Source organism: Asterias rubens, chromosome 15 (assembly GCF_902459465.1).
Source record: "Asterias rubens chromosome 15, eAstRub1.3, whole genome shotgun sequence".
NCBI classification, from domain to species: Eukaryota; Metazoa; Echinodermata; class Asteroidea; order Forcipulatida; family Asteriidae; genus Asterias; species Asterias rubens.
Window position 1 is genome coordinate 12802035 of NC_047076.1, and position 144179 is coordinate 12946213.

The 144179-nt window shown below is 38.6% G+C and overlaps 2 protein-coding genes across 3 annotated transcripts; both read right to left on the reverse strand.

The window, feature by feature from the left end:
* Positions 1-17515: 17515 nt before the first annotated feature.
* LOC117300286 lies at positions 17516-47946 on the reverse strand. Its single transcript, XM_033784020.1, has 30 exons — positions 47736-47946; positions 44613-44740; positions 44357-44427; positions 42363-42429; positions 41210-41289; positions 40453-40516; positions 39377-39428; positions 39174-39262; positions 38651-38716; positions 37852-37920; positions 36855-37024; positions 36312-36399; positions 34320-34413; positions 33451-33502; positions 32678-32792; positions 32400-32471; positions 31199-31291; positions 29921-30001; positions 29335-29385; positions 28727-28790; positions 27924-28035; positions 27296-27409; positions 26509-26593; positions 25933-26025; positions 22476-25380; positions 21972-22055; positions 20994-21290; positions 20204-20332; positions 19241-19379; positions 17516-18446 (listed from the first exon to the last, which is right to left on the reverse strand). Exons 1-30 carry the CDS (start codon positions 47848-47850, stop codon positions 18236-18238), a joined length of 5850 nt encoding a protein of 1949 aa, XP_033639911.1. The 5' UTR covers positions 47851-47946; the 3' UTR covers positions 17516-18235.
* Positions 47947-49931: 1985 nt separating this feature from the next.
* On the reverse strand, positions 49932-86588 carry LOC117299824 (vasoactive intestinal polypeptide receptor-like). Of its 2 annotated transcripts, none has more exons than XM_033783365.1 (11): positions 86483-86588; positions 63699-63809; positions 62449-62543; positions 61693-61790; positions 60722-60896; positions 59963-60131; positions 58669-58729; positions 58031-58103; positions 57523-57602; positions 53843-53981; positions 49932-53337 (listed from the first exon to the last, which is right to left on the reverse strand). In XM_033783365.1, exons 1-11 carry the CDS (start codon positions 86577-86579, stop codon positions 52693-52695), a joined length of 1743 nt encoding a protein of 580 aa, XP_033639256.1. In that variant the 5' UTR covers positions 86580-86588; the 3' UTR covers positions 49932-52692. The 2 variants fall into 2 exon arrangements, with proteins under 2 accessions (XP_033639256.1, XP_033639255.1); XM_033783364.1 differs by having other exon boundaries at positions 57517-57602.
* Positions 86589-144179: the final 57591 nt, after the last annotated feature.

Here is a 144179-nt window from a genome sequence, read left to right on the forward strand (position 1 = left end):
GCCACAAAGCCTGGGTTGGTTGCACTCCTCAATTACAGTGCATTGCAACAGAGAAGTGCAACCAACCCAGGCTTTGTGGCCCTAGCCTTGGTAAAGACGCAAGTCTCTGTTGCACTGTACTGCAACAGAGGAGTGCAACCAACCCAGGCTTTGTGGCCCTAGCCTTGGTAAGACGCAAGTCTCTGTTGCACGGCACTGCAACAGAGGAGTGCAACCAACCCAGGCTATTTGGCCCTAGCGTTGGTAAAGACGCAAGTCTCTGTTGTACTGCACTGTAATTGAGGAGTGCAACCAACCCGGGCTATGTGGCCCTAGCCTTGGTAAGACGCAAGTCTCTGTTGCACTGCACTGTAATTGAGGAGTGCAACCAACCCGGGCTATGTGGCCCTAGCCTTAGTAAGGCTCCAGTCTCTGTTGCACTGCACTGTAATTGTGAAAACAATGAAGTTATCTTTATAACAATATTTTTGACGTCTTTTTGGAAATCAGACACTTTTAGTAATTTTATTCTCAAAAATTGTGTATCATTTAAAAAAATTAGTGGGTTTGTTGTTTGTAGATGTTAATTACAAACCATAGCAATTTGTCTTTGTATCAAAAAGAGAACCAAATGATCAAAATACAGAAAAGGTATTTATTTCTACAGAGCATTTTGTCATAGGTGGTGGAAAAACAAAGATGTTCAAAAATTAACAATATTGAAATATCAGGGCTGGAAAAACATGATGTCACGGTGGCCATGGCCTCCACTGTGTTGTCCCATGTCGTCGCCTTGGTGCCCCCCTTCAAATGTTCCCTAAAAACTCTAGATACTGAAAAAATACGGAGACTGCTCAACATTATACTGGAAAACTCATTGTCAAATTTCATAGAGCTGACGAGTATGCACTGCTTGTGGCATGAGTTCAAACACAATGTGTAATAAAATGAAGTCCAGTTATGCCGTCTTTAAATCATGTTTGTATCGTCTTGTTTTTGTTGTCAAGTTTCGTTGGTGTGGGGGGGGGGTGTATATTTTTTGAAGCAAAACAGCAAGTCTTATCTCTTTAAATTTTGAGTACAAAAAACGCAAGATTTACGTCTGTGTTCAAAAGCCTTGCAGTATTTGAAAACAATTTCAAATGGTAAACCTCGCATTTTCTACTTAAAAAGGTAAGCCTTATAATATGCTATCACAATATATAAATAAAGGGCAACATATAAATGACCACATTGGGGGTATTTCGGCGGGGGGGGGGGGTGAAGTTTACCGAAGTCTTTTTAAAGTTTGATTCTTTCGTCACGAAAATATGGGAGAGAATTAACATTTTCAACAAGAAAATAAAGATACTTTAAAACATATATAAGGTATTTATTCTTGAAAATATTAAGTTGAGAAATGAGCAAAAAATACCTTTAGTTCTTTCATCGTTGGGCTAAATTATTTTCAAATTAAACAAACGTTGGGCTACTTGGTTTTATTTACAACCATTTAAAACGATTATTTATCACTTTTTAATGATTCAAGCCCCCGGCCTTCGATTCTCGCATTTCGGTTCATTCCGCGAGATCTTGCGGGAGCCAGCTGCGTTCCCCTGTGATCTTGGACGGGCACCGGCGATTGGAACCAGCCAAAGCATCCGACAGGTACTCGATTACCGCTTAACACCAGATAAGTATATGGTAGAGGTCTGGGTACCCGACGGCTTGATGCCGTGACGCCATATTCAAAATGGCCACCAGCCATGCTTTATTTTGTCAACACCGTGAATATACTTACGATGATTTGATGTGATTTAATGTCTCTATGGGTAAGCTTTATCGTGTAGTTTATTCAAGTTCATAATGTAGAATAGGATGAAGGCCTCGTGGAAGGCGTGTAACCACCTAGTTTGTCATAAAACGGGCAATTCTTGTCGCAATTTTATTCCACCTTCATGCTCAACATAAACAACGGCAATCCGGAAGTAGCTGTAACGTTAGAGCATAGGTCATTGCACTGTCATTGCCAATTTGCCGTCAATCAGATACTGGATGAAGAATTCCTCCATGATCTGATGAAACAATCGACTTTTCTGTGTAGTTCTTATAGATTATCTACTTCAATTCGTGTCGGCCACTCCTACGTGTTTCTATGTCAGTTTTTGTTTACATGTTATGTAACACTGAGCTGTTATAAACTGTTTACCAACCAAAATGACCGGTGCTCTGACATTCGGAGTCGTAGGCCTACCATCCAAAAAAATTGATACATCATGTTTACGCCTTTGCAGATTGTCTTTCTCATATCAAGTTGTAAATCTAAAACTGGTTTGCCACCTATACTGCCAAATGATAATGTAAATTTTTAAAGTCTGAACATGGTCTGAATAAAACTGGCGGGTTTTTTATTTTTATTTTTTTAATCGTCTGAAATTTCATCCAGATGTGTAATGAAGGACGAGGTGCCCAGAAAAACCTAGGTCTGAGTCGTAGGCAACTTTTTGAGATATTGTCTAGTTTTCGATGCCCCCAAATCAAGATTAAAATTAATATTAATTTGAGGCCCTTCCAATTGTTCCAGCAATCTGTAATCCGTAGAGCGTCTTTTGCACATAAAGAACTTTCTTTGGTTAAATTTTGAGGCAAATCTGAGAGAAATTTTTGTTGAGGGTGAAAAAACGTCAAGTTATACCCCATGCCGTTTTCTCAAAAATCTGCCGAAAAAAAATTGTGTTTTTCAAAATCGCCTGAAAACTTGGGTTTAGTCGTCTACCTTAGTAACTTTTTGATGTACATGTAATTGTTTTTATTGCCTGATTTTCGATATAACAATGTCTCAAATAATTATTGTATCAAACTCAATAAAACCAATTGTACCATCACGGCGAGTACCCACCAAGAACACTGGTGGAAATTCAAAGAAGTTATATTCCCGCCGTCATGTTGATCCCAGCTAGCCTACTAAAGACTCAGCCACCCAACCCCAGTGTACCCCGCTACCCTTTCCACAGCGACCGACAATCCCCAATTCCCATCGAAATGCCAGACCAACTTCCCCTGTGAACTAATTTTCTGTACCTACATCGTGTGCCTTCGACTCAAATAATTATTTTGTAAGTCCCCTATTATGCCTATGTTTCCTTGTAAACCAATGCGCCATACTTACAGCGTGTGCCTTCCATCCACTCACCAATTTTTTAAATCACAACCAAAGAGTCCCCTGTCTACCCGTTAGTACAGCGTATGCCTTCCACTCTCAAATTATTTACCTAGTCCAAAGCAAGGATTTCCCTATGCCATTGTACCATGCGTACCATTTCCCCATTAATTAAACTAATTGTCTATCTTTATGCCTACAGTGTGTGCCTTCAACTCGTCGAATACTTTTTAAGTCCGAACACAAGAGTCCCCTATCTACTACCAATACCCGTCAGTAAAAGCGTATTATGCCTTCCACTCGCAAATTATTTACCAAGTCCAAAGCAAGGATTTCCCTATGCCATAGTACCATGCGTACCCCTTTTCCCATTTTAAACTATAGATTTTAACTCAAATATGTTTTAAGTCCGAACCAATGAGTTTCCCATGCCTATGTAACCAGCCCACAACTTGTGCATTTCACTCGAAATTACTAAGTATTAAGCACTGATTTTACTATGCCATAGCATCATGTGGAAAGTGTTCCCCTCGCAAATTATATACCAAGTATAAAGTATAATATACTAAGTATAAAGCATTGATATTCCCATACCATAGTATCCTATGAAAAGTATTCAATTATATACTAAGTATAAAGCACTGAAATCCCATGCCATAGCTTTCTGTGTAAAGTATGAACCGAAGGTTTATCAGGTCTAAAATGCGAATGATTTTGGGGGGGACCCAAGTGGGTGTCGTAGGTGGGTGTCGGCCTCCGTAGCGAAGGGTCCCCGGTTCGAACCCCGGTGGTGGCAGCGCGGTTGCCGTCCGAGAAGTCTCGACTCACCAGACAGTGGCACACACCGCGCAGTGGCACTCACCGCTAGCACTCGCTTAGAAAAGAAACTTAAAACTTAAAACTTAAAACGAACCTATGCTCTTTTTTATATAAGTTTAAAAAAAATAATATAAAAAACATTTTTAAAACGTCTCCAACTTTTCTGAAGCTGGATTCGATCCCGGGACCCTCCAGTCCAGAGACCAGAGCCCTTCCACTGGGCCACTGCTCCTTCTTACTAATATGCGTTCGAGTTTTATTTTAAACCTTCGTATGACAAACTTTTAATTAAAACGTAGTAAAAAAACACCCGGGAATCGAACTCCGCACCATTGGGTGTAGAGTCCGGAGCCCTTCCATTGAGCCACGTCTCCTCTTACTTTTATGGCGTTCGAGTTTAATTTTAAACCTTGGTATGAACAACTTTAAATCAAAACGTAGTAAAAGAACACCCGGGAATCGAACTCCGTACCATTGGGTGTAGAGCCCGAAGCCCTTCCATTAGGCCACTACTACTCTTACTTCATTTGCGTTCGAGTTTAATGTTATACCCTAGAATGAACAACTTTAAATCAAAACGTAGTAAAAGAACACCCGGGAATCGAACTCCGTACCATTGGGTGTAGAGCCCGGAGCCCTTCCATTGGGCCACTACTACTCTTACTTCATTTACGTTCGAGTTTAATGTTATACCCTAGAATGAACAACTTTAAATCAAAACGTAGTAAAAGAACACACGGGAATCGAACCCTGTACCATTGGGTGTAGAGCCCGGAGCCCTTCCATTGGGCCACTACTCATCTTACTTCATTTGCGTTCGAGTTTAATCTTATACCTTAGAATGAACAACTTTAAATCAAAACGTATTATAGCTTATGCCTTCCACTCGCAAATTATTTATTAAGTGTAAAGCAAGGATTTCCCTATGCCATAGGGTACCGCGCAAACCAATGTTCTCAAGCATACTAAAAGAACACAGATCGGGATTCGAACCCCGTACCATTGGGTGTTGAGCCCGGAGCCCTTCCATTGAGCCACTACTACTCTTTCTTCATTTGCGTTCGAGTTTAATGTTATACCCTAGAATGAACAATTTTAAATTAAAACGTATTATAGCTTATGCCTTCCACTCGCAAATTATTTATTAAGTGTAAAGCAAGGATTTCCCTATGCCATAGGGAACCGCGCAAACCAATGTTCTCAAGCGTAGAAAAAGAACACAGACCGGGGTTCGAACCCTGTACCATTGGGTGTAGAGCCCGGAGCCCTTCCATTGGGCCACTACTAATCTTACTTCATTTGCGTTCGAGTTTAATTTTATACCCTAGAGTGAACAACTTTATATCAAAACATATTGTAACTTATGCCTTCCACTCGCATTAATTATTGATTAGGGGTTAAGCAAGGATTTCCCTATGCCGTAGGGTACCGCGTAAACCAATGTTCTTCAACGCAGAAAAAGAACACACACCGGGGGTTCGAACCCAGCACCTTTGGCTTCAGAGTCCAGAGCCCTACCACTGTGCCACTGTCCTTCTTCATAACAAAAGGTTCGAGTTTAAATACAAACCTTAGAATGAATTCAACTTTAAATCAAAACGTAATAGCGGGTGCCTTCCACTCGCATGTTATTTGTTAGGTATAAAGCAAGGATTTCCCTATGCCATAGGGTTCCGCTTAAACCAATGTTCTTACGCGTAGAAAAAGACACACGCCGTGGCTCGAACTCAGTACCTTTGCGCTCAGAATCCGGAGCTCTACCACTGGGCCACCGCTCTTCTTATGAACAATGGGTTCGAGTTTAATTATAAACCTTAGAGTGGACAACTTTAAATCAAAACGTATATAGCGAGTGCCTTTCACTCGCGTGTTTTAAAAGGATTTCCCGATGCCATAGTACCCCAGGTAATGTAAAGATTGGGACTGTATAACAGAAATCATGCATGCACAAAATTCGACGGTGTTTGAGATAAATAAAATGCACGGGACTAAAACGGGTCTATCTAACTGAGAAAATATCAGCGATTGAAAAAGTCTCTAGAAGCCGGGCAAATCGGGCGAATGGGGGGGGGGGGCATATTCAAACAGGGGGCGTAACAATGTGACCAACAAAACCATTTATTATTATATGTAATAAATATTTGATAGTCTAAGGAAATTGAACTCTAAATAAGACACGGGACGGAGTATTCTTTATGTTTTAATTCAATATTTGTTTAATGTTTGAGTTTCTACATTTCACATTATGACTGCTCTTTAAATCAATATAAAAAGAATTCAGACAATAATTGACATACACATTCAAATTTATTTTAAGCAGCAATTTTTTATTTTTTTTTATTTATTTAAATAATTAAAATCATTAAACTTAAAATTTAAACGTCAAGTGTTTGTGCATCGTAAAAGAATTTTGTTTTTCTCCAAAGGCGATCAGAGAATACTGACCGAAACGTCAATTGAAACCAACGGTTATTTTCAGAACCACCCCATATTTAGAGATGATAGTCATTGCATGGTGTTACCGCAAACCTGTCCATATCGTATTTCCACCATGCAAAGTTTTAAATCCAGGGTACAACATCAAAGCATTGCCATAGATAGGCTGTACAATTGTATGCAGTGAATAATTAGATTGGAACAATTTTACGACCTCACCACCAATTTCTGGCCGTTTTGTTTTAATCTCCGAATAATCAACGGGAAAACAGCAACCTACAGGCCTACTAACTATAACAGAGAATTATATTGAGCAATAACACACCATACTCATTGTGTTGTGCACAGTTAACCAGCATACCAGCTAACGTAGTGTAGACCTATAGCTAATAGAAACAAACAAATCACAAACATTGCTTTTACCATGGGTTTGAACCATTTTATATTGAATCAGAATAAACGAGTACACATTAGTCTTGCCTGAACAGTTCCCTGAAGATTAAAACTACATCAAAAAGGCTCTAAATACCGTCCACGGAGACAGCCAGAGTCAACTGCATGGTTGGAGATCATTTTGAATACATGTGTACGCGGTAAATTACTGGGTACGAAGCATGGGTTATAAGACCAACTATAGGGTACCCGACTATTCGTGTTCTTGTCGCAATGTCGCTTACTTGTTGATATAGCAATGCCTCCAAAAAGAGAGGTTAAAATGAATATTTGAGACCCATCCTATTGTTCCAGCAACCTGTAACTTGGAGACTGTCTTTTACACATGACGAACTTCCTTTGGTTAAATTTTGAGGCAATTCGGAGAGAAAATGTTTCCGAGGCTGAATAAACGTCAAGCTTACCCCCTTGTCGTTTTTTCAAAAATCGGCCGAAATTTTTGTCTTCCAAATCGCTTGAAATTTCATACCTAGGTGTATTAGAAGGCGAGGAGCAGGAAAATCTTGGTTTTAATCGTCTACGATGGCTACTTTTTGAGATAATGCCTCATTTCGGATAGTACGACGGTTTAAAATCAAGGTTAAAATGAATATTTGAGACCCATCCTATTGTTCCAGCAACCTGTAACTTGGAGACTGTCTTTTACACATGACGAACTTCCTTTGGTTAAATTTTGAGGTAATTCGGAGAGAAAATGTTTCCGAGGCTGAAAAAACGTCAAGCTTACCCCCTTGTCGTTTTTTCAAAAATCGGCCGAAGTTTTTGTCTTCCAAATCGCCTGAAATTTCATACCTAGGTGTAATTGGGGGCGAGGAGCAGGAAAATCTTGGTTTTAGTCGTCTACGATGGCTACTTTTTGAGATAATGCCTCATTTCGGATAGTACGACGGTTTAAAATCAAGGTTAAAATGAATATTTGAGACCCATCCTATTGTTCCAGCAACCTGTAACTTGGAGACTGTCTTTAACACATGACGAACTTCCTTTGGTTAAATTTTGAGGCAATTCGGAGAGAAAATGTTTCCGAGGCTGAAAAAACGTCAAGCTTACCCCCTTGTCGTTTTTTCAAAAATCGGCCGAAGTTTTTGTCTTCCAAATCGCCTGAAATTTCATACCTAGGTGTAATTGGGGGCGAGGAGCAGGAAAATCTTGGTTTTAGTCGTCTACGATGGCTACTTTTTGAGATAATGCCTCATTTCGGATAGTACGACGGTTTAAAATCAAGGTTAAAATGAATATTTGAGACCCATCCTATTGTTCCAGCAACCTGTAACTTGGAGACTGTCTTTTACACATGACGAACTTCCTTTGGTTAAATTTTGAGGCAATTCGGAGAGAAAATGTTTCCGAGGCTGAAAAAACGTCAAGCTTACCCCCTTGTCGTTTTTTCAAAAATCGGCCGAAGTTTTTGTCTTCCAAATCGCCTGAAATTTCATACCTAGGTGTAATTGGGGGCGAGGAGCAGGAAAATATTGGTTTTAGTCGTCTACGATGGCTACTTTTTGAGATAATGCCTCATTTCGGATAGTACGACGGTTTAAAGTCCAGATTAAAATGAATATTTGAGACCCATCCTATTGTTCCAGCAACCTGTAACTTGGAGACTGTCTTTTACACATGACGAACTTCCTTTGGTTAAATTTTGAGGCAATTCGGAGAGAAAATATTTCCGAGGCTGAAAAAACGTCAAGCTTACCCCCCTTGTCGTTTTTTCAAAAATCGGCCAAAATTGTTGTCTTCCAAATCGCCTGAAATTTCATACCTAGGTGTATTACAGGGCGAGGAGCAGGAAAATCTTGGTTTTAGTCGTCTACGATGGCTACTTTTTGAGAAAAAGCCTCATTTCGGATAGTACGACGGTTTAAAATCAAGGTTAAAATGAATATTTGAGACCCATCCTATTGTTCCAGCAACCTGTAACTTGGAGACTGTCTTTTACACATGACGAACTTCCTTTGGTTAAATTTTGAGGCAATTCGGAGAGAAAATGTTTCCGAGGCTAAAAAAACGTCAAGCTTACCCCCTTGTCGTTTTTTCAAAAATCGGCCGAAATTTGTGTCTTCCAAATCGCCTGAAATTTCATACCTAGGTGTATTAGAAGGCTAGGAGCAGGAAAATCTTGGTTTTAGTCGTCTACGATGGCTACTTTTTGAGATAATGCCTCATTTCGGATAGTACGACGGTTTAAAATCAAGGTTAAAATGAATATTTGAGACCCATCCTATTGTTCCAGCAACCTGTAACTTGGAGACTGTCTTTTACACATGACGAACTTCCTTTGGTTAAATTTTGAGGCAATTCGGAGAGAAAATGTTTCCGAGGCTGAAAAAACGTCAAGCTTACCCCCTTGTCGTTTTTTCAAAAATCGGCCGAAGTTTTTGTCTTCCAAATCGCCTGAAATTTCATACCTAGGTGTAATTGGGGGCGAGGAGCAGGAAAATCTTGGTTTTAGTCGTCTACGATGGCTACTTTTTGAGATAATGCCTCATTTCGGATAGTACGACGGTTTAAAATCAAGGTTAAAATGAATATTTGAGACACATCCTATTGTTCCAGCAACCTGTAATTTGGAGACTGTCTTTTACACATGACGAACTTCCTTTGGTTAAATTTTGAGGCAATTCGGAGAGAAAATGTTTCCGAGGCTGAAAAAACGTCAAGCTTACCCCCTTGTCGTTTTTTCAAAAATCGGCCGAAATTTGTGTCTTCCAAATCGCCTGAAATTTCATACCTAGGTGTATTAGAGGGCGAGGAGCAGGAAAATCTTGGTTTTAGTCGTCTACGATGGCTACTTTTTGAGATAATGCCTCATTCCGGATAGTACGACGGTTTAAAATCAAGGTTAGAATGAATATTTGAGACCCATCCTATTGTTCCAGCAACCTGTAACTTGGAGACTGTCTTTTACACATGACGAACTTCCTTTGGTTAAATTTTGAGGCAATTCGGAGAGAAAATGTTTCCGAGGCTGAAAAAACGTCAAGCTTACCCCCCTTGTCGTTTATTCAAAAATCGGCCGAAATTTGTGTCTTCCAAATCGCCTGAAATTTCATACCTAGGTGTATTAGAAGGCGAGGAGCAGAAAAATATTGGTTTTAGTCGTCTACGATGGCTACTTTTTGAGATAATGCCTCATTTCGGATAGTACGACGGTTTAAAATCCAGATTAAAATGAATATTTGAGACCCATCCTATTGTTCCAGCAACCTGTAACTTGGAGACTGTCTTTTACACATGACGAACTTCCTTTGATTAAATTTTGAGGCAATTCGGAGAGAAAATGTTTCCGAGGCTGAAAAAACGTCAAGCTTACCCCCTTGTCGTTTTTTCAAAAATCGGCCAATTTTTTGTATCTCCAAATCTTATGAAAATTCATATATAGGTCAAATGGAGGGCGAGGATCACAAAAATCTTGGTTTTAGTCGTCTACGATGGCAACTTTTTGAGATATTGCCTAAATCCGTTGATAACGACGGTTCAAAATTAAGATTAAAATGAATATTTGAGGCCCATCCCATTGTTCCAGCAATCTGTAACTTGGAGACTGTCTTCTACACATAAAGGACTACCTTTGGTTAAATGTTGAGGCAAATCGGAGAGAAAAAGTTTTTGAGGGTGAAAAAACGTCAAGTTATAATACCCCTTTTTTGTATCTCCAAATCTTATAAAAATTCATACATTGGTCAAATGGAGGGCGAGGAAACAAAATCACAGATTGCTGGAACAATGATATGGTTCTCAAAAGTTCCTTTTAATATTTGTTGTGGCACCCGTGTAGCAAGAAGTACATGTAAGAAACATCTTGCAAGGGCAGACATGGTCGGGTACCCTATAGTTGGTCTTATAACCCAACGCTTCGTATCACCAGCTTTATGCCGCGTACACACTACATTGAAAGCGGTCCAAGCATGCAGTTGACCCTCTCTCCTGGCTGTCTCCGTGGACGATATTTCAGCATTTTGTCGTGGTTTTAATCTTCAGGGAACTGTTCACGCAAGACTAATGTACTACACGTTTATTCTGATTCAATAATCAGTCTTTATACCCCTAAGAACACTGGTAAACTCTCTGTCTGTGATTTGTATGTTTCTAGTATAACATAATTATACACTACGTTCAGCCGGTATGCTTTTGTACATGTGTTACTGTTCACAACACAGTGGGCGATGGCGTGTTATGTCTCCCTACAATTCTGTTATTCAGTATAGGTTGCTTTTTCCCCGTTGATTTCTCAGGGATTTCTCTTATTGTATTTACCTATTCACATGTACATATAGCATTTCTTGCATCAATATTCGGCAATGTTTACATTACTAAGAGTGAGTCTTAAAAGTCTGGGAAAAGTTTCCGTATGTCGCCACCACTTTTTCATCCGATATGAAATAATATAGTATCTTATTTACCTCAATGATAAATCCCTTTTTGTAAAAATGAGTGAAAAAGTGGTGGCGCCATACGGAAAGTTATCCAAAGTCTGGCACAGTGACTGCTACCCTATGGTACATGTAGCTTTATATAATATTATCAACATTTGCATTATTTACAATGGACTTTTTTGTATATCTTGCTGGAACACCCTTCCCACCGTTATTCCACTCCAGATACAAATTTATAATATATTGAATGTTTTTAAGAGTCATATCCTTTTCGTGAATTATTTGAACTTTTGTATTTTTATGTGAATTGCCCAATAAATAATAATTAATAATAATAAAATTTAAAAAGTTATTTTGATGATTTAAATCAAATGTTGTACTTGTAAACACTGTTTGCTGCTTGTATAAGAAAAAAAATCAATTGTCTGTAATAAAAAGCAGAGTTTTATGTGAAATGTGGAAACTCGATTATTAAAAAAATAAATAAAAAGTAAAGAACAATCTGTGCCGCGTCTTATCTACAGTTAAACTACTTAGATTATTAACAATTTATAACATAAAATGATTGAAGGTTTTGCTGGCCAGATAACGCCCTCTGTGTGACTATGACACCCCCCCCCCCCACCCCGTCCGATTTGCCCTATCACTTGTAGAGATGATTTCAATCCCTGATATTTTCTCAGTTAAATAGGCCGCTCGTTTTAGTCCCGTGCATTTTAGTTATCCAAAACACCGTCGAATGTTTGAATGATGCTTCAACTCTGTTGTATCCAGTCCCAATCATGGCATCGTATTCTGTTTGTTCTTAACAGTGTATTTTGAGATACTAAACTGCAAAAAAATGCAAATTAGGCAGAGGAGCAGTGGCCCAGTGGCCCAGTGGTAGGGCTCGCGATTCTGAACGCAAAGGTACTTGGTTCGAGCCCCGGTGTGTGTTCTTTTTTCCATGCTTATGAACATTGGTTTACGCAGTACCCTACGGCATAGGAGAATCCTTGCTTTAAACTTAGTAAATAGACTACGAGTGGAAACATTTTTTAAGCAACAACACTTTTTGATTTTAAGTTGTTCTTTCTTAGGTTTATAATAAAACTCGAACGCTAATTGAGCAAGAGTATTAGTGGCCCAGTGGAAGTGCCCTGGATTCTGAAGCCACAGGTACTGGGTTCGAGCCCCGGTGAGTGTTCTTTTTTCAATGTTTAAGAACATTGGTTTACGCAGTACCCTTACGGCATAGGGAAATCCTTGCTTTACACTTAATAAATAATTTGCGAGTGGAAGGCATAAGCTATAACACGTTTTGATTTAAAATTGTTCACTCTACGGTATAAAATGAAACTCGAACGCAAATGAAGTAAGAGTAGTAGTGGCCCAATGGAAGGGCTCCGGGCTCTACACCCAATGGTACAGGGTTCAAACCCCGGTCTGTGTTCTTTTTCTACGCTTGAGAACATTGGTTTGCGCGGTTCCCTATAGCATAGGGAAATCCTTGCTTAACACTTAATAAATAATTTGCGAGTGGAAGGCATAAGCTATAATACGTTTTGATTTAAAATTGTTCATTCTAGGGTATAACATTAAACTCGAACGCAAATGAAGTAAGAGTAGTAGTGGCCTAATGGAAGGGCTCCGGGCTCTACACCCAATGGTACGGGGTTCGATTCCCGATCTGTGTTCTTTTAGTATGCTTGAGAACATTGGTTTGCGCGGTACCCTATGGCATAGGGAAATCCTTGCTTTACACTTAATAAATAATTTGCGAGTGGAAGGCATAAGCTATAATACGTTTTGATTTAAAGTTGTTCATTCTAAGGTATAACATTAAACTCGAACGCAAATGAAGTAAGAGTAGTAGTGGCCTAATGGAAGGGCTCCGGGCTCTACACCCAATGGTACGGGGTTCGATTCCCGATCTGTGTTCTTTTAGTATGCTTGAGAACATTGGTTTGCGCGGTACCCTATGGCATAGGGAAATCCTTGCTTTACACTTAATAAATAATTTGCGAGTGGAAGGCATAAGCTACAATACGTTTTGATTTAAAGTTGTTCATTCTAAGGTATAACATTAAACTCGAACGCAAATGAAGTAAGAGTAGTAGTGGCCTAATGGAAGGGCTCCGGGCTCTACACCCAATGGTACGGAGTTCGATTCCCGGGTGTTCTTTTACTACGTTTTGATTTAAAGTTGTTCATACCAAGGTTTAAAATTAAACTCGAACGCCATAAAAGTAACAGGAGACGTGGCTCAATGGAAGGGCTCCGGACTCTACACCCAATGGTGCGGAGTTCGATTCCCGGGTGTTCTTTTACTACGTTTTAATTAAAAGTTTGTCATACGAAGGTTTAAAATAAAACTCGAACGCATATTAGTAAGAAGGAGCAGTGGCCCAGTGGAAGGGCTCTGGTCTCTGGACCGGAGGGTCCCGGGATCGAATCCAGCTTAAGAAAAGTTGGAGATGTTTTAGAAATGTTTTATTTCTTATTTTTTTAAAACTTATATAAAAAAGAGCATAGGTTCGTTTTAAGTTTTAAGTTTTAAGTTTTAAGTTTCTTTTCTAAGCGAGTGCTAGCGGTGAGTGCCACTGCGCGGTGTGTGCCACTGTCTGGTGAGTCCAGACTTCTCGGACGGCAACCGCGCTGCCACCACCGGGGTTCGAACCGGGGACCCTTTGCTTGGGAGGCCGACACCTACCCACGACACCCACTTGGGTCCCCCCCCCAGGATAATTCGCATTTTAGACCTGATAAACCTTCGGTTCATACTTACGTATACTGCTATGGCATGGGATTTCAGTGCTTTGTACTTAGTATATATTTTGCGAGTGGACAACTTTACACACGATGCTATGGCATAGTAAAATAAGTACTGTATACTTAGTAATTTAAGAGTGAAATGCACACGCTGTTTGCAGGGCCCTTTACTAAATGTTTATTAACATAGGCATATGGGGAACTCTTTGGTTTGGACTTAGTAAATATTTGAGATGAATTCAAACGCTGTAGGCATAAGTATAGACAAAGTAGTTTAATGGGGAAACATGGTTCACATGGTACTATGGCATAGTAAAACCAGTGCTTTATACTTAGTAATTTAAGAGCGGAATATACACGCTGTTGGCAAGGCCCATTACTGTATATAAAACAGGCATATGAGGAACTTTTTGGTTCGGACTTTGACAATGTTTGAGATGAAGGCAAACGCTGTAGGCATAAGTATAGAAAACGTAGTTTGATGGGGAAGCATAATTCACATGGTACTATGGCAAAGTAAAATTAGTGCTTTAGTAATTTAAGAGTGAAATTTACACGCTGTTGGCAGGGCCCATTACATTACATACGGGGAACTCTTTGGTTCGGACTACATGTACAACAATATTTGAGTTGAAGGCACATGCTGTAGGCATACGAATTAGTATAGACAATTAGTTTAACTGGGAAACTTGGTCACATGGTACTATGGCATAGGGATTTACTTGCTTTATACTTGGTAAATAAACTGCGAGTTGAAGGGATACGCAGGAGCAGGTATGGGTAGACATGAGAATCTTTGGTTGTGAATCTGAAAAATACTGCGAGTTGAAGATGGTTCAAGGCACTCACTATAAGTATGACACAACAGTTTACAATGCAATTATTAGGCAACACACACATAGGGGACTCTTTGGTTCGAACTTAGAAAATGTTTGAGCAAACGCTGTATGTATAGAAAATTAGTTCACGGGGTAAACGATGTTGGGAACTATTGATGGGAGTGGATTGTCGCTGGGGGAGGGTGGCGGGTTTTGGGTTGTGTGGCGATCAAAATGACGGCGGGAATAACATCTTTGCTGGAACAATGTGATGGGTCTAAAATTTTAATTTTGATTTTTGAGGCATCCATTATATCGAAAACTACTCAAATAGTTTTTCCACCTACCCCTCGCCCTCCGTGCATGAAATATTCAGGCGATTTTGAAAGCTTTTCGGCTGGATTTAGATGAAGACAACAAATAATAATTCAAACTATTGAAAGTTAGACCGTTTGTCTTAAAAAGACACACAGACAATTTGAGCAGTTCAGTGTAAAGGATTGTATGTTTTGTCAAACCAGTTTTAGGACATTAACCTACGAGAAAGGCAATCTGCAAATGTTGAAACTTGATACCATGTTTGGATGATACCATAGGGGGACCGGTCATTTTGGTTGGTAAGCAGTTTACAACAATTCATTTTTAATTAATGTAAAACGAATCTTAAAGTCTAGAAACTTGTAGGCCGCTGGCCCTCACACTGCTCTATGATACAACTATCAACGAATTGAAGTAGAAAAACAATCTGAAAACTTGGCTTCACAGACAAGTCGATTGTTTCATCTGATTGACGGTAAATTGCCATTGACGATGCGGTGGGTATCAGTAGGCCCGACGTTACAGCTATTCGGGTTGCCGTTGTTTAAGTAAAGCACATCATGTAGGTGGATGTCGGACTACAGCATCGCCCTTGAAGTAGACATATAATCTTTAAACTATAGGCTACACAGAAAAGTCCATTGTTTCATCTGATTGACGGCCGGCATCTGATTGACGACCTACCAGTGTGACGTGTGGCAAACGGTACAGCTTCCGGGTTGCCGATGTTTATGTAAAGCACATGAAGGTGGAAAAGAAATGCGACATAACTACACGTTTTTGTGACTATTAGGTATTCAAACGTCTTCCACGAGGCCCACTCATACTCTACATTATGAACTTGAATAAACTACACGATAAAGCTTACCCATAGAGACATTAAATCACATCAAATCATCGTAAGTATATCCACGGTGTTGACAAAATAAAGCATGGCTGGTGGCCATTTTGAATATGGCGTCACGGCATCAAGCCGTCGGGTACCCAGACCTCTACCATACGCTTATCTGGTGTAAAGCGGTAATCGGGTACCTGTCGGATGCTTTGGCTGGTTCCAATCACCGGTGACTGTTCGATATCACAGGGGTACGCAACTGGCTCCCGCAAGATCTCGCGGAATGAACCGAAATGCGAGAATCGAAGGCGGGAATCATATTAAACTTTGGGTGCGTTCGTTTAGCTTCCCCGGGTCGACCCCCGTGTGTGGCTGTTTTTCAAGGCGAACGTGTGCAGATAATAACCCACGTTCGTCCTAGAAAGAAAAAAAAACCGCCACACACCGGGGTCGACCCAGGGAAGCTAAACGAACGCACCCGTTATAAATAAACGTATACATTGTAATAAATGATGGTTATTAATCCAAGTAGCCTAATGATTGATTAAATTGAAAGAATTAAGCGCAACGATGAAAGAACTAAAGGTTTGTGGTCTATTTTTGTTCATTTCTCAACTTATTATTTGTAAGAAACTTAACTTGTATATTATTTTTCAAAAGTAACATTATTTTATTGTTGAACTCGAGCAGTTTCATCTAATTTGGGCCTAAAATTGAAAAAATCACCAGGTGCAACTCCGTCAATTTAACTTGAGGCTCTTTTAGGCCAAAATTAAATAAAACTACAATTACCACTTGTAATTTTGTTTATTTTCTGCCCCAAATTTGTTAGATCAAAAATTAATTCAACTGCTGAACTAACTCTTGCTTGGCCCTTCTTGCAAAACAAAAACACAAATAATCACAAAGGGTGATTTAAATCAAATTTGGGCTAAAGATAATAAATCAAAGCACAAGAGATGTATGATGATTAATTAGTGGAAAATTGTATTAATCCATTCACACTAGTATAAATGACATTAATTTGTTTAATCTAGAATAAACGTTAACAATCAAGTTGTAAAAAAAGGGAGAAATAGGTAACAATTGTTTTTATATAAATAATTTCAAGTCATGTTGATTGCAAATCAATTCCAAAAGAGAGGTTCTGATTTCCTTTTTTTAAATCAAGGGTTCGTTAGAAAATTTCAATTGATAAAATTCATCTGGGTTTAGCCCCTGAAGATGTTAGTATATATTTTACTCCACTTAAGCCTGGGTCATACTTCATGCATATGCCCATGCAATACAAATGTTGACGTCACAAATTCGCCACAAATTCGCAGCAGTTCAACTCCCTTCAACTCGCTTGCGAATATCGCTGCGAAAGGAGGGTTGTGACGTAAAATTCACGTCAAATTTGCTTGGCATTCGCATGAAGTATGAATCACGCATTGACATGTCTTTGTTTATTATTTGTTTCTAATTTAAAATTAAAGAAAAGGAAACGGTCACATAGATCTAAAAAGTACTAAAAATAGATTTACAAGTCTTTAAAAAATAAAATTAAATTTAAGTAATGATTTCGTATAGTTGTCACATTTGAATATATATATGTGTAAATGTATTATGGTGAAGTGTCTTGCTCAACGACACAAGTGTCACGATAAATGATGGTTATTAATCCAAGTAGCCTAATGATTGATTAAATTGAAAGAATTTAGCGCAACGATGAAAGAACTAAAGGTCTGTGGTCTATTTTTGTTCATTTCTCAACTTATTATTTGTAAGAAACTTAACTTGTATATTATTTGTCACATAGATCTAAAAAGAACTAAAAATAGTTTTACAAGTCTTTAAAAAATAAAATTAAATTTAAGTAATGATTCCGTATAGTTGTCACATTTGAATATATATATATATATATAAATGAATTAAAAACAAATAATAGCACAGCTGATGTCCAGTTATGAAATTAATGAAAGTAAAGAAACAAATTAAACTTATTCTAAAAACCGACTCGGTACCATTTTCGCAGACTCTTCCAAAAATGAATGTCCTACCTACTTTTACATAGTGATGAAAGAATACAAAAGCGTAAACAACGTTTAACAGTTGGTCTGGGGCGAACCCATTCTCTTACATGTGGGACCAAAGACTTAACATCCCATCCGTAGGGTGAAGCAATGGTGAAGTGTCTTGCTCAACGACACAAGTGTCACGACTGGGGATTCGAACCCACACTCTGCGGATCAGAAACACCAGAGTTTGTATTCGTCGCTCTTAACGGCTCCTCCACGACACTTCCACTAAGCTAACCCCTTTCTTAGTTCTATGATGATTGGAACTGAATATCAGCGCTGGTTTGGTTGTCGGGTTGCTCCATGGTTGCCATGGTTTCAACGTTATCATTGACTTCTATAGCTACATCATCAGAGACTAAACCTTTGTTGTTGAACACCTGAGGATGCATCTCAATTTGCATCTCAGTTGACGCTACTGGAAGAGTGGCCGACGTTTCCTTATCTTGCTTCCTCATTTTCCTGTCCAGGAAAACAAAAAAATATATATAATCATCAACATTACACAATTTAAACTTGGGCCAAAAAATAGAAAAAAATCACAAGGGCTAATTTAATCAAATTTGGGCAAAAAATCCACAAGGGGTTTGTCCAGCAGTTTGTTCAAATTTAATCCTAAAATTGATAAAAGTCACAAGGGGTAGTGCAAAAGTTTAAAAAGTGCATTAAATTGACGACAAATGCAGCTGAAAATTCTACAGGTAAATTATAGTACATTCATAGTGACTGGGGATTCATGTTTAAGCCAACAGTTTGATAAACAGAAGGTGTTAAAACCCTTTAAGACCCTGGACACTATTGGCAATTGTCTAACTTGGTGAATCTCAACATATGCATAAAAAACAAACCTGTGAAAATTTGCACTCAATTGGTCGTCGAAGTTTGGCTGCAAAATATTAAAGACACTGAACACTATTGGTAATTGTCTTCTCACTTGGTGTATCTCAACATATGCATGAAATAACAAACCTGTGAAAATTTTAGCTCGATTGGTCGTCAAAGTTGCAACACGAACTGTGTGCTTTCAGATCTTTAAATTCGTGACCTCAAATTCTGAATCTGAGGTCTCGAAATCAAAGTAGTGGAAATTCCTTCTTACAGAGGGAGCCGTTTCTCACATTGTTTTACACTACCAACAGCTCTCCATTACACGTTACCAAGTAAGGTTTTATGCTAATAATTATTTTGAATAATTACCAATAGTGTCCACTGCCTTTAAGGAAAGATAATTTTTTAAAGACATTGTTTGAGCTTACCTGCATGCACAGCAACCTACACCTATGAATATGATAGCCAGATAAGCAAGCAGAGTTCCGACTGAAGCGTATATAACAACCTCTGTTCCCATTTGACTTCCAGTATCAGGTAAGATTGGTTTCAAAGTTTGTCCTGGCGCTGTGGGGGATAAAGAAACATTAATTCAATTTATATATAAAGCTTTACAGAGAAGAGCTTGTATTTTTAATAATAGATATAATAATAGGTGTTAAATTTGCATCTGGGATGAAGAACTATTTTTTGTTACCCATATACCCTTACACAACAATGTGTTTTAATCTTGAGGTCTTTGGTCCAAATCCTGCTCAAGTCAAATTTTTTTTTTGAAAGCCCCCCCCCCCCATAAAGAAAAAAATGCAGGTGCTATCGTAGGGCTAGACAGCTCAGTTGGTAGAGTGCCTGCACACCAATCTGGAGGTCTTTGGTTTGAATCCCGCTGAAGTAAATTTGTATTTGTTCAACCCCAAATCAACCAAATAAATCACAAGACTGACAATGATGACAACCCCCCCCCAACCAAAAATAGTTAAAAAGAGTAAAGAAAACTGCCAACATAGGGCTAGACACCTCAGTTATAGTACAGTGCCTGTTCACTAATCTGGACGTCTTTAGTTCGAATCTTTGTTCAACCCAACATCATCCTGATAAATCACAAGACTGACAATGATGATGAAAGCCCCCGCCCCCCCTATGAAGAAAAGAGTCAATAAAACCGCCAACATAGGGCTAAACAGCTCAGTTGGTAGAGTGCTGGCACACCAATCTAGAGGTCTTTGGTTCAAATTTGTGTTCAACCCCAAATTGTACATCACAAGACTGCTGGTGATGATGAAAGGCCCCGGTCTTTGGTTCAAATTTTTGTTCCAACCCCAAATTGTACATCACAACACTGCCAGTGATGATGAAAGGCCCCGCTCCTAATAAAGGAACAAGTCACTTACGTTTTGGTGTTGATTTGTCTGCTCTATCAGCAGCCATCCACCATGAGAGATGAGGGGCTGTGAACTGCCAGTAAGCAAGAAGATCTCCAGTGACTAAAATCTTCCCTACTCCTGCCTCCTCCCAGAATGCTAAAGATGAGAACACATGACAAGTTGTAGCAAGATTAAAAGCAAGATTCCAGTTAATCAAGTTAATAATAGTAATAATAATAACAATATCAATAACAGCAAGACATAAAAGGCCCCCCAACGACTTTAGGAGTTTGAGATGGACAGACCAGTACGACTCACAGAGGGAGAATGAATGAGGCAAGAAATGTACATGGGATCAAACCCAAACTCTGCTGATCTGAAACACTAGAGTTTAAATCCAGTGTCCTTAAAGACACTGGACACCTTTGGTAATTGTCAAAGACCGGTCTTCTCACTTGGTGTGTCTCAACATATGCATAAACTAACAAACCTGTGAAAATTGGTCGTCGAAGTTGCGAGATAATAATGAAAGAAAAAACACCTTGTCACACGAAGTTGTTTGCTTTCAGATGCTTGACTTTAAGACCTCAAAATCTAATTCTGAGGTCTCAAAATCAAATTCGTGGAAAATTACTTCTTTCTCGTGAAACAACATTACTTTAGAGGGAGCCGTTTCTCACAATGTTTTGTACTATCAACAGCTCTCCATTGTTTGTTACCAACTTCGTTTTTATGCTAACAATTATTTTGAGTAATTAGCAATAGTGCTCACTGCCTTTAACTGATAGGCCATGACAAGTCAAGGGATAAGCTTTACCTGTGGTCTCGTTGTACGTCCAAATAGAAACATCGTTCCCGTCTTTAACATTCAATCCTGGATCTAGAGGTACAAGCATCTCAATCCCTCCGTCCAATGAGATCACATCTCCCGATTCCTTATCGTTAATTGTCAACTCTAGCGCCCCCAACGCCACCAGCTCAACCGTGGCACCGTTAGAGTTGGCTTCTGTCTCTGGGATGACCTTGGTGTCGGAGGTTAATGCGTAGAAGGCGTCAATAGCTGCTCCATCAACCAACGAGGTGTCGAATTGAATTATTGCTTGCTGACCAAATTCTGTTTGAAACCAAAAAATTGAATTAAAGCCATTATACACTTTCGGTACAGAAAAAAAAAAAAAAAAAAAAGTTCACAGATTTACAAATAATTTACAGGGTTTACAGAAGGTAATGGTTAAAGACTTCTCTTGAATTATTAGTCCATGAAATGCTTTACTTTTTGAGAAAACATTCAAACAATATCAATTCTCGATAGCGAGAATTACAAATTTATTTTGAACACATGTCATGACACGAGGAAACGTGGGGAAACAAGGGTGGGTTTTCCCGTTATTTTCTCCCGACTCCGATGACCGATCGAGCCTAAATTTTCACAGGTTTGTTATTTTATATATAAGTTGTGATACACAAAGTGTGGGCCTTGGACAATACTATTTACCCAAACTGTCCAATGGCTTTAAGCGAAATCAAGAAAAACATATTTTACAGACGCATCAACCAACAGCCATTGACCATGGTCCCATGTGTTGTGTATCGCATGTAAAAGAACCTAGTCTAGTCAAGCCCCGGTCTTAACCCTTAAAAGGTGCTACATAATTGGTCTCAGAATTCATTATTTTCAATGACCTCTCTTTCTGTATATATGTATATACTAAGCGCCTTGAGTGCCTTGTTGGTAGATACGTGCGCTATATAAGACTTCAATGTTATAATTATTATTATTATTACTCTGACTTACCATTGAAACCACTCTCAATCAGCATGTTATTACCCTGTATCTCTACAGTTGCTACCAGTAGCTGTTGCAACCTCACCACTAGATCTAGACAAACATGGACAATAAAGATGGTCAAAAGATCACACTGGAAAACTTCAGGTTAGGGAAACAAAAACTTTGGTAAAAGTTGGCTTAAGGAATCTTGTAAAGTCTTTTTAAAACATTGTGTCACAGTTGCAGCTGTGAGAGATGGAGATCTCATGATTATAACTTGTAAAAAAAGTTTCAACTGGCGTTCTGCTCAAATGGATAGACAAAGTCCCCATATAAGGAACCACACATTAATTGCCAAGGCCCTTTTCCAATACACTGCTCCAGCTTGGGCCCAGGCTTAGGGCTTCAGACTAGAGGACTGAGCCTGAAGCTGAATCCAAAGCTAAAGCCATGGTTTCGAAAATGGCCTACGACTAACACAGACTTTTCCAGTACCACCTTGAAACATTTATTTCATAAGTTTGAACGTACCTTCGGTAATTCCACTACTCCAGCGGACAGCATTACTGGAGTAACCCGTCTTGCTGACTATGACCCCAAGGCTTCCATCGGCTGGAATGATCCTCATGATATCCACAACGTTGGTCACCTCAGGAACTATCAGGTCCTTTGAGCTACCACCTGTTACACTGACTCTAACTGATGTACCATAAAGGGGGTTGTTTTGGCTGTCTAAAACCATGACTTTCAGTCTAGCTATTATGTAGCCTGGACTTACTGACTGTTGGGTCGAGGGGGACTGGCTTGTGGGAGATTGTGTTGCGGGTGGCTGGGTTGCGGGTGGCTGTGTTGAGGGAGGTTGGGTTGCAGGTGGCTGGGTTGCTGGAGGTTGGGTTGCGGGTGGCTGGGTTGCGGGTGGCTGGGTTGAGGGTGGCTGGGTAGCGGGTGGCTGGGTTGAGGGTGGCTGGGTTGAGGGGGGCTTGGTTGCGAGTGGCTGGGTTGAGGGTGGCTGGGTCAGGGGTGGCTGGGTTGTGGGTGGCTGGGTTGCAGGTGGCTGGGTTGAAGGTGGCTGGGTTGCGGGTGGCTGGGTTGAGGGTGGCTGGGTCGAGGGTGGCTGGGTTGTGGGTGGCTGGGTTGCAGGTGGCTGGGTTGAGGGTGGCTGGGTTGCGGGTGGCTGGGTTGAGGGTGGCTGGGTCGAGGGTGGCTGGGTTGTGGGTGGCTGGGTTACAGGTGGCTGGGTTGCAGGTGGCTGGGATGCGGGTGGCTGGGTTGAGGGTGGCTGGGTCGAGGGTGGCTGGGTTGTGGGTGGCTGGGTTGCGGGTGGCTGGGTTGCAGGTGGCTGGGTTGAGGGTGGCTGGGTTGCGGGTGACTGGGTTGAGGGTGGCTGGGTCGAGGGTGGCTGGGTTGTGGGTGGCTGGGTTACAGGTGGCTGGGTTGCAGGTGGCTGGGTTGCGGGTGGCTGGGTTGAAGGTGGCTGGGTCGAGGGTGGCTGGGTTGCTGGTGGCTGGGTTGAGGGAGTTCGGGTCGAGGGAGGTTGGGTTGCGGGTGGCTGGGTTGAGGGTGGTGTAGATGGGGATGTGGCATTTTGAGGTGTTGTGAATGGGGGAGGAATGCTTGGAGTAGGTGGGGGTAAAGTTGCATTTGGGGATGTGCCATTTTGTGTAGGTGTTGGGAATGGGGGAGGTATGCTTGGAGGGGGAGGGGGCAATGTTGGAGATGTTGCATTATGTGAGGGTGTTGGGAAGGGGGGTATTATGCTTGGAGGGGGTGGGGGTAAGGTTGCATTTGGGGATGTGCCATTTTGTGTAGGTGTTGGGTACGGAGGAGGTATGCTTGGAGGGGGAGGGGGCAATGTTGGAGATGTTGCATTATGTGAGGGTGTTGGGAAGGGGGGTGTTATGCTTGGAGGGGGTGGGGGTAAGGTTGCATTTGGGGATGTGCCATTTTGTGTAGGTGTTGGGTACGGAGGAGGTATGCTTGGAGGGGGAGGGGGCAATGTTGGAGATGTTGCATTATGTGAGGGTGTTGGGAAGGGGGGTGTTATGCTTGGAGGGGGTGGGGGTAAGGTTGCATTTGGGGATGTGCCATTTTGTGTAGGTGTTGGGTACGGAGGAGGTATGCTTGGAGGGGGAGGGGGCAATGTTGGAGATGTTGCATTATGTGAGGGTGTTGGGAAGGGGGGTGTTATGCTTGGAGGGGGTGGGGGTAAGGTTGCATTTGGAGATGTGCCATTTTGTGAAGGTGTTGGGTACGGAGGAGGTATGCTTGGAGGGGGAGGGGGCAATGTTGGAGATGTTGCATTATGTGAGGGTGTTGGGAAGGGGGTAGTTATGCTTGGAGGGGGTGGGGGTAAGGTTGCATTTGGGGATGTGCCATTTTGTGTAGGTGTTGGGTACGGAGGAGGTATGCTTGGAGGGGGAGGAGGCAATGTTGGAGATGTTGCATTATGTGAAGGTGTTGGGAAGGGGGGTGTTATGCTTGGAGGGGGTGGGGGTAAGGTTGCATTTGGGGATGTATCATTCTGCGAAGGTGTTGGGAATGGGGGAGGTATGCTTGGAGGGGGAGGGGGCAATGTTGGAGATGTCCCATTTGGGCTCATTGTTGATGGGAACAGGGGAGGGATGCTTGGAGTGGGTGGAGGTAATGTTGGAGATGTCCCATTTGGGCTCATTGTTGATGTAAACGGGGGAGGTATGCTTGGAGTGGGTGGAGGTAATGTTGGAGATGTCCCATTTGAGCTCATTGTTGATGTAAACGGGGGAGGGATGCTTGGAGTGGGTGGGGGCAATGTTGGAGATGTCCCATTGGGGCTTGTTGTTGTGAACGGGGGAGGGATGCTTGGAGTGGGTGGAGGTAATGTTGGAGATGTCCCATTTGGGCTCATTGTTGATGGGAACAGGGGAGGTATGCTTGGAGTGGGTGGAGGTAATGTTGGAGATGTCCCATTTGGGCTCATTGTTGATGTAAACGGGGGAGGTATGCTTGGAGTGGGTGGAGGTAATGTTGGAGATGTCCCATTGGGGCTTGTTGTTGTGAACGGGGGAGGGATGCTTGGAGTGGGTGGGGGCAATGTTGGAGATGTCCCATTTGGGCTCATTGTTGATGTAAACGGGGGAGGTATGCTTGGAGTGGGTGGAGGTAATGTTGGAGATGTCCCATTGGGGCTTGTTGTTGTGAACGGGGGAGGGATGCTTGGAGTGGGTGGAGGTAATGTTGGAGATGTCCCATTTGGGCTCATTGTTGATGGGAACAGGGGAGGGATGCTTGGAGTGGGCGGAGGCAACGTTGGAGATGTCCCATTGGGGCTCAGCGTTGGGGACGGGGGAGGAATGCTTGGAGTGGGTGGAGGCAAAGTTGGTGGTGTGCCATCAGTTTCATTGCATGCTGCTCCACTCCATCCATCCAAACAAACGCACTGGGCCTTGTTTGTGCATACCTTAAAAAAAAAAAAAAAGATCGTACATTTTAGTAAATTTATTTTTTAATTCACTTCACTTTTCAATTGCAGACATTTTGTGTTCAGGTGTATTTAAACACAGATCAGAAGAAGTATTATGAGTCAAATTAATTTTAAATTCACCTCCATTACTTTTTAATTGAAGGCATGTACCATCTTTTGGGTTTGTGTGGGTTCGAATCTCCAGCCGTGACACTTGTGTCCTTAAGCAAGACACTTAACCATTGCTTCGTCCTTCGGATGGGACGTAAAGCCTTTGGTCCCATGTGTTGTGTAAACGCATGTATAAGAACCCAGTGCACTTATTGAAAAGAGAAGGGGTTCGCCCCGGTGATCCTGGTTGTGGCTGCTTCATGAGCCGTAGCACCTTGTAAACCCTTATAAGTGCTACATAATTGGGTCTCAGAATCCATCACTGCAATAACCCATCTTTCTGAAAGTTTGTACATACTCAGCGCCTTGAGTACCTTGTTGGGTAGATACGTGCACTTTAAAAGACTTCGACATTATTATTGTTGTTATTTTACTTACCCCATTTCCAGAGCAAACAGTTCCACTTTCAACAGAGGGACAGGAAGGAATGCCCAGTGACTCTATTGTCACACAATCAAAACCGCGACAGACCTGTGCAGAAAGAGTATCAAGCCATCGAACGTTAAAGACACCGGACACATTGGTAATTGTCAAAGACCAGTCTTCTCACTAGTTGTATCTAAACATCATATGCATGAAATAACAAACATGTGATAATTTGAGCTCAATCGGTCGTCGATGTTGCGAGATATTAATGAAAGAAAAAAACACCCTTGTTGCACCATGGTCACATGAAGTTGTGTGCTTTCAGAAGCTTTATTTCGAGACCTCAAATTCTAAATCTGAGGTCTCGAAATCAAATTCGTGGAAAATTACTTCTCTCTGGAAAACTACCTCTCTTCAGAGGAGCTGTTTCTCACAATGTTTTATACTACTCTGCTGTAGTAGAATATAATAGCAAGAACAAAATCTACCTAGCAAGTAGACATACACGTGGTGTTACCACAAACCAAATATTTATACATCACTAAATCCAATATACACAGGAGTCAGGGTTTTAATCCTTTAACTTGCCTTTCCCTCACTACACATTGTGCCATCTGCAACATCGGACGGATTGATGATGTCAGCTAAGTTTAAATCAGCCACCCAGATGGAGCTGAAACAAAAATATAAAAAAATCTAAATTCTAACACCTCTCACGGGGAAAGCTTTGTGGTTTGAGGAAATAATAATGACCAACTGTTCTGAGATAAATATTTGTCACAAATAAATATTAGTCACAAATAGCAAGAACTTAAAATAATTGACACCTGTACAAAAATGAAGTTTAAGAAAATGCCTCACTTCGAGGCAAAGTTTCCTCTTCTCTACCTCAAATTTCGTACCCACAACCTTAGCAACTCTAGAGCAGTGTCATACCAACTACACTACCAAGATTGCCCGGTAGCTAGAGTCAGTTCTTATCCTATGTTTTAAGTTCGAACCCACAACCTTTGCAATTCTAGAGCAGTGTCATACCAACTACACTACCAAGATTGCCCAGTAGCTAGAGTCAGTTCTTATCCTATGTTTTAAGTTCGAACCCACAACCTTTGCAATTCTAGAGCAGTTTCATACCAACTTCACTACCAAGATTGCCCGGTAGCTAGAGTCAATTCTTATCTTATGTTTAAGTTCGAACCCACAACCTTTGCAATTCTAGAGCAGTGTCATACCAACTACACTACCAAGATTGCCTGGAGGCAATTCGAATCCTACGTTTTAGCAGCAGGTACTGCAACGATTTACTAGAGTATTATTATTACTTTTATAATTATTATTATTATTAAAATTTGTATTTTTATTTTGGTTGACTTACAGACAGTATTCTTCAAAGTTGTTACCTCTCGGTGTAAATCCATCAGGAAAGAAAGATAATGAGGCATTGTTACAGTGCAGCATACCACATTGAGCTTGAGATTGTGGCCCGGACCTGAACGCCACAGAAAAATGAGACAATATAAAAAAAACCATAAAATTTTCTTTGTTTTGCCCACCTTAATTTACAATTGAATAGAGCACCTTAGTGTTTACAGTAATGCAATATGTTAAATGTTTGTCAATAAGTAACTGTAGATTCTTAAGAAATCTCTGCAAATGTCAATAAGTAACTGACGTTTTTAGGGAAATTTCTGCAAATTTCAATAGGTAACTGTAACTTCTAATGTTTTGGCAAAGATCAAATGCAGTTTTTAAAGAAATATCAGGAAATATCACTAAATGTAAGCAACTAGTTTCTGAAGAAATCTCTGCAAATGAAAATCTCTGCAAATATCAATAAGTAAACATGGTAAATGTAATTTCTAAGGAAATCTCTACAAATAAAAATTAGTAACTGTAATTTCTGAAGACAATGTCAGTAAGTAACTGTAATTTTTAAGGAAACTTTTGCAAGTAACTGTAAAGTATTTGAATGTAAAAAATTTGCAAAACAAAAAGTTACTTACGAAGAGTCGCAAGTAGAGTAAGTAAGGGTTTCTCCGATGGTGTATCCACAGTGACCAAAAGGGAATCGTGCAAAGGTGTTTAAAGTTAAGCAGCCTTCTGCTGATGACGAACCTGGACACAAAAGTGATTTGGGAAAAGCTCAAATAAAAACACTCTGAACCCAAAACTCAGAAATTATACACCCCTTTTAGTAAGTGTGCCTACATGGTCATTACTTGGGTCTTTTAACTTAACCAATGAGCAACTAATTTGTCAGCAGCTCTACCGGCTTGTTTGTGATCCAAATAAAAGATTAATGTCCACTTTTTTTTAACAAAAAATTACATGGGAATAACAGGTGTGGTTAGGAAAGAAGAATTCTTGTGGTGTTTAAAAATTTAATTTATCTTTAAATTTTGATCGTCATTTATGACAGATACCGAACCACTTGTATCCTAACCAACATTCAAACCCAGCATGAGATTAAAAAATGTAAAAAAAAATGTTTTTAAATGTTATGTAGTTTTAAACATTTTAGGTAATGCCACACATTCCAGCTTTGTGCTGCCATTTTTTTTTATTGAAGGAATGACAAAATGAATGAATGAGGTTTTCAGTACAGGGATGACAAGGTCTACATAGGTCAAACTCTGATTAAAAACAAGAGAGCACAAACCACCTATTATATACCCTGTAAACCTCACCCCAAAAATTGTTTGAACAACGCTGAACTCAAAGACCACAAATTTAAAAAGCTGAACAAAGATTTTCGGCTAAGTTGAAAGAATCTCATGCACATTCAGTCAATTGTTTAAAAATGTACCTTGCCCCCAAATATCTTGACACTGTTCATCACGAGTTGGGCATCGTCCATTGAAGCAGTACCCCTTCAATTAAAAATACAAACAATAACAACATCAGGTATACATTTGCACTCTTAAAAATAATGGCAATGAAAAGTTACTTCAGCTGCTTACTGATAGAATAAAGCATTTTGAGAATTATTTCACTTTGAAGCAATGTGAGAAGGGAAGAGTATATCAATTTATATGCCACTAAATTCAATTCTGAAAAAGAAAATAAGTTTCTGAGATTGTGAATTCCAGTTATAGATACATACATGTAGATACATTATAGATTACATCTCCAAAAATGTGTCCATCATTTGAAATGAGATTTTCACAGTTTAGTTAATTGTATAATATTTTAGTTAATGTGTGTAGGACAAAAAAAGGTATACTTTCCCATCATCTACGCAACTCAACCCACACTCTACTGATCAAGGAAAAAGCTTGAGTTCACTGCTCGAAACCACTCAGCCAAGACATACAACATATTTTCCCAGATGGAGACCCTAAAAACTTACTTCAAAAATAAAAAGGCTCCAAATCAAAAATATGACAAACATAATGACGGACTGAATATACTTACAGTGTTTTCCAGGCAAGGAGTGCCATCTTGCAAGTAAATGTTTTCTGGACACTATTCAGACCAAGTAAAAGAAGGACATTAGATTTCAAAGACACAACAAAATTCACCATACAAGTTCATATTTTAATTATTATTTGACAAATGCGTTATTCTCTAAATGTTTTTTTTTTTAGGGATACTTTAATTTTCTTTGTAATTTCTTGAACCAGTAAAGCATTTATTTTACAGCAGTTTGGGTGCTCCAATACAGGAGGGTTACCTCCTCTGGTTGCAGTCCCAATTTGTACTAACATAGTTTTTATATCTTTATTTATTTACTTGTCACCATTATTCCTGTAATTTTGTTGTTGTACAAATGAAAACAAAACAAACAAACTAAATGTACACATGATGTAGGCATAAATAGACTTTTCAGACTTTTCAACACTACAGACAAATCAGACTTATGTATGAAGTTTACCATGCCCGGTAAATCTTGTCACCAGCAACCTCCTTAAAGTTACCAAAAGAACTAGCATAGAAGAACAATTTTTGGAATAATATTTTTGTCATCTTTCTAGCTTTGTGAGATTTTGATGCTACTTACATTTCCCGATGACCCTGTGCACATCTCCATTATATCACACTCTGTGGAACTCTCTCTGCACATGGTGTCTGCTGGCAAATACTGTGGCAAAACAAGCAAAATATTTCATAAAATAATAACAATAATGGCTTCTTATATAGCGAGCGTATTCGTCAATCAGTGACCGTCCTGGTGCTGTAACATACAGTACTTCCTGCAAGGCACATACGTATGGGGCTACATGTACAGGTTGTACGTCTGCATTATGAGACCTAATCCTTAGCACCATGTAATGATTTAAAAGGTGGCGTGGCGCAATATGCTGCAAATCAAACCGAACATACTGGGGCGTGTAAAAGCTAGTGGTACTTGTAAGGATGACGATGATATAAGACGGATTATTCTCTGTTTACAATGATCTGGGTTGTATTTATTTAGCAGCCATTAAGCAAGTGCCCTATCTCAGCCTGATGGATAGATGGCGCTAGACTAACTATCGTTACAGGGCGAACCCCTTCTCTTTTTCTCGAATAAGTGCACTGGGTTCTTTAACTTGCGCTACACAACACACCACACAGGACCAACGGCTTTATGTCCCATCCGAAGGACGAAGCAAATAGTTAAGTGTCTTGCTTTAGGACACGGGTGTCACGCCTGGGAAATGAGGTCAAATAGATGTTAAATTTGCATCAGGGATAAAGAATATTATTTGGTTTCACTGTACACAGATGTCTGTTAATAGCACTGTTCACTCTTCAGTACTTTCACCGAGTTCTAGGAATCAAACTGCCTCTAGCTGCCGCACAATCTCGGTGGTCTAGTTGGTAAGACATCTGCTCTAGATTGGCGAAGGTCGTAGGATCGAATCCCACCCGAGTAATATGCCTTAATTTTTGTTCCAAAACTCAGGAAAGTCAGGAAGTTGATTTATATGCACTACATTTAAAGATGTAAACATGGTAAAGTGCATGCGCCAGTAGTTTTAAGATGTTTGCATGTTGCTCATGCCCGGGTTTTTTATGGCATGAACACGTTTTAAAAAAAGAAAGACAAAAACATTCTTTAAGACAATAGACTTGCGTGCGAGCGTAGAAAGGATTGATTACAGGCGCTCAATAAACTGTGCTAGATTCTACCACATTTTAATGAACCAATTACAGGGGTTATGATAGAGCGAGACATGCTTGAAGAAAATGGCGCGGCGATCTCGAACACCCATGGGAACAAGGTTGCTACCCGAGCTCATGACTCCACAATAATTGCACTTAACGCACAGAGTGTTTTAAAGAGGTATTTTACCTGACAGCTACTGCAACATTCTCCCTGGTAACAATCACTGCCTACAGTCAATTGACAGGTCTTTGAATCACAACACAGGTTACCAGCACACTCCTTTAGAGAAAATATAAAAGTATGTCATTGTATCCGCACAAAAAACTTTGCATCTACTTAAAGGCAGTGGACACTATTGGTAATTACTCAAAATAATTATTATCACAAAACCTTTCTTGATTACGAGTAATGGGGAGAGGTTGATAGTATAAAATATTGTGAGAAACGGTTCCCTCTAAACTAACATTGTTTTTGAGATTGAAGTAATTTTCCACGGATTTGATTGAAACCTCAGATTTAGAACTTGAGGTCTCGAAATCAAGCATCTGAAAGCACACAATTTTGTGTGACAAGGGTGTTTTTTCTTTCATTATTATCTCGCAACTTCGACGACCGATTGAGCTCAAATTTTCACAGGTTTGTTTTTTTATGCATATGTTTAGATACACCAACTGTGAAGACTAGTCTTTGACAATTACCAACAGTGTCCTCTGTCTTTAAATCAGACATGCAACTTTCTAATTGCAAAAAAAGAGAAGATGGTCGATCACACTTAACTTTGGTACAGCGTTTTTTAGTTTTCTATTGGCACTGTTTTGAAAAGTAAATGGGGAAATCACTTGATCAGCTGAAAGTTGCATGCCTGTAAAAGCATTTCATTCTGCACTACAAGCTGGGCTCAAAATTTACACTGTACCAGAGGAATGAGGCCAGCGATTATAGCTACAGGGTTTTTTTCTTTTTGTTTTTTTTTCAAATGTTAAATTTCAGTCTGACTAAAATCTTACAATTCTGTTTAGTGGTGAAGAATGCTCATGCATAAAATGAGACAAACCTTCTCTTGTTGCTGTCAAAATTAAAACAGTTCAAATGTTTAACTGTTTAACTTTAATTCTGGTCCAGCAAAGATTTTGATTAACAATTTTGAATATACATGTATATAATAATTAAATAAAAGATAAATTTAATAAAATAAAATAAAACAATTTAGAAGTTCAAATCTGAGCCCTGAAATGTGTAAAGAATTTTGTATCTCAATTAAAAATAAATAAACCACGAGGGAAACTGAGAAGGTAATTTGTTTTTATTAATAATTTGGGGTTGAGGTAAGGAGCATTTGAGGTGGTTTCATTCTAATTGTCGGATAAGCCAGGACGAGTTTTCTTACCGTAGGTGATCCACAGTCACAAGTCTCTGGAAACTCCAGTATTCCATTCCCACAGGAACCAAAGCTTATCAGCTGCAAGAAAACAAACAGTGTTTTCATTTTAAAGGTACTTTTTCTAACACAAAACACAATGTCCAAAGATCTACATTAAACTTACACAGTTTGAAGATAATGATAATACAAAGCATCCCTTAAAATAATTAGTTGCTGAGGTGCTGTAGTTTTTTAGAAATAAGTAAAACAATGTCATGAAAATACGGGGGTGAAGCCAATCTTACCTCCTCTGGTGTCGGAACATTGAAGAGACAAGAATAATACCCTCTCTGGAGATGATACTCAAACGCTTCTATACTGCAATCAGAAAATCCTGACGGTGGTTTGGGCTTCCAGTCTCTACAAAAACAAACAGCAATTCATTGGGTTTTTTTTTTATTTTTCTTATACATTTGTTGTTGTTGTGATATTATTTCTTTAATCAGTGGACAAACCCTATTTGAGCAACTGATCCTTTGTATCAATCTTAATTGCCAAGCAAAGTGTGAAGTAACGATACATCACTATGGAAATTATTGACAACTGATTTTGAGGTAAAGCTTAGTGCTTTGGAGGAAAGCGGTTATAGGGTTCTGCCCTGCGTTTCTTTAGAGGTGAAACAAAATTTAGATCATAAAAACAGACTAGAACCAAAAAATTACTTAAAGTTTATGGCCTTGGAAAGTTATTTTTACTGATAAACATTCAAATTTACATTTTTGTTGAACCCCTTTGAAAGGAAATGACAAGTTGAGTTTTACAAATTTGGTGGTTGGAAAGAGAAGTTGGATAGAGTACAAAATTATCTTGAATGCAGTGTATTCGCCATGATTTCCATCTCATATCACTAGTACTAATGAGAGTACACAGAAACACATTATTTTCAAGTTAATCTCAAGGGTTTCCCATAGTTAAGTGCTAATTAATCTAGTTTAGTTTGGCAGTTATGGGTAAACCCAACATCTTCACAATCAATCACACACTGTATCGATTATAAAATCGGTATACATGTACTTACACTGGTCTTTGGTACATCACACAGCTACCTGGTGTCCCGTCACATTCACAGACTACAGAAGTAAAAACACCAAACACAATGCAATGGCAAATATTTCACTTTATAGTCATTTCCATGCATGATTTAACATTGAAGAATTCCCCAATACATGTACACCCAGGTCAAAATTGCAGTTGAACCAGTTAACTGGGGTCAACTGGTTCAACTGGATAGTGACCAAACTCGTCCAATTTCCATATTAACCAACTGGTTTGGACTAGGTTTAACTGTGTTCAACTAGGTTGAAATTATAAACCAGTTGGTGTCTGTCCATTTTCCATATTAAACCAACTGGTTTTAACTGTATTTAACTAGTTTATCAACTGGTTTTCAACTAGTTCCAGTTAAACACAGTTAAACTAGGGTCAACTAGAATTTTGACCTGGGCATACAAACACTTTATAAAAAAGTAAACTACTACGGTATAGCACTATTTCTTTTTCTCCATTTTTAAAAGGCTGTTTATGTTTGGCACTGTTGGTGTTCAATCCATCTAGCCTCATTGCACTTACAAATACATCAATTTTTTTAAGTAAGAATTATTACATTTTATGAGGAACTTTTTTTGTGTGAAAAACCTGAAGAAATTGCTAATAATTTTGTTTATGGACAAAATCTTAAGTGGACTGCATTACTTCTGAATAATTACCAAGAAAGACAACTTCTCATGAAGATCTTTTTACGAAAATAACTTCCAGTTTGAATTTAATTTAAACGCACTAGCCACTATTGATTAACTACCAAAAGCATGAATAGTGTCCAGTGCCTTTAGGTTTGATTATCACAATTACTCTTTTAAAGTAAGATTTGAATGAACGTAATTGTTTTACCTCTGCCTCTGGTGTAGAAGTCATCATTATAGATGTATAGATTATGAGCCAAGCCACGGGCTAGACTAGCTGATATCACATCAGAGTTAAATTCCTGAAAGGCAAAATAGAAAAACAAATATGAAAAGATGAACAAGAAAGGGGAAAAATGTTGTTGCAAATTGTTAACCAACCGAAACGACCTGTAGTATAAGCATAAAGTTTTCCAATGGCCTCACATAGCCAACCTATAATGGGTGCGTTCGTTTAGCTTCCCTGGGTCTATTGCGGTGTTCACTTGGGTGAGCCCCTGAAAAGAGCTAAATGAACGACCACTCACCGCTCTCGTAGTGATGTCGTTTACCATGGGGCCAGCCCCCAAGTGACCCACTCCACAAGCAGGGCACTGGGGGCTGACCTGGGCGAGCCCCTAGAATGAGGCCAAAAGCTATTTGAACACACCAGGGCAGACCGGGGATGACCCAGGGAAGCTAAACGAACGCACCCATTAGCAGAGTCGTTAGGCATGCTAGTAGGGGAGTCTTTCTAAAAAACACATACATGATTGAACTCATTTCATAACTATTAGACATGAGTTTTATTTCATAAAGTTTCACCCAATGTCACAAGGCGGCTGGCAAATTCAAGTGATTTGGGCTGTTACTAGGGGTACTTTGCCACCTTCTCCTTGGGCTGGACCAGGACTACCCTTCACGGTCTAACAGACCCTTCACGGTCTGTTAGAATGAAAGCATGGGTATCATCCACTAGGAGCCTGGCTGGTAGAGCAGAATGCACTGCCTTAATTCCCACCTTTTGATGTAGCAATTACCAGGGGCACGTTGCCACCTTCTCCTTGGGCTGAGCCAGGGCTACCCCATTCACGGTCTGTTAGAATGAAGGTATCATCCACCAGGAGCCTGGCTGGTAGAGCAGAATGCACTGCCTTAATTCCCACCTTTTGATGTAGCAATTACCAGGGGCACGTTGCCACCTTCTCCTTGGGCTGAGCTAGGGCTACCCCCTTCAAGGTCTGTTAGAATGAAGGCATGGGTATCATCCACTAGGAGCCTGGCTGGTAGAGCAGAATGCACTGCCTTCCTAACTTTTGACGTAGCAATTACCAGGGCATGTTGCCACCTACTCCCGAGGCTGAAACAGGGTTACCCCTTCACAGTCCTTAATGATGTAGGCAAGGGTATCATCCACTAGGAGCCACCTACTCCTGGGGCTAAAACAGGGTTACCCCCTTCACAGTCCATAAGGATGCAGGCATGGGTATCATCCACTAGGAGCCACCTACTCCTGGGGCTGAAACAGGGTTACCCCCTTCACAGTCCATAAGGATGTAGGCATGGGTATCATCCACTAGGAGCCACCTACTCCTGGGGCTGGAACAGGGTTACCCCCTTCACAGTCCTTAATGATGTAGGCATGGGTATCATCCACTAGGAGCCACCTACTCCTGGGGCTGAAACAGGGTTACCCCCTCCACAGTCCTTAATGATGTAGGCAAGGGTATCATCCACTAGGAGCCACCTACTCCCGAGGCTGAAACAGGGTTACCCCCTTCACAGTCCGTAATGATGTAGGCATGGGTATCATCCGAAGGGAGCCTACTGGTAGAGCAGAATGCACTACCTTCCCCAATTATTGTGAAAGCCTTGCTTAATAGCACAAGTGTCATGACCGGGATTTGAACCCACACTCTGCTGCCGACAACACCTGAGCTTGCGTCCAGTGAACTAGAACGCCTGGCCAAAACACAAATAGTCAGCCTGAAGTACGTGGTATAGACTTGATAGGATTTTACTAAAATCACAATCTTACTTAATTTCTGAGGGCGCACTAAATTATAATTTAGTTTCAAATAGAAAGCAATATCACATTTATCAATGTGAACATATTCCAGCTTCTTTAGAGAGGGAAAAAAGTCAAAAATGAAGATGAAACTGAAGATTATTATTCAAAAAAATAACAAGAAATATTTTCCTAGATTAAGAAACAACTTACCTCTGTGAGAGACACAGCTTTCTCTGTACAGATAGAGTTCTGTCTACTTGTACTATAGTAAGATCTAGATCGCTCAACATCGGTGCCCCTAAAAATATAACAAACCCCAAGTCGGATGGTTAAACAATATAATAATAATAATAATAATAATAGTGGCTTCTTATATAACGCGCACACCTGTCACTCAGTGTTATCACAGCGCTTTAACATACAGTATATCCTGCAAGGTATGTGGGACTACATTTGAATTATGAGACCTACACCTTTAATATAGCAGCATGTATAACGCGTATACATGTAGGTTACAAGGTGCTGTGGCGCAATATGCAGCCAATCAAACCATGTTGTAAAGTGCACTGGGTTCTTTTGTACATTTAGACTCAACACACGGAACCAACGGCTCAACGTCACAATCCGAGAGGGCGAAGCAATGGTTAAGTGGCTTGCTTAAGGACACAAATATCACGACTGGGACTCGAACGCAGACTCTGCTGTGCTATATTTACCAATATAGGACTCCTATTCTAAAAAAGATAGACTTACAAGGCCAGATGAGCGGCATCAAATCTAATGGTGCGATTAGAGTCTTTGATATACTGACGGAAATTCTCCAAGGTAAGATGGAGATTGTCTGAAATTGTAATACGATCTACATTGTCCTCCCATAGCTCAATGTATGTTATTACAAGACGAACGTTGAATTGACGAAAATACTGCAAAGAAAATAAAAAATTGTGTTTAAGTTTTTGCAAATTGTGAACATGCAGTTTTTGGTCTCACTTTGTGACACGAAAAAAATTAGGCAATTAGGGTGAAAAGTAAAAACATGATCAATTATGCAAAGGTAGAACAATTCATTTATATGTAATATGAGAAAGTAAATAGTTGTCAAGTCAAAAGCTGCAAAAAGGGTGATTCCTATGACAAATCTGGCACCCAGTCTCCCGACACAAAGACCAGTTCTGGATTGGACAAAACTTTACTTGCCCATCAATGGATGCCCAGGCGACAGTCTACATAATATGGAAGTCTTATATAGCGCACGTGTCTACCAAACAAGGTACTGAGTATATACAAACTTTCAGAAAGATAAGTTATTGCAGTGATGAATTCTGAAACCAAATTATTTAGCACTTTATACAAGGTGCTACGGCGCATACAGCAGCCACAGCCAGGAACACTGGGGCGAACCCTTTCTTTTTTTTGAACCCACACTCTGCTAATCAGAAACACTAGAGTTAGAATTCGGTACTCTTAACTTGTCATTCGTATTTCTCATGTGGGTGAATACTAGCGAGCGTGTTTGGTAGTATTTAGAAAAGATAGCAACTGGAACGTGATGTTGAATGGACCAGTGAGAATCTGACTCTTGGTCATGAATATGTAGGAGGTAAAGTAAAATGAAATTGTCTCTGAGATTCTTACAAATTGACACAATAAATATTCATGTGTACTTACAATACATACTAATGTATACTTATACATATTCAAGAGTAATTGTAAATATTTATGCGTATTTATACATATCATGTGTACTTACAAGATCTGCTTCATTGACAATGTCCAACATCCGTACAAAGGCAAAGTTAGCATTGCTATATCTATTTATCTATCAGATAAAAAAGAAGAGTATTTTAACCAGTTCTTTAAATGAAAAACTGTATGCATGAGATAATGTGGAAGGACAACTACATTGTACTTTACTAATAACAGTAAATAAGAGTCACAGTGAAACTGGATAGTAGAAAACAGAGACTTTGGGTTAATGGGAAATTCACGTGAGTAACTTTCTCAATAAGAAATAGCATTATATCAAAGGAACACACTGCCTTGGACCGGTCGAGTTGGTCTTTGTAAAACGTTTGTAACCGTTTGTTATAAAATGCATAATAGGAAGATATTTTAAAAGTAGAATATAATGATCCACATTTAAGTATCACTCCAATTTGCATGGTTTTCATCGACTAAACACAGTGGCCATTTATAAGAGTCAAATTTTTGACTCCCATAAATGGCTTCCGTATTAGTTGCAAAGTAAAAGGAAACCACATAATTTCGAGGCATATGAGTTGATCATTGTATTCTACTTTTACAATATCTTTCTAACCATCATGACCATAAACATTTTGTAACAAACGGTTACAAACACTTTTCAAAGACCAACTCGACCGACCAAAGGCAACGTGTTCCTTTAACAATCCCCGAGTTGTAGTGATATGTGAAAGTAAAGTCTATGACCTTTACAACATCCAAAGACAATATACATGTAAACAATTCTTAAAATGATTTTGTAAGGAATTTAATAACTTCAAAATTTGAAGGAATTTATAATTATTTACCATACTTGTTGAGCAGAAGATAGCCAACTCAATGTATTTCACTTCTGATGCAACATCTCTGCGAACCTAAGAAGAGAAGATATTGAAAATGTCAGAAACCAAAACCCAAACTTTTCAAAATCCAACTCCATGATTTGTTTGATTGTTGTTTACATAGGATTTGATTTGTTTAAATAGGATCAATATATATTTGGTTTGAAGTAACACCATGTGTATATCTACTGGCCAGGTGGAGTTAGTTCTTAGAGAACTGTCTTGCTTAATTCTACATAAAGGTAGGGTAGTCTTTTAAAACTTTTCATGCTGTAAATTCTGCTACCTTGGAGTAGATTTATCGGAATTCGGGAGACTTATCTACTTCTCTACTGCGGAGTAGATCGCAGTTGCAGAACATCTACTTTATAGATCCTTTGAGTTACAACAATAATTATATTTGTTTATTTAAATAAGTACTATTATTATTATAACTAAGAGGATTCAGTCAGTCAGATTCAGTTCAGTCAGAATAATAATATTCTCTTACCCTTCTATGATGTGCGTTCGACGAAGATGCTGATGGTTCTTGCACATCAACATGGGAAATATTTAAAAGATCGTTCAAATCTTCCAAATCTGGAAGGTAAAAAATAAAATTCAGGGATGAAATTTTGCGCTGTAAAAGTAAAGGATATTTGATTTAGCTTACAAATGTTGACAAAAATGAAAAGGAATAAGCAAGGAATTTACCATCAAAGGGTCCTTCTGGTTGAACTTGATAAAGGACATGAAGCTGTTGAGTCTAAAAAAGAAAAAAATTTAAATAAAAATTATCCACTTTTATATCTTATGTTTGTTTTAGTTTAACGCCATTATACACTTTCGGTACAGAATTTATTTTGTTAATTCACAGATTTACAAATAATCTACAGGGTTTACACAAGGTAATGGTGAAAGACTTCTCTTCAAATAATATTCCATGAATGCTTTACTTTTTGAGAAACATTAAAACAATATCAATTCTCGATAGCGAGAATTACGGATTTATTTTAAACACATGTCATGACACGGCGAAACGTGCGGAAACAAGAGTGGGTTTTCCCGTTATTTTCTCCCGACTGCGATGACCGATTGAGCCTACATATATATAAGTTGTGATACACTAAGTGTGGGGCTTGGACAATACTGTTTACCGATAGTGTATAATGGCTTTAAATAAGCGAAAAAGGTTTGTCTGAAACCATTTTTGTTATTTCTATACATTAATTAGAATCGCAATATTTTTCCATTTTTATGCAAATGGTTTACAGGGGGTTTGCTCAGATAAGTATAAAGAAGATAACAAAGAAAGCCTTCGAGAAAGACTCTGCTAGAGTCGAAACGTCAAGCCACTAAAAGAATATGCTTTATATTATTTATAAGTCATTTTGGTCGGAGAGAAGTTTTTAACAGCTACATGTTATACTATTTTGTCAAATAAAAAAAATAAAAAAAAGTAAATTTATACAAAATAAGAAAGAAGTGTTGTTGTGACACCATGTCGTAAAATCTCTCCTTTGAGAAGGTGTGGTTCTGAATTGAACTGGTTCTATCAAGTGTTTGTACGAGGCATGTTGTCTTAAGTAATTTAAGTTAATAACAAAACTTAATTTGGTTTTGGCTTTTCTTAAAGTTTAAGAAGTCTTTTGTCTGACCTGGTTATAATGATTTGACAAAGACTTGATGATCAAGTGATCTTCTTAATAAGTCTTTTGTCTGACCTGGTTATAATGATTTGACAAAGGTTTGATGATAAAGTGATCTTCTTAAGAAGTCTTTTGTCTGACCTGGTTATAATGATTTGACAAAGGTTTGATGATAAAGTGATCTTCTTTCAATACGATGGTTCCACTGTAAAAAAGAAAAAATCAAATAATTATTAACTGACAAAGTTCCAATTCAGGGTGTTTTATATTATTATTCTCGGGGGAAAAATTAACAAACGAAAACAAATTCCATGAGGCGAGGGGAACAATTCTAAAAGAAACGACCTCAATAATAAATAAAACATTTTGTCGCGTGTAGGATTTGAGGCATTACATGGTGGGTATCAATTAACAAACAGGGTTGGCACTAGATCAATTTTTGTTAAAGTCCAACAAGGGCAAATGGATCAACCAAATTATTCATGTTAAGTTAAGGGGCCTTTATTGCAGAAGTGCAAGCTTTCGGCATGATGCCAGGTTTCCAAACTATTCAAGTTATGGGGCCATGCAATAAGTCGAATGGCCTTTTGACTATAGCTGTGTCTCAGATCAATGCACAGTGGACATTATTTGGAATTATTCTACAGGAAATCTGTGCTAAGCGGCACAAAGGATATTTTGCTCAGAGTCCTGGGCAAAAATTATGAGTCCTGGGTAGGCCCACCAAGCACCGCGGCTATAACGAACACTGCTTACAAAGGGATTCAGGGTTTTTGTATTATTTTGCTTGGGGAAACAAATTAACAAGGACATTTTGTCTGTACAAAGTCAATAATTTATGTCAATTTCTTTTAGTCTAGCAATTTCAACTAAATAAGGATGTAAAAGCTTTCCAAACCTGATTCCATTGCAGGTATTAAGACTGACTGTTGATCGGGCCACACCCCTGACCACACCCTGATAGTGACATTGTGATGTCTGTTAAACAAAGAAAAAAAAATCAATCAGTATCTATAAACAAAAATAGTACAAAGTAAGAATGTATCAGGGAACAACTTCATCCAGCACTTTTGAATAACAAAATATTTTGACTTAACCAATTTTGTGCACACTTAATGGGAATATTGGGTACATAGCCTATGTAGCAGTTGATGATTTTTGAGTACATTTTGTTTGTAGCACTGGAAATCTGTCTCGGTGTACATCTAGCCCCCGCTTATTAAATACCTCCCTTTTGTAAAAAAATAAGTTCCTGAATATCCATGTTCAACACCACTGATGTTCAATGAAGTGCGTCCAAGTATGTCTTGTTTACGAACTACAGGTTTTAAATACAACAAGTTTACATTTTTGGGAAGTCTATGGAAGTCATTTAATGTAGGACATTCCCTTTGGCAGCCAATTCTCCCCAAATGGCAAACCCCCAAAGAAAATACCAAAAACACAATACAAACAGACCAATTGCAATTGTTGTGTGTGTGAAGGCCAACGAGGCAATTTGCCTTTTTGAGGTATTGGGTACACTATAATGAGTGCAACTTTGTTGGTTTGGGTGTACACATGTACCATGTACAAACAAATTTACCCGAACCTTATAGTGACATGTATGAATGTGTCACCATGTTCTCAAAATCGTTTATTTCCTCTGTGCATCAATTTGCAAAAAATCAGAACTAAAACAGTCAAGACAGGACTACAGGTCCCAATTTGATGGCTCTTCTACAAGCAAAGAATTGGGGGCTTACAGGAAGCAGAGAATTCCGTGCTAAGCATATTTCAAGGGTTAGCAGGGAATATTTGCTAATAGGCACGCACTCTACGCTACTAGGCATTATTCGTTTACACAGCCCGCAGTGCAGAAATTTTGCACTTGCACTGTATGCGAAGAATGGTGACCGAGAGCGCAGAATTCGGCTGTAAGCAGAGCTATGAAACTTGGCTTAGGAAAAAGTCAGAGAAAAAATGGTATTTGAAACAATATTTGATGGGACTTAAAATAAAAAAAAGAAAATGATACAAAATTACAATGCTTTGCTTTGTTTTGTTTTTACCTGTAACTCCTCGAATGTTCCATCTTTTGTAAAGTGTCTTAACCTCACACCCGCCCTTGTGAGATCTCTGCATGCATAATAACAATGACATCATGCAAATCACATGCAAATGAATGAACAAAGATTAGCTGACATGACTATATGAGTTGCGTTAATAAGCATGCTATTTAAACAAACATAAAACTGCACATGTATACCATGCCAAATATGGGAATACTTGCACACAAAAACACATCATTTTCCTCTTGTTCAAAGACCAACATAATGCATAAAATAAAAAATCTGTGAATGTTTGGACTCAATTGGTCATCGAAGTTGCAAGAGAATAATGAAAGAAAAAAAACACCCTTGTTGCACAATTTTGTGTGCTTTCAGATGCATAATAAAAGGCTTCAGGCCTGAAGGCTTTTATTATTTAAGTGAGAAATTGCCTCTTTCCCAAAAACTCTGTCACTTCAGAGAAAGTGAATTTCTCCATGTCCTGACTGAGCGTTTCTCACAATGTTTTAAAATATCCACAGCTCTCCATTGCTCGTTACCAAGTTCAATTTTGAAGCCAAAAGTTATTTTGAGTAATTACCAACAGTGTCCAGTTTCTGTAAGGGATATACACTGTATGCAAATCCTGTCTGTTGGATGGTATTGAGTGAAAGGCTCAGGACAGACTTAATCCTGCTGGCAGCTAAGCGTAAATCTCCTACGTAAGCCTCTCGACCATAGTTTCTGTTCTCCTATGTGGACAAGTATAGGCCTACAGCCGGTGCCTTGGGTTTTATTCCTTTAGACTACTGCAAACACCCAGTTTGTATTGTATGTCAACACACAGTTTGCCTGATTAAACATCATACTGTGGAATGTCAGTGAATAAGTCTCTGCAAGTATCTTAGTTGGAAATGCTGTTCTGAGATGGCACTGCAATGGACCTTTCCCATGAAATACGCTAATTACATTAACGCATGCGTACAGACCCTGTTGGTTGGCAAACGCCATTGAGTTGTGCACTAAGCAGACGCGCAATCGCGTCTGCATCACGCAGCCATTAGTCGTGTACAAAACAGCGCGATGTTCCCTCATTTTGCCAACCAAAACTTAAGTGCGCACGCGCTATGTGAAATTTACATATTTCATGGGAAGGGTCTATTGTCAGGCATGATACTTCACAGAGGCAACCAAAGGGATTGTCTCCATGCAGGCTTGTATGCTTCGTTTTTAAAGAGGCAAGGGCACCAAGGCATTTTCTCCTTGGTAAAGGGCACCCTATGAGGAAATTGTAAATTTCTACTGGAGCTTTTTTTTTTCAAGGGCACCAAGGCAATGACCAGGGGGAATGGAGGCAATTGCCTTCTTTGCCTCCATGAAGTATCAGGCCTGCTATGCCCCCCTGGTCATTGCCTCGGTGCCCTTGAAAATAAAATGCTCCTGTATGGGGTGTATTTCACAAAGAGTTAGGACTAGTCTTATCTCGAGTTAGGACCAGTTACTCGTCCTAACTTAGGACTATCCATGCAATTTGTATATCTCCTAGGACTAGTCCTAAGTTAGGACCAGTCCTAACTCTTTGTGAAATCGACCCCAGTAGAAGTTTACAACTTCCCAAAAGGGTGCCCTTTACCAGGAGAAAATGCATTGGCACCCTTGTGCAATGAGTTGATCCTTAACTATTTAAAAATGTATTCTAGTGCAGTGTAAACAAAAACCATTACATCCAATTAAAAGAAATGCTCATCTTTGATTTTAGAATTTATTCTAATCTCATAGCTTCAAACAAACATTTCATACTGGCAGGCCTGGAATTACATGGCGGACATGGTACATGTATCTGATGACCCTGGCCTTGGTGCCGCCCCCCCCCTCTAATTTCCCCTTTCAGAGTTTCCACTGAAATTACCATTCAGAATAATATTATCCCATGTTACAGCAATTATCAAGTGTCAATCTTCAAAGATAACATTTTGATTAAAAAGGATTAGTGGTTATTAATCTTGGGTGCTTACCGGTTTAGTAATAAATCCAGATCAAGCTGTGTACTTTTTCCTTCTAATCTTAACTGCTTAGCACCATTTATCTGCAATGAAAGTGAAACCATAAACATTAAACATCAAATTACGAAGAAAAGTTTTAATGTAGTTTACATGTACCAATTATAACGATTTAAAATTGCAAAGTTATCGATGTTGGAAACGAACGGTAAAACATGTGCATTACACTACAATTCCTAAATGAGTGCTTTCGTACAGTGTATTAATTTACCTTGTTGAAGTTGTCTTTCCTGTGTCTTGTAAAGTCGCTGTCCTCTTGAAAACTGCTATAAACCAGTTCAAACTGGTCTAAACTAGATAAGAGTTGTTCCTCTGCAGCAGTAAGAAAGGATCCAAATTCTGCAAAAAAAATTCAAAAGCAAAATTCAAGTTCTGGTGGCTAAGTCATCGGAGTGCGGGTTCGGGGTCAGTCATGACACTTGTGTCCTTGAGCAAGATGCTTTACTATAATTGCTTCTCTTCACCTAGGGGTATAAATTGACGGGTACCTGCAAGGGTAGAGGTTGATATGCCTATAAGTGTATGAAAAGCCACTGAAGTGATATCAGCTGTGTCTTGCAAGGGAGCTGGGCAAAATTGAAGGGATGTTATTGGCCCAATGACCAGGCTTATTGTGAAGTGTGCCATATATAAGAACTAGCTACAATGAAAAGGGTGCCGTAGTGCTTTGTCAAGAACCCAAATATAGGAGCAGCGCTGGGCGGGAATTTCTTGGATATCAAGTTTAGACAGAAAGTGAGTGAATGAAAGGTTAAAGACAAATACAAATAAATTCCATCAACATAAAGCTATACCAGACTTTAAAGTCGCGCTTTGTGACAAATGATAGAGAATACTGTACACCTTTTGAAAAGGGGGACTGTCTGTCCTTTGTCAAGAACCCCATTATAGGAGCAGCGGGAATTATGTGGATAATCAGTTTATACAGAAAGTGACGTCTACCTAATGAAAGGCTACCAGTCAACAATGATGATCAATAAGGACACAACTACCCTGGATCCTGGCATAGAGCAAGGACCAGCTACAGACAAATTCAACGAGTACTTTGTCCAACTTGAAGAACTGAACAGAACTTGACGAGGTCATCTTAAAGCCACTGGACACTATTGTATGGTACTTACTCAAAATAATTGTTAGTACAAAAACTTACTTCGTAACAACAAGTAATGGAATGCAGTTGATCGCATAAAACATTGTGAGAAACAGCTCCCTCTGAAGTAACATAGTTTTTGAGAAAGAAGTAATTTCTCACTAAAATATTGGAATTTGATTTTGAGACTTCACAATCAGATTTTGAGGTCTCGAAATCAAGCATCTGTTTTGTTATTTTATGCATTTTATGTTGGGATACACCAAGTGAGAAGACTGGTTTTGGACAATTACCAATAGCGTCCAGTGCCTTTAAGGATCAACCTGGATGAGAGCTTTAATCCTTGTAAGTCTGGCGACTGTATAATTTAAACAAGTTGGAATTGCTGTAAATCTTCTGATGCTACACAGATTTTTTATTTTTGTAGCATTTATAATTAATTGCCGTTATTATAAAAATTGTATACACATTACACCAGCTTCTATTTTTTTCAAATCTTAATTTAATTCAAAGGCACCAAAGCAATGACCGGTACCTCGGGTCAGTGGACACTATATTGGTAATTAGTCAAAATAATTGTTAGCATAAAACTTGGTAACGAAAAATGGGGAGCCACTTCTGAGCCAAGCCAAATGTGAAGGTTAAAGGCAGTGGACACTATTGGTAATTACTCAAAATAATTATTGGCATAAAACCTTTCTTGGTGACGAGTAATGGGGAGAGGTTGATGGTATAAAACCTTGTGAGAAACGGCTCCCTCTGAAGTGCCATAGTTTTCAAGAAAGAAGTAATTTTCCACGAATTTGATTTTGAGACCTCAGGTTTAGAACTTGAGGTCTCGAAATCAACCATCTAAACGCACACAACTTCGTGTTGCAAGGGTTATTTTTGTTTCATTATTATCTCGCAACTTCGGTAACTAGTGTACATCTATTCCCCTCGGGCCTGTGAGTAACCAGAAGAGGGGCCTATTTGTAAATAGGTCGCTCTTCTGGTCACTCAAGGTCCCTCGGGGGAATAGACATAATAATACACAAGTACTAAACTTTTATTTTTCTAAGGGGGGCTATAGGACTAGGAGCAACTGGCCCATTTGAAATCTGATATTTTTATATCAAAAATATCCGAGTAATTTTAACGGAAAGTGCAGTTTTTCGGGCAAGAAGTGCCCCCCCCCTCGCCCTAGAAAATATCACGCCTTCCCTAGAGACCCAGTAACTGGGGCGGTGTATTTTAAGTTGTTGTTTTTTTGGACATTGATATCAATTAGTACGCCTATTTCTTTTTTTTCAAAATTTTGACATTAAAATGACCGATGTCAAAATTGCGAAAAGGAATGCCTCCCCATGTCCCCCAACCACCCTCCCCTTAAATTAGTTGAGGAGACTGGTAACATTATCATAGGTGCGATTAAACGTAACCCTCCAACCGGAACCCTGTCAGCAGGGGGGTTACGTTATTCGCTATTATATAACACCCGAGCAGATCCTTGCCATTTGATTGGAGGATTGTCCGTCACGTGATAGCAAATAAAAGTGCCATTGCACGCTGAGTCACTCCACGTGCTTTTTCGTTCCATCCGAAAAGTACCATTGCACGCTGCCAGCGAAAAAGCTGAGTAAACACATATCACTGCGTGCGCGTGTCTTTGGTAACGCAGCAGTGTTACTGCAAGGTAGTAAAATTACTTAACATTCGGCTTCTACAAATAAAAATTGTAGGTCTACGTTTTGTTTGTTTTGAAAGTTGTATCTTTTATTCAAAATGACAAAGATCTACTTGGATGTTATATAAAACAAATAATGAATGTTTTTCATTCGTGCAATGGTGCGAAATGTTCATTCGTTGAAAGCTGGAATGTTCCATTCAACTTGGCTCCGCCTCGTTGAATAGAACATTCCATCTTTCAACTCATGAACATATTCGCACCATTGCACTCATAAACATTCATTATGTGTATATATTATATGTTATCACTACCCTTAATTTATTTTTAAATGTACCGGTACATACATAATTATTTCAACACTGAAAGTGGAATATAATTATACAAGAAAGCAAATTATGAGTTTGTAAAGCCAGTGCCCCAAAACACAAGTGCAAGCTGACAGGTCGAGTTGCCCCCCCCCCCCCCTCCCATTCTCTTTTCAAGATGTCCACTTTACAATGTACAGCTAGTTATGCAACAGTGCTGCAAGCCCAACGTGCAATTTCCAACAACACAAAACAACGAAATTCACAAACCTTTCACAGTGGTTGCTCTACACACCGCCGACTTCCCCCACAAAAGACCAGTCAAAACCAAAAAAATGGTCCACGTACGGAGCGTAGATAATGTCACCAGCCTCTTCCAATCCATATTTCAGCAGATTTCAACTCATATCAAGTCATTTTCAGGGATAAAAACGAGAATAATTGGGAGCGTTTTGAAGGTCCCGTTTTGTTCAACTTCTTGGCTGTGCGGAAACTCAATAGAAAACTGCGTTATCGATTGTAAAGAAAGTTGTGCACGTAATATTTGTTTGCACAGTAGTTCACAGTGGTGAGTGACTTGACAAACATGTGGCCTTGGGACCATAATAAAAGGGACTCAGGAAGACTCCATTGTTGTTACCCTGTGAACAATTATTTATTGTGGAAGTATTTTTTGGTGGATGGGGAATGGTGCTGATGTGACCACATGTCAGTGACTCACTCAGGTGTGTCGACCTAAATTAGTCGATGATTGGAATACGACTAATTAGAGTTCGTTGGGACTCGGAGGTAGCTACAGTCCATTCCGAACATTGTATCCCGTGGTGACATCTTTGTTCTTGCTTCTTGCCACCGTGTACACAGTTCCATTATGGTTTTCGTCTCGCTTTTATTTTGTAAATTTGTGAAACTGATTTAATGAAAGCATTTGCAGTCCGAACAGCTCAATCGTTGTTGCTTTTTTTCTTCTTTTTAGCTATTTTTCACAATTTCACTTGTTTTTGAGATGATCCTCTCCCATCAGGGGAACTCGGAAGCCCACAAGGGGATAAAAAAACACCTTGGCCAATATAGCTCTATACAAATATTGGTTTAACGTCTAATGAGTTGCACAAAGCAAGCAATTTCCATTCAGTAACTTAACGGAATAGACATTCTAGTCATTGTTAAGTCAGCGGTTAGCATGGGGATTCGAACCTATAACCTTGTGATGGCAAGTGCTGCAACCACTTGAATTTACCACGCACGGCGACTTGATTATTGAAGAGAATCAAACGAGTCACAAATCAACAGAGGGCGGTACTCCAAAATAATTTTAACGCCGAGCAGCTGCATGACCCGTAATATACCGTAGGATTTTGTTGTTACTTCCTTATTAATTACTAATTGATAATGGTTTATAAAACTCACCATTGAAAAATGTAACATTATGATAAAAACAAGTTCAGTATTATTGTAACTTCATTTTTCAAGTAATTTTAAGTTTTTGTTAGGTTGAACATTCAAAGCAACACTTTTTGATATACTTTATATGAAGGAGACTTTTTATTGGAATAATCTTTTGAAATTGTATTTTTATAATTTAAAATATGTAAATACCTAATGTATAATATTATGGGGGTACATGATGGTTTTTTTTACAATACCATGTCAACCGAAAACAATAATAATATTATTCACAATATTATTTAAAATACATGACAGGACTGACAAAAAAGTCACCCCTTTTTCTCACAACAACTATTTACATAAAATGATTTATAAACGACATTTTTTCCCACTTTTTGAAGCAGTCTTATTCAGATCAATTCAAAGTGTGGGTTAATACAAAGGCAATTATTTACCATTATACATTGTTTTATTTACAATAATCTGTATTCGACCTGTGAAAGAAAAGTTTGTTCGAGACACAAAGAACCTCATTCACGTTACTGTTTCTAATTTAAAGGCAGTGGACACTATTGGTAATTGTCAAAGACTAGCCTTCACAGTTGGTGTCTCAACATATTTTTTTTGTATGCATAAAATTTGAGCTCAATCGGTCATCGAAGTTGCGAGATAATAATAAAAGAAAAAAACACCCTTGTCACACGAAGTTGTGTGCGTTTAGATCGTTGATTTCGAGACCTCAAATTCTAAACTTGAGGTCTCGAAATCAAATTAGTGGAAAGTTACTTCTTTCTCAAAAACTATGGCACTTCAGAGGGAGCCGTTTCTCACAATGTTTAATACCATCAACCTCTCCCCATTACTCGTCACCAAGAAAGGTTTTATGCTAATATTATTTTGAGTAATTACCAATAGTGTCCACTGCCTTTAAGACACTTGACACCTTTGGTCATAGTTATTGTCAAAATACCAGTGTTTCACTTTGAACTAAAGTTTCGTCAAAGCAGCGCGAGAATAATGGAAGAAAAACACCATTGTCGCACGCAGATGCTTGATTTCGAGACCCTCAGCTGCGAATTCAAGTTTAAATATTTCAGTGAGAAATTACTTCCTTCTCAAAATACGTTACTTCAGAAGGAGCCGTTTCTCACGATTTGTTTTACTATCCAACATCTCTCAGCTATCAACGGCTCTCCATTTATCGTTAACAAGTATTGTTATGCTAACAATTATTTTCAATAATTTTTTTGTGTCCAGTGCCTTTAAAATAAACCCAAATAATGTGTTGCTCTGTATAGAAGCAATCACAATTAATTATTAAGTTCCAGGGACAGGTGACGTCATCCGGAACTTTGAGCACACCGGACATCTGAGACCGTGACAGAGGGATGACAGTTGTTGGAGGAGGAAAGGGCGGGGGAAGTCACAATAATATGTCACTATCTTCAAGAAACAAACAATGGTGATTGCGACTTGTTCACAAACTTAATGAATGTAGAAAGTAATGAACTTCAAAATGACTAGGAAGGTTGCTTCTATAAAATTAATATTAAAGTATATAATAATCAGCCGGGCAGTTGGTATTTTTTTTCATCATCCTAAAATGTACATAGCGGCAACCTGCAAAGACAGAACATTTCTTTTTGATAAAAACAGAACATTTCTTTTTGATAATGTCATCTTATTTTAAGAAATTTTCAGGTACGATCGGAAACATTCAAACGAGGCCTTTTTGCTTTACTCTAAATTTTAAAATGGAACAACACAATTTTCATCATATGAAAGGTTACATGTTTTTATACTAATACAACTAAATCAAACAAGAAATAATTCATGGATATTTCAGAATTTTACAATCAAACAAACGCATCCAAAATAATAACCGAACAATCTTTTATATAAATTATAGTCGCACAAACCCCACACACAAATCGAACAGGACACATTTCATTAAATTAAGCAACAGATATGGGATTTAACATCCAAGTATTGTCAAAGTTTCAATTCGATTATTAATAAGTTATTAATTTCTCATCAGAAAAAGCAGCCAAGTAAATTTTGGAATCAGTTTTATATCATATTTTCTTTTGAAATAACTTTGTGATGTATGATGCTATAGAAGACTTTGGAACGCTAGGTGGCAGCAGACTTACCATAGGTGAATTTTCATTGTTTTCGTGGTTCTTCTGAGCATGTGCACATTACCGAAAACAATAGATTTCACCTCACAAGTCTGCTGCCACCAAACGTTCCCAAAATCCTATTTCCTTATTTTACGCGTATTGGAACATTTCATACGTCATTAATTATGTTACAAATCGGCTGATAGACCATACATGTAGTAACATTATTTTGCTTTGCACACAAACCAATTTACAAAAAGGTCTTGGTTTCAATGATCAGTCCTTGTGACGTCATACAATGGAAACACGTGATACATTGGTTGACCATGTAGACATTACCACAGTCAGAGAATGACTTTTGACATTATTGTTATGAACATTTAAATCAAGAAAGAAAATCCTTACTGGTAATGACAGACACCATGCAAAGCTATTTAAAAGGGTCTGATGTTAATTTATCTGCTCCGATCATGCCGCATTACGGCCACTGCCAGAGTGCTCGTTTTAAAGAGCCAACAGTTTCTGGTGTTGTCTGCTCCAATCACTGAGATGCACAAGCGCATGACGTCATGGCCAGAGTGTTCTTGGAGATCAGAGCGATGCCAGATATCCAGGAATCTTAGCGGGCTGTAACGAAGCTTTTAGTAGCCGGTCTGGCAGGAGATTCTGTGTCCCGTCCCCATACGGCGAACTGTGTACAAACTTCTTCCAATAGGGCCCTCTTTTGAAACATCTATCCTCTTCAGCAGATCTTTGGGGGGGGGGGGTAGAAATCTCCGGAGACAGATTTTCCTAGGACATGACACTAGACTTGATTTCAAGTCTGTGATCGCGGTTATTTTTATCTTTTTTTTTTTATCAGCCACGCGATTATCTATCAAAGGCCCTAACTCGCAATCTCACAACATGGGCACTTCAGGCAACGGTGTTTTCGCGGGTAGATAAATCCACGATCACATACTTGGAACCAAGTCTAGGAGGACACCTGCATACATTACAAACTGTTACAAACTGATGTTTAAATTCAGAACACTGAGACACTTGATATAGTTACAGTCTCATCTTCATTTTCATATCAGTAAAAATTACACGGGTTTGACGTAACATCCCAGTGAAGAATTAGCGAGCCCTTTCGTCTGGGCCTGACGTTCGGTTAAGTCCTTGTTCGAATCGGTGTCGTACACCTTCCATCGATATATTTAGCATTGATTGTATGCTGATGTATTATTTTGTTTGATGTCCAGCAATCCGATAACATGAGTATCATCCCAATGAGCACTGGTGCTCAACTTTGTAACGAGCGCCCTCTGTCGCTTATGGGCGATTACTGCCTCCTTTGATAGCGCAATCTTCGTCCATTTACGGCTTACTTGACGCACCATAGGCGGATTTTAGAATATCCCTTTACAGAGGAAAAGGCACGCGAAATGGGCTTTGGTGATGTAACAATTCAAAGTTGACATGTTGATAACAAAAATGGCGTCCAAAGTCGACAAAGTACTTCTAATGTAGCCTGAACATCTGACGTCACACTTCCAGGCTCATGATTTACGCCAGAGATCTGCCGTTGCGTTGAGCTCACGTACATCATTTCACGTGGCTTTCATGGTTCTTGAGATTCACAGTTAAGTCAGACGTACATGTGTTTACAAATAAAGCCAGTAACTGTCTTAATGGAACCAGTCTACGTCTACTGTAGAATGAATGAGACCGGATCACACCTCTGTCTCTATATTGGGATACACTCTCCTGTCATCACATCCACCATCGTGACACCCATCGGAAGAACAACTCCCTGACGCCTCATGATCAATCTCAACCTCGATCTCATTATCCATACTGTCATGCGTATTGTATATATCCGCTTCGTACCCATCTGAATCCTTGACTTCGTCTATGATAACAGTTGGCGTGTTATCCGTGTGGTGAACGTTCATTTTGGTATTTTCGTTCGGTTCGTTCGGATCCGGGTGCCTGACTACAAGCGCTTCTGTGGTTACACGGGGTCGATCTGAGTCACTTTCGTTATCAATCTCACTGACGGCCGTTTGACTGGGTCGCGCCATGTTACCATTCCCCATATGGTGCCCATTCAAACCGTACGAACCGCCGAATGCTTGGCGTTTAAGAGCTCGTAACTTAGCCCTTATTGAGTTTTTATCCCCTTTGGTTGAATCCTTCAGTGGTTCCTTCAAGGAATCTTGTCTGGAGGGAGTGGAGAACGAGGACCGAGAGTGACCATTACGTAATGACCGATGTGTACTTAAGGTGCGGTTCAGCTGCCGGACGCGCCATTTGCGACGGATTTCTGCGCGAACTTCACCGTTCATGAAGCAGTAGAGAACTGCAACCAGGAACCCCTGGAGGTGTCAATAACGGACAATAAATATTAGTAAACCTGGTCACACTTTGGATGTCGAACACCCTGTACATAACCTATGAGTTTCTTATGGGATAGGAATAACACCGACCATGTCCAGCATGGGCTATATTTGTATAAGCAAATATGCCCCAAACAAGGCTAAAAGCCACTCTTGGTATGGGGCTACAGTGGTGGCTATGGCTACAGCTGTTGGCTTGAACGGCAAGTAAACATTATGTGGACAGCATAGCAATATCTACCGTAGCCGCAACAACCGCGCATATCAATTCATACGTGAATTTTGAAGGCCTTTTCGAAACATGGCTTATTGGGTTTAAAGTTCGGTTTCGGCTTTTTACGTCAAGCCCTGATAGCTAGCTCTCTTTTAAAGATTGCTGTAGAAGCCTAAACCGCAGCAAGGCGTGTTTTTTGAAAACACCTTCGAATATATCGTCTTTATATTTTGTCAGGAAAAGCACCCATTCGGGCCGAACCATTCTCACCTGGAAAGATGAGAGACCCAGCTCAATGTACATGCGCATCTTGACGACAACTTTGTTCTCAGTGGCGTACATGCCGATGGTGACGATGTAATACACGCCAAACAGTGGGATTAAGACGAGAGTCGACTTTGCCAGTTTGCTGTAAAGTTGCAAAAGAAAATTAATACAAGCCTGACTTCATGCGGAAGAAACAGTATTAAAAGTTAGAATTTAACGATAACAAGAATATTAGTGTCTGAACACTTCAATCGGGTACAACCATCTTTAACTTTTTGGCAACTGCTCCATCTGGGGATCTTTACCCAACCAGGAACCCTCTTGTTCTCTATAGGTTCCGGTTTGAATGTGTATACCTACCCAGAAGAACAACCATGGGCATGGGAAGAAACAAAGGAACGGGCCATGTGACTGTGGTACCCCCATGTTTGGTTAACGATCAAAAGAGTCCACTATATGAGACGGCTGTTTAATACTTTGTACATTACTTTCTCTCTTGTGCTGGTAAACTGTGTGTCCCACACTGATACAAGTGAAAGAAAACTGTTAACTTGGACACGTATAGTCAGTAATGGTGGTTGTTGACCGTTGTTGACCGTTGTTGACACTAACTATAATTTTGACGCAGCCAGGAAATTTGTCAGCAGTGAGAAACGTCACCAGACTGACTCTATACGCAGTATACAACCAGCCAAAGGCCGTCAAAGAAACAAGAAGCCTTGGACGACAAAATGACCAACATTTGAATAACCCTTTAATAGAGTCTCCATGAGGCCACGGACTAGCCAATCCTATTGGACAACAGGCCAACTAATCAGCCAACCCTATTGGACATGGACCACCTACATGACATGTAACCAGCCAATCCTATTGGACATGGACCACCAACATGCCATGTAACCAGCCAATCATATTGGACCTGGACCACCAACATGCCATGTAACCAGCCAATCCTATTGGACATGGACCACCAACATGCTATGTAACCAGACAATCCTATTGGACATGGATCTCTAACATGAAATGTAACCAGCCAATCATTTTGGACATGGACCAACAACATGACATGTAACCAGCCAATCCTATGGGGCATAGACCACCAACATGCCTTGTTACCAGCCAATCCTATTGGGCATAGACCACCAACATGCCATGTAACCAGCCAATCCTATTGGACATGGACCGCCAACATGCTATGTACCAGACAATCCTATTGGACATGGATCTCTAACATGAAATGTAACCAGCCAATCATTTTGGACATGGACCAACAACATGACATGTAACCAGCCAATCCTATGGGGCATAGACCACCAACATGCCTTGTTACCAGCCAATCCTATTGGGCATAGACCACCAACATGCCATGTAACCAGCCAATCCTATTGGACCTGGACCACCAACATGCCATGTAACCAGCCAATCCTATTGGACATGGACCACCAACATGCCATGTAAACCAACCAATCCTATTGGGCATGTACCAAGCAAGCCAACCAATTCCTTGTTTGGACGGACAATATAGAATTGAAGCCTTATACTATTTGATGCCTAACAACTACGTCGGATAATAACATAATGATTCCTCGGCACAATTCACATCCAGGTTTTAAATATTATTTAAATAACTATTAAACCCTTGGGAGGCCTGTAAAGAAAAATAAATTATGCAAAGTTAGAATCATGGTTCTAAAAGTTCACACATGGGGTTATAATGATCATTCAGGATGCACACGTGAATATGGCACATCTAGATTTAAAAAAGAAAGGACATGGCCGTCATTTATAGTGCAAGAGAGCTCATTGCTTTACGTGCAGGTTGGCGATGGGGGAACAGTCTGGTTATTGATGATTGCTAGTCTCACCATCGGCTACAGATTCTGCTTTCTTTGACCATTGGCTTCATACCTAAACACAAACTGAAAAGGGAACCAGACCAGCTTCATAACGAGAGAGGTCATCATTGTTGGAATATGCTGAAAAGGGAACCAGACCTGCAGCTGGAAAATTAGTGACGTCATCAATGTTGAAATTCTTAAACAAGGCCCACACTTTTGTTTTGCTTAGAATAAAGTTTTATTTCACCCCCGCACACAAAAATACTTTTTTAACTAGAATAATGTATACAAGACTGAACGATATTCTTTAAAATAAATAAAGCAAACACAACTACTCAAGTCAAGCAAATAGAGGGAGTAAATGCCCGGAGAGCAAATTATAATGTCTGCACACAGTGCAGGGACGTGTCTTAAAGATACCACAATCACTTTAATGGTATTTAACAATCCAGTTTGTACGAGTGTGAAGCCATAGGTCAAAGGTCAGAATACGTCACCGAGGGTTAGTAGATAGCATGAACTATTATGACGTCACCGGGGGTGCAATAATTATGAGTTGGGCCATTCTTTGTGCATTAATACTGAACACTACTACCATGCTGTACCGGGGTACCATGCTCATGTACAAGGTTGATATTAAGCGAGGCTTGTATAAACTTCTCAGAGATATCAAAATTCTTGAATAAATTTTTGTAATATTTTGATTTTCTTCATACGTTTTTAGGCACCAGTGAATAGCTTGTGAGATTGTTGTACGATAATGTTTGCTTGCTTGTTTATTTAGATGATCTTAACATCAAGGGAACTCAGCAAACTCCCATGCTGGCAACAACAGCCAATCTCTCTCATACAACATTAGTTAAACGTCTGTGATTATGAATTGCGCAACCCAAGAAATTGTGATTCAGTAACTAGACGACAAAACTTATTCCACCCGTTGTAAAATCAGCGGTTAAGCTAGGGGATTCGAACCGATAACCTTGTGATTGCAAGTCTTGCAGACTAACCACTCGACCAATGCATACTACTGGCCTCTTTCGTATTGTGACAATCTCCCCACATTTCTTTAAGATACTGGTTATGAATGGTGCACGTGCAAACAATCTCTTAGGTTGTGTTTTGGTTTCGCGGGTTTTAAGGAAGGGACCGTTCTGCATTCAACATTGCTGGCTGAATAATTAGGACGTAGTTTCTTACCAAACTCATCGCTAGGGGCGTGTCCAATATTGAAGCAACTCATGACGTCACCTGTGACTTTTTTTATATTAATTTGCATATTATAACTATCCTAGTGTGCAGTTGTTATTTCTATAATTTAATAATGATTTAAGAAGTTAGTGGCGAAACATGTTAGTGGCAAAATTTAAGTTTCGAAACCTTAGGCCAAATTTAAACAAATTTGAACTTGATTGTTTGTAGTCATTGAACACAATTGATAGATCCCCCAAACAAAGTGAGTAAGCATAATCCCCAATAGAAAATAATATTTGTGTTTGCCAAGTAACTGGGATCTTCTTCAGGTGAAAAAAAAGAAATGAAAATTAACAAAATCATTTTTTGGTAGTTTTGTATAAATAAAAAAAAATAAATAAATAAAAATTAAAAAGCGAGTATAAGTATATTTAAAATACCAAAAACAAAACTGAGCGAATTTTTTTGTTAAAGTCCTTAGTGCTTTTTTTTCTCTGAATTTTTTACGTCGGTGACAAAAATATTCTCAAGTCCAAATAAAACTCAATGTGGTTATACATCAAGACATTTCTGTCCCTTTTCTAATTAATGTGCGGGTGGTATAGGGAGTAAGCGGAGATTCAGCAGCCATCGGCCATGCCTTCTTACCTATACCTTCTCGCTTCTGCGGCGTTGGTGGCGTTCAGCTTGGTTGCTAGTACACGCAGGATGTTGAGAAACAAGATGAAGTTGATCTGTGGGGTTTAATATCAATAATAATAAAAAATAGTTATTCCTGTAACGATCCGGACAGATCCTATCTGGGTTCAAAACCTCAGATTGGCATTTGAGAGGTCAACATTACATTTATCTTGAAAAAAAATCGTTCAATATGATACTTTTGAACTCTAGGTGGCAGCAGATTAACGGTTTAAAACGTTCTGAGTATGCATAGGCCGTATCTGAAACGGCGATTTCGGCTACAGCTACGGCTAGATCAGCGCATCTGCCAGTGTTGAAGAATAGGCAGACGCGCGCGATCTAGCCGTAGCTGTAGCCGAAGTCGCCGTTTCGGTCACAGCCTAATACTTTTCCCAAGAGCAATGGATTTACCTGTAAGTCTGCTGCCACCTATTGCCTATTAGTCCCAAAAGTATTTCATTGGTAACCTAGGTTAACTCACCACAACAGAGACCATTACCGGAGCCTTGATAATCCAGTACACATTCTCTTCTGTCATCTGAGCGAACCAGCACCTGTAAATATCAACAAACCTCACGTACAAATGTTGTTGATAGTATTGAGGGGCTGTGAAGCCATGATCCAAGTTTGGCGAAATTTCATAAAGCTGTTTATAGGCAGAAAGTACTGTTTGATAAATATCTTTGCTAATTTTAGCTGGTAACCTGTAGCATTACTAGTCTTTGATTAGCAGATTGTTGTGCCATGGAGGTAATGCTTAGAGACCGCTGAAACTTGGCCCAGGCCTGTGGATGTACATGGAAGTATGAACTCACACCTAAAGCACGCGCGCGTACAAACTCACACGAAGGGAGGGCGCTTGTGTGCAGTAACTGGATGAGAGTTTGATCACGACGACCCAGGCCCTTTAAGCTCACCATTATGCCTTAAGTACAAGTGAACACAAAACAACTTCAAACATCGTTGGCGACAACAGTATAAATACAGATCAAATTAAAGTCTTTATAACTTTGGTTACCAGAAAGGAAATGTCAATAATGGTTGAAAAAAGAGTTTGGTCAATTGGAGTTGAATAATAAGGAAAGGGAACGACTGACTGTGGAATGAAAAAGAACCTACCCTTCCGCATGTGTGTATTCTTGCACTATCACCCACGGTACGACAAACAACAGAGGAACGCCTGTAAAATAAACACACCAATGTTAAGGTTGTGAAGTGCGTTGTCTCTTCATATTCAAAATCAAGACTAGAAGGATTTGTTTCTAATTTACTATTTTATTAGATTTATAAATCAGGAAGAGGAAAGAATATTCATGATTATGTTTATCCCAGATGTCTTTGCCACAAATTGGCACAAAAAGTGTGTCTTAACTGCACTCCAATTCTGAAATTGAGTGGCGCATAAACCAGCATCCTTTTCAAGCCTGCTCTCTCGTAGAATTCATCGATTCCAAGGAGAAATATCTCGTCTCCATAACCATACCAACGAGTCCGCACCTCTGAGCATTCCGAAGTCAATAGAGTCTGGTAGCGAACTGTGGACCTCTTGTTCGCACCGGTATAAACACTTGGGAAGGCTGAGTCAAGTCGACCTCCAGAAATGACCACCTTGAATTACCAATTTGACTTCACTCTTATTGAATTAAAACTCCCCAAAGACTGGTCTTTGAAGTTAATCCTATTTGCCGCTCGGTACAAGTGGCTCTCCAGTGACGTCATACCATCCTCAATCGTTGCTTTGTTTTTCGTTTTGTAATGCCGCTAGTGAAAGATGGCGCACTTTATTTGATGTGCCGACAAATTGGACATTAGTTTCGAACAAATAGAGCTAATTAAAATCTAGGATGACAGCGTGTGGTTGAATTGGAGTGAATAATTGTGATTTATTGACTCGCTCCTAAAACTATGTCAGGAGGAAAAGTAGGTCGAATGTGAACCGACTTTCCTGTGTACGTCTTGCCATTCAATTATCGGTTGTTTGTGAATCCAACTGCATGATCCATATAATGACACTCAAACACATTGCGAACAATATTGTCAGCAGTGCAAATACCAAGGCTATGAATGCATGGGATCGAGGTTGTCTTGTGTAGGATGTCATGGACGCGTGGTTAAGAGCAACGAATTCAAGTTCTGGTGTTTAAACCATCGGATTGTAGGTTCGAATCCCGGTCTTGACACTTGTGTCCTTGAGCAAGATACTTTTCTATAGTTGATTTTCTTCACCCATTAGTATAAATAGAGGTTGATACTGTGTATGAAAAGGTCTCTACAGCTCTAGAGCTCAGGGAGCTGATAAGGATTACAGGAATGCTATACATTTTTGTACATGTAAGCCCAATGATCAGTATACAAAAGTGCATTGAGACGGTTATTGTAAAATGCGCTAGAACTAGTTATTACTATTACTTACCCCATCCCAGAATGATGTACAGTTTAAGCGAAGACGATTCCGAGAACACGGCAAGAGTGATGAGCGCGTGTAGATACACGCCCTCTACGAGCAACCAGTAATAATTGGATACCAACGCATATTGACAGATAGTTATGACGATAGTCATGGCCATGTCGCAACCCAAATCCTGTGTTATAAAAAAAGTCGAGGCTTAAATTAGAATAAATTGGTAGCAAAGACAAATACCCTAAAGTTGCCATATTGTTTTCTACAGTAAGCTTCAGGGATTGCGACTACTCTAAACGACTCGAAGCAGCCATCTTGGTTCCTCATTGACAACTACACATGACCTGTCTTGTCGTGGCCGACCGATTACCGCCCTAGTGTTCTTATCATTAGAGTGTGGGTTCAAGTCCCAGTCTTGACAATGTGTCTTCGATCAAGACAATTAACCATAGCTCTGTCCTTCGGATGGGAGATAAAGCCGTGGGTCACGTTTACTAAGATTAGTAGTGCACGTAAAATAACCTGTCATGAACACTCCATCCTGGACGATTAGGGGCTAACCTCAGTGTTTCTGGTTTACATAGCAAGCACTAGTGTTAACAGGTTTCCTATACAAGGCTTGCGAGCAACAGTGATTAAGCTCCTTATTAGGCATCCTTGTTTCGTTATGAGAATTACGTAACAATATTGGTCTACCCCGAGGCAAGGAAGCTGAGCAAAAGTCTGATCCCCTTTTATTGGAAAAGACAGGACGCCAGACTGCAGTTTTACCTTGACTACACTTGTTCCATTAGCTGAGCTATAGTCATCGTGTTCTTCGGACTCCGTCAGTAACGCGTTGACGCTGACCGCATAAATGATGTCACGAACGAACATAAATACCGCCCTCAAGATGAACGACATGAAGAGATGCATGTGTATGGTGTTTCGCGGACATCGTAGTTTTCTAAAGGAACAACAAAAATTGGTCAGATTGAGATGTACTCATTAATCCAAGGGAAATGAAACCGTTTCATATGACATATTATGCGAAAGATCTTTCTTTAAAAGGTTTTGTTTTCCAAATCTCAGAATCGAAATGTTCAACTTAAATTATAATGTTTTTGGCAAAACATTATCTTTACATCAAATTTATTCTTCAACATGAACACCAAAACAGACATAGATGAACAATATCTTGTAATTCTTTGTTTCGTTCCTTAAGGCACAGAAGAAAATGCCGCCCATACCAAACACCGCCAAACCCTTCGATTTTAAAAACATCTCAACAAATTTGAAATTCACGATTCCTTTTAAGAAGCTACCACCGACGGAAATCCCATGTTCACCCTAGGGATGTTTGGATACGAACCACCGCTAGCTGCTTGCCCCATTAAGATATTTTGACACTCGGGGCAATTTCACTACTCAATATGACTCTCTATTTCTTGCAAAGCTATCAAGAGGTGATTCAATTCAATTCACATTCATTTCCATTAACACATTTCCACACATTACAGCACTATTGTAATGCATAAACGACAGAATAAGAACAAACTAGCGGGAAAGCGCGTGGAGGCAAGGCCCAAAATAAGACAGGTAGCTTGTATAGCGGCTTGCCTTTTATGATAACAAAATACATAAACAAAGGTACTTGCTAAAGACAATACAAGGACAAAACAAACAAGCAAACAGACAGATAGACAGACGAACAAACCATTAGAGAAAATGGCAATGACAAAGTAAATTAATCTCATACTTACTTAAAATAACTGAAAATCGCCATTGCGATGACAAGAGCGAGTAAGGACAGGGAGTAACCGATACTATACACAATTCGTAGATACTGCAGAACAGGAGTCTATTGCATGGTAAAGGGAAAGAAGATTGATTTTAAAGACATTGAACACTATTGGTAATTGACTAAGACCAGTCTTCTAACTTGGTGTATCTCATAATATGCATAACATAACAAACCTGTGAAAATTTGAGCTCAATCGGCCGTCGACGTTGCGAGATAATAATGAAAGAACACCCTTGGCACGAAGTGTTGTGTGCTTTCAGATGCTTGATTTCGAGAACTCAAATTCATCTGAGGTCTCGAAATCAAATTCGTGGAATATTACTTCTTTCTCAAAAACTACGTACGTTCAGAGGGAGCCGTTTCTCACAATGTTTTATACTATCAACCTCTCCCCATTACTCGTCACCAAGAAAGGTACCATAATGTGTTAATAAGTGTAACTATAGAGAACATCTAACTACCGGGCTCGGATGGGTCTCTGTAAGCATGGGAGTTATATGTTGAGTCTATCCTGACACTTCTGAACAACAACGGGATAAAATTGGGCATGTCGAGACACCATACGGACGTACACAGTTAATATCAGAAGGTATTGTAGGATACCACAAGGTGTAATTAAAGGTATGGATAGGAAAATACCACAACAGACAAACTGGGTACCAAATGGGTTTATCGAGGCTGCCGTAAGGGTATGAACAAAATGAGTTGAGCGTACCGGTTCTCCTTCAGTATGTACGGTACACAGGGTGTAATTCGTCCACTCGTTGAACGTGCCGTTCGGCCAGCACGTCTTGTAGGCGAAGACGGGAGCTGAAACAACCAAGTGCAAATTTTATCAAGTGAGAAGTTATTAACAACATTAATCTAATTTATCACTCCCTAAAAGATTGGTTTGTGTGGGAGTTCTGTTGTTTGTCATCGCAGATGGTGATTTCTTTTTTCTTCCTTCAAAAAGTTAGTATAGAATTTGATTTTCTACCTTCTGTGTTGTTAATCTTTTATTAATTCAGTCCGGGTGATAATTTATCCTTTGCAGGCTCGGGTTGGAGAGGTTAGGATGCATAAGATTGAGCGTAGATCTGTGTCATGTTGTCATATAAATGATTAGTTTCTAATCAAATTCCGTGGCTTTGCTTGGGATTTCAGTGGGAAAAGGGAGTAAAAGTACTGGCGTAGAAATTGAAAGGTAATGAAAAAGCGGATCTGTTTACACCGCTGGCTGGATCAAATAACCAGCTAGCTGGGGAGTATCGGTGTGACGTCACGACCCTTGGCGAGCGCATTAGGGGATAATGCTCAATTGCATTGAACCATGCACGAACTTTTCAAACTGTGGGTGCGTTCGTTTAGCTTCCCTGTGTTTCTTTCAACTTGAAATAATTTAGTTTTGAAATTGTTTGTGGCTTAAAAGCACTGGACATCTGTGGTTATTGTCAAAGACCAGTATTTTCACTTGGTGTATCTCAACATAATATGCAGACAATAACAAACCTGTTAAAATTTGAGCTTAACTGGTCGTCAAAGTTGGGAGAGAAGAATGGAAGAAAAAACACCCTTGTTGCACAAGTTTGTGTGCTTTCAGATTTCAATTAACATATTTTGGTGAGAAATTACTTCTTTCTCAAAAACCACGTTTAATTTTTACTTCAGAGGGAGCCATTTCTCACAATGTCTTATACTATCAACAGCTCTTCAATGCTCGTTACCAAGTAAGTTTTTATGTTGATAATTATTTTGAGTAATTACCAATAGTGTTCAGTGCCTTTAAGTTTTAATCTTCCTGATCACATAAAACTAACAATTTAATACGGGTAATTGTATAATTTTTTGTGACAGAAATCTCACTCTTTCCGCAAATACATCCAGGTTAATTGTAGGTGCATAAACAGGTGCATAAACATTTTTCAAAGAAATTTGGCTTGGTTTCTATAACTTTTTTTTTCAAAAATGAAAGGAAATATTTACCTTCCGGATTAGCGAGGTGAACTGATGGACATGGTAGTTTGGCCGTAGTGTTAACTTTAGCCTCATCCCAGCATAGGATGGTATCCCATGTACGGTTACATCTAGGGGAACCTGGGAAGGAGGAAATCAAGATATCTGCTTAATTCTCATTTCTAACATTTTCGTGTCGATCCAGACGCTCTCAGTATCTTTACGATTGTTAAATGAAATTAATAAACCATGCGAACGAAGTAATTAAATTAACGATACTTTAAAAATCACTTTACATTTCTCTACATCTAGGACTGCTTCAATGTCTTCTGTATTTTATGTATCTCAATCAAATGAGATAGATTGGAAATCGTTTTGAAGTGGAATGTTCTGTTTGGATTTTATCAGTCTGGATATTATTCCCCTGGCAATAAATACACTACTCAAAATAGAGGGTTGATCTATAGGAATGGGGACCACTTTACCTAATGTCCTTTTTTATTGGAAAAGACGGGAGTCTATTCTAGAAAGCTTTGCTCGTCGATCATAATTTCTTTGAAACAGCCATGGGGATCAGTTTCTATTTCTTAGGTCTCAAAATATCAGGAAGTAGTTGTTATTTAACGAGAGAGATTGTAAAGGAATGCTGCCCGTTCGGATGTGAATATCTATAGTCATTGCAGGTCTTAATTAATGCAAAATAGAAGACAATATTATCTTGAAAATGTGAGCTAAACAACGAACAGTTTAAAAAGCAAATATTATGTTTTATTCAGGGTAAGGCAGAACTTTTTTTTCTCACTTGAACTTCGGAGACTCACTGACACTGATCCACAATTTTAGTTTGCTACCATTGCTTTAAAATCAAAACTAAGCTGGAGTTTCCAACCACAATGCTACATGTGACATGTTTATTTTGGCTGATAATCTTAATCCGGTAAGCAAAACTATTTTGTGTGAAGCTACTTTTTTTTGCGTAAGAATCTTTTTAAAATCAGGCTCAGGTCTTGAAGTAGTTCTCTGACAAATACTGTCTGGTGGGTTCAATTTAATTTCGGACGTATTTGCTTACAACCAATCCACTTCCATATGTTCACTTCAATCTGATTTCAACGCTACGGGAAGATGATATTCACAGTTTCACCTTACAAAATAATCTACTAATTAAATAATTTCGCTCTAATAGTTTTCTATTTCACAGTTTTGTGTCATGCATGCAATGTGGACACGCATAGGGTACAGATGTGGAAATCGCCGCTTATAGCCCTAAGTTTCTCTCGCTTTAACGCCATTTAGGTTAATTTACGGTCGGCAGTGGGGCATTTAATCACATTTTGACGGGGACGATCGCGTCGTTGACCCCCACGGCATTGACCGGGAGGGGAGGGGAGAGGTTGGTTTCCAGACAGAGTCCGGGGTTTTCAGACCGTAGTTCATCACTACCGTGGTTTTCCCTTAGGGGACCGTGGGTAATATGTCTCGTTTAGCGTGCTTTACTTGAGCCGCGCCGTGCAGAGTAGATCAAAATGCCCCGGTAGATCGGGATGGTTCAACGGGCGGAAATGAAACGTAGTAACTAGAGAAGCGAGCTGTGCGCTACGGGAATTTACCGTTTAAATCAACAAATGAAAGTTTCAAGGTAATATGATTTAAAACTTGAGAACACCAACACAGAGTGAGCAAAACAAGGGCAAAAGTCACCAGATTCGCAAACTGATAAATTGAATCTGCTCTAGAAACCCGAATTTAACTCCCTATATGTAGGAAACAGTATATAGACTCACCAAATTAAAGAAAAACAGTCCGCCTTTTCACAGACTCTGAGAATTTAAGGAGGATAATTTGGTACCAAACAGTGCTCTTTCAAATCGATAAAGGAATTAAAAGAAGACAAATAGTGTCCGACATTTCGATTAGATTGTCATGATGATTTTAATGCAGACCATGTTTAGATTTAATGATGAAGTATTAAGCTTCCACATAAGAATGGAACTCGTGTTTCGTATAAATTACACAGGATTTATGTTTACACGAAATGAAGGAAAGAGTATCCCCCCCCCGGAAACTAATTTGTGTGCACATTAAAACTGCCAATGTCGTAGTGCTTTTCAATGAGGGAAATTTTGTTTTCTGGTAAATCGGTTCCAAACATGGATCCTTCAAAAAAACATCGGGACAAATTTTGAGGATGGCAATTCTGAAGTGCAAAAAAACCAACTCACTCTTTCCATGTGGCTAAAGTCGCCCTCATCGTCCTACAACGAATGCGACCATTTGAACTTAGGGTGCGTTCGTTTAGCTTCCCTGGGTCGACCAGGTCTGCCCCGGTACGTTCGAATAGCTTTGACGGGGCTCACCCGGGTCAGCCCCCAGTGCCCTGCTAGTGGAGTGGGTCACTTGAGGGTGACCCGAGGTGCATACCGACACCACGAGAGGGCGAGTGTGATCGTTCGATTAGCTCTTGTCAGGGGCTCACCCGAGTGAGCACTGCATGGTCGACCCAGGGAAGCTAAACGAACGCACCCTTAATAACTTCTTCCGGGTCATTTTGACCTTTGACCTAATATAGACCGAGGCATTGGCACATTGTACAACCTGTATAACAAGTACAACATGTCTGATTTAAAATACTATGTTAGGGAGAATACCAAAGGAGGGTTAGATAGATTGGTTGGTAGAGCGCCGGCACATTTCCGAAGGTCTTTGGTTTAAATCCCATTCCAGTAAAATATTGTCGTTAATATAACATTTCCCCACTCAGTTTCTCTTGTGGTTTATGATTTCATAAATAATTATTCTGCTCTAAACGGGTCCATCATTATGGAATGCAACCAACCACAATCGAACTAGAGAGACGCCATCGTTCAAAGCGGATATGACGTCACTAAAACAGTAGCCCTTGGCTCTCTTTAAGCGTCCCAGATAAAAGATGACCGCTTCCCGAACCTTAATCCTCGGATGATCACACATTAATCCCAGTGCAGATATTGAAGAGTTTTTCCCTCTCCAACATTTTGTCGTAGATACCAAATGTCACGGGTCATGTACAAATGAAGCATCAATTACTGTTTTGTGCATCCCTCGCTTCTCGAAGCTGCATCTCTAGCCCCGGGAAATAATGAAAAAGGACGTTTCTCGTCGGGAGGCGCAAGCCACCCACTCACCCCGTCTCCTTGGCTCTTCATTCATGCCTTATAAACATTCTTCGTTTGATGATGGTGATAGATTTCAACTTCAAAGAAGGTTAAGACATAAAAGTCTTTAGGTTTCATTCCAATTTGGCTTTGAGATACTTCGACACAGTATCTCGTTGTGTTCTTTGCTCTCTCGTGTCCGACATGCGCCCGAATTCGAGCTCCTTTAAGCATAACAAGAAGCTAAGCACAACAAAGTTGTGCTTACCAGAATAAGATTGCCAGCCAAAATACCATGTCACATGTACAGTTTGTGACTTGCCCATTTCTGCTAAGCAGTAACATTATTTCTGACCTTTCCCTCCTGTTTGGTTACGTTAAACTTCATCAATAACACTCACACAAATTTCTCAGTGCAATATTTGTTATAAAGATTTAGTGTGGCTGCAGCCGATTTCACGAAACGCTAGGATCAATCATAACTCTAGTTATGACGGGTAACCTGTCCTAACTTAGGATGGGTTCAATTCGTCCTACGTATTTGGATACGGAACTGAACCCGTCCTAAGTCCTAAGATAAATCCTAAGTTAGGAAGAGTTTAGTGAAATCGACGGCTGGATAATGAGATACACCTCATATACATCAATGCTTTACAAATACTTCAACTAGTACAAAAAGGTTTGCACAATACAAAACCAGGTTACCCGGAAAATTGCTATGTTACGTTGACCAGCGCCTGTTCATAAATATTTAAGCTCCATTTGTAAGCTAGAAGCTTTGAACAGTTTGACCCTGAACATGGCTCAAAGAGGCAATGTTGAGTTCAAAATGAAAGACTGCACTGCTGCTTTAAGAGAGTGGACTAAATTGGAAGTGTCTTGAGAACACTGTAGATGGATGAAGGGAAACAGAGCAGAAGATGTAGAGATGAAATTAAAAAAAGTAAAGCGACACAAGAGGAATCTTGTGACTGCTGCCTAAAGCAGTGTTGACTGGGAGTCTCTGGACAATGCAAGACGAGGTGTGTGTGGGAGGAAATGGATAGGGACTTCAAACCCACGTGTGCGTGGAGGGATTCGAAGCTCTCCCCACAGATATGAGAGACAGACTAACTGCACACAACATCAATCTCAATAGACCTTCTCGCAAATACTCGGTATACCCACGAAATATGCGTGGAATTAAATGAGGTGCATGCTGGTCTATACTAGCTAGCGATCAAGTCTGGGCCCAATTTGATGGCTCTGCTTACCACCGAATTCTGCGCTTACGATCACGATTCCCCGCTTACGTGCTAGCGCCGATTTCTGCGCTCGCCTTGTATAAGCGTAGAATGCATAGTTACGTGTAGTACGCACGCGCAGAAGCCAAAATTTGCCGCTAACCCCCTTGAAATACGCTTGCCGTAAGTCAGGATTCTGTGCTTACGGCAATCAGAGCCATGAAATTGGGCCTTGATCGCTTGATTGCACCTAGTTCAACAGTTAGCGCTTGCGCAATGGGTATTAGTGAAAAAAAGACATGTGCGGGATTGATAACGACATCTTCCATGGAATGAATTACGTGATAGAGGTTGATGTTTATTTGAGCTAGAGGTTGACAGGTAAATTCTCACTCCCTAAATACAATCTGGCAATTGGATTAATCAACTTTGCTCAACCCGCGCCGTAGCTTATTACGTACAATAATGTTACTACGGGGTAGAAGGTTGATTTGTTTTGACTCTGTGGTACATTCTAATCAAGTCGGATCCCCAGGTAGGATGTACTGAGTTACTACAATCACTTATATTTAACATTCTCAATGCCTTCTGATCGATGCTTTGGAAATCTTAATCAGCCAAACGCCAATTCTACACCAGTGGCTGTTTGACAGGTTATAAACCAATTCCACCTTAGAATAAGCTAAAGCTGTGTACATTTTGTGCACAATGTCATACAAAACAAGTACAAGATATTAACCCACACTTATTTAAAACTTGCCAAGTCAGTTTATTCAAGAACTAATCAGCCAAACGCCAAGTGTAGCACAAGTGTTTATTTGAGAGTAAGGCAACTACCTTTAAGACACTGGATACTATTGGTAATTGTCTAAGAACAGTCTTCTCATGGTGTATCTAAACATATGCATAAAATAACAAACCTGTGAAAATTTGAGCTCAATTGGTCGTCGAAGTTACATGAGAAAACACCCTTGTCACATGGAGTTGAATGCGTTCAGATGCTTGATTTCGATACCTCAAGTTCTAAACTTGAGGTCTCGAAATAAAATTCGTGGAAAATTACTTCTTTCTCGTAAACTACGTCACTTCAGAGGGAGCTGTTTCTCACAATGTTTTATACTATAAACCTCTCCCCGTTACCCGTTACCAAGTAAGGTTTTATGCTGATAAATTTTGAGTAATTACCAATAGTGTCCACTGCCTTTAAAACAAAAGGTTGAACCCGTCTACAACTTTGCACACTGCCGTAAATTACAAGACAACCAGTATATCGTTAAAGCTAGTTTTTCCGTTTGGTTTAATATTTGATATTACAAGAACTATGTACTAAACAAGAGTTAGATTAGTTTCAATATTATATTATATAAGTTATATTTTACAGTTTTTCCTAAGAAATCATTGGTGACGTGACTAACCCTAATCATTACTTCTCTTTTGTTTTCATCTCAAAGCGCATATAGAGACTTCTCTGTGATTGTGATATGCGCTCTACAAAAGTGGTTCATTGTTATAGTATTATTATTATTCATTACGCATCAATTTCAACCTCAGATGACTTTTTCTAATAACATCGTCAACAGACACATTAAATAAATCAAACCCACACTCATTTGTATTATGGGAAATGTCTAGAGTCACGAGAAGGGTATCGCTTACCAAATCGTCGCTCGCTTCAAATTGCAGTTTAATTTAGGGGGTGGCAAGATTGAGGGGGGGGGGGGGAGGGGGTTTCACATGGGGTGGATACCCTCTGTTTCCTCGGGGCTCTTAGTACGTGCTCCTGGTATAATTGCTAGGGATTCCCAAAAGGGTGTGTTTTTATGCAATTACTCCAGTAAACAATTTGAGTTTGACTTTCTCAGCTCATCTAAGATTATTTCATTAGAAGAAAAAGACGGATGATTTAGTCCACTACAACATATTCGGGCAATGCTTGCGTGTGCGTGTACGATCCGAGTCCATCTGTGTTGAGTACTTTTTATACCAAACTTCGATTATATACAATAATTACCGAACATACTATTTTCACTCTGAGAATCGCTATACGACTGAACACATATTTATATTAAACGAAACCAAGATTAATGCATTGCGAATTAAACTGCCGATAGACATCACAATTATCATGGTGCGGCCCTCACAATTTTTCTCCCATTCGAATCAAGGTACCGAACCGAGACTGGAAGAAAAAATGGTCTGGTTTCTTTTTGTACAATTGGTATTTGCATATCATTACTGTTATTGAATACGGGGAACACGACCAAAATGGTGGTGGTGAGTACTAGTTGTTCTATGACCTGGGTGTGAGGAAATTGGTGCACATTCCTCATACCAGTTACTTGGGGTCACAGTGACTTTGTTTTAGGAAGAGAAGAAAAAAACAATGACGACAAAAATACAGGCCTATAGTGAACTACAAGCCTCAACTCATAAGATGACCCTGGTACTCACGGTCGGTCAATTCGAGATACCGGGCATTCGCTCCTTTCCTCCTGAGCCATGAGGCCACATCTCCGCTGAATTTGACATCATCCCCGGAGGGGACGTTCTTATTTCATTTCCCTAAGACTACACACAGTATTTTCTTAATCCATTATAAGGACCATTTGAAAGTCCATGAGAACTCAAGAATCCTTACAAACCCAATCAGCCTGGTATCCACGTATCATTAACCCTCTCTCTAAAGACAACCAGTCGATATTCCCTCATGGATAATCATGATTTAGAGCATCAAGCGGAACCCAGAACTAAGTCAGTCTGATTACAAACGGCAAATTAGAGCAGACTTGTACTTATTATGTAGAAAACCTAGTTACCAGATCGTTGGCCTGTTGCAAACGACCATGCGATCACCAGTCAGGATACCCAGCGATTCTCCTGATCACACAAAATAGCAGTTTTATGTTACAGCAAGGTAAAATGTGATATTAGAATCCCCTAAGGGACATTAGGTACCAGACATTTGAAACGGCTGAGTGATAAAGACATATTTTTTATTACCTTGGGGTATCAGCGAAGGGGGTAGGTTTACGTACGCCAGAAAGTAATTCAGTATCAAGAAGAATGAGGTTTGACTGTACTTAGAAATAGAATAGAAACAGTTATCAGTTAGTTGACAATCACCCAGCGATCCCAACTCAATTCTGAACTGCCCGGAATGATATTCTTCACCCAGGTCTAGGTAGACCACAGACCTTTTATGGAAAGCCATAAATGCAGAACAAAAACTGTTAAGTTCAGGGCCAAAGGAAATAGCAAAAGATGTATCCACATTGATGCATTTTCTGAGAATGTGTGTTTAAGACATATTACTTTTACTTAACCCGATAGATTTGTCGGTGGTGAGGAAATAGTAACATCAACATCAAGTCAAGTCGACTCTCGTCGGACTAAAAAAAACAGAAGACAACTGATCGACGCCAGAAACGAATTTCACTTTTTGCCCATCGATAGATGACATATGACCTCATGAATACGTAAATGAAAACTCACCTGATTGCGTAAAACAATTCAAACCGTTGTCAAAACAACCTGACATTCCACTTGAAAAAGTTGCTACCCAAATCTAGATTCAAGAGTTCCACATCTGCAGAATTGTTTTGTTGATTGGTTTACAGCATTGATTTTACACTCAGCCCAATCAGTCAGAATGTCCTTTACTTGTATGAACAGAAAAATTTCGTTTTGAAACAGTCGTCGACTAACAGTCCAGCCAAGCCTTAAGCATTGTCTTGAAACCGTTCCGACGGCTATAGCGAATACCCAATCTAAAGTCAACTAGATTTCATTTTTGGTTTGTTTCATCAAATGACATCAAACAGAGCGGAGAAATTAGCATAATTCACAGATTCGCCTCGACGCAAGACTATACCCTGCGTAGGAAAATTGATTTGTGCCTGGGTTCACAGTGTGTGAGTAACCTCCATATTGGCACAGGCCATGCTCACCATGGTATTTTGGGCAGAATTCGCTTTGGTTAACCAAACAACATAGTCTACGTTACAAGACGCTCAGATTAAAAACAAACATCAGTTTAAATTGGATTGATCTCTTAAGTCAGACAATTCACATAGTGAGTACAAATTTGTACGCCCCTACGTTCCAAAATAGGTGTTTGTTGTTACGAGACTTTGCTCTTAAAATATAACTGCGAAAACATCCAATGTCTTGATTAACAGGATTTGCTTCATCTTTTTTTCCCTTCTTTTCTCATTTCGTGGCGTCTCTTCACACCAAAAGAAAAATTGCCAACTGAACTGAATTAGCTGTAGAAAGAATTTCATCACGAATTTGTCAAAACCTTAAACGAAAATGTTATTGTTGCACTGTTGATTTTCTTGATGACTTTTTTTTTGTAAATCTGAGTAAAGCCAACGTGAAGCATATTTACTAGAAGTCTACCTACCAGAAACCCAATCAAATTTGTTCCCATTATTTGTGTCTGATAACCATAAAAGCTAGTATAGGCCTTATATCAAATTAAGGAACGCTGGCTAAGTGTTTCGACCTAGAAAAGATCGGGCATTTTGTCCCGTCCATTGCAATCATAAACTTAATTTCTACAAGTCCAAGGGATGGAATTTTTATTCCAGATTATAACCTAGAAATTAGCCACACTTTCCCCGATTTAGATGTGAAAGTTAAAAGTACAGAGCTAAACTCTCTCATGTAACTGTAAACGTCAACAATTGAACATTGACGAATTTGGTGGAGTAAATTTTTGCCCAAAACTTTTTGAAGAGGTTGGGCAGAGTTGCCGTTTGAGGGAATCGTGACTGATCAATTCGTAATAAAATTATCGTACACTCTGTGAAGAAACTGATTTGAGTGATCTGGTAGAAACTTTACCCCCTTAAATCTAGCAAAACCATGTATACGGTGACTCTATTTGAGCATGTTCCGCGACCTGGTTGTCCAATTTACCCGAAGGAGTTCTCAAAATTAAGAGTGAAATCTCAAACACTTCGAGCTAAAAAAAAAAAGCAACGAAAACACAGATTTCCTTTATCCTTGGTAAAGAATCGACGTGTTGTTAGAAGAACAAAAAAAGTATGTTCAAACTGACAGTCTGTGTCACTGATGTAATGTAGACGTAATTAATGTACATGCACGTGCAAGGAGTTCCCTTTGCACGAAATGTTGTCCCAACGTGCACGTCATTATAGTGGGCGTGACAAAAAAATCAATAACACACCGACAGAGGGCGCCTTAAAATTTAAACAAATTACAACATGCTCCATATTGAACTGGATGTTCATTGACGTTTTGGTATTCAGGGTAGCTAGATACACTTAAGACAGCTGAATCTACAGTTTTCTTCTATCTGTTAAAGCCATATTGGAAGATTCATATTGAACTGGATGTTCATTGACGTTTCGGTATTCAGGGTACCTAGATACACTTAAGACAGCTGAATCTACATTTTCTTCTATCTGTTAAAGCTAGATTGGAAGATTCAATAGGACAACGTGTGACCTTAACCTACATTCAAGATGAAGGTGATCGATGCGTGAACTCAATGAGTACATTGGATGCATCGTGGAATTCCAACTCTACTAGAAAAACCAGATGGTCTATGGCACAAGTACCATGATTAAGCTGTTCTTTTGCGTGGATACAAAATCGGACAACAATTCTTCCTGGTAGCTGAGCTGTCGATGTGCACTAGACTCTAGCAAATTCCAGGGCAAATTCCACCCTGAATCTGGGTTCCGTAAGCCATTTTCAGATCTAGTGGACACAATACTATGACACTATAAGGTCTGGGTAAATCTGTCTGTAAACACCCAAACCAAACACTCCTATCACGTCCGCCTTATTTTAAAAGGACCAATGGGGACTGACCCTTTCTGAATCAGAACGTGGCCATGACCTTTCCTAAACCAGAATATGGCCCGGAATCTGTGTCAAACTGACCCTCAAATGGGTCAAACAAACACAGATTGTGAGTTAGAATCCCATGTTGGGCTGAGCCATTTCTGAGTCAAGCCTATGAACTTGAGTCAGTTCAGAACACTGAGTGTTTAGAGAGCAGGCTCGAGCTCGATCGTCTGCATGGTGTGGTATAGGTTCAGGTCCTGGCGTCGATTTAAAAAAGATAGCCGTATTAAACTTAGGACTAGTCTTAGGAGTTACTAAAAACTTAAGGCTATTCCGAAGTAAGGACGAGTAATTCGTCTTAACGCCAGGTATAAGACTGGTCTTAACTCTAAATTCAAATCCACCCTGGTCATGGCACTTGTAATACCTTAGTGCATCATGCTTCCGAAGGTTTGATCTGTTAAAAAAAGGGGTGAACACAAAAGTGTTTTATTGCAAGTGTTGGCAACAGATTGCGCCACAACTGGTGGTCAGATAATACGTCCCATGGCTTAATTGTTTGCCTTTCATAAAACAATATTCACTTTGAGACGCCCGTGGATAAAAAATTGCTGTCCTAAATTGTGTTTTATGATATCAATCTTATCAAATAAAACTGTTGCAGTTGAGGGAAACGAATGATGGAGTGACTTGGGATATCACGCTGAGATTTGACTGATTTCCTACACCACGCTTGGAGAAGTTTTCTGAACAATTCAATTGAATTGCAATTCCCAACGGTGGCTATCGACGAAGAGATTGAGCAACTGCCAAGTTTAGATTGAGTAATTCACTGCCACTGAACATTCGCACTGGGAGCTCAACATCATGTTTGGGGAAGAAAATATTCCTGATACTATCTTTTTCGTTCGCAACATCTGTTCACCTCAGTATGTATACACAGACTAAAAAACCAACCAACCAAGGGCGACTGCAATATTTCGTTTTATTGCAAATTCGGTAGACTTTGCTTAGCGGTCAAAACTGGAGTTACCATTAATTCATACTCCCTGAAGATTTAGAGTTATAGAAAAACACTAAACACAAACGCACAGTGCTAGCAGCTGCAACTTAGCTGCAAGTTTGGTTATTTTACTCAGGTAAAAATGTTGATTTACATTTAACTCACAATCCTCAAATTTACCCCATTAAACACTTAAAAACAAAAGTTTAGTAGATTTTACTAAGATTCAGTAGCGAAAATTGTAATTTGCTCTATCAACCAGGATAAATTTAGCATCAACATCCACATAAGCAAACACGTGGGCAGACCACGCGTTTCAAATTTCAGTTTTTGAATGTTGACGGTTGACACAATGTATGGAGCGCTATGTATGGACATGAATAGCAACACAAAACCCACATTGGATGTCTACTACATCAGTAGGCAAACCAAGTGGTTACTTGATACTACTAGGTATTGGCTTTCATACTTTGTTAATCGGTGAAGGTACAACGTAGAATGACGCATTTGGCTTGACTTTAAAGACAAGGGAAAGGCAATTGGCTTAAAAGATACCAAGACGAAATAAACATCATGTACGACGTCATGACACCTTGATGACGCAATTGCATTTATGCAAATTTGCCCGTCGTACAATTCATTTTAGTGTGACATTTGAAATTTGTGTTTGAACCCAGACATTAAGATAAGACGTCACATTTTCAAAGTGTTTCGAGCAAAACTAAAGGTTTGTTTAACCTGAAAAAACATCCATAGAATAGACACTTGCTGTTGTAACGTTTGTTCTTATTTTAGCTGTAAATGAATAAAATTAATACTCTCCCCACGGCACAATGAAGCTGTTGTTTGGGTAGGGGTGCCTTCTGCCAACTACACAAACATGGCCGAGGTGAAAGACCAAGGACTGGACACCGGCTATTTCGCCATGTCCCCGCAAGCCTTCATCCATTGTTTGAAGACACTGCAGCCGATTTCGCGAAATGCTAGGATAAACCCTATCTCGACTAAGGACGAGTATTAAACTCGCCCTAACTTAGTTTGGGTTCAGTGCGTCCTAATGTCTATGATAGCGGAACAGGAACATGAACTCATCCTAAGTCCTGGACACGTTTGGTAATTACTCAATATTATCACACACAAAATGACTTATTATTGAACAACGGAGAGCTGTTGATAAAACATTGAGAAACGGCTCCTTCTGTATCAATGTTTTTTTTTTGAGAGAAACAGGTAGTTTCTCACTAAAATATTTTAATCTGAGAAAGATTTCAGGCCTGAAGCCTTTCTCTTGCTTCGTAACCAGTTGAGCTTAACATTCTCACAAAATGTGTTATTGTAATGCATAATGCTGTAACACGCCACAAATAATGAGAATACTGGTCGTTAGAAGGGCTGATGTTTCAGTGCCTACTCACTTTGTAAAAACAAGTATGTATGAGGGGTAACTGAAGTTATATATCAATCTAAACAAGGGTAAAGTGTCTAGTGAACGATTTACATTTTAAATCAAATCGGTGACTATAAAGTAGAGAAGGTGTTTTGCCACGAGGGGCGCTATAGCAGAAAGTGCCAACACAAGATACCCGTCGGCAAAACGAAAGTTACGCACTCAGACCGAAGAACTTAATCAATTGAAAAGTGCAGCTTCTAAAAGGCAGACACAACAAGTTGGTACAGTGAAGGAACTGAATACAAAATCTAACCCAAATGGAATGTCGCGGTGAGACACCGTACCAGTTTAACTTAAAAACAACAGTGGAACTCTATGTTTGATTATAAATACCACCTGCTCTTTAAAAACACCACGTTTGGTAACTGTAAAGACCAGTATTCTTACATGGTGTGTTCTAGCAAATGCTTAAAATATCAAACCTGTGAAAATTTGGGCTCCATCGGTAATCGAATTTGCAAGGAAATGATGAAAGAAAAACAACCCTGTTGCATTACTTTGTGTGCTTTCATGCCAATGCGTAATAAAAAGGCTTCACTTGAAGTGTCCATGCCAAATAATAATGTATATTCCACCATGGGCTAAAAATTTGGCCTGAACTGGTCATCAAAGTTCCAAGAATAAGAACTAAGAAAGAAAACACACCTTGTTGCACCTTTGTGTGCTTTAAGATGCTTGACAAAGACTTCATGCCTGAAGTCCTTCTCTGAATCAAATATTTCAGTGAAAAATTACCTCTTTTAAAAAAAATACGTTACTTCATAGGGAACCGTTACTCACATTGTTTTATCAACAGCTCGCAGTTGGTCGTTATTCCAAGTAAGATTTTATGGTAAAACTATTTTGTAGTAATTACAAAATAGTGTCCGATGCCTTTACAACACGAGTCGTTAAACTGTGACTGATTATTCAGGAATACAACCAGGTTGCTTCAGGTTCCTCTTTTTAGTATATCTGTCTACAGTACGCTCACCCTTCCCTGCCTTCTAGATTACATGCTGACTGCACAAGATAACAACCCCGTCTCCTGTTCATTTTCTCCCGCCTTCGACCTGTCCCTGCAACCGCCTTGGGCACCTAGGGTGGATAGTTTTTAATGTACGCCGTTCTCAAAAAAAGTTAACCATCGTAGGGATCTCATGGTGATGTAAGAAATGAGGTAAAAACTGTAGCCAGCTGCCATAGCCATAGCCACAGAAGCCGAAGTCACTTAATTCTTAAAGCCATAGTATTATTCAGCCAACTTCTCGCGTATAGAAGTCATGTCCACTATCAAATTGTCTATACTTTTGCTCACTTTTTATCGTTATCAACAGTGCCTTTAAAGCCGCACATTCAAATCGATATTTTCGGAACCTTTGAAGACAATCAAAACTAATGAAATCAAAACTGTAAGAATCCGAATGAAACGGTGCCGTCTACATCACCCTTTTTGATAAGTATACCAAGAGCTATCCTAAGGCCAGAGTATTTTTTGCAAATACCTAGCATAGTCATGTCTATAAACAACTGTGTCTACTTTTGTAAAGTTTTTATTATTATCATTATATACAATGGCTTTAAAGCCACACATTCAAGTCGATATTTTCGGAACCTTTGAAGACAATCAAAACTGATGATATCAAAATTGTCAGGTTCTGAATGAAACCTTTTTCATCACCCTTCTGTGATAATTACCAAGTGCTATCTTTGAGTTCAAATCATTTCCTCGCGCTAGATTCAAGTTTTCGTAAGAGTGCCAATGCAAACCTTTGTTGCATAGAACGGAGAGAGTAACAATAAACCAGTGACAGATTTCAATCTATAGCAAATTGATCATAGGATTGGCGATAGTGAAATGTATATTGCTTCGTCTTCGTTGCCTCAGCTAGCCACATTGCCGCAGGAATGTTGACGGTCAAAACAGACGAGAACGCCCCGGTTTAATCCAGCAGTGGCCGGATGGCACTGTCGATAATTACGACTGCTTGCACACATCTCCTTACTCCGGTCTTTAACTCCGGCTAAGTCACGCACCAGGTATATCAATTTGAACCGGAATCCTGCAAAGCAGAGGGGTTTCTTGGGAAGATTTATATTTCACGCTTAACTAGTCAGCAAATTGCTGCCTGGTTTAGTGGTAATTTGCTGGTCTTCTCCCAAGCTTAGTTTAATTTCCGAGGCGGGTATTTTGTAAAAGAGTTTGCTGACATCGCTCAGTTGCTGTTGTTTTAGCAGATTTGTGCAGGCCTCAATTCATGCTTGTTTTAATTTCCAAGGCGGGTATTCTGTAAAAAGGGTTTGCTGACATCGCTAAGTTGCTGCTCTTATTAGCAGTGAGTTTATACAAACAACGAACTGAAGATGCGTTTATTGTTTGCACTTATCAATGAGTGGGTAGAGTGTTGTAAGTCGTGTCTGGCGTATCACACTCCTGGGAAATGTTGGTTTTATGGGCTGGTGGACAAACAGTCCAGAGTGTTTATTTTAGCAGACGAAGAGAGATTCTCCTGACGGGCCATATGGTCTCAAGCACCGGTCCCCTTGGACGGACCAGCTCGAGACGCTAACTCCCCGTGCCTTTTGTGAAAAAAAGTATGGCCATCTTTACCAAAACTCACTGCGTACAATGTATGTTGAAACCAACAGCGCACATCTTGTTGGGTATGGCAAAAGAAAATAGAGCGAATGTCCCTTACGAAGCTCTTGGTGTTAAGTTTAGGTAAAACAGTAATTGGCTGCGATAGTGGAATATTAAACAAGAATTTTTTTCAAAAGAACATGATAATCTAGCAGCAGGTATATACAGATGTGTACCGCGAGTTATTTATGTTACCAAACAGTTTATTAGTCGGTAAACACAGACTACTGTCTTTTGACATTGTTATAACTTGATACTTAAAACATTCAGGTGTTATATAATAAACTAAATTCTTCACCTTCGAATGATCAACTGTGTGATGAGGTGTAATAACTTCCGAAAATTCACATGCACGCAGACACAAAGTCACAATGTTTGACTTTCCCAACATAACCGTTCTCCGTTCAGCTCATAACGCAGCAGTCTTTTTCGATTGCGCTGAAAATATTGATGTTGAGATTGCAGTTTGGATTACACCGAATTCAAAACTTCGTGCAAAAAGACACGTTCAGTCCACTTCCTCGCTAGAGACGTCTTTATATTGATCCTCAAATATAACATAACCTTCGTAGCATGAAGGAGAGTTTCCCCCCCCCCCCCCCAATAATAACCACCCTAAGTCTCAATCAACATGCAAGCAATGAGCTTTCCTGCATTCACTCTTTCCTCTATCGGGTGTTTTGTCTGAAGATGAAACCCAAAACTATGGATGCTGGGCAGAAGGGGAGGGAAATAGAGTATCGGAGACAACTACTGGACGAAAGAGGCTAGATTCTTGATTTGCTTTTTCAATCTTCTGGAGGCGTGAGGGACTAAAGAGGTGTGGTTAAGGAAGAATAATAATGCGGTCTTGAAAACATTTTGAAGGTGAGGGGATAGATTCTAAAAAAAAATTAGATCCTAATTTGATAATTGTGAATCTTGCCATCGAAGCCTTAACTTAAAAACGGGACTCTTAACGCCTAAGTGCGAACTGCGAACCATAGGCCGAGTATTAGTTCTAAACAATTTGCATAACAAACAATGACGTCACAGGCCTAAGTTTTTACAAAGCACTATTTCACAGCGCTGTGACAAAATCAAACCTCATCAGATAGACAGAAAATTCCAGAAAAAGGCTGATCTAGAGCATCATCCTACAACTAATATTATCATAGTACATGGTTTGTCATGAATCATTGTGACTGCAGGTGTGCCAAATAGAATCATCGTTAGTCTATCTTTGTTTTCAAGAACATGTTCTCAGCTGGCTTCATACTTATTTGAAACTTATTATCTGAAGAAAACTCTGCAAAAAACATAAGCCCAACTTAACGTCTTATTTATTAATTTATTTATTTTTCCTAAATCTGTATTTTGTCAAAAATGTAAAGACCATTGAAAACGCACCAGTTAAACATTTTGCTGATTTATTCATCTCCTGCTGCCTCTGGCTCCCTTCCAGTCATACACTTGATATGGAGGACATCCCTAACCATGACAATGCCTCCAAGGCTTTCAAAAACCCAACCTCCCATTGATTGAAGATCTTAAGACTCCTTTGCCCGCATCTTCTCTAGTGACACAACTGACAGTCAAAAAGCTTGGATTATTGCGTAATTCAACGAGACACGGTCAATAGAGGTCGCGATTATTTGAAACCAACCAAACAGACTCAAGCAATAGGGAAGTCAGGGAACTAGCCACCTCCGGAACAAACTTCTGCGGGGGGTGAGCTCAATTTTCAGGCAGGCGGAAACTTTGTGTTTGATCCGAGAATAAATACTAAGAAAAAACGGTTAAGAATCGAATGCAAGTGGCAGTGAAGTCGATACCATAGCTGGTTTCAAAAAACGCAAACATGTCTTCGGCTGTCCGTGTAAATACTTCTAGGAAAAGATTACTGATAAATGTATATGTACATTCATGTGTGTCTTCTAGAAGTCAAGGCGATTTCACAATACAACAGCTCTGTTAGTTTCTCTACTGGTCCAGTCAGACAATATAACTTAGCCATTACTCTTCATAGCAACTTTGATTAATTTCCATTTATCTCGACCCTAAAGCTGAGGCTGTTGGGGGAACAGTCTGGTTTCGAATGAGACGGGGAAATGAGAACTGTCATTGTGCATGTTAAAACTATGACAAGATGGTGACACGACATGAGCAAAGCATCACTTTGTGACCTGAAACTGTGAGGTATCCCAACTTTCTACGTTATGGCACGGGGGTTGAGTTCTACCCCTCATGGTTAGGGCAATCCACCCACACAAACCAAGGTTTAGGATCGCAGAAAAACAGCGGATCAAGTCTCGGATCCTATATGCTCAGTGTATTGTTCCGGCCGGATGGGGCACGTCCGGCACTGATTTATGTTACACCCGGACGGATCAATCCGGAGCCCCGGGCTCGTTTCTCTTGTACGACCTTTTAATTCTAGATAATGAAATTAAGACAATGTGCAGAGGTAGGTCTCTTCCCTTGTGGGTTTATCTGGCCCCGGGTTAAGGGTAGTGGCCAGCTAGGTGTGACCCATAGCCATGAAGCAATTACGGCCCTGCGATCTATAAGCAACAATCAATAGGGAATATAGGATATACCTTAGTGTGGAATCAAACGAATGGGAATGAACGATGAGCTTGTTTATATAATGATGATAATATTATGCATGTTGAGCAATTATCAATCAACCATATGCAATACCTAAACCTAAAACAAGTTTGTTAATTATATATTTCATAATTTATGTAATATTGTATTTTAACACCGTAAGGCTTTTGGGTATTATGTTTGTTCACCTGTAAGAATGACCGTTGTTGTAAATTGAATGCTTAGTTAAGTAGGCTTACGACTTCGACCCAATTTCGAAGAGCTGCTTAGCTGTTAAGCAGCTATTGCTGAGAAATTATCTGCTTACCAAAAGTAAGCAGAATACCAGCCACAATTGGTGCATATGTAATGATCCTTAAGCTGGAAACCTTATTCTGGTAAGCATGATTTTATTGGGCTTAGCTCTCATTTTGTGCTTAAGCAGTTTAAAGAAATTGGACATTCTGCCTACCGCCGAGTTCTGCGCTTGTGATCACCATTGTTCGAATGCATGGCAGGCGTCGAATTTCTGTGGTACAGTCAAAGGCCTGTAGTGAAGTACACCCGCGGGCTAGCAAAAATTCCATGCTTATCATTAAAACGCTTGACGTAAGCGCGCTATTCCCTGTTTTCGAAAGTGTCGCTTAAATGCGCTGAAGGTAAGCAAAGCCTTGGTCGACTCTGGCAGTGAATTTCATTCCTTGCGTCATTTCATTAACAGCGAAGAGTTGACGTTTGCTATTTTAATAAGTAAGCTCGATTTTCTACTGATTTGCCATGTGGACTTCTACCAATTAAACAAACATCAAAGGCTACCTTTTGATCATTGTAATTATGTAGAATACATCCGCTAAGCAAAGTTAATTCTCAATATATCTACAAAGACACGTTTCAGTGTCATTGGTTGATATTACGCAAAACGGAGATACCAAAAACGACGCCATTGTGACTGATTGCCACCCTTAGGATTTACATAGAGTCAATGTAATAACATGCATGGTCTGTTTGTATTCCCTTGTGACATCCATGTTTGTTCGAAGGAGGTCACAGGTATTGTTCACCACCTGCGCCCTACCACCCTTTACGTCATACCAAGAAACAATATTTACCTGTAACCCAATTAGCTCGACGTTACCCTGAAATTAACTGAAGGGCAAATTACCTAAAGATAGAATTAGCTCCGTGTTGTATAAAACAAGCAACGGAGTTTATCGTACAGCGAAATTGAATGCGTTTCTAAAGCAAATTAACAGAGGAAGGATGACCATGGGATGACTGACTATAGTTTTTAGAGAAATCCCCCTCTGGGGTTGGTTGAAAGGATTGCTAGGTAAAACACAAGGAACGTTGTTTTGACAATCCACCACAAGCACAGTGCAAAACGTTGAAATAATTATTTAATCATTTGTTATTTTGAAAGGATAACTAAATAACCAACTTCTAGTTTTCAACTACAACAGATAATCCCAACCAACCTAAATGGTGATGCTGTTGAGCTGGGAACAATGAAAGTTGTTTTAACACGTATTTTATCTTGTTACAATTGTGGCAAACAAAACAAGAAGTTGCAAATAATTATTTGAGAGTTTTAAAATGATTCTTCATAAAAAAGAATGTTTGAACCAATTATATTTCTAGCTCCCTGAAAATATCTCTCCTACCTTTTCCAAAACCCTACCTAAAGGCATGGAGCCTATACATGACGCCTGAAATGCTTCCATGAAAATGCAATCAACAATGTTAGGATGGCGTTATGTTGACTGCGTGAATTAGGTTTTCAGTCCCTTCTTTATTAAAGTGCGATTTCCCGGAATAATTCTCTGTGGTGTTCCCCCTACATCTAAAACTGAATTTTGTTTGTCTTCTCTACATGGGGTTATTGGCTAGTGACTGAGTACGATTTTCTAAAAAATCCTTGGTCATACAACCAGAATGGAAAGTGAAATGAGTTAGGTATTTCAGAATAAAAATAAAACATTAATTTATAAAAACAGAAGGGTAAAGGGAGTAATGCTCAAAAGATATAAGAGCCTTATGGAGTTTCATTTCATTTCATTTCATTTAATTTTATTTGCCAGCAAACATGAAAAAAACACAAACAAGTATTAAAAAATTGCACATCAAAGATTTACAAGAAAAAGCAATACAATGGTTATAGAAAGAGAACAGCTAAAAATATGCAAAAACACTAGCAATTTACTGAGAAACCTGGCCTGGCCGCGGGCAGATATAAGGATTGTGTAGGAAACACCTCCAGTGGGGGTGGAACACAAAACACTACAGACGAAACAAAAGACAAGAACCCTGGCAGGGAAAGCCAATAGCGACAAAAAGTCACTTTCAAAGTGGCTGACCTTTTGGTTCGGGACAATAACGAGAATTAACAAGACACACCCTCAACAGGAGGAATACGTTTTACCCACCAGCCAAGCCAGGCAACTCATATATAAAAGACAAGCAAGAAAAAGAAATAAAGCATTAAATAAAAAAAAAATAAAAAAAATTAAATGTGGACCTGCCAGCTGATTTCTTTAAAATGCTTTTTGATTCCTCTAACAAAACCAGGAAGGCTAGTTAAAAGTTGATCCTTAACATGGGAGGGTAAACTGTCAAAGTAGACAGGAAATCTGTTAAAAACAGTAAATTTAAAAGCATCAGTTCTAGCATAAGTATGATAGAAAATTTAAGAGTGTCAGAATGGCGAGCATTAATTGTAATAAAATTTAAAGGATCAACATAATACACCCTATATAGACACTTGGCAACATAGGCAATGGCAAAGTAATTATATCTATTCTCCAAAGAGGTAAGCCCAAGCCTTTGAAGGCGTTCATTGTAAGGCAACTCGCCTCTAGGTGCAGGCAGACAAGTACGCGCTAAGCGCTTTTGAATCTTTTCAAGATCTTTCAGATGACCAGAATTGTGTGGAATCCAAGCTGGAGCCCCGTACTCCAGAGTTTCTACAACAACCTGTTTTGAGACGAGCACTCAATGTTTACAGAATTGACGTTAGGAGCTTGGGGTTTTTCTTTGACACTCGGCTCATCGATATTGGGTAATTGATTTATGACCTAATGGGACTCCAGTATTTGCGTCAAATATTTACAATCTGAAATGAGGTGGATTAGGTGTGAGAATAAACTAAGTTTAATTGGTCACTGGTGGATTCAAGGAGAATTTGTGTTATAGGTTGGAGCTATTGCCGCTAGCGGCCATTTTAATTGTTTTACCTCCATTCGTTATAAAACCAGAGCGTATTACTAGTATTGCATACAGGCAATCTTGTATGGTTGATTGTAGCAAGTTTATCGTCTAATAACCAGCTTATTTTAATACAGTAATATTAATACAGCACATGTAATGCGCATTTTCCTGTAAACCACTCAAATGCACCGGTCTATAGCAGAGTTGCCAAAACTGGGAAAGCAAGCGTGAACAAGTGTGTTTCAGTTTTTGCTGGAAGGGGCTAATGATGTGCATTTTGTCTGAGGTCTTGAGGAAGTGAATTCCAGAGTCTTGGTGTTGGAAAAGGCACAATGACTATTTAAAGCTTGACAATAAATTCTTAAGTTACTATGGTAACACTCTAAACGATAACTAAACAAAAAATAGTATGTAGCAAAATGATCTATTATTTCTGTCTACTCCATCCAGAATTGGGGCTTAACAGTATCACGAAGTACACGTTTAATACAACAAGTGAGGTGGAGACGAAGTACACGTTATCTACAAAATGTGAGGATGAGAAAAGTAATAAGATGGGTGATCGTCAAACAACTTCATGTGACACAGCATTGAATTCTCATTCATTTCGGGAGAATGATAGTGTGTATATAGCAGGAGTTGATAAGTGGAACAAGCCATGATTAAACCGTCAATACTCAGACGTAATGTGTCATGTCATACCGGTTTCAATTTCAAACGTCTAGACTCAAATTAAAGCTGATTTTCACCACAGCATGGTAACACAAACAAGTGACCCAAAATTATCCCCATGATCGGAGGTACGAAATAGGGGAGCACATGTTGCCTAAAACCTACATTCTCAAGAAAAATACACCCAGTGTCGATTTCTATAACTTATTATAAGGGCGCAAACGTCTTCGGCTTGGCAAACAATTGGCATGGCGACTGGAAATGTTTAAAGTCCTGAAATATATCACCCTGTTCAAATTTAACGTTACTCCCAAACAACTCGATGACAGTGGCTTTTATGACTAGAGATATAGGGACGATTTGTTTATAACACATAACCAAGCATGAGTCGTACCCAAACGAGATGGGGGAATGACATCAAACAATGTCTGCAAAATGGTTTTACTTGACCTTTTGGTACATCATTTTTCTTCACATTAAATTATACAATGTGGCAACTCATACTTAATATCTTTCGAGAAAAGACTGGAAAATGGATTGGAGTATCATTCAGTGATATGAAAAAAATATGTTAACGCTTTCATTGTGAATGAGTTAGATGGGACCACGTGGTCCCTCATACAACATTATTAGTGCAGCATCACCACTTTCGGGTTGATGAACCGATGTGGCGGTTTCAACTTTCCGCCATGTTCAGTTTTCCGAATGACCAAATACGGTAATATAACGTCACAGCAAGCGAAAGTAGTCAGTTGTTATATGCTGTACTGAGTCCCGGAAAACTGAACACGGCGGAAGACTGAAACCGCCACACCGGGTAGGGTATAAGGAAGTTGCATATAACGTTTTGTACCATTACAGCCTGTAACACATTCTGTTCATAGCGTTGGTGGTACTTTCAACTGCGACTTTTAACAGTGTAATAGACATCCATCAAGGTGCAGCCATCTTGAATTTCTCTCATTGATATCAATATTACCAAACCGAGGATGGAAGAACAAAAAGGTCTGGTTCCTAACTGCAAGATGATTATTAGCATGCATTGTTGTTATTCGATACCAGGAACATGACCAAGATGAGGCAGCATGCTAGAGGTCAATGAGAGAGAAGGTTTACTTACCGTCATCTGGTAGACTGTTCTGCATTTCTGCGGCCAGACACTCTTCTAATGAAGCGGCGTACACATTGTACTGATAGAGCGCATCTTCACCGTTCATTTCGCAGACCTGTTCAAGAATAAAAACATCGTTATAAGCGACTTATATTAATGCTTTAAACCTAAGTCACTGATACAGAATATTGCCAGTCAAAACTGTCTCTATCATTTTTTACAGGCACTGAGCAGGGTCTCCCTATATGGTGATTTGTCACCCACAAGACAATGACAATAAAACTTATTTGTTGAGGAGCACTGAAAAGCCACAATATCTAAGAAAAGCTTCAAGCATGAAGCATCTTTTTAGGCATCTATAAGAAAGCACACAGTTATAAGAGATGTTAAATTTGCACCGGGGATAAATAATATTAATTTTGTTTATTACCCATACACCGATGTGTGTTAGCACTGTATACTCAGTACTTTCCCGAGTCATGTGAACAAATATCACAGGCATGCTACTCGGAAGCACACAGTGTTCTTTTTCCGGTATTCTCTAGTGCAACTTCGATGACAAAGTACGCCCAAATTTCGACAGGTTTGTTATTACATGCAGATTTTCGGATGACACAAAGTGAGGATACATGTCTTTATACCTTACCAAAATTATCCCCATGTCTTTAATAAATATTGCAATACTAATTATGCCAAGTTTATGAGTATTGCTTTTATGATGAATCACTTAACTGACAATGACTCGTATACACCGGCTGGACTACAAGCCGAAGGGCAGACAGTGTAATGGTGTAACTTTCCCCAAATACACAGCCTACCTCATTAATCGATCAGACAAGAAACCCATTAACCTTTCAGGGAACGTCGCACCATCGTTCATGGCGAATGTTACCAATTTCCGCTACTCTGACAAGATAATGGACCAAAACATACAAGTCCTTTCACAGTCCACTCGTTTAATCTCAACAGATCTGGGTTCAATTTCATGAAGCTGCTTAGGCAGAAAATACTAATTAAAAATGTTACGCTTAGGAACAAACTGATAACAGTAAACTTGCGGGTACAACCATTGTGTAATCTCTTTTGTGGGAGGTTGGCTCCGAAAATACTTGGTGTGGTCTCGACGTTTCGAACAGTATACTCTGCTAGTCTGTTATTTTATGCTTAGCACAATGAGCAGGATACCAGTAACAAATTGTACATGCATATTGGTAGTTTGGTTGGTAACCCTGTTCTGGTATGCTGCACTTAGCTACTTTTTATGATCGCAGGTCTATGAAATTGGGCCCTGGATCCAAAATCATAGAACGTTTAAGCAGTGATTAACATTGCTTAAGAATTTTAAGCTTAGCATAATGAACAGGAGACCATGCAGTCACAAACTGTACATTGTGACACGGTATGTTGGTTGGTACAACCTTTCTGATAAGCATAGTTATGTTACGCTTAGCTATTTTTTGTGCTGTTCACTTCCCGGTGATTTGTCATCAAACAGACCGTATGCCACAAATCATTTTTTGAGTATCACGCCAGAAACCCCTGAATTACGAACTTCCACACCAGTCTCCTTTTTCCTCATCCATAAATTATTGTTTCTCACTTGGAAACGCCAAGCCAGGCTGTATTGGGGCTAATAGATTGCTGATAAATGAACTGAATTCACCTAATTGAATTGAGAACTGCAATTCGGCGCCCGTTTCCCGCTCAGATCAGCATAAATGCTGCCACAACGGAGGGCAATACCTGTTTAAAATTTCACGCCTAGGATTCGGCGATCCTCGTTGCAATCTGACTAATCTTTCCACCACGGGACCGTACGAGTTTTTACTTTCCCTCTCTCACCGCATCCCTGAGCCTGATCAACAAATTATTCAGTTAAACTGGCCTTTTTACACTGGGAGGCCATATGGGACTTCCACTGGTTGACTATAACCAAATCCCCTTAGGGAAGCCTATTGATTGGCTACGGTGAAATTCCCCCAACAAGAATATGGTATGTCTCCTTTGGCACTCCATACCACTGCGGGGAATCATTGCGTACGCGCAGAAGCAATTTTGTGGTATTAGTTTTCTTCTTCTACCATGCTAGAGGTGACCCATACGTCAACAGCATTTAGTCACGGAAACAAGTGAACCAAATCAAATCCTATGTTTGTTTATATTTAAGGGAATAAATTGGATTCATTAAGAGGCGATACATTTCAAACAGAACGCTCTGCTCGTTTTCATGAAACTGCTGGATTCAAATCTGTAGAGAGGGTTTAAGTGGTTGAGTTTTGATCAATGAAGCTTCCCGTGACAACTTTTGCAAAGAGTGATCAAATTAATAATTTTATTAACCACTAAATTATTTTGAATTCGAGTCTATATAGGCCCTTTTCGAAACCACGACTTCGGCTCCAGTTTCGGCTCAGGCTAGGTGGCCAGGCGGTTGTTCTGACATTGCGCGTGCTTTGCATATACCCAGGGCTTCAGACGAGAGGGAGCCTGAAGCCAAATCAAAAGCCGAAGCTGTGGTTTCGAAAAGGGCTTATGATAACTTAAATGATGATGCAACATCTTTCAACAAAAAGTGAAGAATATAACGCATTGCAATGGCGGACTTCACTAAGTGTAAGGTGACACAATAAGCACACCATCCCTACCCTCTGTCAACATATTGTGACAAACACATGTACTTCGTTATTGTTAACAAGCACACTGTCCTCCATTCGTATACACAATAACCAACAGAAAATGCAGCATACACAGGAACAAGCCTTTGACAATTCAAGGTAATGGGCCTTAATTAGACAGTACACGCGGCACACCGGCGCCATCTTGTCGCTAATGTCGTATAGGCTCCGACCCTGTGCTCTTGTATACAATCACTAACTGTCCTGGTTTATTATGCTACCGGTACACACGACAACACTTTCCAATCATGTAGGTTGGTTATAAAACGTGGAAACTTATAAGGCCGTTCGTTAATTGATGGCTCCGTCAGTGGCTATGCCTGGAAAGCCAATGGTCATACCCGGGCCCATATCAGTAGCCAAAGTCGCTGACCAAAGACCTTTTGCATTGGCCGCCATTTTTAATGTCAAACAATCATGGAAACACGCACGCGTGTAGGCCTAGGCGCTGCGTACACCACTCTCTGCAAAGGATAGTTCCTCATTGATCGTGTGACGTCATACAAGGGATCTAGCGTCCGAAAAATGCATATTATAGGGGGCCACTGTGAAAGAAAAACGCTTTTCACTTATACAGTTTGTTTGTATGCTCACTGTGGTTTATAAGAATGAGATATTTTGTTTTTATTTAAAGCAGCCAAAATTTCAAATTGTTCCAAATCCACGCTACCAAATTGTGACTTCGAGATGAGTTTAGTCCCCAAGAACTCTTAAGGGAAATGACACATGAGAAGGTAACCTGATGAAAGATGTTGGCAGAAATGTAATAACAAGTCGACTATCTGTGACCATGTTTCTATATCTTAAACTTTCTTTTTACAGCCGATCAAACAACTGCATGTTTATAAATATACCATGTAATATCAAGATTAATTTTCATGTATTTATAAGCAGCGGCAATATTTGTTGAATTAGAGTAATTGATGTCAACGGCAATATTTGTTGAATTAGAGTAATTGATGTCAAACAAGTCTTTAGCATTACTGGTTCAGTGACTGATGTTATTCATGGGTTGCACTTGATATCTGTCTATACAACGTTTTTATAATCCTTTATGCGTCACAGTGAGTTATGGGACTCATCGGTCACCAGACATAGAATTGAAGACACTGGACACCTTTGGTAATTGTCAAAAACCAGTCCTCTCACCTGGTGTATCTCAGCTTATTATGCAGAAAATCTCAAACCTGTAAAAATTTGAGCTCAATCGGTCGCTGAAGTTGCGAGACAATAGTGAAAAAAAAAACACAATTGTCACACGAGGTTTTGTGCTTTCAGATGCTTGATTTCGAGACCTCAAATTCTTAATCTGGGGTCCCGAAATCAATAACCTTTTTCTCTCGAAAACTACGTTACTTGAGGGAGCCGTCCCCCCCCCCCTTTTTTTTATATACTATAAACAGCTTTACATTGCTTGTTACCAAGTGAGGTTTATGCTAACAATTATTTTGAGTAATTACGTAGTGTCCACTGCCTTAGACAGGTCGATCTGAGACGGAAAGGGAAACTCAGAGAGAAGATGAATGTCGCACCGTGCTTTGTTGATGATCAATACTCTACATTTTGGGTTAATTGTTAAACTTCTGGCAATGAAATGCACTTTATTAATTGCTGTGAAGGTGTAGTGATAAGTGTTTCTAGATCGTTGAGGAGAGTCTCTTCCATAGGAATCAATCACAAACCTTATTCATGAAGGGTGAAACTTCGGCACAGTTTCGATCATGTGTTTTTTTGTGCAGAAACCCGATTGAGCAACGTTCTATTAAAGGCACAAAGACACCTTTTGTCAATGTGAAAAAAAAACTAATCTTACTTGGTGTATCCTAACATATGAGTACACTAACAAATCTGTGATTATTTTGACTTATCGGTCATCCAAGAGAACGACAGAAAAAAACTCTGTAAAGAAGGCTTCAGGTATGACTTCTCAAATTATTTAAGTGAGAAAGTACCTCTTTCTCAAAAAACTACATTACCTCAGAGAGAGCCGTTTGTCAAAACGTTTTTATTTTATCAACAGCTCTCCATTGCTCATAACCAATGTAGTTTTGATGGTAGCAATTATTTGGAGCAGTTACCAAAAGTGTCCAGTGCCTTTAAATGAGCGAGCGGGTAACATTACGTGCTGGGGTACCAATGCCAGGGTAGGAAAAATCGATTCTTAAAAATCGAATCGCCACCATCGATACTCATTAAAACGGCCTCCAAGGATATTAAAAAGATGGAAATTGATGGAGTTTGGGCGTCTATAGGAAAAGGTGTTGTCTATCATTTCGGGTTCAAACGTCCATAATAGTGTTTTGACATTGGGCGGGGGACAGTTATATGGTTTACTGCTCCGGAAGATTTCATAGATTGAATTTTGAAATGCTCACCTTTCTATGCAAGTTCGCCCCAAGAAAGGCTACAAGCCACTCTTTGTAAGGGGCTATAAGAATAAATATTATTAAATGAAAGAAATAACTCGGAGGGGCTGAATAAATGAGTTGATATTCCTCTTAACATAATCTAGATTGTAGGATGGAAGGAAACAAGATATATGTTGATAAATGTTATAGAAAACACAACAAAGCTTAGAAAAAACTAAGGATATGAGTTGCAGCTTATCAATGAATTTTCCACATGTTCTTTGACAAAATTTGATTTAGTTGTGGCAAATGAATGACAAATGAATGAGAAGTATTACTTATGGTTTTCAAGTGTAGATATATTCTAAGAACGTTGTTGTAATTCAACTTTTTTGTTGTTGCTTTTAATAATGTTTTTAACGACTGTCAGTTATGTCGCAGTTTAGAGGCATGTTACGGAGAACATCAATAATCCACTTTTTTTTTTTAAGACTGGAGGCATTTCAAAAATATTAAGTTAAAGTCATATCTATTTAAATCAACCGATTGCTAAAACGTCTAAATCTAACAAACGGAATTCTATATCACCAACTTGGCCTAGATGAATTCTCCATTTCTTTAATCCTTTAAAAGGTTTGGCATAGATATGACTTTATGGGGATTAGCTCTTTACATAACGGTTATTTGATAACTGGGAACGGATGCAGTAAACATGTCTTAAACCTTTTATAAGTCAAGATGTGCTGAAATTGATGCCTTTGACTTGGAAACCTATTTACGTGTAAAATAAAACACCTAACATTTATCTTCTCCTGATAAAGCATTTTGCCAACCTCTGAGTCTGTTTCGCGATCGAGATTGCAAGATTAAGTGTTTGTTTCATTGAACATGACAATTTACTTCCCTCAAACCATTGAGAAATGTAGGCACCAGATAGACTGAAGGCCGACTATATTTCACACGTTACAGGGCTATGAAGAGGTAAAGAGTCGCTTGTGTCATTCAGGATATTAACCCTTTTATTACTTGCTGCCCTGCACCTAGGAGTGAAAATTTTCACGTTTGGTCTGTTCTTTTTAATACTCGAATTTCACGGCAATAACATATTGTTTAAGCACAGGTTGCAGGCACCATTGCTACTAGATACATATTTGCTTCTCTACAAATAGGAGAAAAATTTCGGCTTTTGATCGGCCTGCAGCCATAGATTTGAAATATGAAGCTGGATTACCTTTAATATTATGATTTAAGTTTTCTATGAACCAAATATTGCATCCTTCTGCACACAGGTATACATTACTTTAAAGGGTCTATGTACTTTTTGTAGGACAACAAAAAACAATGTCCACAGATTGACATTACACTTACACAGTTTTAAGATAATGATGGTGGAAAGCTTCACTGAAAATATTACTTGCCGAGGTGCTGTAGTTTTTGATAAATGAGTAAAACAATGTCATGTAAATAATTTTAATCTTAGTGATTATGAGACGAAAATTATTTTAGCATGTAAAAATGTCTTTTCATGATATTATTTAACTCATTTCTCAAAAACTACAGCACCTCAGCAAGTAATATTTTCAGGGAAGCTTTATCATATCATTATCTTCAAACGGTGTAAGTTTAATGTAAACCTGTGGACATTGTATTTTGTGTTACAAAAAGTACCCAAATCCTTTAACATTTTTGATTAATTTGATATAAATTATTGTTTAAGTCGACACTTACTGTCGAAACAACTGACCCACTTTCTTTGACTTCACACTAGCGTTATCCAGCAAACACTGATGATGTGGTGATTCGACTACCATTTTACTTCATATTTCATTATATATACATGATTTACCCATTTAGAAAATAAGTGAATGTTGACGGTGAAACCTCTTCACCTTTAAGTCACAGTGTCGTTCCCAGAGGAGTTGTAAATGTCTCCTGTACCTTGTTCACTGAATAAATTTAGTGTTTCTAGCGAGGGTTGAAAAGTGCAGATGACATTGCTACGCTCAAACATTACCAGGCAAGTCCTTCTGCCGTAAAATTCATGATTGAATTATACTCAGTTAAATGTGCTCCATAACCTTCTCACAGACATACAAATATGTTTCTGATGGCTGGTTGTAATTGCAAGATTTATAAACTCATCTACTGAGAATACAAGCCGAGGGAAAGACAAAACAAAGTTAAGTTCCTGACCGGTTACTTCATGATAAATCGCGGGACTTAAAGACAGTGGACACTATTGGTAATTGTCAAAGACCAGTCTTCTCACTTGGTGTATCTCAACATATGCATAAAATATCAAACCTGTGAATATTTGAGCTCAATCGGTTGTAGAAGTTGGGAGATTATAATGAAAGAAAAAAACACCCTTGTGCCACGAAGTTGTGTGCTTTCTGATGCTTGATTTCGAGACCTCAAATTAATTCTAAATCTTAGGTCGCGAAATCAAATTCGTGAAAAATTACTTCTTTCTCAAAAACTACATCAATTCAGAGGGAGCCGTTTCTCACAATGTTGTATACTATTATGTAAAGCGTATTTACCAGTACTGGTATGTTTATCAATACTTGTTACGCACTTAAATACCAATACTGGTAAACACGTTGCCATACTGGTTAACACGTTGTCTTGCTAAAATAGTTGTGGTTTCACGGAGACGTAAAGTATTTTTGCGGCACATTGTTTTACTCAACTCTATAAAACATTAAAGCACCTCAGCAACCAATATTTCTAACACCATTATCTTCAAACCGTGTAAGTTAAATGTAAATCTGTTGACATTGTGTTTTTTGTCGTACGAAAAGTACCCAAACCCTTTAAGCGCGCGGAAAAACTCGTACAGCGTGAATCACTGCTTTGACGTTTCCCGCCAAAATGAGGACGTACGATTGAGCAGACGATAATTTGTAGAGATCCATTGGTACGGATCGGGAACGTGGTCGCAGGTGTCAGGGCGAGTTGTCGCATATGAGTTATCCCTGTAGACGATTCGCTATAACGGCAAATTTTCTAATAGAACATTCTAAGCACACGGTAAACTAATTTCAAGAGAAAGGCCTGTCTAAAATATTGCTATGGATGCGGTGCCATTAAACATAGAATTCTATCGGCAGAAGATTTTTCACAGAAGGAGATTTCTGTATGTGTATGTACCAATGTAATCAATATGGTGATCTAGTTTCAGGGCCTTCACATCATTTGGGAATTCATTCTGTATTTCTTCATCTTTTGATAAAATTATCAGATCAACTTGTGAACCAAATAAGGGAATGCAGGTCATGTTTCATCAACTAAGTAACTCACAGACAGTGAACAAGGTAATGTTTTCAATAACAGAAGACTGATTCGTTTGACCGAGATTTCAAAAACGCATTAGCGCTTGTAATGTACATAACATACCAATGTTAACTAGGTTTTTGAGATTGAAGAGTTTCGTTGAACCGTTAGTAGATAAAAAAAAATCAGCAAAGAGAAAACAAGAAGAGTTACTGAGCGGTACTTATAGGTATTATCGAAGGTACTACGAAACACTAAGAGTTACTATAAGCGCGGAGAGGTAAGAGGCACTTTAAGATAGGATAAGTTACTAAGATGTACTAAATATACAATAGGAGGTACACTAAGAAACATGGTGGTTTGAATGATAACAATATAACTCTATTCTTAAAAAAGAAGGTTTGTCATTTATTTTTGTCTTCAAGAGACGACCAGAGCTGTTTTCACCTGCAAACTAGGACCCCGTCGTACCTGTAAACCTTTGCCCAACTTTTGTTTTAAAGACTTATGATGAAGCCTTCGAGAAAGACTCTAGTATGGGTCGAAACGTCAGGCCATTGTCTTTTCTTTTTTTACTTATGATTTCACGATAATCAGTTAGCTTCGAATCATAATTATTAGCGACTTTGATGTGAGAAAACTAATTCTATAAATACTATAGCAACAAATCTTGCTGTGTTATCTCAAACATAAGGTTAACATAACAAGAGTCAGTTCAAACAATGCATCATTGGACTCTTTAGCCGCGCTGCATGCACAATTGAGATACAGTGGCCTGCCATCCCCATGGTAAAAAACACAGCAAAATTCATGAGAAGCAATAAACGCTGCAGCAAATAAAGTGAGATTCCCAGTGGCATCTCTACTGGAGGAAGTTCAGCTTAAAATGGGTCAGTGTATTATTCAATACTATAGACTGTCTAGTCTGATAGATGTAAAGGTATTTGGATTAAATTGATAAATGATATTTTAATGAAGCTAGATCCATTCTGATCTGTATCTCTGTATAGGAATCCTGTATTAACATTGAGTATCATAAACCCTGTAGGCTTCTGCTGGTAGAGAAAATGACATACATCTGTATCAACAATGTATTATTAAACATTACTCAGATTCATTATGCGTTAGTAAACTATGTTGCCTTAAAGCAATCGCACAACATCGGTAAACAGTAGTGTCCGAAGGCCATCACTCCGTGTATCACAACTTATATATAAAATTACAAACCTGTGAAAATTAAGGCTCAATCGGTCATCGGAGTCGGGAGAAAATAACGGGGAAAACCCACCCTTGTTTACGCACGTTTCGCCGCGTCATGACATGTGTTTAAAATAAATTCGTTATTCTCGAACTGATAATTGTTTTAATGTTTTCTCAAAAAGTAAAGCATTTCATGGAATAACATTTCAAGGGAAGTCATTCACCGTTATTGGTACTATGGGATTGCTGCGCACTTAAAGGTATTATACAGGATAGGTTATAGAACATTTAAAAAAAAAAATAGAAACAAGGAAATTTAAAGTTCAGCAGATAGAACGAGGGAACAGCCAGCTCAAAGTTATTGCCCAGCGAGAATATATTCCAGTGAGGGGTGAGAAAGTGGTAAAGCTGCCACTGGGATTAAAGATAAATGAGAAAAAGATACCTTAATAAGAACATAATCTTATCATAATTAATTCCACTCGATTAAAGTACATGGGCTGTCAATGAAGCTAGCATAATAAGACTCTGATTCATTTCAATCTGATGCTAACAATTCCACATTCTAAAAAAATATCCGTTCTTAACAGCATTCTATCCCAAAACAACAAAACCCATGCAGTATGCTATACATACTGCTAAAAAATAGAAGTAATACTTAATCAAATTTAGCACATCTTTGACTTATGATTTTTACATTAAAATCAGTGTTTTTTAAAAGGCTACTGTAAAAAGATGAGGCAGAGCAGTTAATGTTTTTCGCACCATAGAATTGAGCCTTGGTTATTATCACATTATCGACAGTAAGTAATTTTGTAATGCGAAAAAAACTGTGGGTCGATGTATTTGAATAAGAAATGTAATTGTGTTATAAAGTATCGTGTTCTATGGCTCCACATCGTGGCTATCTATCCATCTACAGCTAGTAAAAACCCGTTCATTGACATCTATTATAGAGAGAGTATTAAATATAGGGGTAACTAGTTGCTTGAATTCAGTGATAGTCCAAAAATGCCAAGCGCAGTGAAATTGAGATGTTTGGCCTTTCTAAGACTATAGGGGGACTAACGCCCCGCACAAACATTAAAAGCAACCCCCTCCTCTATCTGTGAAACCACGCTACTCCTTTGTGCCCAGGGAAAAGACTTCGTGTCGATTTTTATCCTTGCATTTTTCTCTCCTCAGAGAGGCAAATGCCTCTGATGATGAAGAAGAGAAGGAGACAAGGAACCTCAATCGATCGATACAGGATTCCCCGCTTCGTCATTTTCCTCCCTGTAGATACAGTATCTTTCAATCGCCGCGGAGAGCTAGCGTTTAGATATAATTTCCAGGGTAAATGTAGCTTGGTTTAAAGGCATGGACACTATTGGTAATTTCTAAAAATAATTGTTAGCATAACAATTTACTTAATAACGAGCGATGGAGAGCTGTTAATTGTATAAAACATTGTGAGAAACGGCTCCCTGTGAAGAAATGTAGTTTTTAAAGAAAAAAAGTAGATTCTCACTCAAAAAGTAAAAGACTTGAAGCCCTTTATTATTGTGAGTCTGAAAGATTACAAAGTTGTAGAAGGGTGTTTTTTCTTTCATAATTCTTTTGCAAAATCGATGACCAAATTGATGATGGAGATACGCCAAGTGAGAAAGCGAGTCTTTGACAATACCTTAGGTATCCAGTGCCTTTAATAGAACGTTGCTCGACCGGTTTGTGAAAACCGAACACATGATCGAAACTGTGCTGAAGTTCAACCTCATGAATATGGTTGATGATTGATTGCCATGGATGAGACTTATCCCACAATTTCACAGGTTTTTTATTGTATGCTTATGTTGAGAAACACCACGTGGTAATACTGGTTTCTGAAAATGGCCAAACGTGTCCGTCCATCGCTTTAGTTGCGTGTGGTACCTAGATTTCACTATCATGTGATTAGGTTTTATAGTGATATGAGTTTCGTAGTTGGACTCACTGCTAATCGAAAGAAAACAGTGATTTTGGCGGGAATCCTGCTGTTATTTCCTGTCGACCTAATTATTACCAGTCACAAGAAAAAGTGCGAATGCAGTGGTCATCAGTTACATATGCCCGACCGCCTAAATCTGACAAGCAAACTATGTTGACCTTTTAGGGACGAATAACGGTATGATTTGAGGTCTGTGGTTAGAAGCGCTTCAGTTCTCGGGTGGTGGGACGGGGTTGTTAAGGGTTGGGTGAAGGCACTCAAAGAACAAGTTCAATAAATGACCTTTCCTTGACCCAAACAAGAACATAATTATCCATTTTGTTAACTCCAATAAATAATAACGTTCGAAACTTTAACCCGTTATCGTCATCAAAAACGTTGACTTAGGCTAAAAACGAATACTTGTTTTCATATTACGAATGAGTGCATACTAACTTGTTTGTTCTTTAATTTACAAAATAATAACAAGTATAGCTTATCGAAAAACACTAAAAAGCAACAGTTTATTTGTTCGGTTTTAGTTATTTCTCTGCATTTCATAGCGATTATTTTTTTCAAATTCTACCAGACGTTCCCGTTATTGGCTCTTAACTGAAAAAAAAAAAATCAGTATTTAAAATAATTAAGCACTGTAATGGCTTTTCAAATGTTGTTTGTTCGCGATGAAAAAAAGTATATCACAGTTTCGGCATGGAAAGCTGCAAAAATCCTTTAATATCCAAAATACTTATCTCTGGGAAGGAAAGTAACACCAACCATACGGTGATTATTGCGACAGAATTATCGTTAAACTTGATGACCACAATAATTGCATTCAGCAATGCGTTTAATGACTCCAACCCTTAGGCGTTACTCGTGCAAATACGGTTAGTTTAATACCACTCAATACAACTCGAGCATTAAAACCGTCATTGACCGTCACTTGGATACACTTGCCAGCATCAGCCCTTGATATTGCAAAAGACATAATTATTTATGATGTTTGCATTAGTGTGGTAAGTATGGAATGTAAGTGGCCATTATAGGCACTTGGCTGTTGGTTATGGAAACGTAAAGTGTATCCAGTGGGTATTAAGAATAGAATAAACCCAATGTCTACGGGGTAAACGTAACGCTTTCCGGAGTTGTTTTATAAGTGAATGATTGAGTTGAAGTAGGTGGTCAGACATGCATCAATGTTAAAGGCAGTGGACACTATTGGTAATTACTCAAACTAATTATTGGCATTAAACCTTTCTTGGTGACGAGTAATGGGGAGAGGTTGATGGTATAAAACATTGTGAGAAACGGCTCCCTCTGAAGTGCCATAGTTTTCGAGAAAGAAGTAATTTTCTACGAATTTGATTTCGAGACCTCAAGTTTAGAACTTGAGGTCTCGAAATCAACCATCTAAACGCACACAACTTCGTGTTGCAAGGGTTGTCTTTCATTCATTATTATCTCGCAACTTCGATGACCGATTGAGCTCAAATTATCACTGGTTCGTTATTGTATGCATATGTTGGGATACACCAACTGTGAAGACTAGTCTTTGACAGTTACCAATAGTGTCCACTGCCTTTAAAGGAAAAATGTAATGGAAAGCAGTGGATGAAACATAGCAGCGAATGTTTTGTAAAGATTCAGCACAAGTCGAATGATGGGATATAATCGTTGCAAATTTGATGATGTTAAAATTCGTATCGCTTTAGCAATATGCAGGAACTATGAACCGGGCTTTAGAGCTCAAGTGGTCAATTGGATACTTTTTGAACGCTAGGTGGCAGCAGACCTACCAGGTAAATCTATCAAAAATGGACACAACATTTAACGCGATATGAGTAAACTATCTACAACCACAACAATTGTCTTCTTAATTTGTTTCACTTTAACAGAAATTAGGAGACCAGATACAGATGACTCCACGCACGTTACTTTGTTTTCTTTTTTTGTTTCCTTTTTTTCTTTTACAGCCGAGTTCAGAATCAGAATCAACAAATTCAAATGGTTTCACCTCAAACACTGTCCACGATAAATTAGTTTTGATAAAAGTGCAAACAAAATTGCTGTACTGTGTTGCCTTTCCACTTGATGTGGTTTTTGCCCGCAGCTTAGGGAGGCACCGTGTGAAGTAAAGGAGGTGTAAGTGCAATGGTGTAATGACCGAACTACGGCAGCCTAGGGGGTCAAATAACACTCAAGATGATAAATGTACCGATGATAATGAACTACACCAAAAGGCATCTACAACTATTCTCCAATATCTTTAAAATGGTGTTAAAACAAATGCTAGAAGGTGTGGAAATGTGGTAATGGCTTGTAAGCCCCCAGTGTGGTTATTTAAAAACATGTCTGCGTCATTGTAGGTGTTGCCCTGGTGGTTGAAAAAAAAAATCAAGAATCATGAGTTACTTCTCAAAGAAACTCTGCTTCTGATCAGTTAAAATGTATCTCTGGTTTTTAGAAGAGTCAATTGTTTTATATAATGGGTTGGTTTTCTCAAAACACAACAAACAAACAAACAAACAAACAAACAAACAAACAAACAAACAAACAAACAAACAAACAAACAAACAAACAAACAAACAAACAAACAAACAAACAGACAGACAGACAGACATACAAACAAACAAACAAACAAACAAACAAACAAACAAACAAACAAACAAACAAACAAACAAACAAATTAACAGCCAACGCAACAAACACCCAACACAACAAACGGAAACAACAAAGACACACAACAAACAAAAAACTTGTAAAGGTCCATTTTTTTAGTGGTATTTGTTAGAGATGAATCGGATGGGTTTAACAATAATAAAGACTTGTAATGCGCACATGTCCACTCTGCTCTGGGTGTTGCCATAGATTTGTATGCTTTCAAACGGACTCTTTGCAGACAATTCGAACGAAATAAGACATGTCAGTATTAAACTCAGACAGTATTTCACGCAAGATAATTGTTTCAATTTGCTTTACAATTATTTTCTAATGGGTCCATGGTTCCAAATAGGTAAATTGCTCTTGTAAAACTTGATATCCAATTTACTGTTCATGTATTAAGAGTGGGTGACTTCAATTTCCAACAGTTTCAATTTCATGGTTGAGATACAATAGCCTATAACAATGAAGTGGTTAGGCAACAACGGCCCTTAATTAATAAAAGGCAGGTTGTACATTGCCCACGTATAGTCACGGTCAAGGTGGTTTTAGTTAATTATAATAAAATCGATTTCAGACTGCAAGCTGATGGCAACAAATACCCTCACTTTGCTCTCACTTCGATATCAAACATTATACGGTTTCTAGACATCTGCTCTAGAATGGCAAAGATCGTAGGTTCGAATCCCAGCGAGTAATATGTCTGTGAGCTTTTAAATGTAATATCGATTTCAGAATGCAAGCTAATTACAACAAGTGCCCCTTCCTACTTGCTCTCCCTTCAATAGATGGATTGTTCTTGACGTCATTGACCACCATCTTTGATGCGCACGACTCTCGGCCAATGATAGCCTTTCACGCGTGTGCCCGTTTCATCAAAGATGGCTGCCAATGCACGGGGTCTTTAGAAACAATCACATGCCAAAATTTCGGATTCGAACGGCCTCTGTTATTAGGCAAGCTTCTACCAGGCAATCTCAGTGGTCTCATTGGTAAGACATCTGATCTTTAGTGGCAAAGGTCGTGGAGTCGAATCCCACCCGAGTAATATGCCTGTGATTTTTGTTCACAGAACTCGTGAATGTACTGAGTATTAAGTGTTTCCACACATCGGTGTAGATAGGTAAAACCAATTATTAGAAATCATCGTTATACTGGTTTATGTTAATTCCCACCTTCCCATGCGTCGTCAGATTTGTTTTAAAATATGCAGTCAATTACTTTTATTAGCAACGGCCACTGTTGGTATTGATTTACAAGTATGTTTTTAACAGTGACACACTATGTAGCCATTCATTCTTGTGTTTCTTTGGGATCGAGTGTCGACTCGAACTTATGACGACCCCAAACTTCTGGCATAAAATTCCCGAAGTATGTTCGGAAGTGATTTAACAGCCACTATTTTAACCACCAATGAAATTACATGGGGTGTAAGACTTTTATAGTAACGATATAAACACGAGATGAATCAACTGCAATGTTCAAAGTATGACATACCAGTTTGTCTATTCAAACAGAATACGTCAATTAAATCCATGTTTATCTAGTGCTTTCATAACATAAGCCTTTAGCAAATACCAAGACAGTATAGACTTATGCTAGTCTAATTACATATACAGATACAACGATCAGAATGTCAATATATACAAAGGCTTAGTGGTAGCATGTGAGAGTGATATTTAAAGGATGGGTTACAATAAATATTTATTGAGGTTTGTATACACTTAAATCATTATCCCTGTATCTGTTTGTTTAGGTTTTTCTGTTTTTCTTGTTCATGTCTTGTTTTACATGTATTGAAGCGGCCTATACAATCACTTAGTTTGTTATCAAAATGTTATGATTAAATTACCTTAAATCGATAAGAGTACTATGTAATTCGTGCATCGGAGATTGTAGACAAAAAGCAGGACCCAGAATGATTTGGGGTTCAACCAAGAAAAATTGATTACATCGGAATTTGAACCAACGACCCAGGTCTTAAAATACTATACTACTTTAAGGGTCTGAGTACTTTTTGTAGGTCACAAAACACATTGTCCACAGAATTTTAAGATAATGATAGTAGATAGCTACGGTTAAAATATTACTTACTGAGGCGCTATAGTTTTTGAGAAATGAGTATTAAAAAACAAGTTACGAAATTCGTTTTAGCATGTAGGCTTGAACGTATTTTCGTGACAATGTTTTACTCATTTCTCAAGAACTACAGCACCTCAGCAAGTAATATTTTAAGGGGAGCTTTAAGCCATCATTACCTTCAAAGTGTGTTAATTTGATGTAAATCTGTGAATATTGTGTTTTGTGTTACAAAAAAGTACCCCAATCATTTTAACTATAAAATGACAATATTATGAATTTGTCGGTTGAAATTACAGGTTTGAGGTTCAAGGTGAGGGGAATGTTATCTAAGGTTACAATAGTTTGAGCTAGTTTTAGTGAGGGCACATCTTTTTTAATGAGGTTTAACAAAAAACTATTAAAACAAATATTTAAATACATAAATGTTTTTTAGCTGCGGCATGCTCGTATAATAATTATTATATTGTCAAAAGAATGAAAATGGTTTCCTGCCCGATCTTTCCTAAAGCAAGACAATAATTTCCCAAGACGAGATATTTCCCTATAGCGGTGAATTTTACATGCACTAAGGAACAGTTAAATGTATGTAGTAAAGGAACATTATACTTAGACAAATGACATTTCCCCGTCTTCTATAAAAGAAACCACTTAATAAACAGCGAGAAAAACCATTCAAAACAGACCCGCCCGTGCGTTACGCCTATCCATCCTTAATGTCATCTACAACCATAAATGCCAACTAGCCAAACTTATTCGCTCAGATTCTTCAAGAGAGTGGACGTGTGTCTTGTATTATTCTCCCACTTTCACAAATATGTCTGCCAGTAGCCAGCCACAATGGAATCATAGAGCCAGTGTTTAAAGGCACTGGACACGTTTCGTAAATGTCAAAACACCAGTCCTCTCACTTGGTGTATCTCAAAATATGCATACAAAAATATGCTGTAAAAATTTGACTCAATATTGGCCATCGAAGTTGCAAGAGAATAATGAAAGAAACAACACCCTTTTTGCATCACTTTGTGTGTGAAAATGAAAGGCTTCAGCTGAAGTCTTATATCTTTTGAGTGAAAATTACTTCTTTCTCAAAAACAACGTTATGCACAGGGCGTTTCTCACACTATTGTGTACTATCAACAGCTCTCCATTGCTCGTTACCAAGTAAGTTTTTTTATGCTAAAAATTATTTAGAGTAATTACCTATAGTTTCCTGTGCCTTTATACTATCAACAGCTCTCTATTGCTATTATCAAGTAAGTTTTTATGCTAACAATTATTTTGAATAAATACCAATACTAATAACCAGTGCCTTTAACAGTCTAAAGAATGTATATTCCAGAGTGATAATTTACGTCTGGTCCCGGACGCCCGGCGGCTGTAATGAAGTTTTTGATCGCGCATCGAGTCGCCACATCTGTCATCGAAGATGTAAAGTAGACACGCCGCGTATAAATATCTGTAAATGTGAAATGTCAATGTGTATTCGCCTTTTGCACCCAGTGGTTTTAATTGTGCCTTGCGGTTTTTAATTGCTTGTGGTTTATAGAGTGTGAAGTTTTCTGGGGCTGTTATAAGTTATACAGTCGCCACACAATATCGTGATATTTTTTCATTTTCGGTACCCTACGAAGACCATATAGAGCAAAGACCATGTCAAGGAAAAGATAAAGGGAAAACAAAAGGTATCGGGGTGCTATGCAAGGAAATGTTGTAAAAAGTCTAGGGGAGATCTTTAACAGGGACAAAGGAAAGATAAAAGAATGCTCCACAATAAATTATGAATTTTTGAGAATGTGTGATATCAATAGGCAACCATAGTGTAACCCGATTGACCTTTTATGTAGCCTGTATACAGAAAGTGAAGGGATGCAAGTTCCACAAGCCTGGGATGGTTGCTAATAACCACATATTAACGTATCGGCACACTGTACACAGTGACAAAACAACGCGCATGTCCGTCCCTCAGTGAGGGACTAAGTTATGAATTATGAGACCTAATCCTTAGCACCATGCATTGGTTTACAAATGGCAAACAGACTGGTTCCTTAAACCATGGCAATCACTGCACTATAATTGCATATCGCGCTTGGAATCCGCCTCGAGGATGCTGTATGAATCTTCAAAAACCACTAGAGCATACAATTTACCACGCGATCTTGCTTTTAGTCTTGCAAGATCGGCAAAGTTTACTTGGATGGATGCCAACTGACGTCATCAGAGTATAACATCTATAAAGATGATGAATTCTTGGGTGGAGTCGTGTAAAAAGGTCAGTTTGTTAGAGGTACAATGAATACAATTTGCATGCGAGTATCAAAATACTCAACATCTCAATTTCGAAGTCAGTTTAAGGATGTTTTGTTTAAGTGGAGGATGTCAAATCAAGAAAACAACATGAATTTTAAGGACATCTAGTTAAGCGCTTTAAATTTCTATGATAAACAGTGCATAAAATGATTTCTTTTGCGGAAAACTGTTTGGTCCTAAGAGCAATTTGTAAGGATGTTATAAAATAGCTTTTGCATATAATTATTTTGGACCTCCTTGTAGACCAAGAATGGTCTTTAGAACTGCCATAAGGAACTTATATTAGTTCTAAGCATCCAGACGAAATATTCTATCCAAACTAGGTCAACACGATTATTTGTCACCTCGATAAAAAGATAACGTTTGATGCACTTTTGGTAATGATAATGTCTTCCGTTTAAAAGGCACTGACTCCTTTAAGTTTCCGCCTACCGACCATGCGCACTACACGACTGGTTCAAACTATGTAATAAAGCAAATCTCCAACAGGTCTAAGCGTGCAAGCACAAAATAACCCATCAAACTAGTAATCTTGCCGCGAAGGCAATATCATGAGAAAATCCCACTACAATAATGTTGTCAAGTAGTGAATTCCCGATCGAGCGAGGTGTCTGAGAATCCAACCACTGCTCCAACAACAACCTGCTTTTTTAATAAGTGTTCAACTCAGACGTCGAACCTAGGTACTTGTGTGAACTCACTTTAGCGAACACTCAAAATAATGATAGTTATCGAACCGCTTGTCCAATAATGCAGGCTGGTAGTTTGAGCTTTGCAAACCCGCAAAGAGTTTATACGCTAGAATATTGATCAAGGGAGATTAAACTTACTTAAAGGCACTAAAGACACTTTTTGGTAATTGTCAAAGACCAGTATTCTCCGTTGGTGTATCCCAGCATATGCATAAAATATACAAACCTGCTAATAAAACTTAGTAGCTCAGTATAGGTCATCGAAGATGCAATAATATAACGAGGAAAAAAAAACACCTTTGTCGCATGCAGATGCATAACCAAAGGCTTCAGCTGAAGTATTTTATTATTTGAGTGAGATATTAGTCCCTCTTTCTCAAATACTACGTTAGAGAAAGCCTTTTCTCACAAAGTTTTATATTATCAACAGCTCTCCATTGCTCGTTACTAATTAAGTTTTCATGCTAACAATTTGTATTAGTATTAATACCAATATTAAATAGTGCCTTTAACTGGTACAATTTGTGTTTTAATAGCAAGAGTTTAGTCGGTGTTGGTATTATAGGTAAATACCGTGCGCTGCTAGTGGTGGACGGCGTGAAACCAGACCCCTTCAAACCAGGTGACTTTGACATGTGCGGCTTGCATTCTTACAGGGTGCTGATGGATGTATATTCGCAAATGTCAGTAGGTGTTGTAAAACAGTTCAACCCTATTGTTTTTCCCTTCAAGATCACACCAAAAGTGCAAAGGTGCTGGAGTTTAATAGTTGCCCAGGTAACCCACTGCACGAATGGCACTAGTTTCTATAAGTATGTTTAGTAACTAAACGGTAATTTTAGCTTGGTGGTAGGTTTTTGTATATTTGGTTTGCGGTAACACCGTGCGTATATCTATTTGCTGAGTAAATTTATGTTCTTTTGAGAACTTGTCTTGCTAGAAATTCTACTGCCGCAGAGTAGGTTTTCTTTTTAAACAAGTTATTGTACAGTTTAATGAAAACATTTCCATGAACTATAGGGCAGCATTCTCTACGGTTTTATATGGTCATTTTAATATCACTCTTCGATTCGACATAACAAAAACCTCCTCAAAGGATTTTACTCGTCGACAATTTTGACAATATTTATAAAAACAACGTCAGGGGTACAAAAGTAAATCCATACACGATTCTCTCTCAATCAATCATAATCCAATAGAAATAGTTTGGAGTAAAATGTTAAAAGTAACCCTCCTTTACAGAGTGTTGCAAATGTGTAAATATTATTCACACAAGAAGCAGCGGGCATATTCGCTGGCAAACTGCCGAGTGTAGAGTACTTCAACTTTAAAGGACTTTCAAAGATTGTAATATTTTGCTTCCGATGAGCTTAAACAAGCCCAGGAGAGTGTTAAAACAACTCCCACAATATTGTGAGTTTGACCTGTATGAGTTTTTCAAAGATCGTCTTTCCATGACAGATCGAAACGATAGTTTAAAATAGTCATAAATGACAAATCTCAACTCTATCATGATACTTAACAGGCACGTATAAGATAGTAAAAAATCTCTTTCATTGATAATTTTCCCCATTTCCAATTCAAGTGTTCAGAAAATACGTCACCGTGGTCAAGTGGTTAGACTGCAGGACTTGCAATCACAAGGTTGTGGGTTCGAATCCCACAGCTCACTGCCGATTTCACAATGACTAAAACAAATATTGTCTTCAGTTAATGAATCACAGTTTCTTGATTTGTGTAATTCGAAACAAACCTACTACCCCCATAAAGATACCTCGCATGGTTTCGTAACATTGTTTCTATTACGGAAACAGACAATGTCTGCCCTATAGTAAAGTTCTACTCGTAGGTTCGGTGTATCTCAGATCGAGGATATTAATTTATACAGGACATTATTTTCTCCGTAATTTCTAAAGATCCAGCCGGTGCTTTTATTGTCTCCTCAAGAGGTTCAAATTCCCCTCTTAGGGCATTCTAATGGTACTTCCCGAAGTATCTTGTAAATATTTGTATTCCGCGCATCCTCAACTATTAATTATCTCAACATGGACCCTGAATCTTTTCTTGTGTGATCAATCAAAGATCTTTGATGAAGGCAACAGATTTAATATCAAAGCCTAAAGTTTGTAGCGGCTCTCACGAGAAAACACACACTTGGTTACAAACCACAACAGGGGGGGGGGGGGGGGGCTCTGTTGTAAACAGGGATTAGATGAGGTTTGCATCAAGTGAAAACTGTGTTTCAGGAAAACCTCACCTAATTATATCTCAACCAAAGTGTCAAATCCTACTTAAACCACATGAACCTCAGGCGGATGGTTTTAAAAATCATGGTTAACTCTAATGACGTATAAAGCTCATCTACCCCACAACGTCATGGTTAACTTAATGACGTAATATCTACTAAAAAGGTCATCTATCTCACATAAGAGATATAGCGACCATTAATCATCAATATAAACCTTGAGGTTTGTAGTTTTTACACGTAGTTAATTCAATGAGACCTCACGCGTGAATTGTTTACGTCTCCTCAATACAGCTCCAAACAACCGCATCATCTCAAAAGCCAAACCTCACGCGGACGGTTTTCAAAATCGTGGATAAAAATGGTTCTAACTTTAACTGAATAAAGCTTATACTATACCTCACATGGGAGGTATAGCGGTCATGAATAATCACTGTAAATCATTAGGTTATGAGGTTTTCTTTACATGCAAGTTCATTCAATAGTGAGGTTCTACGTTTCCTGAATACAGCTTCAAACAACCGCATCATCTCAAAATCCGAAATTGCTATTGACAGCCACCGCCCCCAGGCGTCTTTCACGGACAAGGAATTCTATCACAAACTGAAAAGGGGACATATTAGGTTCTCAATTTCCAACCGAAGTAAACTGCGACGGTATATAAAAGAGGAGTCAATGCTACGAGCCAAGGTTTGATACCCTGACGCCTCGGAGGCAGAAAAGGGTAAGCTTTCAATACAAATTAAACAAACGGAAATCTGATATGAAAGCGGAAGTGACTGGTTTCACGCAGTTAAAATCAATCCATTTTCAGGTCTTAATTTTAACTAACACTCTCTGTGAAACAACACGCTCCCAAGAAGACAATTCGTGTTCGAAAACCTCCTACAACAATCAAGCCACGAGGTCTTCATTAAAGCCATAAAATACAAGTTAAGACGAAGGTAGAATTAGTAGTGAAAAAGAGAAGAACGGACTTAAAAGTAGCAAGTCGTGAGGTACTTTAAAATAGGACCACACCACTTAGTGTCACTTTTAATTTAGGAAGGTTTTTATGTTAACAAATTAATTTGTTAATGAGTAAAGAGAGAGACTAATGAAGCAAGTGGTTCGAAAAGTTCGAAACAGGAAAACAACTGGGATACCAACATTTCAAACATGCAGTTTGGATGGATGTAAGAGGCTTCTGAAAAAGACTTTGTTGTTAACCTCAGAATATTATAAACAAAGTTACGCCAAAGAACCACAAATATTTTGAAAGTCCAATACACAAGTTTTGTACGAAACAAAGTCTGATGACTAAATTGAATATCACCATTCAAAGTTACATCAAAGAACCGGCAACAAATGTTTTTTTTGTTTGAAAGGAACACATTGCCTTGGATCCGACGAGTTGGTCTCTAAAAAGCGTTTGTACCCGTTTGTTATGAAATGCATATAGTTAGCAAGATGTTTCAAAAGTAGAATATAATGATCCACACAGGTATCACTCAAAATTGCACGATTTTCCTTTTACGTCGCGAACTAAGACGGTCGGCCATTTATGGGAGTCAAACATTTGACTCCCATAAATGGCCGACCATGTTAGTCGACGAGTTAAAAAGAAAACCACGCAATTTCGAGGCATATTTGTGTAGATCATTGTATTCTACTTTTACAACATCTCTCTACCCATATGCATTTTATAACAAACGGTTACAGAACGCTTTTTAAAGACCAACTCGACCCATCCAAGGCAACGTGTTCATTTAAGTCCCGAGCATACAAGCCATGTACGAAAGAAAACCAGACGAATATAATTCCATTAATCAAAGCTACACCAAAGAAAAACCACTAATATTTTTGAAAGTCCCATACATACAACTGTATAAAAAAAGTCATGAACAAATTCTGCCTTTTCTACGCGAAATTAAATAAATGGATTGCAAGTGTGAAAGTCGATGTCCGAATCGCAAGAGTAAAACACAAAACGTACAAGCCAGTGCTGAGACTCGAGATATAATGGACATTTAGTTTTCAAACCAATGCAGCAATCCCTTTTGATTAGTACTTTAACAATAAACTCGTACCTTGTTGACTGTAAATAATACCCTTCCCGTCATAAGATACAATCAAGCTTTAAATCTTACTTACTGCTTAAAGGTTCACAACTATAACTCATTCATCACACTGTTTTGACCCTGTAACACATGTCAGGTTTACATCAATCGGCAGCAAGAGAGGAAGCCCACTTTGACCTGTCACGTTTCTAATTTTGAAATATAACTATGGATTGGTAGTTCACCCTTGGCCTCCTTATAAGCAGTATGAATTTAATTTTATTTGCAATAATTCCAGAAGCTTGGTTGTAATAAATCTCTAATTGATCTGATAAACATGCACCAAGCTGTTGACCGTAACTATGTTGACAACTAATCACGTCAACCCCATACAAACAAATATTGATTAGAAAAAATGATAAGATATCTTTCATATGTCACCTGATGGTTTGAAACCAAACATGTCAAAAAATCTGATCTGGTTACCGCCTCAGCTCCCTGAAAGCAAAGCAACCCACGGAGTTTCGTCGATTCCTCCTGGGACACCGACCCATTGCCCTTCTAAAACCTCTTTATTTGTACTGCATAAATCATAGTGTAGGCCAACACCCTTGAGCTATTGTTTCACTTAATAAACCGTACCCGGTTTACACGCCAAAAATCAGGGTACAAAAGCATTATCTAGGTTAGACGGTTGCTATGGTAACTAAGTATACCCACAGGGCTAATAAATGTTTCTTTGGAAAAATGAATATGGTGCCAGACAGTAATAGTTCTAGTTTCGAAGCGGGTTTGATTGTGTGTAAAAAGGTTATGCGGCGGTTGGATACATGTTTCAACTTAACCCGATGGCCTGCCATCTGAATTAACAAACTACAGGGGAAAAGGAAGTAATGGGAATTGCTAAAGAACCATTGCAATGACGTCATATACAGTTACCCTATGTGCATATGATCTGAAATTTTGTGAGTCAAATTTCAATGGAAAATATATAGTGCGCGTCCCACCGAGCGCGTCACAAACTGCGTACTGGGCAGATGTGCAATCTTAACTCCCAAGGTCTTCTAAGAGTGTTCACGTGAGATGACGTCAGATGGATTGGTCGATAACAAATGTTACTGGATCAACAAAATATAACGTTGTATAATTCATCAAAAGTGATGTCAGAAAAACATTCAATTTTAATTTCGAAAAAGCAACGCCGATTTGTTATAGCAGCCTTGACTAATAGTCACATCAACAACATTTATGGAGTAAACTCACTTCAAAATAAATTAAAGCGCTATATGAAAAGGTCACCAAAGATAATGAATTTCCAGGTTATAAGATTGAATAATGTTTGGTAACTCAACAAAACAGTTTTATCAGATATAAATTATTAAATTAGAGGTTGCTTAAAGCTGGGATTTACAATTAAATCAGCGGATTACAAGTCGCAGTCAAAACAGATTTGTTTGAAATTGTGATTCGAAAGAAAAATATGAGAAAAGGGAAGTTAATGTTTCCTTTCAAAAAGGCCGACTATCGTATTAGGATTAAACGCAAATGAGATTTCCCTTTTCTGTATTTACACCGTCTAGCGTTCACTGACCCTAACATTTGCATTGCATTGGATTTCAAAGCTCAGTTGGACTTCATGGAAGAAGATCCCTTCTTTGAAATAAAATTTTAAAAACTGCGATTGCTCAGTTGTTACACAACTGCGTTTCACGAGTTTGACTTCAAAACTCAGTGCACTATTATAAAAAGAGTATATTCTTTCCTCAATCAGAGTATTCTTTCCGAGTTGTGTTTTGAAAAGACAAAAAACGGCGATTTTTCAGTTTTTACAAATCTGCGTTTCATGAGTTTGTTCAACTATCAATATTGTTCTTTCATTAAAAAGGTTTCCTTGCCACAGATAAGTCTTCAAATTGTCTGATGGAGTCTTCAAATTGTCTGATGGAGTGGCGAGTCTTGCTTGAATTGAAAACAAAAATCAAATTTTTACAAAAATCTGCGAATTAGCTAAGTTGCAGTAATATTAATGAGACCTGAGACCTGAGTGATCTTTATGGTATAAAGACACCTCTTGAAGTACAATAGTCGTTGGTTCGAATCCCACAGAATGCCCATGTTTTGCTAACACAACTCGGGAAAGAAACTGAGTAAATACACATCGGTGTATCTACGGGTAAACTCAACATGAATATGGATCTGTACGATTTCCAAATAGCCAGTGACTTTACCAATTAATTATTATAATGAACAAAATCACACCGAGTGTTGTGAAATTATTCAAAATCTTAAATTTTTAAGGAGTGCTTTTTGAAGATATTTCTGTACGTACTGACAACAATAAAATTACTTAAGTCCATCTAAATTTCCACAAAAGAAATCAGGTTGCATTAGGCCGTTGGAACACCTCACATGATCAACCAGACCACGTGATCAAAAACCCAGAATCTAATTTTAGAGAGGATGTCTGTGTCGGTAATGGACGGGAGGGTAACAAAGGGCCGGCTCACAAATTAAGTTAAAAGGTAAGTTTTTAGAAAATTGGGAAGATATAATTACATCCACGGAACATTGGCAAGGGACTGTCACTGATTACCGAGGAGACATGATGAAGAAAGTAACGAGATAAGAAAGGGGAGAAAGAGGGAGTTGAGACACTGAAGATGTTGAAAGATGAAATGAATCCATGAATGTGGAGGCGGAGGGGAGTGGCCTAAGAGTGATGAAAAGAGTGTGTACATTGGCTCCATTCTAAAAGCAAGATGGTTCCATTATAAAAACATGATTACATGGGGCAAACTTTACATTACGCGGGAAAAACATACCAGTACCGATATACACTACTGGGAAGCGATTATAACTGTCTTTCGAGGAATCATGTGTCATGACCGGGAGTCGAACCCACACCCGGATGACGTAAACCAATAAAGTATGAGTCGGGTGTACTTTAAAGCATGGACACTATTAGTAATTGTCAAAGACCAGTCTTCTCAATTGCTGTTTCTTAACATACGCATACAATAACAAACCTGTGAAAATTTGAGCTCAATGCGAGAAAATATTGAAAGAAAAAATACATTGTAACACAAAGTTGTGCGCTTTCAGATGCTTGATTTCGAGACCTCAAACTCTTAGTCTGAGGTCTCGAAATCAAATTCTTGGAAAATTACTTCTGTCTCGAAAAGTACTCCATCACATCAGAGGAAGCCGTTTCTCACAACGTTTGTACTATCAACCTATCCCTATTACTCGTTATCAAGTGTTTATGCCAATAATTATTTTGAGTAATTACCAATAGTGTCAACTGCCTTTAAACCCACTTGGCCGAGACAGCACGCCTTTGTGTACGTGACAGTTGTGAATTTAATTAAAGTTATACATCAGGGGCTGCCTCTAGCTGTCGGTCAATCTCGGTGGTCTATGGTTCGAATCCCGGTCATCTAGAGATTGAAAAAGATCGTGGGTTCGAATCCCAACCAGGTAATACGCCTTAGTTTGCTTTTTCCCCCCACAGAACTCGGTTAACTGAGTTTACAGTGCTTACACACATCGGTGTACTGTCAAATCCTTTAACACCTCTCTCGGTGTACGCTGCTTCCTAATGCGATTGTAAAGGAAAGCCCGACCAACAACTTTAAGACGCTGTGGCAAGATGTTATGGCAGTCAGTAATAAGAAGGTAAGAGAACTTGCGAGACTCGAACAGCGAGAAACCTTGTCATTCTCATTCTAAATCCAACCTAATTTGTCGAGAGCAGAAAAGGCAAAGCTGATTCTGTAGGATAGTGTTGACTTATAGCTTTTTCTCAAGGGCTGCGTCAAGTACCATGATACACAAGTTCAAAAGTAACACAACACTAGAAAGAGACAAATATGGCTGTTTTGCTGATGAGACTTCCTGCTCTAGATATATTGTTTGTCGTATGATTGTACTTTTGATGTCAGAGACGAAAGAACATGTTCAAGCTGCGGTGAATTAAAAACAAAATCGCACAAACAGACTCCGTCTTGCAGTGAAATTCATACCTTTGAGTACCAATTGAATGTTACAAACAAGCTCCGTCTCAGGAGACAAGTATACACGTGTCAAAACATTCAGATCGCAAATAACAAACAAAGTGTACTGCACAACATGAGATATAAGAAATCCGCCATGTGACGGAATGTGGAAGACTCGTCCACTGGGAAAAAAACATGTCAAGTAAATCCGTTCTCTGTGAATGATTGAACTTGTGTACTCTATGAACTGCACGCCGAACAAACTTATTGACTAATATAATATGTTGGATAGCTCAGTTGGTAGAGCGCCGGTTTGTTAATAACAGGGTCGTTAGTTCAAGTCCCGCTCCATTGTATATGTGTTTAAACACAAACCAAAATAACATAACGTACGACCACATTAATCCAACCACATTGCATGCCACCTAAATAGAGTACATACAGTTTTGAAAAACACCAACAATGCATCACGATCAAAAAGGAACTACCTCCAAGACCCACAATGCAATGCGATCATAAACGAATCAGCCTCTTCTAAAATTTCCACGCAGGAAGATAAATTGACATAATTAGCTCGCCAAAATGATCTAACCATGAACAATTAAGAGCAACCAAACCATGTAGGGATTACATTAACAGTCCACCGGGCCCGTCTTCAATTGAATTTACAGATTCGAGTTCGCACGTGTGACCTAAAACACTCGGCAAGTTGGGCACGGCCATGAGATAACACTTGTAGTTTAGCGGCAATTGATGAAGGAGTTACCAAAGGTATCGCGGCATCAAAAGGTAGCACCGGGTACCACAGCCAATTGAAAGCCTCGGTCAAAATTCAATAGTCGACTTTTTTAACCGTCCGTATCATATCGATTGGAAAGTGTGAGAGATTCAAAGTGAGTGTCTACTTTTTGGTGTTTTGGAGAATGCGTCTGGCTCCTGGGGCAAAATGTATTATTGTCTGTGAGATGAAGGTCAGTTCCCGCTCAAACTCAAAAGTGCGTAAGATTGGAAAATCGGCGGGAAAACTCTGGGGTGCTTTTTAACACGTTGATTGAGGAAACAATGTATATAGGCCTAATTAGTTTGGTTGGTCAAGACTTGATTATCATTGTGTTTACTAACTTGTAAAAAAAAATAACTTGTTACAAACTGCAAACACATTGCTGAAAATATCCACAAACTTCATGGCGCTGTCATTTCGATTTCCATCCACACAAATTCACCAATGATTAGTGTGTCTATTATAAGCTGGAGTCTTTAACACGGGTATAGTGGGAATTTGGCAACAAACAACTTGTTTTTCTGTGGTAAATATTTGCGTACAGTCTAAAACATCTTTGAAAAAATAGAAGCTTTATAACAGATGAGTTAAAGCTGTATAACAGATGAACAATTCATCAACACATACTTTAATTCCTTTTGCATAACAGTCACAGTCATGTGTTCACAGTATTTTCGCGTCAGTTTCATGACAACAGTTTAAAAGACCACCGATGTAGCAGTTACGTCAATGTTGTTTATATGTTCTTCAGTTACGATGTGTAAATGGTGAAAAGGGTGCCGAGTTTGTCGCATACAAGATCTGCAAAAAGTTACTAAATATTTATGAGTTGTTCATTTGGTGTCTTTGTATAAAACAGTGTAAAAATGACTGTCTGCTTCTTGGCTTTCTTTTCCAGAAAGCCACTTGTGTGGATCATTATATTCTACTGTTATAACATCTTTCCAACCATATGCATTTCATGACAAACGGTTTCAAACGCTTTTTATAGACCAACTCGTCCGATCCAAGGCAACGTGTTCTTTGAGCGTGTTGGTACATGATGATGATTCGGACTCACTTATGCGGAATATGAAAGTCAGAAGCAGCGTCAACAATCAAAACTAAATCAGATTTCAGATCACGGTTAACTTGCACCACTCCTTCCGTCTTTCTTTAGACCACAACGAGTGAGTGAAATCACGGTTGGTTTGGCATTAATTTACTCGCTTGGTGGACTACGGTTAAGACACTAAGACACGACACTCCATCGCTATGTTAACATGAATCACTGGGGTGACATGTTCATCTCTTTCGGCAGCCCGAACTTCCATTGGGGTGTAACTAACCGTCACCACGCCCAGCGAAGTCAAATTACCTGCACGAGTTTTCAAACGCGTGTTCTCTGCACGTTTGTTTCTTCATGTTGTTACGATTTGAAGTACAGGTTTTATATACGTACATAATCAAGGGTTGCAGAGGTTTTTTAAGCCCTTAGTAGTGTTGTAAATTTCTCAGAAATTGTTTTCCCGTTGTGTAAATTTCTAAACGAGTACAGTACAATCCTTTCTCTTGTTTTTGTTTTTGTTTTTGTTTTTGCAACTGTAGTAGACGTTGACAGACGTCTGTCGAACGATAATGTCAAGAATTGGAAGTACATGTATAGCTTGGTATTTCAACCCTATAATAGTGTATAACATTGCTATTTGTAAACAAGTACAATGAAGATCCTATCTTAAATTATTATTTTACTTTTAGATACTTCAATGGTAGTTCATAATAGTTTGCTATTTTCATCCAAAAATAGTGTATTTAATTGCTCAGAAAAAAAACATTACTTTTGTCTTTTTGTAAACGAGTACAGTGATGATTCTTACTCATGTTGTTATTATTTTTTCAATTAAATGAAAAGTTCATATATAGCTTGTTTAATTTCAGTTCATATTTCGATAGGAGTTTCTCATAGAGAGCCGTTCATCCGAGTGCAGTAAGTTTCAGAAGATTAGTAAGTTTCAGTGCGGAGTAGTTTACTAAGGGAGTAAAAGTGTCGCGACTAGTTCTTTCACGGCCGTGAATAAAACCGGCAGGGCCGAAGACCTGCGCAGAGTATCTGCTCACAACCGGTTATAAACATTGGTCATTATCAAAGGTTTAAACACCCCCACGTGACGCGCTCTCCACCAACATGAATAGCGAAACTGTCTAAGGTATTTACGAGTAATTGTTAACGGTTCATTTATATAGCTCTCTGAAACAGTAAAAGGTAAACTCATGCATCAAATTTCACCAACTGATTTGACTTAAAAGAGAAAAGCTGTCGTCACTTCTCTTTAAATTGATTTTATTGTTAGGAGAAAGTGTTTCCTAGAACATTAATTTCAACAGGAATGCACTCTCGGTTAGACTGGAAGTATTTTGACTGCTCTAGCTGAAGTATGGCAGTCGCTTTTCTCACATGATAAATTTCCCCCAATGTTTCCCTTGAGTGGAGTTTTTCATCTTGGTGAAATCAGGCAAAATGTCACGCATAGATTGTATTGATAAAATGCAATACTATATTTAGGACTCCCCCTTTTTTTTGTCATTAAATCATTCATTCTATCACTTCATCATTCTCCAAGGGTTTGTCTGAGATCCCTAAGGAATACTTGGCATGGTTGTTTGGAGTACAGACCTAAAATCTTAAAAGCGGACGCCAGCAAATAATATAAAACTAATTTGTGTTTTGATGTATTTGATTTCGGATTCTGTCCATGCCATATATTTCATTCTGCAGAATGACTACAACATAGTTATGATGGGCTTAGAGTTAACGACAAATAAACAAACAAACAATAAAGTGAAAACAAATTGTATACTATATAGAAATAAGGTGTTCCTTGATTTGTATGATTTTTGATTGTTTCATGTCATACATTCAATTTTGTAGAAGCAATAAATCATTGTCAGGAAAGGGCTTAGAGTTTTAAGGGCATACAAATATAAACACAGAGTAAAGTTGCAATTTTAGATCCAATTTCAGTACAACAAACAACTGCCGGCCCCAAACCATGACAGAAACCTTTTTTTTAAATGGCATAAACAAGCAAGGTAAAACTGAGTAAAAGTCTTCAACTGAAATAAGTTTTAATATAATGACTAGATTTTTAAAAGGAACAAATAGCGCGTTTTTTTTTAGAAGGAAATAAAAATGTAGTCGTTTTGTTTATACAACGCAATTAGTCATAGCTTGATTCAATCTTTCCATAATCTATTTTTCTTCTCTAGGTGCCGAGGGAGTAAGACATGAAAAGTTGAGGTCAAATCAAAGCAGTGAAAAGGTCGAAGAATTGACATCCCTTTGAACACCCTTTGTCAATCGTTAACCTTAACTGCTGAGAGACATTGACAGTACTTCTTATGGGGGTCATTATGAGCTTCCGTACTTCAACCATACTGTGCTATACTTATATCCCTCCAAATATGTATAGTCTTTTGTGAATATGAGAGCAGGGCACTTAGGAATTCTTCTCCAATATGTTTTTTTCGCAGCTACTGTATGAAGTGTTTACTGGCTGTCTTGGGGATGTATTGTTTATGGGATAGAATGTTTGTATTGTAGGATATGCATTTTTTTTGGTATCAACGTGACATCACATTACGGTTGTTTTGTAATTTCCTGTGCCCTTACGGTGTGTTTTCCTTTGTATTTACTTCTGTATTGATATATTTATTTTACACACTGTCTGCTTGTAATTGTTTAATGGCCAAATAAAGAACAAGAACAAGAATAATAATGGAAGAGAAAAATTCAAGAATGTTGTGTGTTCTGGAATCAGATTCCAGGAACATCGTAATTGAACGAGGGAAACGAAACATGGCATCTCATTGTTGGGTTCTAATTATCTAGAAATTACGTTATTTTGTGTTAAAGGAACACGTTGCCTTCAGATTTCATGAAATCTCACGTTTGAGGGTGTTCCTTATACTTATTAAGAGTTGTTCTTGCAATAAAACACATTTAATGTGTTATAATTAGTGAATGGTAAAGACGATAGTACGCATGTGAAGCATTTCTAAGGCACATTTGTGTAGATCATTATATTCTACTTTTTTAACATCTTTCCAATGTAATCATTTTACATCAAACGCTTGTCATAGCCCAAAAACGCCCAACAAAGCGCAACCCGAAGGCAACGTGTTCCTTTAAGTCTGCATTATTATACAATGAACGAGTGCGTTCTAAATTAATTTGTTTTAACACAGTCATGTCAGCAGCGGTACAAAATCATTGGTTGCAACTGAGCATTGTAGATTATAACCGCTTTGAAACAGAAATTTCAAGTAATAAACCACTGAGGAAACTGATTTGGTAATTTTTAAATGAGTGGGTTTCTTCAAACCCGAACCATAATGTTTTTTTTTATTACAAACGCACTTTAACAAATCGCTCTACATTAAAAATTGCACCTAGATGGTCCAAAAACACTCCAACCACGTAATGCACAGTTCGAAATGAAACACAGACTATCTGTGTATAGGCCCCCAAAAGGCGGGATGTGCAATGTAAACACAGCGTGCTGGAAGCGCTATTACAGAACGCCTGACTCGGGCTGTACTTCCTGCTGCAAGTGGCAATACATTGGTGAAAAGGGAACGCTGAATAATTTGCGCACAAGAGAGAAAAATTGAATGGAAAATTGGTTGAATGAAATTGCGAAAGTTGATTTAATGGATGCACTTAGGTATTATCGCAGGCATTTAAGGCACAAAGACAGGACAGTTCTTTCAGAACTCAGAAGTCTCCCGGAAAAAAAAACCACGAAAATCTACTCCGCGGTTTTAAAATTTATAGCAAGATATTTCTCTAAAAAACATAATCTACATGTTACAAAGTAGACACAGTCATGTTGTTTCTGCAAATCAAATATATTCATTTGAATCAAAAACAGTAACCATAAAGGTACAGCACTCTTTTCATCAATACCAGTGCTTCACATTGAGTCTTACACAGTGGCCATTGGTCATTCATGATTTCACCAATGCCGTACTTTATCTTGATTCAAAGAGAGTAACTAAAACAAGACTAGCGCTCACTGTCTTCACCACTGTCAGTGGTGCACCTGTAATGAGTCTAAGGGCCATGCATGCCAGTCGAGGCAGTTTACAGGCAACCAGTTCCAGGCAATCTCAACGAAGAGAAGCCATTCACATTTGAATGTTCTCATAATTTCCTTGGGAATCGTAAGACATTGACTCATGACTCATGTGTTATGGAATATGCGGGGTACAATCATTGGAACATTTGAGAAACATAACATTACTATATTTAAAAAGTATGAGTCTTGTATCACAATAAAAAAGGGGACATTTGGCAATCTTTAACATTTTCAGAAATCCAGGTGGAGAATAGTAAATGCCCTTTTTCTATACAAATTTGTTTATTATGTTTCAACCTCAATCACTTGCTATGCAATAATCATCCCGTTTAAGCATCAGTGGTCAAAACATCACTCCCATGGGAAAAAGGTTGATTCAAAACAACTTGAGATTCCATCGTCAAATAATAGCATGGTTCTTTTAAGTTGCTTTATATAATATTTATTAGATTGCCTATGCCGAGTCCGCATAGAATAATAAGCACGCATATAACCATACGGCGAAGAATACTTCAAAACAGCATTTCAAATAAACCTTGCTCTTTCCTTGTTTTCCTCGATCCCCAACCAACGAAGCTAACGATCGACCCCAGGGACTTCATAAAAAGCTCTAAAAATACAGTAGCAGATAGCCAGGGGTCTTTAGCATCTCCTTGGAGGATGCGTCCCCTGTGAGGGCGCCAATCACCATGGCAACCATTAGTACCGGTCATCAACATCGCCTTGACCTCCAAGGCTTGACCAAGGTTTGCTTTATTAACTTCATCATTGTGTTTGTGAACGTAATTATGGAATCAATAGTTGAGGGGACTAACTGTATGTTATGATAACCGATATTCAGTGAAGGGGTAAACATGCATCACCTTGGGGACTGGTGAAGGAGCAACAATTTCTTGAAGGATATCATCCTTCTATAGCAACGAGTCAATAAAAATACTGCGATTATCAGCTGTTAAAACTCTTGAGGAATTTGAATCTTCATTAAATTGACACATAATAATTATGTTAAAACCTAATATTCTGCATTTCGCTTTTAACTGTGCAATTGTCATTATAAAAATTTGTGTTTACAACTTAAAATATCACATCTAGTAATATTGGTTGTCGTTAATGTTGTTGTTGTATATATTTAATATACAAATTGAACCGACGTTTTAAGCTGTGCAAATATTTATTTTCAATTTGTATTTTTTGTAAATGTTAAATTATATAGGATTTGAGGCATTGCATGGTGAGGTATCAATGTATATTTGGTATGCGGTAATGTGTGTATCTACTTGCCAGGTAGAGTTGTTCTTAGAGAACTGTCTTGCTTTATTCTACTGCCGCGGAGTAGATAATCGGAGGTTCGGGAGACTTGTTAAATTGTTGTTATTCGGCCTTTTGTGCTGCGGAGGACAGTTTTAGAATAAGTCTATCTACTACATCTGTCTTACTTTAAATCAAGTCACAGTTCAAATATATTTCACAGTTTTAAATTACTTCACATTTACTGCAAGGTCCAACCATGGAGGAAGAAACCTAACATCGGAAATTAAATTCAGACGTTGGGAAATACCGCTAGTCAAGAGAATCATTTGAAAAGACCGAAATGTCAATCGAAATATCACCGGGAATCACCCATTGTGTAATACGAGAATCACCCTTAAAAAGAGCAACAATGCTGATCCCGACGACTGACTCATGTCGTTTGTATTATTTAACCAGTTTTGTATTACTCAACTCTCATTGCAGAGATTCAACAACTCAAACAGCCGTCATATATTATAAAGCTTGTTTATATCTCCTACATATCAAACATCAAACAAAACTTCGGGTAAATTTGAAGGTTTTATATTTGTTTTTATCTCAATACATTATGTTTATTTGTAATTTTGTATTTATAATTTATACATTTACTTATGTTCTTGTAAAGAAAATTATTTGTTAATGTTGGATTGTTTTGGGTGAGGAGCAGCCACAGCGCCTTCCGGTAGAGGAAGGTGTTCAACCGCACAGGTTTACTTGAGAGAAGGAGTAACTAGTGAAAGTGAGACAAATTGAGATAAATAGTTCAGTCACAGTCTAGCCATTTTTAACCTCTTCATCTTCGTTCCTAAAGGGTGGCATTCAGACAGCCTAAAGGTGCTCCATATGTTGAGTGTATACAACCCGTCCGGAACTTCTCCGCTCCCTACAACCTGTTCCCTTAATGTGGCGATCAATATGCACCTTATTTAGAGAGAGAGAGAGAGAGAGAGAGAGGAGGAAAATAAAGATGTAGAAGAGAACTGAGAAAAGAAAGATGCAAGGAAACCCTCCATGATTCAGTCGTCACCTTTGCAGTGTTGTCATTTTCAACATGGTGTGTACGGGGCCGCAGTGCACTTAGCTCGTAGAAACCATGGGGCAGATTGACACAGCTGACGGCAGCAGGGTATCCTCATGAGCCCGCCTGGGTTGATTCATATTCGCTAACAGATGCTTCATCAACTCTACTACTTATTTTTAGTTCATTGTCTTAGATTCTATAGTAGAAATTTGTGGGTTCTACTCATTAAAGGCACTGGACACCTTTGATAGTTGTGTTTTAACTTGGTGTGACCCAGCATTGTGCGTGCATTAATTAACAAAGGAGTGACAATTTGTTATCGAAGTTGCCAAAATTAATGAAGGAAAAAACATCCTTGTTAAATAACAATTTAAGTGCTCACTACGTTACTTCAGAGGGAGACGGTTCTCACAATGTTTTAAACTATTTTCCATTGCTCGTTACCAAGTTATTTTTATGCTAACAATTATTTTGAGCACAAAAGTATCCAGTGTCTTTAACCGTAACGTGCGTTTACATTTTAAAGAACTGTATATAGACTTTAAACATGGGCCAATTAACAACGGCATTGCGCTAAAAGGTTGTACGAGTGTTGTAGAGTGATGTGATATCCTGGGTGAAGTTGGGTCCATACGGCCCGTGCAGTGAACCAATGATGGTTGTATTTGCTTATGGTAGCGGGTGTCACTTTGCGCGCCATTAGAGCGATACACGGCATTTCAGCGTTTGTTGAATAGAGGCGGGAATCGGGTAATGGGGGATGTTTTAAGAGTGAAACCGAGTTGCTAGGGTTTGGGTATCGACTTGGGCAGGAAACCTTAAGAGTGGTCACTGATGGATGGTTTGCTGTGAATAATGCTGAAAAGGACTCCGTGACCCGAATATCAACATCCTGGTGTCAAGCATTTCGAGTTCGGTATACGTAGCTCTATAACACTGAGCTACATACATTCCACATCCATCCCAAAACAAAACACCCGAATAGCACAAGAATCAATTGCCTACAAGAACTGGGGGGAAAAATTGTAAATTTCATGTCAAGGGTAGACTGAATATTACGTGATCAGATAGTGGACCATATTACACTCTGTTTACAGAAGATCTTCCCCTTAAAGGGAACTCGGCAAAACTCTGTAGCGCCTAGCTGGCACTAGCAAATGTCTCATACTGCAAACATTGGTTTAATGTCTATGATTATGAGTTGTACAAACCAACAAACTGTGCTTCATACATACTTATCAGCAAAGTGAATTTAATCACTGAACTAGCCACTAACCCAATGCAGAGAAGACACAGAACGAAGTTTCAGATTTAGATGTAGGAAAAAAAACCAGAGACTTCTCGTTACTATTTTCTAACCTTAAGATTCCCAGATCACTACTCCTCACCAACATTCTGATGTAAAGTATTTCGATCTCGGTATGACACTGAGCTAAAAATATTATACATCTAAACACAATATCGTCAAATCACACAGAAGAAGTGAATGCCTACAAGAACTGGGGGAAAATATGTAAAATCAAAGTAGATCGGGTAGTATAGACAATGTGACCTGTGACATCACATGTTTACAAAAGAGCCACAGAGCCTCCTGGACTTCCTGCAGGCATGATTTCTACACAGCTCAATGGAAGAAAATATAAAATCTTATATTTTATGGAGATTGCACTGTCTAATTCTTATCAACTTTTGATATGATGAAAGGGGGCACATCTCAAAACTTGTCCAGCTTTTACTTTCATAACTCTTGGTTTTATGTGGAAATTATGACACAAAATGTCAACTTTCCCATAGGACCAGTGTAGTACAGTGCCTGCCAGAATACTAAAAGAATGTACAAGGTCACACTTATTGTAAACAAAGGTCACATGGTCTATATGATCAATAATGATGTTGCTCCTTTTACTTTAGAAGGAAACTTAATGATTTTATCATTCTTATCTTTCTCATTTCATTTCAATTAAATAAGTATGGTTGTATAGCAGTCTCAGAAAATTTAACTCAATCACTTCACTTTACAAGCCAGGAACCCAATGGAGAGAGGACAATGAAGAAAGTTGAAGTTTAAGATGTCTGAGGAAAACCCCAAAGAATTCTCGTTACTATCTTCTACCTTGAGATTTCCAGATCATCACTCCTCTTTAATATTTACTAGATGGTGATTTATTCATTCCTCAAAGAACTCCATTCAATCTCAGCTTCAAACCAAAAATCTAACTGAAAACAACAACATAACCAGTCTAACTTACACACCATAAACGTGATTTGAAATGTGGAGTAACCTTAATATATCTCACCTCAAGCTATTTACTTTGATTAAAGTATTTCAACTTGGTTACTAAAAGTATAGTATCTCTCTACTTCAACAAGTACCAACCGGTTCTAATTTCCTCCATCCCTGAAACTTGTTTATCTATTCAGCAAATATATACCAAAATCCCCTGTATTAGGAGGAGTCGTTATATGGAACTATATACTTTTTTTGGTATCTGTTTCAAAGTATATTGACTGATCGTGACACGATGTTCACGATGCTGTGGGCCGGATTAAGCCACTATAATCTTACGGCTACAGAGCGGGTTGTTTAAACACAGAACCACCGCGTGGTTTGGAGTTGTTTTCGTGCCTTGAATATCTTCTTCACGGTGGGTAGGATTTTCAGGAGAGGTTTTGGGCTCGGGTACTGCCATTTTCTTTTTCCGTCAACCAAATAAACCAAACGATAATACAGTTATCTGCGCATCAGATAAATGATTAGTGAAAATAAACGGAGTTTAACTCCACCTGAACCCCCCAGATTTGCTCACAGATACCTAAAAACAAAGCATGTACAAAACCATCACTCGTCTTGGAATAACTTGACAGGTGCTTCGATTAGACACTCTCTATTTCAGAAAAAAAGCAAAACTGAAACCCATGGTACTCATCTCTATTCAAAATCAAAACTACGACACCGCTACACGACACAAAAATCAATTAGAACAATTCTGCAAAGAGCTAGGTAGTTAATTGTATTACAAATACATTTCCCGAACGGTGGACAGCGATAGAAAACCCCTCAAGTTAATCTAATAAAGTCTAGAGAAGGCTCTGGTTTCCTATTAGGGAAACGTCATAACACGCAATTCCTCAACACAGTTTACCTTGTTAATCTTATTAAAGGATACCATCAACATGTGCCATGCTTGAGCAACGGCTTAAGCGTATCTCGCCGTGAATTTCTAGCTCCAGGTAAGGATGAGTAAGCTAATTTATCTAACCGACAAAATGTGCTTCTGCAAACTCTGCTTTGCTGACGATACTCTTGTTAATGTCACGGATAAATCGCATCAATAAATTAGTAACGGTTGGTGGGAGATTATCAAGGGCAGCCATATTGTTTTTGACGACTTCAATGCACGCGACGGAGCACTGTTTTATAATAAGAAAAAGACAGAATAGTTAGATTTGACAGTGATATTCAATATTTTGTACAATTGTAAAAGCTTGTTGCGTTAAAGTACATTAAGGAGTTATAAATATGGCAGCTCCTCTGACGTCACCTCCTGCACTGAAAAGAGTAACTCTTCGCGCCTTAGATGAATGGAATAGTTTTGTTATACACGGTCAATGAGTGTAACGTCATTCCGCATGAAGACGCTAGCATCTTTGTGTTGAGATGCATGTTTAGAACGTTTGCTCAACCCACAAGATGTTTATGAAAAACACATATGTACAGATAGAAGTTAACAACCACTGTAGAACTGGAGAAGGCTCCCGCATTCCGAAAATCTACTCCGGAGTACAGTACAATATATAAAACAAGACAAGTTAAAAGACATTATCTATCTGGCAAATAGATGCGCATGGTGTTACCGCAAACCAAACATATGATTATCTATATTGCCTTCAATCAACACGTCCGCCCTTGGTATCAACAATACAAGCTGAATGCAAAATTACGCTGCCTGTACATGAAATATCAGCCATAGTGTTAGTCTGGTATAGACGGGGTACCAGTTAGCATATAGCTACTATATCAAACAGTAATGAGAACATATCAGAGTGTCTATTTATATTTTATTCACACAAAGCAGCCGTGAAACGACATTTGGTCGATGCTAAGATGGCGCCTCGGGTGGTTTTAAATAGGGCACATGACGACAGCTTGAGCAGACGATCACAACATTTTTGGCGGGAAATAAAGGGCGGGAAATCGATTAAGCTCTTTTTATGAGCCGATTGATGAAATCAGAAATAGGCCTGCTGTGTGTGAGAATGATGTTGAGGGAATCGAGTGCAGATGGCTGATCTTTCCCAAATGGTGAGGTTCGAAAATGTTCACGTTAGATTAATGAAAGAAGAAAAGAAAAAAATGTTTTTGGAAAAGAAAAAGAAAAAGAAAAAAGGCAGAGTAGACAATCACCCCCATGCGATGGCCGTTATTAAGTATGGTTATAACGAGTACAATTACTTCAGTCCTAGTTAAATGAATACAAAGATTGCTTCGCACTTTTAAGAGTGCACATTCAATCTTCCACCCAGGGTATGTTCGGTATAAGGTTGTAATGAGTACAATAACTTTAGCCTATGTCCTAGTTAAAGGCACTGGATCTGTTTGGTAATCTGTCAAAGACCAGTATTCTCACTCTTTTTTTTTTAAGTGCAAGCACCTCTTTTATTTCATACATAATATACACTCACAACAACACACGAACATACAAACCAAAATTAGAGGACAAAACATAAAAAACCTTATAAAGAAACAATGAATAATTAATTAAACCGTAAACCTCCACTTTGTGTTAAACTTATGCATAGTGTTTGAGCTAGTCGCAATCTTTCGTTCTAATTCATAGTTACATTTTACTAAATTAACAACAGAATGAAAGTTAGTATTCTCACTTGGTGTATCTCAACATGCACAAAATAACAAGTCTGTGACAATTTTGGCTCAATTGGTCATCAAAGTTGTAAGAAAATAATGAGAGAAAAAACACCCCTGTTGCACAATGGCGTGTGCTTTCAGAATGCCTAAAAAGGCTCCAGACATAAAGCCTTTTATAAATGAGAAATTACCTCTTTCTCAAAATCTACGTTCTTCATATAGGGAGTTGTTTCTCACTCAATGTTTTATACTATCAACATCTCTAGTATACTTTGCTCGTCACCAAGTATATTTTGTCCGCTAAAATATATTTTGAGTAACTACCTAAAGTGTCCTGTGACTTAAAACACATTTTTAAAGAACACATTCATACCAATCTTCCGTGAGAGGGAAATGTACTGTGGACAGATGCTAACCATTATTACCTGTTTTTCTTTTGCAAGAAAATATTATATTTAATGTCATCTCGTATCAGGAAATACATCCTTACAGAATAGTATTGACTGGTGGAAATGCTCTATCATTTAAATCCCGATCTGAGAAAGATGGTCCACGATTAGATTTTGAGAATATGGCTGCACATTATATACAGTACCAAGAAAAAACCATGATGGATTGAGGGCTAATTGTTATTAGTATAGAAGTACCGCAGGAGTTTTATTGTTGTTTTCTTTGAAAAATGCATTGGATACAGAATTGAGAAGAACATTGTTATCTTGCCAAGATAAATTACATTAAAACGGAATGTTCCTGGTAAAAATAACGGTAGTATGTTTTGCATCAAGACATGCCTCACATACTTCAGTCAACAAGAACATCTCAGTAATTAAATAAGTACATTTTAATGTGGTTGTATTTTCAGTAAGATACGGGATTGCACTTGAAAATGTCTACCTATTCTTAAAGACACTGGACACTATTGGTAATTGTCAAAGACCAGTCTTCTCACTTGTTGTATCTCAACATGTGCACAAAATAACAAACCTGTGAAAATTTGAGCTCGATTGGTCGTCGGAGTTGCGAGACAACTATGAAAGAAAAAACACCCTTGCCATACGAGGCTGTGTGCTTTCAGATCTGAGGTCTCGAAATCGAATTCGTTGAAAATTACTTCTTTCTCGAAAACTACGTTACTTCCGAGGGAGCCGTTTCTCACAATGTTTTATACCATCATCCTCTCCCCATTATACTCGTTACCAAGTATAATTTTATGCCAATATTTATTTTGAGTAATTACCAATAATGGTGTCCACTGCCTTTAAGCAACTCTTGAGCGGACACTGCGAGTCGGTAAAACTTGCTAAATTTAAAAGACAATCTATCCGGCCCTTAAAGTGATTGGGAAAGTAGCAAACAGTTTTAAAGATGATCACCACAGCGATATAAAGACTTCACAATTAGGAAGAGTTAAAAGGTGTGCCCTTTTTATAACAAGTCTCTTTTGTCTGATTGATTTGGAAATTTTTCCGATTCTCTTGAGAGAAGACTTCCAGTCTATAAAACTTATTAAATTTAAGGCAAAATATCCTTAAGATGAATTTGAAATGAAGCATTGAGAAGATAATCGACAATATCGATGCAAAAAAATTCAAGGTTATAAACAGGTGTGCCTTGTTTAATTACAATTGAATTCTCTTTTGTCTGATTTATTTGCGCAATTTTCAAATTCATTGAGCCTTGAGAGAAGACTTCAAGTCTCTAAAACTGTATTAGAATCATAATACCGGTATTGGGAGGCTTTGAAATGAAGCAACGAGAAGTTTTAACGATAGCAACATCGAAGAGCCTTCCAAATTAAGAAGAGCTTTAAAGGTGTGCTCTTTCTAATTACAATTCTCTTTTGTCTGATTGATTTGCGCAATTTTCCGATTCATTGAGCCTTGAGTGGAGACTATAAGTCTATAAAACCCGCTAAATTGGAATCAAAATACCCATAAGGTGATTCGGAAGGTCAGCGTATGAAGGTCAAATTATGAGACCAATAAATATGATATGGGGATTCAGATCTAATTTTCTGAAATCTTATGCTGCATTCATTTTGACCTCGAATCTTATTTGTGTGTAATAATATAACAAGAGAAATTAATTAGAGATTGTTACAAATTGAGTAGAAACATGAATACGAGTGAAGACACCATGCGGTAATTTAACCTTCAAACATATGGATATCTTTCTGTATGGTATATTCATAACAGCAATTACCGTTTGTGGATGCAAGTTAAAGGCAACGGTTATTACAGATTTCAAATTTCAAATACAACACGTGCATTTGACAACCGACAACCATTTCACATCAAAAGAATGTTTCTGTTTTCACAGATCCGGAGAAAAACGTGTATTCTTTCAAGCATGAGAAATCGATGCACCTGACAACCATTGTGTTATAGGAAGGAAACAATCAATGCAATCACGTTGGTTTCAATAACAAAACACTGTTGGACTATTCTGGTGAATATTTTAACGTGTCATGCTGTTAGGGAAAGAATAATCTAGTGAAGGTTATAATTATAGAGCTCAAGGTTTCGATTAGATTACTCGAAATGTCTTCAGTAAGAGGGAAAGCTTGGCAAAATGACCAACTTTCTTATTAGAAAGTGTTTTCGCGATACTACAACAGAGTTTGTTTTTGACGGTCTCCAACATAATCAACCAATCAATCAATCAAAACAGTCACCGTGGTCCAGTGGTTAGACTGCAGGACTTTCAATCACAATGTTGTGGGTTCGAATCCCAAAACTTCACTGTGGTATATTATAACATTGGTTAGACTGCAGGACTTGAAATCACAAGGTTATTGGTTCGAATCCTAGAAAGCTAAACGTGGTCCAGTGGTTAGACTGCAGGATTTGAAATCACAAGGTTATTGGTTCGAATCCTACCAAGCTAACTGTGGTCCAGTAATTAGACTCCAGGACTTGAAATCACAAGGTTATTGGTTCGAATCCTACCAAGCTAACCGCTGAGTTCTCCATGACTAGAATGAGGGCTGACATCTATATTTACTGAATCACAATTTCTTGATTTGTACACTTCATAATCATAGACGTTAGACCAATGTTTGTACGAGAGAGATTGGCTGTTTATATCCCCTTGTGGGAGTTTTCCGAGTTCCCATGACGGGAAGTACATAATAAACAAACAAACACACAAACAAAACAACACACAAACAATCAAACACCCAAACAAATCAAACAAACAAACAAACAAACAAACAACCAAACAACAGGCAAAAACACGCCTTAATAAACAAACAATCACCCCCAAAAAACAAAAAGTTAACCAATCTGCAATCACCGAATTCTAAGATTGTCTCTCCTTAAAATCTGACATCCCACCCACAACCATCGCCCCCTTGAAGTGATGCCCTCCGTGTCGGGTTCACGTCAACAACAAAGCAGTACTTCCCCCGTGTGCACCGCGGTACCGAGAGAGAGCTGAAGGCCATCATCACTGGTGCCAAAATCTATTAGCGTGAACGGCAATGATGTTCCGCCTGAGATCGAGGGACTGTGTCCCTTTTCGAAACCAAGGCTTCGGCTCCAGATTCGACTCAGGCTAGCCAAGCCCCGCGGTTGTTTTGACAATAATGCGCGTGCTTTGCGTACGTGCTAAGGAGCCTGAAGCCGAAGCCTGAAGCCGAAGCCATGGATTCGAAAAGGGCCTATGTCCCCGTCCAACAGCCAATTCGTAGGTGTGGCGCTAGAGTCATTTTGAATGGAGGGCATATCACTTCTTTTACACCCAAAGGTGGATGTCAAGAAGACATCAAAGATGCTGTTCTTAATTGGTCTATTAAAGGGGAACTTTACATATCCTACTTCATTTTCATTGCTACTTTGTGTTTTTAAAACTACAATTCTGTGTAAAGATTAGCTTTTTAAGCAGTAGACAATGGTGTCTTTCCTTTTTTTTTTTTTTTACTTTGATGGTGTTATATCGTAAATAAATGTATTTTACTGAATACATTTGTTGAACCGAGAGCCTCCTCCATGGAGGCAGCGCTCGGCGCTGATTGGAGTTTGCCCTCTTTAAAGATGACGTAACTTAAATAAAAAAATACATAAAATAACTTCAGATCCATAATAGTGCCCTGCAGCCTATTTCACGAAACGCTAGGACTTATCCTTTAAAGAGTTAGGACGAGTTACTCGTTCAAAGTTAGGATGGGTTGAATGCGTTCCAACGTCTTTTGGTACGGAACTTAACTCGTCCCGGTCCTAAGATTAATCCCAAGTTAGAAGATTTTTGTGAAATCGACGTCTGGATATTACATGCAAATGTTATATAAATCAAAACATTAAGCACAGTAGCTTACGTGGGAAGCTTCAGCTGTACAGGCAATCAATGGTAATATAAACATTATCCACATAACATCATGATATGATTCAATTTGATTTAATTGAACTTGACGCTAGATTCTTAGTGGAATGTTCAGTTATAGACCAGATGGTCATCTTCACACGAATCGCTTCTTGTGAACTATTTAGTCCAAATACACAAAAGTGATGCTATTTATAAAACAAAGATACAAAATTACAACTTTCTTGGTTGAGGAACATTATACATAATAGTAATAAATGGCTTGTTTTATAGCGATCATGAGTCACTCATTGACACACAAGGCGCTTCAAAATTCAGTATTTTCCTGCGAGGTATGTGGGGCTATGTTTGAATTATGAGAGGGGTCGATTTCACAAAAGATAGTTCTAACTTAGCTAACCTAAGACTCGTTAGGAGTTATTAAAAACTTCGGCTAGCTCTATGTTAGGACGAGTAACTCGACCTAACTCGAGATAAGACCAGTCTTACATAGCATCATGGTTTATAAGATTAATTGTGGTGCAATCAGTCAATCTGAGAACAACATTAACATACTTAAGTTGTCAGAAAAGGTAAAAGGTATGTTTTTGCGGAGTTTCTTCTTTAAAGCTCGTTTTGCCCTACAAAGTTTGAACCTGAAATCCGGAGGAATTGCACGTTTTCGAGAAAATGAAGACGAGTCCCAATTATTTGAGGCAAATACTGAAATATTCGAGACCTTAAGGGTGTGTTCGTGCGCTTTGATGGATCCGCCCTTCTCAAAAATGACGTTTAACTCACATTCCCTAAGCTACTGTGAGAACCAGACAGTTCTCCATTAAAAATCAAATAAATAAGGCTAGAAATTTAGACAAGACACGTCAGAATTTTGACAATATTAAATTTGACAAGGCGGTAAAATGAGGGTTGGGTTTTTAAAAAAGTTTTCAATCATACGATGAAAATACCAGAACTAATTTCTTGCCCAGAAAACAAAAATTATAGTCAGAAAAAACATGGTATCAATCTCGATCACTCAAACTGAACATTTTAGGCTATTGGAAATTCCTCAAAATTTACGAAATCGCATTAGGCGTCAAGCTAATCTGAACCTAATTCCTTAGTGTATTACCATACAACCGTACACGGTTGTTTACCACCGACCTCTCATCCCGTTGAAAAAAAATTCATTCTACGTTGACGTCTTGACAAATCACTTCAATCGAACAAGTTGATCTAAATACAAGATTGGTATTCTATGGATAAGTCACACACAAAATTTTGTTTAATTTCATGTAATTTGTTTTGAAGCCACTGAAAATCTTATTTTATTTGATGAAATTTGTTTTGATGCTCTGAATATTTTTTTTAAACCTGTACATGGATGATTGTTTTCTCCGACGATCACGCACATTTCTTATTTCCCCCCTTGTCAATCATTACTTCACATGTGAACACCATAACATAATCCTAGAGCGACACTGCTGCCACTAACGGATGGAGTTTACCCACACAGGAAATAAAAGAAGATTCAACTATGGACAATGAACTCTCTAGTTCACATCGGAGAAGAGTCGATGAATAATTTGGCGCGAGCAGCATCCGAAACAGAGTCATCAAATGGGGACTCAATGAACGTGGTTTCGCATACGATGTTCAAGAAATGAACACTTTCCCTAAAGCTGCCTAAGACAAGTAAAGCTGGATCTAATTCTACGTGACGTTGCCGCATCTTCAAAACCCCTTTGATAAATTGCCGTTTTTACCAAGAGGGATAAAATATTAAGTACTGGAATGGGGTTACCCAATTAAAGGTTTGTATTTATCAACACAACGGCAGATCTCTGATGATAAATTGTCAGCTTTCAAAGGTGATTTGTCTTAATGGAGTCCAATAAATCGTCGGTGAAGCGAAAGGACGATGAAGTGTACCGATAACATTCGCTGTCACTTTCTTTTGCAACTCGTCACAAACACAAATGTTTATTCTTCTGACTTGCTTATATCTTAACATATATGTCTTACATCGTACTTTAAATCTAACTCAAATCTTAGCTTTCAAAACCAAAACCGGACCTTCGTCAGAAGCATAAACAAGTATAAACAAAAGCATACCAATTTATAGCAAAACGAGGCGCAAAAGATGAAGAGAAGGTATCCGGAAAAAGCGGGAAAACTATGGCCAATCAAGGTTACCGACTTAAAAAAAACAATTGGGTCGCTATGAACCGATACGAGTAGAGTGGTGAGGACAACTTTTATCTTGCTACAGATATATCTTACTTATATAACTACCGTATATCTTAAAGATATATCTTATAACACATCTCCAACTGCTATCATGTATCTTTCTTCACAAACAAACACAAGACAACATTTATAAGTTCCTCCGATTTTTGTTCTTAAAACCTCTTGTCATAAAACATTGAGAATGAAGATGGGGTGAACTTGACTGAAACGGACATGTTGTTTGCAGTAACTGCCTTTTCACGTAAATAATACACTTAAACTGTATGCATCAGCTTAAGTTTGGTTTAGAACTCTGCTATCAGATATAGGACGCAATTTGATATCCCCTTTTAGGTCTATTTGAAACCACACGGGACGTACCCAGATACTTTATGCCGACTAGAAAGATCAAAGGATTAGTTAGTAGGTATATTTCGGTACTTTTTAGAATCTACTTGATTTAGATGGAATAACCATTTGAGCCTTTTCAAACGGAGATTCTATTGTTCAATTTCGTACGAAACATAATCGTTAGTGAAAATAGAGGCATTTCCAGCGATGCATTATTAAACATTCTGGCTCGCGGGATTCGCGCACTGTGTGATCAGTTGTCAATAGTTGCAGCTTTATAGAAGAACGGATACTGCAGTGATCAAATTCCTTCTGTTATTCTAGTCTTCAAAAGTGTACGCTACTGTATCCTTTACCTCGTCGTAAACAATAATGTTATGTCAAAACATGAATCAATAAATAACGCAGTAACTGAGTGTCATGGGAATCAGACACCCACTCGATGTCGCTTTTTCTTCATCTCACAAGCACGCCAGGGTCGCGATTTCAATCTTAAACATAAACACGCTAAAATCGACCTCTGTAAGCTCTGACGAAAACACACCTGTTTAGGGTGACATTTGCGTTTAGGAGGTTCCCTCCCAAGAGCGTAAACGTAAGACATTTTTCTTTCTAAATCAAGAAAGAAAATATTTAGTTTAAAGACAAGAAATGCTTTGGGAGTAGTAACCCTTTCAGTAAAACGTAATATCATCAACTGAAATATACACAGGGGCTATGCTGTTTCAGTACAGTTTGCGGGTAATAAAAAAACATGTGTATTGAATTATTTTACCCAAAATAGTATTTATCTTAAGGTGGGGGTCTTGGGGTTTTTTCTTTCGTTTTTTTAATGCAAGAAGCGAAATCTTAAGTACGAAGACATTTGTGTTTCGGAGGTTCTCTCCCAAGAGCATTAAACGTAAGCAATCTTAAGTACAAAGAAAAAAATGCTTTATAAGTAACTCTTTCAAAAAAGAAGATAAAAACTATCAACGGAAAAATCAAGAAGGGATATGCTGTTTCAATATAGGTAATATAGTCATGTGTTTTGTGATTTACTTCCTCTACATCTGTATAAATCATCTTTAAGGGAATCTTGTTCTTTCTAAGTCAAGAAACAAAATCACAGAAGAAAAAATGCATTATAAGAACTCTTTCAATATACAAATTAAAACCATGCGTTTTGTACTATTTTTTTCAATATGCGCTTGCTCAAGCGATAAACGACCCACCAACTTGCAGTCAGTATCAACTGTAACTCCTCTTCATATCACAAATCAGAATTCATATCAATAAGTGGAGTTTAAGAAATGACGAAAAGGAAATATTCGTCGGAATAACTTTAAATGGTACTTTGTATCTAAGTATTCCGGTATATCTTAGACATGAAAACACTTAAATGAAACGTGATCTTCCGTTGAAGATGATTGACTTCCCTTTTTTCCCTAAAAGGGGAAATTTATCGGGAGAAAACCCTAATCCGGTACTTTGTAACAAAAACCACAATCGTTTATACTCAGAATCCTAGTACTTGAAGATGTACAACAACGACTGGAAAAAAGACCCGTGCCAGTTCAAAAGGTCCGTGTTTTTCCTTCCTAATGAAATGTGAGAGTCGAATTTGACCTGGAACTTAAATTATTCTGTTCTAGTTAAGGGAAGCTTTAGTGCGCATCTAAGGATATATTGGTATTAGCTCTTTTTGATCTTATGGAAAACGTTTTTGACTGTATCAATTTCAACCAGTGCTTCGTCAATCGTTCAACCCTTTAATAAAGCCGGCATTTCTTATCGACGTCAAAGTAGAACGAGTTAAATTAGGTTTGCGTATCCTATAATATCCGTACATCTCTATAATTTTGTTTCATGAGGTTTTGATTTTTTCTTATTGTACCTCAAGTTAAATACATGCGCGAGTTAAATTATCTGAGCGTAGGCCTATCTTATAATCTCTGTAAATATCGGGGTTTTTTCTATAAGATTTTGTATTTTTCCTTTGAGGAAAAAACAGCTATTCTACTATTAAAAGTGCCTTTACTGAATGCAACCGCACCAATGTCTAGCCTTTATTATGACTCGGGCTACACATAACCTCCACGCCTCCACAAAAATGTTTAAAATAAAAACATTCATTAAGTCATAAAACAGATGCTCGTGTGTACGCATGACAAATATTGCTTAAAAGAATTGAGTTTCAAATGTCTGTACTCACCGTTTCTCTAGTAAGTAGGAGGGCGGTTAACGCCCATAGGAGCAGGAGCAAACGCTTGATGGGAAGCATGGTGGAGTGTCCTTCAAACTCCAAGCAAGCATACAAAAGTCTCGTCTCCTTGTAACGTGATAGCACACAACCCCCTAAGTCCAACAGAACAATTTGACGAGATGGGAGATCCGGATAGATGTTAACTTCCTTCACGGAAAGCAGGAACACCACATTTTTGGTCAGTTTGGGTAAATTTTGTGGCTTGAAACCGCTGTCTTGCAATTGGTCCTTTTACGTAGTAGTTGGGGATTGAACACTCCCGGTCGTGTAGTACAATGATAAATGTGTACACACTATGTCAATGTTTTTTTTCCGACTTGGGGCTGTCAGCAGGCAACAATGTGAGAAGTACACAGCACTCGTTCAAGCATGCAAACTCCAAAAGTTTTCAAAGATTTTTAAGAATGCCAGTTGTGCCTGTCCAGTTGGTAAGCCAATGTAAGAATCACTGAACAAAATAATGGAGACACTTCCTCGGAATAACTTTCAAAATCTCCACTTATGAGTTGAAGTTGAATTTTTATTCACTGTTTGTTCTTGCAGTTACATCAATGATGAGCAGCTTCCCATCCAAGCACCAACCGACTTGCAATCCGAATACTTACAAAGAATCGATTATCGCCAACCCAGCATGGATAACACCTTGGCAAGACAACTCCACGCAGCTTTTTGAAGTCACGCTCATTGTTTTTCTTTCTCCAGCAGAACAGGTGTAAATCCAAAGAGTCGACTGAAGGAATCCAATGAAAAATCTCGCACCACGCTGGAGTCTGAAAGCAAGTCTGAAAGCAAGCGAACCGACTATGACACCGATGAAACGATGTGTATTGAACGCTGGGGTCTGTCACAGGTGTGTTTGCGAGGGACGTGACCTATAGGCGTAGACATGCGTAGAGGAGGTTGGAATTAGCTAGCAGCGAGAAAACCCAACGGTGGAGTTTCGTTACAACGCACTCTATATCTTGCCTCCCCCTGCAAGCCGATTAGACTCTGCCCAAGGCGTTATTTCTCTTCAGGATAAACGAGTCCATGCTGCGGAGCGTTGATTTCGCTGGTCACATCACTGTGGGTTTGTACAAGATTGCTGGTGTGGCGGTTGGACGATTAATGCAGCGCAATACGCTGTGATTTCAATGTGTAGAGATGCATGCCGTCACTCGAGCCTGTACGAATGAAAAATACATCGATTGTTATGGTACATTTTTTGTCAAGGTAGGACAAGAAATAACATGGTCAGTCAGACACAAGAGGGAATATTACAAGAGGGAATATTACAAGAGGCGAACGTGCACTGACTAAAGGGAAAGCTCACGCCACTAAGCGCCTCGGCTATGTTTCCCACACACAATAGAGCAAGTTCTTTATTTCAAACACAATTTTGTTTTCACAATTGTATTTTACCAATGATGGAGCGCTAACATAGCTGCAGATCATGCCTTTGTACTCCTCAATATGAAATTGTCGTTTTTCCTAGGGTAGAATGACTAAATGGAAAGAGCCATTGTCATTGGTCGAGCGTATCGGGTGGTGTTATTTCAGACCAATCACAGGTCTTGTAATGAATTGTTTTTTCTCTGTATGAATAAGGAGGGGAATCTGTAACCAGGACGGCGAGACTGCAGACCAATCAAAAGGCGTATAAGTGATAACACCTCGTGGGTGTTGTTATGATTGAAAGAAGTGTTGTGATTGGCTATAATATCATCAGCTAGAGCAACATAACCAATGGAGTGTGTCTATGATGGATGGAGCCGGCTGTGTGTCTCTAGATTAAACCCGAGGATTGATTTGCCACTGCTTTGATTAAACAATCCCAACAGCATACCATAACTTATCACCACACGTCCAATTAATATTTATTTTGGGTTCAACATTCACTCGTAGACTCTTGGTGAGAAGGTGATCCAATTAAGAACAAGCGCCCGATCAATGACAAGCGATGACAACTCTAATTAAATATTACGCATTCCTGAACAGGCCAAAAAATGTAGCCAACTTGTGAGAAGCTTGTTTTTGAACAACTGCTGTTACTTTGCAGATGAATTAATTCCACAGTGACGCTGTTGTCAATCCAGGATAACGTGTCTGGGATCACGGCCCAATTTCATAAAGCTCGTAAGCACCAAAACGTGTTAAGCACAAACAAATCTTGCTGAGCAAAAGTAGCTTACCAACCAAAATACCATACAGTTATAACTGACGCAACTGGTACCCAACTCATTTCTTGCTGGGCGAAAAAATCTGTTTAACAGCTTCATGAAACTGATTTAATAGTTTAATTCACAATGAAACATATTTTTGGTTGAAAAAAAAAACGAATTACGAAAAGAATACGGAGCGGTTCAACCTACGACCTCTGGATGAACGTATACAAGCGCTCTAGCAACTAATCTAATTAGCCCTAAACTTGAGGTCTCCCTTAATAGTTCAATAAGCTTAATAATGTGGGTTTCTTATAAGAAAATATATCAAAGCATTGTACACAATTACAAATACAAACGACAGAAACAATAGTTGTCCCCCAGGTTAGTTTTTATGCCAAGAGTAATTTGATGTGTAAACCTGATTTTGCTGGTAACTGCGAAAACTATTTTCTCCCTTTTTGCATAAAAACACTAATTTTGATGCAATAGTGTTATCACAACATAACTATTTATTTCCGTACCGGTATTTTTCGACCGCAACTCTGGTCTCCCTCAGCAAGATTAAGCTACCAGCACAGATGAACGTTCACGCTTAAACCTATGTTTGTGTCAATCCCCCCCCCCCCCCCCAAAAAAAAAAAAAAAAAAAAACTCTATTGTGTTTCTTTTTTTTTCCGGGGATGAAAGATGTCCAATTAGTCAACACCGAACTGCCAATCTAAATTTCAATTAGTTACCTACGCTTCTATATTGATTTTTACTCTTCGCTTCTCCCTAGTTAATCATTGTTATAACCTCTATCAGTAATCTATAGTTATTGAGCTAAGTTGTTACAGTCTTGGCTACACGCCGTATCGATAGATATCATAATAGTTTTTGTGTCATTTAACAATGGCTTTCCGAGTAGAGAGGACATAACAATATTTTGCATAGAAAGGTTTAATTAATTAAAATGTAATAAATTGTTTGTACAATCGATGCGTCATCTCGTATGCTTTGGTTGTGTATAACTCTCTTCATTCTATTATCCGTAATGTTAACTTAGCAATGAACAAGAACAACACACATTTTAATTGCAGAACAGATTTGAGCGATTATATTTTGCATGGATGCTCACAGCAAAAAGTCTGCAGGTTCAACCGGACGTTTTGCATCAGGGATAAAGAATACTAATTTGGGGTTTCCCCATATAGCACTGTACACTCAGTACTTTCCCGAATTCCCGAAAAATCACAAGCATATAACTCGGTGAGATTCGAACCCACGACCTTTGCAGTTCTAGAGCAGTGACCAACATAAACCACTAATCAAAAATGAATATTCTTTAGCCCCGATGCAAATTTAACATCTATAAAAATCATTGGCAGTTGTCAAATCACATGGGATCACGTCTGAACTCATTCTAATCAATAGTTTAACTAGACAACTGTTCATAGATTAAATTTACCAACACTTGTGATAAAATATAACAAGATTCACAAGCGATCAATTCTAGCACAAATACTTCGAACTAGACCAATCCTGTCGCTAAATTAAGTAAGAATCCGGTTAAACGGTAGGATTCTTTCCTCAGCACGTCTCCTTGAGTCTCCTTGGGTCTTCCCTTCATCTTTGCAAACATGAATCGCAAATTAGAGTGACATTTTGAGGCAAAACAAGCAGTTGGGCAAATGTTTGCGTTGACGATGGAACAAATCTTCATAGGTTAATCTTTTGTTTTTATGCTGGAGAGAATATTTCAGATTGAGTCATTGATAGCTAGAGGAGGTATCGATCGGTCTCACTTTTATACTTTCACTGCCTATTTTCAAGAAAACACTTAAAAAACATCTTTTTCCTTAGTGTCTGTTTATTGCTTTATTGTTCATTTGTTGTATTATCTGCATTGCTATTGTTCGTTTAAAGCGCTGTGGTCTAAATGAAATGGCGCTATATAAAAACCCATTGTATATTGTATTGTATATACATGTTGCCATTCTACCTCATGGACTGGTTGAACCCATACTGAGTGACCAACATATATAAAACATTGCCCGCCCGTGTCTATTTGATTTTTTTTTGATTTTTTTTCCCTTTTTTTTCTTTAGATTTTTACAATTATGAGGAGTATGTTGAACAGGGACTGTCCGGGTATAAGACTGACGAAATATTTGTATAACCAGACCCCTACCATGCCAACGATGGAAACATGTTTATGTAATAACTTATTGAGATTGCACACAAAAAAATCACGCAACAGTAAAACATTAAAATAAAAGCAAATCCAAATCCTGGCAAAAACAATACCCATAGAAAACGTTTACTTAGTAACGTTATTTCCGTAAAAGCTAACACACAGTACGTCTTGACACCGATACCAACCATTTATCATCTTATAAAACTGATAAGAAGAGAAAATGCCTGATGATGTGACTGCTTCATCCTTCAAAGTCTAACAAGCTACATCAAGTTGCATCTTGGCGGGTCTCATTTTAACCTTCATCGGCAACGTTTCAGTACCTTTTTGTTAATAATTATTTTGCTATTTTCAACAACATACATGTAGTATTCTTAAGATCCTACATAAATTACAAGCAAAATGGGACACGCTACAGCTCATAGGTGCATTGTGACATAGCCAGGGAAATAACACTTGATGTGTTTGTTCATTTGTTCGCAGGGTAACATAAATGTGTGGTTCAACACCTTCATATTTCTGTTAAGAATCTCCATCTATTGAATTAAATAACTTGTATTGTGTTACACACAACCATTCCATTTTTAAATATTCATATTTTACTATTGTTATGCTTATCGAACACGTGTAAGTTTACCCCTCGTTGTTAGTAAATTGAGTCAAATACCAAACGGGACACCATGAATACTCCTTTGACTTATGCGGTGATTATTTTCCGGTCACGGTTAAAATAATTCCAAGAGTTTTGTGATATCATCCAATATTGACTTATGACACATCTGTCTTAACTGTTAATTTTTGTTTTATTGTTTACTACCACATCTCTTGCTTGCTAAATTGCTACGGTCTGCTTCCTTTTTGCTAGGTAAGATATCAAGGCGTACACCTGCTACACTGATTAATCTTTGTTGCTTGATTTATGTTTTTGAGAGTTGCAATTTTGCAGTGGTATCACCGATGTGAAATTGAAGAAATATTCAATGTTCTTATGATACCATTGACGTTGACTTGCTTGATTACTTGCTTGTTTGGTGCAGAGTGGCTTGCATGGTTTGTGTTTGTCATCTGGATTGGTTGTGTGATTGCCTGTGACGTATTGCAAACTGGCCAGTTGGCTTGCTTGCTTGTAAAATTGAATTGTGTGAAATATTTATTTTTGTGGGGTGTTTGTTTGTTTGTCGGGGTGTGTTTCTTTGCTTGTTTAAGTGTCTGTTTGACAAAACGAGGACGTCCTCGCTTTGCTTTTGTGTACAAAACCATGAGGAAGTCACTAAAAAGATCAAGTCCACTTGGAGGGAGGACAAAGATAATTCCTCGTTTAGCGGGATTCACAAGCATTTCTGTGTGAGTGGGTTTGTCTATCTGTTTGTCTGTCTGTCTGTCTGTCTGTCTGTCTGTCTGTCTATCTGTATGTTTGTATGGACTTTTGTTTGTTTGCTTGTTTGTTTGATTGTTTGTTTGATTGTTTGTTTGTTTGTTTGTTTGTTTGTTTAATTGTTTACTTGATTGTTTGTTGGGGGTGTTTGGGTATTATACTCACGGCTAATAATAGTAGATATAAAATAACGTTAACATTCTTGTTTGCTGCTATATTCTTTTGCGTGGGCGCTCAACAACATTCATGTCAATGCCGCGCTTCAGTTGAGACATATTCATGCTAACACGCTTTAACAACCCTTAATGTAGGTTCTAACGCGTTTCATGATGAATATCAGCACAGAAACAATTCAAGGTGTTTTTAAGATGTCAGCCAGAGACAGAGGTACGCCATCAATTAGATAGTCTCTTCGGAGGGAGAATGCAAATGAAGACGTGAAAGATAAGTGTTGTGAAACATACACGAGGTGTTAGGGTTTGCCCTAAAGGAAATGAACTACAACCACCTCCCTAGGAGTAATGTGTCTTTCTCGACTCTTTTTACAATTCATTAGGGAGACGTTTTGTCGTCTGTTGACTGTGATGTCTTTTATTTCAGGTCTTGGCGGCGCTCTGAGTCCATATTTGATTAATTTTAGGAGACATTTTGCGGACGTTTTATTTCGGTGTTTGCTCGATGAGCTACTCAGTTTCATTGTCAAAACATTCATGCATAAGACTATATTCTATTGAGCAAAATGCACGGCATGTCAGTTCGCCATATATTATGGTTACTTTTCCTTATTAAATGCTCGGTACAAACTTCCCGCGTAAAACCATTTTGGCGGGAAAGATCATACGTAAGGTGGCTGCATATATGCGCACTGCAAACATATTCATAGTGCAAAATGGGTACAACTAAAACGCTCTCCAGAGAGATGAAATTGAGATGCTCTTTTAAATTTATAGCCAAAAAGGTTGATACGTGCAGTGTACAAAAGCGTATAAATATAGCAGGCGAACTGAGGAGAAATTGACAAAGGTTCTTTATAGGACTGATAAAATGTCAGAGAGTTAAGAAACAAGTACAGTGCATGCTGTATGAGAGAATACTCCTTTGTGTCTTCAAAAGGTAACGTTGTCGTCTTCTTGATTATCGGCAGGAGAATTGCAGCCGTACCTGCCCTGCAAATGTCTTAAGTTTATTATAACGAGAAAAGAGATCCTATATTTGGAAATTGGCGATGTTCTTTGTGGATGGAGAGGTGGGGATAACTGAGAGTGTGTGCTCATGTCCATGCTAGAAATATACGTCATAAAGTAATTGAACATTCGAAATTCAGTCATCTGGACAAAAAAATACATTTTAATTATGACGTCATTTGAATATGACGTCATTCGATGCAGATCTTATCATGGAATGAAATGGAGGGCTTGGGATTGATGGGAATGATGCGCTCATATCCATACTGAAAATATTCGTCATAAACGAATTGAACATTTGAAATTCAGTCATCCAGACAAAAATTACATTTAAATATGACGTCATTCGATGCAGATATTATCGTGGAGTGAAATGGAGGGCTGGGGATCGCTGAGAACGATGCTCTCTTTGTCTTACCAATATTTTAGTTTTATCATAGTTTTACCTTCAAGCTCACATTCCTGATTTAAGGCTGTTCCTCGACAAACCCAGCTTTCTCGAAATATGCATCTACATTGTATTAAGTCACTGTATCCTACAATTATGAAGGTTAATGTAACAAACAAAATATTTGATTTGGTATGGTGCCTAATCACCATAGAAATGAGATAACCAAAGAATGAGAGACAGATCAAGGGGTCCTCATTGGCCATGTTAATATAGAAATAGGCCTACACGTTACTTTGAATTGGATTGAAGCTTGCAGCGTGATGACGTCAATATTCAGTTATATATCACTTCCATCTTGCAAATGAGATACAAAATCCATTTATTGTTTTCTCTTTGAGACGAGCAGATTATACTGGTCGAATTGTCAAGACCAATTCGGCTGTTCTCAAAGCCAACACTCTCACTAAGAGATGAACACATGGTTGTACCCGCATGTTAACTATTTATTCATAGTTTCTTCCTGCATTTATATTTGTTCTAAAACTGGCTGTCGTACAGTATTTCTACTCAAATATGAGCTTTAGTTTTGCATGCTCTGACCTATCGCGGATACGGTTGATGACAGGCTGTCTATGGCTTTAAAGCTGGAACTGTACAAATTAAATACGTTGGACTTCACAACAATCCAAGTTTCGAATTTCTATCCAAGGAAGGCAAATAAATCAATAGCTAAATACACCTCCTCAACGATGAGTTAGCATCAAACTAATA

Excerpts from the sequence above, each read along its gene's own strand:
- LOC117299824 (XM_033783364.1), bottom strand. The coding sequence starts at position 86,579 with ATGAACGGTGAAGATGCGCTCTATCAGTACAATGTGTACGCCGCTTCA. Across the intron at positions 60,897-61,692 it reads GCGATTTTCAGTTATTTTAA|AAAACTACGATGTCCGCGAA; the intron begins GTAAGTATGAGA and ends TTGTTCCTTTAG. Across the intron at positions 58,104-58,668 it reads GAATACACACATGCGGAAGG|GTGCTGGTTCGCTCAGATGA; the intron begins GTAGGTTCTTTT and ends TGATATTTACAG.
- LOC117300286 (XM_033784020.1), bottom strand. The coding sequence starts at position 47,850 with ATGGATTGGAAGAGGCTGGTGACATTATCTACGCTCCGTACGTGGACC. Across the intron at positions 32,472-32,677 it reads ATGTTCCGACACCAGAGGAG|CTGATAAGCTTTGGTTCCTG; the intron begins GTAAGATTGGCT and ends GTTTTCTTGCAG. Across the intron at positions 26,026-26,508 it reads CAATGTGTAGTGAGGGAAAG|GTCTGTCGCGGTTTTGATTG; the intron begins GCAAGTTAAAGG and ends CTTTCTGCACAG.